Source organism: Ranitomeya imitator, chromosome 1 (assembly GCF_032444005.1).
Source record: "Ranitomeya imitator isolate aRanImi1 chromosome 1, aRanImi1.pri, whole genome shotgun sequence".
NCBI lineage: Eukaryota > Metazoa > Chordata > Amphibia > Anura > Dendrobatidae > Ranitomeya > Ranitomeya imitator.
Window position 1 is genome coordinate 490,819,696 of NC_091282.1, and position 144,179 is coordinate 490,963,874.

Here is a 144,179-nt window from a genome sequence, read left to right on the forward strand (position 1 = left end):
ATGTGGCTGGGCAATATACTACATGACTGGGCAATATACTATGTGACTGGCAATATACTACGTAGCTGGGCAATATACTACGTGACTGGGCAATATACTATGTGGGCTGTGCAATATACTACGTGGCTATGTGCTGTATACTACGTCTCTGGGCAATATACTACGTAACTGGGCAATATACTACGTGGCTGGGCAATAGCTGTATACTACATCGCTGGGCAATATACTACATGACTGGGCAATATACTACGTGACTGGGCAATATACTATGTAGCTGGGCAATATAGTATGTGACTGGGCAAAATACTACGTAGCTGGGCAATATAGTATGTGACTGGGCAATATACTACGTGGCTCTGTGCTGTATACTATGTCGCTGGGCAATATACTACGTGGCTGGGCAATATGCGCTGTGCTGTATACTACGTGGCTGGGCAATATACTACGTTGCTGGGCAATATACTACGTGGCTGGCCAATATACTACGTGACTGTGCAATATACTACATGGCTGGGCAATATACTACGAGGACATGCATATTCTAGAATACCCGATGCGTTAGAATCGGGCCAAGATCTAATATATACATTAATATATAATTTTTGTATAACAGGAAGCTGCAGCATCAGAGGTGCTTCCAGAAGGAGACGGACGGGGTAGAGAAATACCCGGAGCGGGCTCGCAATTGGTAAGTTTCTTACATGCATCGCAGAACCACATCATCACGGACATCACAGTACACACAACACATAAAAACAGATCATTACAGACATCAATGTACACACAACACATAAGCCTACATCCAAGCACATGTTTTTTTCTTTGTCCTCCGATTCTGGGGTTCGATCTAGAGGTCCTTAAAGCGCCTCCCAGGGTAGTCGGCGTGAGTATCAGGGCGGTTGCCATAGAATAAGTACCTTTTTTATTTATTTATTTTTTTCCACTTCATGTTGAGGATTTCAGTGTAATGTTTTTGTTTTTTGTCTTTTTTAACAGGCTTCACTGCGTTCTCCGGACTCGGACAGTGAGGAGGCCGGCCTAGATATCGACCTCCTCATCGATCTAATCCGAGAGCGGGAGTTGTTGTGGAATATGAGTGACCGCCGCCACGCAGATCTTGGTGTGACCTGTTGGCTCTGGGAGGAAGTATGCCACGAAGTTGTGGACCATTGGGAGGACCTTGATGTTCAGGCCCAGAATCAAGCGCGTAAGTATTCACAGTTCAGTAAGTTATGTTGCTGGATGTAATGTGTTGTATATTTACCAATTTCTGCTTTCACTTTACAGGGGAAAGAGTTATCAAGCGGTGGCGGTCACTCAGTGATCGCTTCAAGAAGGAGTTCAACAAGGAGATGCAGGCCCCGAGTGGATCGGGAAGACGCAGGAGCAAATACAAATATGCAAAAGCCCTGTCGTTCCTCCAGTCGACAATGGGAAGCAGAAGGTAAATATTCCCCACCCCATTTACTAAGTAAAAATGTTTACATGTCTGACCTTTTTTTTGGTTTCAGCCAGGGCCAAGCAATAGCAATATATTAATTAAATTTTTTTTCTTCGTTCCACAGCACCATCTGCAGCACTCGGGAGCCTGCAGAGTTGAACCCTTCTGAAGAGATCCCACAGCAGTCTGCCACAGCGGGCCACTTCGACAGACCCGACACATCTGCACCTCCCCAGCCTTCCCTCACATCTGGTCCCTCGGTCCTATCCACCAGTGCTGGAGTATCATTGCAGACTGCGTTACATGAAGCTGCCTCTGACACTGCTACCACCTCCAGAACACCAGTAGGTTCTGGGCAGCAGCGCCAAAGGGGTCAGGAAAAGAGCTATGCGCCCGACTTCTTGCATCTGAATGCATCCTTCCAGAACTGTCTCAAACTGTTGTAGGAGCAAATGACTGCAGGATTTAACCTCCTCAACAATTGTATTCTTGAGTTGCACATGCATCTGGATAGGATGCAATCAAATGCAAGTAAATCGCAAAATCACTCCTTTTTCCAGGCAGTAGTCCAGCACATAGACAAGCTATCTCCTGACCAGCAGATGCATGTAATGCAAGCCTGCCAGTTTTCCCTAGAAACATGTTAGCTCCCAAGCCCCTCCACCCGCCACGGTAGGTCCTCCAGCACCTGCCCCCCTCCAGCCACTGTCCCTCCTCCCCCTCCTATACAATACCAGCTTCCTGTCCCATACCAGCTTCCTGCCCGGTACCAGCATCCTGCCCCATACCAGTTTCCAGCCACATCATCTGTGCCTCCACTCTCTGCCCAACCTCTACTCCCTGCTCACTACCACCAATCTCCTTCCACACCCATCATGCCCCAAACACAACCCTCTTCTCCACCCACCACCTCTTCTGCCTCCCAATCCCTCCACTCCACCCCTCAAACCTTCCAAATTCCCATCCTTACTCCCGGTTTTATGTCCACCTGTTCTCTTTCTTTCTCCACCCCTTCACCTTCTCTTTTACCTTTTGATCCGTCACCACCACAATCCTCTCTCCACACTCCCACTGTTGAAGTGGTCCAATCTGATAGCCCCTCCAGTATGATCTCCACCCCACACTACCTAAATTTATAAATTTTTGTATAAAAGCTGTAAATAAAAAAAAAAAATTTTGGTTTAAAAATTTTGTCTTTCATTTATTTAATTATAAGGTTAAATACTTTGGGTAAAACAGGTACAATAATGTGGGTAAAACCCAACCGGTACAATAATTTGGGTAAAACAGGTACAAAGCTTTGGGTAAAACCCAGCCAGGTACAATACTTTGGGTAAAACAAGGTCTGATACTTTGGGTAACAAGGTCCAAGACAAATTTTTTAAACTCTCTCATTCTGCCAGTGTACTCTTCCTTGAGGTGAAATAAAGTATTCAGCAAATTTGTCCCTCATTCTGGAAACTGACACAGAACTTCTAAAAGTAATGTTATGATAATCATTCAAGGTGGTTTCTTCAAAGTGGCAATCAATGGCAATCTGTTCCTTGCATATTACGAAATTGTGCAGGACCACACAAGCTTTCACTACCTCATCAATATTGTCAGTCTTCAGGTTTATAGCGGTCAACAGAACTCGCCATTTGGATGTTAGAATCCCAAAAGCGCACTCCACCATTCTTCGTGCCCGTGTTAGGCGGTAATTAAAAACTGTTTTAGTTGGCGTCAATCCACTACTTGAGTATGGCTTCAGCAGGTGTTCCGAGAGTTGGAACGCTTCATCTCCAACACATACAAATGGCATCGGTGGCCCAGAAGTTTCAGGCAGTGGTCTTGGGGGTGGAAATTGGAAGGTGTTTCCATAGAGATGACGCCCCATTGCAGACACTTTAAAAACTTGCGAATTGCTTGAGCGGCCATAGGCACCAATATCGACTGCTATAAACTTGAGTTCTGCGTCTGCGATGGCCATGAGCACAATGGAGAACTATTTCTTGTAGCTGAAATATTCTGAGCCAGATGCAGCAGGTTTGACGATGTGGATATGTTTCCTGTCAATTGGGAAACTGACAAATTTCTTGGAATTTTTCTGTAATATCCAGCCAACTCTCCGTTGTGGGATGTGGGATAAATTCTTCATGCAAACAGCCCCACAATGCACAGCATGTGTGCTTAACAATCCCCGATATGATGGAAATCCCGAGTCTAAATTGAAAATGGAGTGAGGAAAGTGATTCTCCAGTTGCAAGGAATCTGTGAAAAATAGCAAGGCAATAATTAGTACAAAATACCAGCAACAACATTAGGCTATGTGCACACGTTCAGGATTTCTCACAGAAAATTCCTGAGAAAAACCTGAAATTCTGCAAGAAATCCGCATGCGTTTTTGCCGCGTTTTTGGTGCGTTTTTCATGCGTTTTTTTCCGGACATTTCCCAATGCATTTTGTAGTGGGAAATCCGCAAAAAATAACCCGCAAAATTAATGAACATGCTGCATTTTTTACCGTGATGCGTTTTTTTCGTGGAAAAAAACGCATCATGTGCACAAAACATGCGGAATTTATTCTAAATGATGGGATGCTTATTGTATGCATTTTTTTGCGGTTTTATAGCATTTTTATCGGGAAAAACCGCAAAAAAACGCGTAAAAACAGCAACGTGTGCACACAGCCTTAGGCCGGAGTCACACTCAGCGTTGAAAAATACGGTCCGTATTTTATGGCCGTAATACGCCTCAAAATTAGAAATACGGTGATCCGTAAGAACTCCGTAGGCAAGGTGTGGTCGCGTATTTTGCGTATGTAATGTTGCGTATGTAATCCGTATGCCCATCGTAATGCGTATTTTTCACGCAACCTGACAAAATGGACTTCATCGGTCACGTTTTTGACCCGGGACTTAAAAAAACAAAACAAAAAAAACCCACCTTGCTCAGGTGCCGCCCCCCGCAATGTCGCCGCCCTAGGCACGTGCCCTCGCATGCCTAGTGGCAAATACAGCCCTGAATCCGCACGTATTAACAAACAAGTGACGTAATTGGAATGCAGCATTTTGGATGCAGTAAAAATATGATGCACCCAAAATGCCAATATTCCTGATCATGGCCATTTCTGTGTATCTCCAGGGTGTTTGGGCACAGTGAGTTCCCCATGGCTTGTTCAATACAAAAATCTGCTTGGACCCCATTTCCATACTACTGTTGGGAAGTTTTCTTATGTCTGAGCCAGACACAAAAGATGCAAAATGATGAACTTTGTGATCAAGCTAGCATCCATAGCTGGACAGGAAAATGCTGTATGCAGTGTTTTATGATTCGGTTCAAGCAGGGGGAATAATCTAATGGGATATACAAGATAAATGGATTTGAGCCCATACTGTATTTCTTGGAACATCCTTTTTTCAGTGGCTTTACTAATGTTGTCCTGTTGCTATCTAGTGGAAGATGCCACCAGAAATATCTCATTTTCAGTATGATTCATTACATTGACAACTGACCTTTCTTTTAAAACTATCAGAAAAATACCATTTTATTGACAAAGTAAAAACCTCTACAAAACGATCTACTGTACAATCATCATAATTATTCACCATTTTCAGATAAAGTTTGGTAGCTTCACACGTCGGAATGTTTTTAAAGCATTTGCATGAATTTCTGCAAGCCATATATGGAGGCGGAGATTTCTGCAACAAAGTTTCCTTCTGTTGTTTGAGAAATTGCAGTAATCTCACTCTCAGCACTTTCAAACCATTGAGGATTCATAGCTATGGGTTGCTTTACCCAGCATGAAGGTTCAGTTATCTACCGTAGGCTTCAGTTTAAATATCCTGCAATGCGGCTTCTTGGAGCCCCCTAACAACCACGGCAAATACATTAGTCCACATCCAGTATTTTAACACCAAGTTTTATTTCTAGTGGGATTTTGGTGTTGTCTGGAGTGTAGGTTTGTACTATTTTTCTTCTGGAAACCTGTATTGGATGACATTCATTATTTTTAGCATTTGTTTTGAACTTCAGACTGGCATCTTGCGGCTCAGTGGTTAGCTCTGTTGCTTTTCAGCGCTGGGGTCCTGGGTTAAAATCCCACCAAGGACAACAGCTGCATGGAGTTTGTATGTTCTTCCCGTGTTTGCGTGGGTTTCCTTCGGGTACTCCGGTTTCCTCCCACATTCCAAAGACATACTGATAGGGAATCTAGATTGTAATGGATGCGATGAGGACAGTGATGATGGAGTGCTGTATAAGGGAGTAAAATAAATAAGCTGGTAAAGCAGCCAAGCAGCAGTTCTCTCACCCTGCCTATGAAACCTCTTACCTCTTTCCCCACAGGTCATTTGGTCGCCTCCCCCCTTAGTTCCCTTATTGTATGGTATTTGGGGGCAGCTTAGGCTGCTTTCACACATTAGTCTTTTGCTGCCAGGCTCAATCCGGCGAATTTTGAAAAAACAGATCCTGCCGCCGGATCCGTTTTTTTCTCATAGACTTGTATTGGCGACGGATGTCCTCACATTTCATCCGTCGTTCGCCGGATCCATCGAAAATTGTTTATCCGACGGCAGGGAAAAACGGACAAAGTAACTTTTTTTGTCTCCAGCGTTTACTAGAATGGAAGCCTATGGGCGCCGGAAGGAGCCGAATCTGTCACATGCCGGAATCCGGCACCGGATTCCGCTTTTTTAACTGCATGCTCAGATACAATTGGCCAGCCCCCAATTAGGACAGTGATATAAAGCCTGCCAGGTAGGGCTTCACTCATCTATTTACCAGCCAACCAGCAAGCAAGACTCAGATCTGCCGCCAGAGCTTAACCCTGTCACCAGAGCTTAAACCTGCCGCCAAAGCTTAAACATGCTGCCAGAGCTTAGACCTGCCCCAGGTCAGCCAGATACAGCCTGCCAGCAGCCAGCCACAGCATGCCAGCAGCCAGCCACAGCCTACCAGGCCAGCAGCCAGCCGCAGCCAGCCACAGCCTACCAGGCCAGCAGCCAGCCGCAGCCAGCCACAGCCTACCATGCCAGCAGACAGCCACAGCCTACCAGACCAGCATCCAGCCACAGCATGTCTTCTTCTGGGAGCCCTCCCCAGTGTCGTCATCGTCAGCGCTGTGATGTAAATAAATCTTTTTTTTTTCTTTTTGATGATGTCCACTTAAAATATATAATCTAATATATAATTGTCTAAGGGTCACTTCCGTCTTTCTGTCTGTCTGTCTTTCTGTCACAGATATTTTTTGGTCGCGGCCTCTGTCTGTCATGGAATCCAAGTCGCTGATTGGTCTCGCCAGCTGCCTGTCATGGCTGCCGCGACCAATCAGCGACGGCCACAGTCTGATTAGTCCCTCCATACTCCCCGCAGTCACCGCTCACATAGGGTTAATGCCAGCGGTACCGGACCGCGTTATGCCGCGGGTAACTCACTCCGCTATTAACCCTGTGTAACCAAGTTTTTACTATTGATGCTGCCTATGCAGCGTCAATGCAATGTTAAAAATAATTTAAAAAAAAATCATCATATACTCACCCTCTGGCGCCTTTCCCGCTCTTCGCGACGTTCCGGTGCTAAGGATGGTATGCGACAAAGCCCTTCCATGACGTGACGGTCATGTGACCGCGATGTCATCACAGGTCCTGCACGCCTACGCGAGAAGGACATGCCATGACATCACGGTCATGTGACCGCGACGTCATCACACCCTGGGACCGGAAGCTGGCAACAGAACTACAAGGGGCCCTCGGATCGGAAGGTGAGTATATGTTTATTTTTTATTTTTTAACCTGTGACAAACGTGGCTGGGCAATATACTACGTAGCTGGACAACATACTACATGGCTCTGTGCTGTAAACTACGTCGCTGTGCAATATACTACGTGGCTCTGTGCTGTATACTACGTCACTGCGCAATATACTACGTAACTGGGCAATATACTATGTAACTAGGCAATATACTACGTGGCTGGGCAATATGCTCTGTGCTGTATACTACGTCGCTGGGCAATATACTATGTGGCTGGGCAATATACTACATGACTGGGCAATATACTATGTGACTGGCAATATACTACGTAGCTGGGCAATATACTACGTGACTGGGCAATATACTATGTGGGCTGTGCAATATACTACGTGGCTCTGTGCTGTATACTACGTCTCTGGGCAATATACTACGTAACTGGGCAATATACTACGTGGCTGGGCAATAGCTGTATACTACATCGCTGGGCAATATACTACATGACTGGGCAATATACTACGTAGCTGGGCAATATAGTATGTGACTGGGCAAAATACTACGTAGCTGGGCAATATAGTATGTGACTGGGCAATATACTACGTGGCTCTGTGCTGTATACTACGTCGCTGGGCAATATACTACGTGGCTGGGCAATATGCGCTGTGCTGTATACTACGTTGCTGGGCAATATACTACGTGGCTGGCCAATATACTACGTGACTGTGCAATATACTACATGGCTGGGCAATATACTACGAGGACATGCATATTCTAGAATACCCGATGCGTTAGAATCGGGCCAAGATCTAATATATACATTAATATATAATTTTTGTATAACAGGAAGCTGCAGCATCAGAGGTGCTTCCAGAAGGAGACGGACGGGGTAGAGAAATACCCGGAGCGGGCTCGCAATTGGTAAGTTTCTTACATGCATCGCAGAACCACATCATCACGGACATCACAGTACACACAACACATAAAAACAGATCATTACAGACATCAATGTACACACAACACATAACAGTAGCCAAATGATAAGGTGTATCCACATGTGGTACCCCTATAAGGTCCTCTGATAGAGAGTATGTATGAAGCAAGGAGAAACCTAATGAATAAATCTAAAACATAACCTTTAATGGTATCCTTTAAAATGATTTTTTATGGACAAAGCAGTGAAGAAGGTGCATATAGTGCTCAAAATAACCAGTGCTCAATAAAAAAATGGTTTTATCTCACCACATTAGTCGTTTCGCGGGAGCATCCTCCGGTATGTTCTAGGGGGAGGGGGAAATAAGCAAGAACTATGCTACCCAGTCGTGCCCCTGTATTGCTCCCGCCCTGACAAGGGCAGTCCCCAAGTCAGGCTAAGTTGTTGTACCCACCACAACCAAGTTAAATTCCCTACGCGTTTCCTCTCCCATAGGGGAGACTCATCAGGGGAACAGAAAAACGGGGGTATAGATATAATTTTGTAAGATCGAGCCCCTGCATTGGCAGGTGGCTCCTATGTGTCCAGTGCACCTGACTTTGGGTGTGGACTATGGTGTGCACCCAAAGTCAGGTGCACTGGACACATAGGAGCCACCTGCCAATGCAGGGGCTCGATCTTACAAAATTATATCTATACCCCCGTTTTTCTGTTCCCCTGATGAGTCTCCCCTATGGGAGAGGAAACGCGTAGGGAATTTAACTTGGTTGTGGTGGGTACAACAACTTAGCCTGACTTGGGGACTGCCCTTGTCAGGGCGGGAGCAATACAGGGGCACGACTGGGTAGCATAGTTCTTGCTTATTTCCCCCTCCCCCTAGAACATACCGGAGGATGCTCCCGCGAAACGACTAATGTGGTGAGATAAAACCATTTTTTTTATTGAGCACTGGTTATTTTGAGCACTATATGCACCTTCTTCACTGCTTTGTCCATAAAAAATCATTTTAAAGGATACCATTAAAGGTTATGTTTTAGATTTATTCATTAGGTTTCTCCTTGCTTCATACACACACAACACATAAGCCTACATCCAAGCACATGTTTTTTTCTTTGTCCTCCGATTCAGGGGTTCGATCTAGAGGTCCTTAAAGCGCCTCCCAGGGTAGTCGGCGTGAGTATCAGGGCGGTTGCCATAGAATAAGTACCTTTTTTATTTATTTATTTTTTTCCACTTCATGTTGAGGATTTCAGTGTAATGTTTTTGTTTTTTGTCTTTTTTAACAGGCTTCACTGCGTTCTCCGGACTCGGACAGTGAGGAGGCCGGCCTAGATATCGACCTCCTCATCGATCTAATCCGAGAGCGGGAGTTGTTGTGGAATATGAGTGACCGCCGCCACGCAGATCTTGGTGTGACCTGTTGGCTCTGGGAGGAAGTATGCCACGAAGTTGTGGACCATTGGGAGGACCTTGATGTTCAGGCCCAGAATCAAGCGCGTAAGTATTCACAGTTCAGTAAGTTATGTTGCTGGATGTAATGTGTTGTATATTTACCAATTTCTGCTTTCACTTTACAGGGGAAAGAGTTATCAAGCGGTGGCGGTCACTCAGTGATCGCTTCAAGAAGGAGTTCAACAAGGAGATGCAGGCCCCGAGTGGATCGGGAAGACGCAGGAGCAAATACAAATATGCAAAAGCCCTGTCTTTCCTCCAGTCGACAATGGGAAGCAGAAGGTAAATATTCCCCACCCCATTTACTAAGTAAAAATGTTTACATGTCTGACCTTTTTTTTGGTTTCAGCCAGGGCCAAGCAATAGCAATATATTAATTAAATTTTTTTTCTTCGTTCCACAGCACCATCTGCAGCACTCGGGAGCCTGCAGAGTTGAACCCTTCTGAAGAGATCCCACAGCAGTCTGCCACAGCGGGCCACTTCGACAGACCCGACACATCTGCACCTCCCCAGCCTTCCCTCACATCTGGTCCCTCGGTCCTATCCACCAGTGCTGGAGTATCATTGCAGACTGCGTTACATGAAGCTGCCTCTGACACTGCTACCACCTCCAGAACACCAGTAGGTTCTGGGCAGCAGCGCCAAAGGGGTCAGGAAAAGAGCTATGCGCCCGACTTCTTGCATCTGAATGCATCCTTCCAGAACTGTCTCAAACTGTTGTAGGAGCAAATGACTGCAGGATTTAACCTCCTCAACAATTGTATTCTTGAGTTGCACATGCATCTGGATAGGATGCAATCAAATGCAAGTAAATCGCAAAATCACTCCTTTTTCCAGGCAGTAGTCCAGCACATAGACAAGCTATCTCCTGACCAGCAGATGCATGTAATGCAAGCCTGCCAGTTTTCCCTAGAAACATGTTAGCTCCCAAGCCCCTCCACCCGCCACGGTAGGTCCTCCAGCACCTGCCCCCCTCCAGCCACTGTCCCTCCTCCCCCTCCTATACAATACCAGCTTCCTGTCCCATACCAGCTTCCTGCCCGGTACCAGCATCCTGCCCCATACCAGTTTCCAGCCACATCATCTGTGCCTCCACTCTCTGCCCAACCTCTACTCCCTGCTCACTACCACCAATCTCCTTCCACACCCATCATGCCCCAAACACAACCCTCTTCTCCACCCACCACCTCTTCTGCCTCCCAATCCCTCCACTCCACCCCTCAAACCTTCCAAATTCCCATCCTTACTCCCGGTTTTATGTCCACCTGTTCTCTTTCTTTCTCCACCCCTTCACCTTCTCTTTTACCTTTTGATCCGTCACCACCACAATCCTCTCTCCACACTCCCACTGTTGAAGTGGTCCAATCTGATAGCCCCTCCAGTATGATCTCCACCCCACACTACCTAAATTTATAAATTTTTGTATAAAAGCTGTAAATAAAAAAAAAAAATTTTGGTTTAAAAATTTTGTCTTTCATTTATTTAATTATAAGGTTAAATACTTTGGGTAAAACAGGTACAATAATGTGGGTAAAACCCAACCGGTACAATAATTTGGGTAAAACAGGTACAAAGCTTTGGGTAAAACCCAGCCAGGTACAATACTTTGGGTAAAACAAGGTCTGATACTTTGGGTAACAAGGTCCAAGACAAATTTTTTAAACTCTCTCATTCTGCCAGTGTACTCTTCCTTGAGGTGAAATAAAGTATTCAGCAAATTTGTCCCTCATTCTGGAAACTGACACAGAACTTCTAAAAGTAACGTTATGATAATCATTCAAGGTGGTTTCTTCAAAGTGGCAATCAATGGCAATCTGTTCCTTGCATATTACGAAATTGTGCAGGACCACACAAGCTTTCACTACCTCATCAATATTGTCAGTCTTCAGGTTTATAGCGGTCAACAGAACTCGCCATTTGGATGTTAGAATCCCAAAAGCGCACTCCACCATTCTTCGTGCCCGTGTTAGGCGGTAATTAAAAACTGTTTTAGTTGGCGTCAATCCACTACTTGAGTATGGCTTCAGCAGGTGTTCCGAGAGTTGGAACGCTTCATCTCCAACACATACAAATGGCATCGGTGGCCCAGAAGTTTCAGGCAGTGGTCTTGGGGGTGGAAATTGGAAGGTGTTTCCATAGAGATGACGCCCCATTGCAGACACTTTAAAAACTTGCGAATTGCTTGAGCGGCCATAGGCACCAATATCGACTGCTATAAACTTGAGTTCTGCGTCTGCGATGGCCATGAGCACAATGGAGAACTATTTCTTGTAGCTGAAATATTCTGAGCCAGATGCAGCAGGTTTGACGATGTGGATATGTTTCCTGTCAATTGGGAAACTGACAAATTTCTTGGAATTTTTCTGTAATATCCAGCCAACTCTCCGTTGTGGGATGTGGGATAAATTCTTCATGCAAACAGCCCCACAATGCACAGCAGGTGTGCTTAACAATCCCCGATATGATGGAAATCCCGAGTCTAAATTGAAAATGGAGTGAGGAAAGTGATTCTCCAGTTGCAAGGAATCTGTGAAAAATAGCAAGGCAATAATTAGTACAAAATACCAGCAACAACATTAGGCTATGTGCACACGTTCAGGATTTCTCGCAGAAAATTCCTGAGAAAAACCTGAAATTCTGCAAGAAATCCGCATGCGTTTTTGCCGCGTTTTTGGTGCGTTTTTCATGCGTTTTTTTCCGGACATTTCCCAATGCATTTTGTAGTGGGAAATCCGCAAAAAATAACCCGCAAAATTAATGAACATGCTGCATTTTTTACCGTGATGCGTTTTTTTCGTGGAAAAAAACGCATCATGTGCACAAAACATGCGGAATTTATTCTAAATGATGGGATGCTTATTGTATGCATTTTTTTGCGGTTTTATAGCATTTTTATCGGGAAAAACCGCGAAAAAAACGCGTAAAAACAGCAACGTGTGCACACAGCCTTAGGCCGGCGTCACACTCAGCGTTGAAAAATACGGTCCGTATTTTATGGCCGTAATACGCCTCAAAATTAGAAATACGGTGATCCGTAAGAACTCCGTAGGCAAGGTGTGGTCGCGTATTTTGCGTATGTAATGTTGCGTATGTAATCCGTATGCCCACCGTAATGCGTATTTTTCACGCAACCTGACAAAATGGACATTTAACGGTTTTGGAGGCTGAAATTGATTTAAATTACCCTCATCAACCCTATTTAAGGCCTCTGCAACAGGTGGCTCACTCCCATATGGTCATTTTGTGGTTTGTCAACTGTTGTAGTGTTGTGGTAACATTTGTACCATGTCTGCAGTTCACCCCAACTCAGCGGGTTTTGTTTAACTGGCTATTGACTCGTCGGTTTGGGCACCCATACCCTGTTATTGTGGATCCGCGAAGGAGGAGCAGAAGAATGTGGGTGCATCCTCTTCTGACTAAACTCCTCACTAAAGGCCATTTTCATCGGCTATATACAGCTCTGCGGGAACATCCTGAAAAGTTTTATCTCTACTGTCGCATGACAATCCAAACATTTGACAGATTGTTGTAGATATTACGCCCAGGAATAACATTTCAGGACACAATGCTGCGCAAAGCCATCTCTGCTGAGGAGCGTCTTCTCCTCACGTTACGGTATGTATTCTACATCCTCACACACTGTGTGTTGATGATCTTTTTTTGTTTTCGTTTTTTTGGTTTTAATCTGTTTTTTGCCGGAATATGTGTACATTATGTCCCAAGCAGATGTGACAAAGTGACGTAACTGTTATAGTTAAGCCCCTTAAGGACATTTTTCCCTTTCCAGCGTTAATCTAGTATCAGACAAATGCAAATATGATTGTGCTTATTCATGTTTTGTGTTCATTCTTGAAACATACCTTTTTTTTTTTTTTTTCACTTACAGATTCCTGTCCACTGGATTGTCCTTTGCGGGTCTCCACCTTGAATTTTTGATTGGCCGCTCCACCATTTCTGGCATTGTGCGGTTAACCTGTCGCCAAATATGGGATAGACTTAAGGACCTTGTGATGCCTGAGCAAAAACAGGCTGATTGGCTCAAAATAGCCCGTGGGTTCCAGGTCAATTGTGACTTCCCAAACTGCATTGGAGCGGTGGATGGGAAACATATTAGGGTACGTAAGCTGCCGAACTCTGGCTCCCAATTCTACAACTATAAGCAGTTTTTCTCTGTAGTTCTGTTAGCTGTAGTTGACAGTAACTACAGGTTTATAATTGTAGACATTGGGGCCGATGGCCGAACTGGAGACTCTAGGGTCTTCAATTCGTCTATAATGGGTCGGCGACTACGTGACAACCAGTTAGACCTCCCACCACCACAACAACTCCCAGGCTCCACTGCAGAAGCAGTGCCTTTTTTTTGGTTGGAGATGAGGCCTTCCAACTCACCAGACATGTCATGAGGCCTTATCCCCGGCGCAACCTGGACCACCGTCGGAGGATATTTAATTTGCGCCTTTCTAGGGCGCGCAGACTGGTGGAGTGCGCCTTTGGTATTCTGGTGGCCAAATGGCGTGTCCTACAGACTGCCATACAGCTCAGTGAGGCTACAGTAAATGAAGTAATCAAAGCATCAGTAATTTTGCACAACTATACCCGCATACATGATTGCTTCTCAGATGGTAATGATGAACACATGTTGCGTAGTGTAATTAGGCCAACACCACATGGCCCTCCTCCGCTGTCCCCTTTCTGGCATAAAAGTTAGGGATGTATTGACCAATTATTTTGTTTCTCCTCAGGGTTCTACTCCCTGGCAAGATTATGCTGTTTCTCAGTTGTGATTTCATTATTTTAAAGATATGTTTGGGAAACATCCACTGAAACAGTACTGTGTGTGTTTTGTTTCCTTACTGACCATATGTTTATGTTTTCTAAATATGTGTGTGATGCAAAAATGATTAATCCACAAACATCAATTGGCTTTGGTGATAACTTTTTACTAACATAGCAACCCTTTTTTTTTATCGTTAAACCGTATTTTAGGCATATGGTTTGTATAACCCTTTTTTATGGGTTGCTTTCTAACAAGGATCCACGACAAAGTGGAAATGGTGGCCAAACACAAAATTAACATGGTAGCCAGCTACCAAAATAAAAACAAAAAAACCCAGCAAAAACACAAAACTATTACAGATCCCTGTAAGTTGGTGAGGGAGATGTTGACAGCTCTGGGTCCTGGTCAGGGGGCCTTTGTTGGGCCGATGGGAGTTCATCCTGTGAGGATGCAGTGCCTTGTGGCCCAGAATACTGGCCTTGTCCATATTGGCCAGATGTGTGGTGACCATAAGCCAATTGTCTCTGTGCATCATGCTGACGTACAAATTGCCTTGCATCATACCCCAACCCAAAATGGCCATGTTGTCCAAACCCAGGTTGGGACCAGCCAACATCACTGGGTCTGGAGAAGTGGCCATATTGGGATTGGGGGTTGTAGCCTGACATTTGGTAGTCTGATGGCCTTTGTAGATTTTGGGGTGGGAGGGGTTGAAGTGGAGGCATACGTGGAGTAGGTGCTGCAAATCCTGATTGATTGTGCTCCTATTGAGGGAATTGAAGGCGCAAGAGGTTGGTTTGGCCAAGCTGCCTTCGCTCCAGATATTTAAAAACCTCATAGGGGTTATTTGGAGGGGTGCTTAAATCAATCAGGATTTGCATACACCCTCTCACACGTAGCCTCACCTCACGGGGAAGGGGTCTAAGGTAACGGGCAAGGCTGCGGGCAAAGGCCTCCTCGCCATCATCCGTGGCTGCCCTGGCCAAATAATTGAGGACCCCAGCATCAACATCACTTCTTCTGGCTTCCAGCTCTCTCCTTCGGCGGGATCTCCGTAAAGGCCCAGCTGCCTGTGGGTATGACACCAGTGGGCCTGTAGGGCTGCTGCTCTGGCCATGTTCCTCAAGCCTTTCCGCATCATGTGCTGCTGAGGGTGGTGGTGCAGCATCTTCCTCACTTGCTGCTGCCTGCAGTGATGATGATGCTGATGGGTCCTCAAGGATGGATGCTGATGAAGCCAAAGATGGTCCTGCAACCTCCACACTTACAGGATCAATGATAGGGTCTGATTCTGATCCGGTTTCCCTCTCTGTGAGGTTAGACTGTGTTCTGTTAATAAAACAATAAAAGGTAATTATTTTGTGGACATTGTTTAATTACACATCTGTGAGCAATATTACCACAAAAAACACAACCTCAGATCAGCACAACATCTCCTTCTCTACTCCCCTCTTATCTCATATTCACACAAGAATATACAAGATTTGTCTTGTGGATCCCCACAAATGTACCAAACACTATCACAACACATCATAATGTGGCATACCATTTCAAGCTAGACCAAAACCATGAAGACACACCTCTTCAAACAATCAGATAACATGCAGTAACAACCCATCCCACAAAACGCTGCCTGAACATCTCTAAACTCGCATACTACATTCTCACCCATCCCTTGTTGAAGCTTGGGATGCTTGGCGGCCAGGGTCCTCTCTCCTCCAGGACCCTTTTGGAATTTATGCTTGTTTACATTATTGTTTGCACTATATTGACACATCCTTACATGTAATTTGCAATGTAATAACCCTAATCCACAAAACAGACTAAGATTTAGTTTCATTACAAATGTGTTGAGTGGTTTTTACTTACTGCCTAAGATCCATACTGACATCCAAAAAGGAAAGGTCATAATATATGTATTTGCGCTTCTTCAGTGGGGCTGCTGACCCACTTCTAGCCCGCTGCTGTCTTTCCCGCCGGTATTGGTCCCGGATGCTGCGCCATCGTGTCATAACATCATCCACTGCAATTACAAGGGCACAAATAATGTTCTATATCATTCTGAACATGGCTTATTCCAGTTGTCAGTCATATTTTGTATTTTTGTGTAAAAATTTGTTATAGCACCATAATTTCCATGGTGATGCAGATGATAAAGGGGTTACATGCAGAGGTCTATATATCGCCCACAGTTAATAACTTGACAGTATCAGACTGGTAGAGAGGGGAGAGAACCCGGTTCTTGCAAACATACATTAGGTAAGATAGGATAGTACAGGAAAATGCCTTGTGCAATAATGAGACTACTGTGCGAAATTATGTAAAAATAAGACAAGGGACAATACCCCTCTGGACGGGGTATGAGGCCAAGAAAATATTTAGCAGGGCAAGATCAAGATGAACTATGTCCAGAAACACTTTGGCATGTTACTCAGCTTTAGAAAATGCCAAAAATGGCCATAAATGACATATAAAGATAAAAATGATTGCTCAAGTAATCATGTAGGGAAAGCATCTTGTAAAGTTCAATCTTGTGAATACATGAGTGTACTTACATAGACTTGTCTGCTCCGCACGTGGCCGTTGGGCATAATTGGGGAATAGGAGCCCACAGATGGCCCTCCAAGCTGCCTCTTTCCTGGCCCGGTTGGAGTAGTTGGGATCCCGCTGGTCCCATATTTCTGGCCTTTCTTGGACCAGGATGAGGAGCATATCCACGTTAATGATGGATGCCATGCTGCTTGGAACTCTGTGGAAGCGAGCACCAGACTTCCGGGATGTCTGTGTGGCTTTTTGAGCTAATTAGCATGTCTGAGATTCACGATTGAGGGCTTGGCTCAATTCCTTGCACCTGGCGATGTCTGGAGATGTCTGGCATATTTCACGCAAGTCACACTGTTGGTTCGTGTGTAATCTGTATATTTCTCGCTCCCATAGACTTTCAGTGGCGATTTTTTTGCGCAATACGGTGATAAACGCAGCATGCTGCGATTTTCTACGGCCGTAGAAGCCCGTATAATACGGATCCGTAAAATACGGCAGGTAGAAGCTTGGCCATAGAGATGCATTGTACCGTGTGCAATCCGTATTTTCTGCACTTCTCTTACGTCCGTAAAACTCGCTAGTGTGAGGCCGGCCTTACAGTTATAAGTGTGCTTTAACAGTAGGCGATACAATAAAAATGGCTTACCGAAGAGTCACCATCAGACGCTCTGCCGGTGAAATGGAGAAGCGGCAATATGTGTCACTTCTTCGGATGAGGTGTTCATCCATCCAGTTCTCTATTTGCATAAGAACGTAGCTGAAAAACTTCTCTGGGTCTCCTCTTAACTCCATGTATAATGTTGAAAACACCCCACGTGTCATTCTCTGTGCTGTGATTGGGTGGATCCAAAAACATCGTGGGCGCAGACGCATGATGCGCTGTCTTTCTCACTCCTTCTCCATGACAATTGCTTTCAAACGATTCGCCTCAAAAGTGAAATCCACAGAAATCTTCAGAATGTTTGCCATCACACCTTCCATCTTCACCACTTGCTCTACAACCTGTCAAAGATGGGTTGTAGGAACACTGTATATATAGGTTTTCAGTATCCAATCACGTTTGGGAGCCTCCCATGGGCGTTTTTAAAAAACGGATCTGTAATCCATCTTAAAACGGATAAATAAATGGAAGAAACGGATGAAAAACTGATGCGATGGATCTGTTTTTTTATGGATCTGCAAATCTGATCCGTCGGAAAAACGGATCTGTCGCATCAGTTTCTCACAATTTACGACAGATCCGTCGATCCGTCGAGCAACTGGATTGAGCCTGACGGCAAAAATCTGATGTGTGAAAGCAGCCTTTCTGTCTGTATCATATTGTGCCATTCTGTTTCCAATTTAAAAATTAAATTAAATGTACTCATGTAACATTCTAGTGTTTTATCCTCAGCTGTGATCCCTGTTTATCCTCAGCTGTGATCCCATGACTGGCGTATGGGGCCCGGTGAGCAGAGGGGGCCCGCATCGGGCCCCGTCTAATCTGCTCACCAGGCCCCCCTGCAGGCGCTGCGGCTCACTATTGACGTGCGGGCCCATGCCCGCACGTCAATAGTTAACAGCCGCCGCCAGCCAGTCGGAGGCTGGCAGCAGACTTGAGCGGCCGCAGAGCGCAGTCGCACTTCGCCAGCGTCTGACGTCATCGTCAGCCGCCGGCGAGTGCGTCCTTCACCAGCATGGAGGAGCTTCGCCCGCCGCAGGAGCACACGGCCAGGTAAGAAGTATTTTTTTTTTTTTTGTAGTGGCGATCCAGAGGAGGGGGCCCGGGGCAGAAAGCTGGACACGCTGGGGCAGAGGAGATGCTGGACACAGGAGCAGAAAGCTGGGCAGAGAAGATGCTGGACACAGGGGCAAAATGCTGGACAAAGGGGCAGAAAGCTGGGCAGTGAAGATGCTGGACACAGGGGCAAAATGCTGGACAAAGGGGCAGAAAGCTGGACACCGGGGCAGAGGAGATGCTGGACACAGGGGCAGAATGCTGGACAAAGGGGCAGAAATCTGGGCAGAGGAGATGCTGGACACGGGCAGAATGCTGGACAAATTGGCAGAAAGCTGGGCAGAGGAGATGCTGGACACAGGGGCAAAATGCTGGACAATGGGGCAAAAAGCTGGGCAGAGGAGATGCTGGACACAGGGGCAAAATGCTGGACAATGGGGCAAAAAGCTGGGCAGAGGAGATGCTGGACACAGGGGCAGAATGCTGGACAAAGGGGCAGAAATCTGGGCAGAGGAGATGCTGGACACGGGCAGAATGCTGGACAAATTGGCAGAAAGCTGGGCAGAGGAGATGCTGGACACGGGCAAAATGCTGGACAAAGGGGCAGAAAGCTGGACACAGGGGCAGAGGAGATGCTGGACACAGGGGCAGAAAGCTGGACACAGGGGCAGAGGAGATGCTGGACACAGGGGCAGAATGCTGGACAACGGGGCAGAAAGCTGGGCAGAGGAGATGCTGGACACAGGGGCAGAATGCTGGACAAAGGGGCAGAAAGCTGGGCAGAGGAGATGCTGGACACAGGGGCAAAATGCTGGACAAAGTTGCAGAAAGCTGGGCAGAGGAGATGTTGGACACAGGGGCAAAATGCTGGACAAAGGGGCAGAAAGCTGGACACAGGGGCAGAGGAGATGCTGGACACAGGGGCAGAATGCTGGACAAAGGGGCAGAAAGCTGGACACAGGGGCATTGGAAATGCTGGACACAGGGGCAGAATGCTGGACAAAGGGGCAGAAAGCTGGACACAGGGGCAGAGGAGATCCTGGACACAGGGGCAGAATGCTGGACAAAGGGGCAGAAAGCTGGACACAGGGGCAGAGGAGATGCTGGACACGGGGGCAGAATGCTGGACAAAGGGGCAGAAAGCTGGGCAGAGGAGATGCTGGACACAGGGGCAAAATGCTGGACAATGGGGCAGAAAGCTGGGCAGAGGAGATGCTGGACACAGGGGCAAAATGCTGGACAATGGGGCGAAAAGCTGGGCAGAGGAGATGCTGGACACAGGGGCAGAATGCTGGACAAAGGGGCAGAAATCTGGGCAGAGGAGATGCTGGACACGGGCAGAATGCTGGACCAATTGGCAGAAAGCTGGGCAGAGGAGATGCTGGACACAGGGGCAAAATGCTGGACAAAGGGGCAGAAAGCTGGACACAGGGGCAGAGGAGATGCTGGACACGGGGGCAGAATGCTGGACAAAGGGGCAGAAAGCTGAGCAGAGGAGATGCTGGACACAGGGGCAGAATGCTGGACAAAGGGGCAGAATGATGGGCAGAGGAGATGCTGGACATGGGCAGAATGCTGGACAAAGGGGCAGAAAGCTGGGCAGAGGAGATGCTGGACACAGGGGCAGAAAGCTGGACAAAGGGGCAGAAAGCTGGACATGGGAAGTATGCTGGACACGGGGGCAGTATGCTGGACACGGGGGCAGTATGCTGGACAAAGGGGCAGAATGCTGGACAAAGGGGCAGAATGCTGGACACGGGGCATGATTGGAGACACAGGGGGCAGGATGAAAAACATGGCGGCATGACTGGAGACAGATGGGGCAGGATTGGAAACAGATGGGGCAGGATTGGAAACAGATGGGGCAGAATGGAGACACAGGGGGCATGATTGCAGACATGGGGGCATGATTGGAGATGGGGCAGAATGGTGATACGGGCATGATTGGAGACACTGGGGGCAGGATTGGAAACAGATGGGGCAGGATCATGGGGCAGGATGGATACGTTGGAGACAGATGGGGCAGGATGGGGAGATCATATGGGGCAGGATGGATACTCATTAGGGCAGGATGGGAGAACATATGGCTGACGCCAGGAATGAGACACACGGGGGCTAGGATGGCGAATATTATTACTATAGGGGCTAATTAAGGGATATTATTACTGCAGTGATGTATTTATTTTATTTTTTGAGTATACTGTTTTAAATGGGGGGCGGTCCTGTTACTGTGTAGAGTGATACTATGTTGCCTCTCTTTCTTCATGTGATGTAATGTAGAAGTTGGGAAAATTAAGTAATGTGTTCTGCAAGCGGAGCTCGAGATAACTGTGTTATTTCCTGCAGAGACAAGTCCTGGCTGGATGAAGTGATGGCGATCTGTTCTGGATGAAAGATGAAGGACTTCACCTAGAGACATCACTGGTGAGTCAGTGTTTCCTATACACTGACACTATACACTGTATACTATATACAGAGGTCCTGTGTACAATGTCACCAGTGATCACTGTATAACCTCTACACAGACACTGCATACTAAGTACAGATCTCCTGTGAATACTGGCACTTATGGTGATAGTATTGTGGGGTGTTTTTTATTACTGATCAGTATTGTAGTATTCAGTCACTATGTGGTGGTAATATGTGGTCTGGTCATGGTGTTGTGGTATTTGTTCCTTGTATTTGATATTATTCGGTCACTGTGGTGGTAATATGGTGTCTGGTCATGGTGCTGTGGTATTTGTTCCTTGCATGTGGTATTATAGGTCATTTTAAAAATTTAAAAATAAATAAAAATAAACCTAAATTGTATTGCATATTTTAACAAATAGTTAAAATTCTAACAGTAGAGTAGGGCCCGGCCAAAAGTGTCTACCTCTTCATTTTGGCGGCTTAAAAAATCTTTTGGCCAAAACAAAAGCTGCCGGCTTTATGTGTGATCTGGTGATGGGAACTGTCAATGTGTGATAGGTGAGAAGTGGAGATTTTCCAAGAGAGAGCGGTGGGACTGTGGCCAGTTCGAGGGGTGGAGTGTGGAGGCGGGGCTGGGGTGGAGCCTGGGCGGAGTCTCAAGGGGGCCCCGAAAAATTTGCCAGTATGGGGCCCCGAAATTTCTAGTGGCAGCCCTGCTTACAGCATCTTGTTTTTCAGGACCATATGGTAGAGGATAGAAAAACAGCCTATTAAAACTTAACCTTTACTAATAATGCAATAAAATTCTAATGAGATAATTAACCACCAACTACATAAGTTAGACAAATATTGTGCATATGTAGTTCAAAGCACTGTATACCATCAAGAAGATATAGAAAAATCACCAAAATAAGAGTGTGCCAATGCATTAAAATTTAAAAAATTTTTTAGATCTCACCCATTTGAGCCAATGGGCCTGCAGTTGTCGTACTCCTGGGAAAGAAATAACCAATCTTCTTTACTATCTGTTGTATATTTTTTTTATTTTTGATTATTTTTTTATAGTCTCTGCTATTTTAAGTCTTTTGCCTAAAAAAAACCCTCCACCTCCTCCTACACTTGGTCCTTTATGGTTCTATATTTTTTGTTTTAATCTCTGCTATTTTAAGTAATTTGCTAAAAAATAAAGGGTTGGCCCTCTCCCCCTCTTACTCCTACACCCCCACACACACCTCCACTTGGACCTTTGCCTCATGGTTCTATTTTTCTTATTTTTTTTTAGTCTCTGCTATTTTAAAAATAACAGTAGTAGTACACTAAAAAAAAAAAAAAAGTATTGGCCCCCTCTTCCTCTTCCACCTACACCCCCACATTCACCTCCTCCTCCACTTGGATCTCTGCCTCATGGTTCTATTTTTTTTTATTAATTAATTTTTTTTAAGTGTCTGTTAATTTAACCCTTTAACGACCGCTGATAAGCATTAAAACGGCTGTTGTTAAGGGCCCTTATTTCCTCATTGCTGTTTCAAAACGACGACCTAGAATAAGGATACAGCGCCGCCCGGTGGCTGCAATTCCCTGAGGAATCGGCCTCAACTGATTTAGAAGCCGATAAACCCCTTAATATCACTGTCAATCGCAACAGTGGTATTTAATTGGTTACAAGGGGGTTCAAACACCCCTCTGTAACCATTGGACTCCAGTAATGAGTACTGCAGTGTATGAGACCACAGATCAAAATTAAAATTATACATGTCCCACAGTAGGACTAAGTAAAAAGTGAAAAATAAGAGTGCACAATCAATAAAAGCTGTATGCAACTCAAAATGCAGCATTTGTAATAAAGGAAAAACATACAAAAAAGGACACATAATTGCTATTGCTGCTCTATGAAACTGGCATGTTATCTGTATGACAAACACCGTAAAAAAAATAATGAAAACATGCCAAAAATGTCACTATTTCATCATACTGGCTCATAAAAAGTGAATAAAAAGCGGTCGAAAAAGTCATATATAAAAAAAATGGCATAAATGAAAACGCCAAACCGTCCCTCAAAAATCAAGCCCTAATATGGCTCATTCAGCAAAAAATTAAAAAGATACAGCTCTCAGAATATGATGATGCAAAAATAAATTCATTTTTGTAAAATATAGTTTTTAGTCTGTATAAATAGCAAAGCTTAAAAACAACTATTTAAATCCGGTATCGTAATCATAAAACCTAACAAACAAATCGGTCTAATCACTTTTACCGCACGATGAATGGCGCAAAAAATAATGGAAACAAAAATTACTCTCTCTGAAAAAACTGAATAAAAAGCGATCAAAAATTATTATGTACCTCAAAATGGTACCAAAAAAATCTGTAACTCATCCCTCAAAAAATAAGCCCTCACACAGCACTGTTTGCCAAAAAAATAAAAAAATTGCAGCTCTCAGAATATGGCGACAAAAAAAAATAATTTTTATAAAAAAGCATTTTTATAAAAACGTAAAAAAAACGTAAAAAAAACTATAAATCTTGTATCGCTGTAATTGCAACAACCTAAAGAATAAATCCACCTTATCACTTACACCACACGATGAACCTTGCAAAAATAAAAATAACTGTTCTTCTACTGCTGTTGTCACGAGGTTGTCACGATAGACCGAAGCTGTGAGATCCTACAGTCTGATTTCTCCTACTCCTGCACTGACTAGGAGGTCTTCACCTTCATATTAGGCTGGTTTCACACATCAGTGGCTCCGGTACGTGTGGTGACAGTTTCCTCACGTACCGGAGACACTGACATGTAATTTGTCTCTGCAGATGTCAGTGTGTTTTCACGGACCGTGTGTCCGTGAGCAAAACACGGAGACATGTCAGTGTTCGTGGGAGCGCATGCATCACATGGACCCATTAAAGTCAATGGGTGCGTGTAAATACGTACCGCACACGGATGCCGTCCATGTGCCATCCGTGTGCTGTCCGTGTGCGTTTTTAAATGTATAGGGTTAACATTCTAAGCAATTGTATCAATACCAGACAGGTGTCTAGATGTTACCATTCAGGCGGATCACCCCCGCCGCGTCACTTCCGGGTCTCGGCGTTCCTCCCTCACCGCGACATCTGCTTCTCCTGTTGCGCTTCCCCGCTGCTCTGCTACCGGCTCCTGGCGCACTCAGTCCTCCTTCCCCCAGCTTCCGGCGCCTCGCTCTTCCAGGAAGTTCCGCTGTCCACGCAGGCGCGCTGGTCTCTTCAGAGGGCGCAGGCGCTCCTTTCCTATTCCTTCTCCCTGCGAATATTCAGAGCCGGTGAATCTCTGTAGCCAATAAGGGTAAGACCCTTGCTATAAGAGGCAGTCCTTCCTTCATAGCGGTGCCTGATTGTCACATAGCTTTGCTTGTGCGTCTGGCCCATACTCCTGTCCTTTGCCCTTTGTCTTGCATTTCGGTATTCAGTCCCTGTTCTTAGTTGCTTCTAGTCAACTTCTGTTCCTAGTAGTCCATTGCGCCTAATACCCGGTTTCTGTGTGTTTACCTTATTTTTTCCCTTTCTTCCCGCAGTTCCTCTGTTCCAGTTCTCCTGCTTCCTGGTCGGACATCCGTCTTCCTGGTTTCCGTTCTGACCCTTCCTCCAGGTTTTTCTGTTCTTTGCTCCCTGTTTTCCCACCACTCCTCCTTCCTGTTCTGAGCCGTCCCTCTTGGTACTTCACTGTGGTATAGAGTCCTCTGGGCTTGCCCCTGACGGTTCCTGTATAGGGGTCGGGTTATCATTAGGTCCGCTCGCCCAGGGGTTTGTCTTTCCACAGTCCAGAGGGTCCACTCTCGTTCCTTTACTCCGAACGCTACAGTACAATCAGGCCATGGACCCCGTTAGTGCCCCATTTTCGACTCAGAAAGAGTTGGCTCACTTGCGTGATAATCAGCAGCGCATTATGTCCTTTATGAAGACAATGGAGTCTTGCTTAACTTCTTTACAAGAAGCCGACCCGGTTAATGCCATCCAACTAGTGAGTCTTCAGCAGGAGCTTTCTCAGCAGCGTGATACTCAGGCTCGCATGCTGAGTTATATGGCTTCAATTGACGACCGCTTGTATAGTTTGCAGTCCGTCCGTGCTGTCTCCTCTCTGGCACCTTCCCAAGATTCCAGTTTGCCTTCCACACCTCATCCTCCTCCTCATCTTGGTAAACCTCCCAGGTTCAGTGGGGATCCCAAACTCTGCAGAGGGTTCCAGAATCAATGTCGTCTCCACTTTGAGCTTCTTCCCCAGCAGTACCCCACGGAACGAGCTAAAGTAGCTTTTGTAGTGTGTCATTTGGAGGGAGAGGCTCTGGCCTGGATTAATCCCTTGTGGGAGCGTGATGACCCCATAGTCTCTCACTTAGAGGATTTTTTCGAGACCTTTAGAAGGGTTTTTGATGAGCCCGGACGTCTAGCCTCTACCACAGAGTCCCTCTTTAACCTACACCAGAGTTCCCTGTCGGTAGGCCAGTATACCATTCGCTTTTGAACCCTGGCCTCTGAACTTGGGTGGAATAATGAGGCTCTTGTAGGCGCTTTCTGGTGAGGCCTGTTGAGCTGGATTAAGGATGAGCTTGCTGGACGAGACACTCCAGCTTCCTTAGAGGATCTTATCTCCCTGGCCACACGCATAGATTTATGCTTTCAAGAGCGATCTCGTGAATCAGCTAGAGAGAGGAGACCTAATTCTTCTATGCCTTCTTTTCGTCAACACAGTAGTCCTCGACTCCCTGCTACCTCTACTTCTTCTACACCTGAACCCATGCAAGTGGACCGAGTAAAGATGGCGGAGCAGCGTCGTAAGGAGAGATGTACCCAGTGTCTCTGTTTTTATTGCGGGAGTGCGGCCCACTTGCTACGTAGCTGCCCAGAAAGGCCGGAAAACTCCTCCGCCTAGGACAGGTAAGAGAGGCCTCCCTAAGTGTTCCTGTTTCCTCTCAACCCTTGATTCTTTCAGTCCTATTGCTTCTCAATCAGAGTTGGTTTTCCGAGGTTGCGTATGTGGATTTGGGCGCGGCAGGCAATTTTGTCAGTCTTGGGGTGGTTCGGAGGCTTTGCATTCCAGTTTTCTCTCTGGACACCCCACGTCTTATTGCTTCGGTGGATGGAAGACCTTTGCAAGAGGCTGTCACTATGGTCAATGAAGAGGATGAACTACAAATTGGGGCCCTTCATCGCGAGAGTATTGCTTTCTATGTACTACCGAACCTCTCATGCCTTGTTTCTCGGTCTACCGTGGCTCCGTGCTCATGAACCTACTCTTAATTGGCGCTCTGGAGATGTGCTTCACTGGGGGGCCTACTTGTCAAGATCGGTGCCTTCAGTCTGTTCATCCAGTCTTTGCTCCTCAGTCTACTTTGGTTCCTGTTGGATTACCTCCTCTGTATTGGTCCTTTGCAGATGTCTTGAACAAGCATGAGGCCGAGAATCTTCCTCCACATCGTCCCTACGATTGCCCAATAGAACTTCTTCCCAGTTGCACACCACCTAGAGGAAGAATTTACCTATTATCTTCTGTGGAGACCCAGGCCATGTCCGAGTATATCCAAGAGAATCTGGCCAGAGGATTCATCCAAAAATCTTCCTCCCCTGCTGGAGCAGGATTCTTATTGTTAAAAAGAAAGATGGTTCCTTACGTCCTTGTATTGACTACCGCGGGTTGAATAATATCACAGTCAAGAACAGGTATCCTCTGCCTCTCATCCCGGAGCTCTTCGACCGTCTACCGGGAGCTCGTATCTTTACTTAGCTTGACTTGCGGGGTGCTTACAACTTAGTCCGTATTCGCTCTGGTGACGAGTGGAAGACCACCTTTAACACCCGGGATGGTTACTATGAATATTTAGTCATGCCTTTCGGTCTCTGTAATGCTCCCGCGGTATTTCAGGAATTTGTCAACGACGTTTTTCGAGACCTTCTCTACTCCTGTGTAGTAGTATATTTGGATGACATCCTTGTCTTCTCTTCTGATATCCCATCACATTGTAAGAGTGTTCGCACGGTTTCTGCAACGTCTAAGAGAAAATCACCTTTATGCTAAATACGAGAAGTGTTTATTCGAACAAACTTCTTTGCCGTTTCTTGGTTACATCATTTCGGATTCTGGTTTGAAAATGGATCCTGAAAAAGTGAATGCCATTGTTAATTGGCCGCGACCCTGCGGGGTAAAAGCTATCCAACGGTTTCTTGGATTCACCAATTATTATAGACAATTCATATCCCATTTCTCTTCTGTGATCCGGCCTCTTTCATCTCTCACCCGTAAAAGTTCCAGCTTGAAAATGTGGACCCCGGAGGCGGAGAGGACATTCGTATTTCTAAAGCATTCTTTTTCCACCGTTCCAGTCTTGCATCATCCAGAGGTTAATAAACCTTTCATTCTGGATGTGGACGCATCTTCCACGGGAGCCGGAGCTGTGCTCTCTCAAAGGACTACCGAAGGTCGATTGGTTCCCTGTGGCTTCTACTCTAAGGCATTTTTGGTATCCGAATGAAATTACACCATTGGAGATCGTGAGTTGCTAGCAATCAAATTGGCTTTGGAAGAGTTGAGGCATTTGCTAGAAAGATCTGTACATCCATTTGTAATTTACTCAGATCATAAGAATCTCACCTATCTTCAAACTGCGCAAAGACTGAATCCTCGGCAGGCCAGATGGTCTTTGTTCTTTGCCCATTTCGAGTTCGAGCTACGCTTCCGGCCGGGCAATAGGAACGTCAAAGCAGATGCATTGTCTAGGTCGTTTCAGCCAGTAGACACTGAGGAAGGACCAGCATTCATTGTAGATCCCTCCAAAATCATTTCGGTGGCACCTTTAAAAATGATTTGTCCACCACCAGGTAAAACCTTTGTTGCGGAGAAGGACAAAGAGAAGGTGTTATGTTGGGGTCACTCATCTAAATTGTCCTTTCACGCAGGATTCAAGAAGACTTTTCTTCTCATTTCTCGCCATTATTGGTGGCCTACGTTACACTCGGACGTCAAAGAATTTGTCGTCTCTTGTGCCAGGAATCAGGTTCCCAGACAGTTATCTTTTGGAACTCTACTACCTCTTCCAGTTCCATCTGCGCCATGGCAGCATATTGCCATGGATTTCATTACCGATTTACCAAGTTCTTTTAGTGGTACAATCGTCCTTGTGGTTGTAGATCGGTTCTCCAAAATGGCTCATTTTGTTTCTCTACCCGGATTACCCTCTGCTCCTGAGTTGGCGAAGGTCTTCATCCAGAACACTTTCAGACTCCATGGCTTCCCTCAGCACATCGTGTCCGACAGAGGAGTTCAATTTATGTCCCGCTTTTGGAGGGCTTTGTGCAAACTCTTGATGGTGTCTCTAGATTTTTCTTCCGCATATCACCCCCAAACGAATGGTCAAGCCGAGCGAACTAACCAGACTTTGGCTGCTTATCTACGACACTTCATTAAAGGGACACTGTCACCTGAATTTGGAGGGAACAATCTTCAGCCATGGAGGCGGGGTTTTGGGGTTTTTGATTCACCCTTTCCTTACCCGCTGGCTGCATGCTGGCTGCAATATTGGATTGAAGTTCATTCTCTGTCCTCCATAGTATACGCCTGCGCAAGGCAAGATTGCCTTGTGCAGGCATGTACTACGGAGGACAGAGAATGAACTTCAATCCAATATTGCAGCCAGCATGCAGCCAGCGGGTAAGGAAAGGGTGAATCAAACACCCAAAAACCCCGCCTCCATGGCTGAAGATTGTTCCCTCCAAATTCAGGTGACAGTGTCCCTTTAATGTTCATCAAGATGACTGGGTCAGTTTGCTCCCTTGGGCTGAGTTTGCTTACAATAATCATTCCAGTGAAGCCTCTGCGAGAACTCCTTTCTTCATTGTATTCGGACAGCATCCTGGTATGCCCCTACCAGTCTCTCCAGAATCCTGCGTCCCAGCAGCTGATTCTCAAGCATTGAACTTTTCCACAATCTGGGGCGAGGTTAAAGTGTCACTCGAGAAGGTGTCTTTAAGGATGAAAAAACATGCTGACAAGAGGCGTTTAGATTCTCCTCCTTTTTTGCCAGGCGACAAGGAGTGGCTTTCTTTTGATTCATCAGACTCAAGATTCTGTCTTACAAACTTGGTCCCCGCTACATAGGTCCTTTTGAGATTCTGAGTCGAGTCAACACTGTCGCCTACAAGCTGAGATTGCCTGCCTCGCTCTGTATTGCCAATACCTTCCATGTATCTCTGCTCAAACCCGCTATCTTCAACTGCTTCCATCCTTCGTCCAGTGTCTCTTCTCAACCCATCAGTGCTGACAACATATTCGAAGTAAGGGATATTATTGCTTTTAAAAAGGTTCGTGGGAAGGATTTTTTCTTACTTGATTGGAAGGGTTTTGGTCCTGAGGAGAGGTCATGGGAACCTTTGGAGAATACTAATGCTCTTCGTATTCTTAACAAATTCCTTTCCTTTCAGACGGATCACCCCCGCCCCGTCACTTCCGGGTCTCGGCCTTCCTCCCTCACCGCGACGTCTGCTTCTCCTGCTACGCTTCCCTGATGCTCTGCCTCCGGCTCCTGGCGCACTCAGTCCTCCTTCCCCCAACTTCCATCGCCTCGCTCTTCCAGGAAGGTCCACTGTCCACACAGGCGCGCTGGTCTCTTCAGAGGGCGCAGGTTGCGAATCATCAGGGCCGGTGAATCTCTGCAGCCAATAAGGGTAAGACCCTTGCTATAAGAGGCAGTCCTTCCTTCATAGCGGTGCCTGATTGTCACATAGCTTTGCTTGTGTGTCTGGCCCATACGCCTGTCCTTTGCCCTGTGTCTTGCATTTCGGTATTCAGTCCCTGTTCTTAGTTGCTTCTAGTCAGCTTCTGGTCAGCTTCTGTTCCTAGTAGTCCATTGCGCCTAATACCCGGTTTCTGTGTGTTTACCTTATTTTTTCCCTTTCTTCCCGCAGTTCCTCTGTTCTGGTTCTCCTGCTTCCTGGTCGGACATCCGTCTTCCTGGTTTCAGTTCTGACCCTTCCTCCAGGTTTTTCTGTTCTTTGCTCCCTTTTTTCCCATTACTCCTCCTTCCTGTTCTGAGCCGTCCCTCTTGGTACTTCACTCACTGTGGTATAGAGTCCTCTGGGCTTGCCCCTGACCGTCCCTGTATAGGGGTCGGGTTATCATTAGGTCCACTCGCCCAGGGGTTTGTCTTTCCACAGTCCAGAGGGTCCACTCTCGTTCCTTTACTCCGAACGCTACACTAGACATTGCTTAGGCCAAAGTTTCCCATAAGTCTAGACAACATTTTATGCTCTGAGGTGAAGTTGGCAAGTTATCAGAGAGCTGGCATCTTTATACTCTGGTGACTTTGGATAATATTATGGCCCCCCGTGTGGACACAGAGCAGCTAATAAGTTTGGTGGAGCAACATCCAGAACTTTGGGACACACGATCCAAAGGATACCTTGACAGGCTGGCGATTGAACGTGGTTGGTTTGCTGTAGCTGAGCAGCTGTACCTCAGACCTGATTTTTCCACATATTCCCCAGCAAAGCAGGCAAAGTTTGGTAAGTTACCCCATAGATGTTCCTTGTTTAATTTTACATGGAAATAATATAAACATATTAAACTATTTCACATTGTGCTTTATATATGTTATGGTACATGTTTTACCATCCTAAGCATTAGGCTTATGTATTATTAAGCTTTGTATTTACATGGACCATATCATATACACTTTACAATATTATTAGTACTTTACAGTATGTTCCCTGTGTTTAATATCATAATTACTCATGGACCATGCTTGTTAGAAATGGCAAAAAATGCAGTGTGTGTCTGTGGCAGCATTTTAGTTCCGGTGTGTATCTTTATTTTTGAAAAATAATTATAATGTTTATCTTTTTGGAACACAAATTAATACCTAGGTAACTCAAGGCCTACTTGTCTGGCATATGCACAAACTGGATTTTTTTGCCCACACTTCCCTGGCGTACCAAATCGTGTTACATCATATTTAACACTGTGAACTGAATTCAAGCATACCTCTACAGATATCTAACATTAGTTGCTCTTAGGCTTAACAATGTTGGTTATCTATATATATAATTGTCTAAGGGTTTTTCCGTCTGTCTGTCTGTCTGTCTGTCCTGGAAATCCTGGCTCTCTGATTGGTCGAGGCCGCCAGGCCTCGACCAATCAGCAACGGGCACAGCGACGATGATGTCATAAAGGACGTAGAAATCCCGCGTCTGATTGGTCGAGGCCGCCAGGCCTCGACCAATCAGCAACGGGCACAACGACAATGATGTCATAAAGGACGTAGACATCTCACGTTTCTGATTCAGCGACGGGCACAGTATCGACGTAGATGTCATAATGGTTGCCATGGCGACGATGATGTCATAAAGGTTGCCTCGACCAATCAGCGACGGGCACAGTCTGCCGCGAATTCTGGAATCATCATTGTCCATATACTACGGGGACATGCATATTCTAGAATACCCGATGCGTTAGAATCGGGCCACAATCTAGTTTTTTATATCTGTTAATTGACTGGTGTAATATATGCAACAGGGTTTGCACTTAAAGTCTCTCATACATTATTCCAAAAAACTTTTGTGAAGATTAAAATTTTAAACAAGTAAGGATCATCATGTGCTGCCTGCTATTTTTAATCCAACATACACAAAAATTCAAACATAGTAGCCCCTTGGAGTGTTTGATTTTAACATTTCTTGCTGCCCACACCACAGCATGTGTGTTACTGAGTTAAAGCCAATGTTTAGACTTAACCCCTTAGCGACCGCCGATACGCCTTTTAACGGCGGCCGCTAAGGGTACTTAAACCACAGCGCCGTTAATTAACGGCGCTGTGGAAAAAGTAAATAGCGCCCCCCAGAGTCAGATTTTCTCCGGGGTCTCGGCTGCCGAGGGTAGCCGAGACCCCAGAGAACATGATTCGGGTTTTTTTTAACCCACCCAGCATTTGCGATCGCCGGTAATTAACCGTTTAACGGCGATCGCAAAAAAAAACAAAAACGCGATCTCTTTTTAATTTCTCTGTCCTCCGATGTGATCGCACATCGGAGGACAGAGAAAAGGGGTCTCAGGTAGCCCCCCAATACTCACCTATCTCTCCCGATGCTCCTCGTGTCTCCCGGTGGGCGCCGCCATCTTCAAAATGGCGGGCGCATGTGCAGTGCGCCCGCCGGCCGGCCCCGCGAGAATCTTTGGGGTCTCGGCTGCCGGGGGTAGCCGAGACCCCAAAGAGCATGATCGGGGTCGGTTTTAGCGACCCCTGTTTTGCGATCGCCGGTAATTAACTGTTTACCGGCGACCGCAAAAAAAAAAAAAAAAAGTCAAAGTGTAATTCTCTGTCCTCTGATGTGATCGCACATCAGAGGCCAGAGAAATAGGGGGATTCGGGGACCCTGCCATACTCACCTGTGTCCCTGGGTCCTCCTGCTGCTCCTCCTGGCCACCGGCAAAAGAAAATGGCGGGCGCATGCGCAGTGCGCCCGCCATCTGTCTCCATCTGCCGGCCGGCAGGAGAAGAGCAGTTGGGGCTAAAATTAGGGTTAGGGTTAGGGGTAGGGTTAGGGGTAGGGTTAGGGTTAGGGTTAGGGCTAGGGTTAGGGGTAGGGTTAGGGCTAGGGTTAGGGCTAGGGTTAGGGGTAGGGCTAGGGTTAGGGTTGGGGGTAGGGGTAGGGTTAGGGGTAGGGTTAGGGCTAGGGTTAGGGTTAGGGCTAGGGGTAGGGTTAGGGCTAGGGGTAGGGTTAGGGCTAGGGTTAGGGCTAGGATTAGGGTTAGGGCTAAATTTAGGGTTAGGGTTGGGGCTAAATTTAGGGTTAGGGTTGGGGCTAAATTTAGAGTTAGGGTTGGCGCTAAATTTAGGGTTAGGCTTCTTTCACACTTACGTCGGTACGGGGCCATCGCAATGCATCGGCCCGACATACTGACGCACGTTGTGAAAATTGTGCACAACGTGGGCAGCGTATGAAGTTTTTCAACGCATCCGCTGCCCAATCTATGTCTTGGGGAGGAGGGGGCGGAGTTACGGCCACGCATGCGCGGTCAGAAATGGCGGATGCGACGTACAAAAAAACGTTACATTGAACGTTTTTTTGTGCTGACGGTCCGCCAAAACACTGATCCAGTGCACGACGGACGCGACTTGTGGCCATCCGTCACGATCCGTCGGCAATACAAGTCTATGGGCAAAAAACGCATCCTGCGGGCACATTTGCAGGATCCGTTTCTTGTCCAAAACGACGGATTGCGACGGATGCCAAACAACGCAAGTGTGAAAGTAGCCTTAGGGCTAGGGTTAGGGTTGGGGTTAAAGTTAGGGCTAGGGTTGGGGCTAAAGTTAGGGTTAGAGTTGGGATTAGGGTTAGGGTTTGGATTAGGGTTGGTATTAGGGTTAGGGTTGGCATTAGGGTTATGCTTGGGATTAGGGTTAGGTTTGGGATTAGGGTTAAGGTTAGGGTTGTGATTAGGGGTGTATTGGGATTAGGGTTAGGTTTGAGGTTAGGGTTGAGATTAGGATTAGGGGTGTGTTGGATTTAGGGTTTTGATTAGGGTTATGGTTAGGGTTGACATTAGGGTTGTTTTGGGGTAAGGGTTGTGATTATCGTTAGGGTTGTGATTAGGATTATGGATCAGGTTGGGATTAGGGTTAGGGGTGTGTTGGGGTTAGGGTTGGAGCTAGAATTGGGGGGTTTCCACTGTTTAGGTACATCAGGGGGTCTCCAAACACGATAGCCAATTTTGCGCTCAAAAAGTCAAATGGTGCTCCCTCCCTTCTGAGCTCTGCCGTGCGCCCAAACAGTGGGTTACCCCCACATATGGGGCATCAGCATACTCGGGACAAATTGGTCAACAACGTTTGGTGTCCGATTTCTCTTGTTACCCTTGTGAAAATAAAAACTTGGGGGCTACAATATCTTTTTTGTGGAAAAAAAAAATATTTTTTATTTTCACGACTCTGCATTCTAAACTTCTGTGAAGCACTTGGGCATTCAAAGTTCTCACCACACATCTAGATAAGTTCCTTGGGGGGTCTAGTTTCCAAAATGGGGTCACTTGTGGGGGGTTACTACAGTTTAGGTACATCAGGGGCTCTGCAATCGCAACATAATGCCCACAGACCATTCTATCAAAGTCTGCATTCCAAAAAGGCGCTCCTTCCCTTCCGAGCTCTGCCGTGTGCCCAAACAGTGGTTTACCCCCACATATGGCGCATCAGCATACTCGGGATAAATTGGACAACAACTATTGCAGTCCAATTTCTCCTGTTACCCTTGTGAAAATAAAAACTTGGGGGCTACAATATCTTTTTTGTGGAAAAAAAATATTTTTTATTTTCATGACTCTGCATTCTAAACTTCTGTGAAGCACTTGGGCATTCAAAGTTCTCACCACACATCTAGATAAGTTCCATGGGGGTCTAGTTTCCAAAATGGGGTCACTTGTGGAGGGTTTCTACTGGTTAGGTACATCAGGGGCTCTGCAAACGCAACATAATGCACGCAGACCATTCTATCAAAGTCTGCATTCCAAAACGGCGCTCCTTCCTTCCGAGCTCTGCCGTGCGCCCAAACAGTGGTTTACCCCCACATATGGGGTACCAGCATACTCAGGACAAATTGGACAACAACTTTTGGGGTCCAATTTCTCTTGTTACCCTTGTGAAAATAAAAACTTGGGGGCTAAAAAATCTTTTTTGTAGAAAAAAAAATTATTTTTTATTTTCACGACTCTGCATTATAAACTTCTGTGAAGCACTTGGGCATTCAAAGTTCTCACCACACATCTAGATAAGTTCCATGGGGGGTCTAGTTTCCAAAATGGGGTCACTTGTGGGGGATTTCTACTGTTTAGGCACATCAGGGGCTCTCCAAACGCGACATGGCGTCCGATCTCAATTCCAGCCAATTCTACATTGAAAAAGTAAAACGGCACTCTTTCTCTTCCAAGCTCTGCGGTGCGCCCAAACAGTGGTTTACCCCCACATATTGGGTATCGACGTACTCAGGAGAAATTGCACAACAACTTTAGTGGTCTAATTTCTCCTGTTACCCTTGTGAAAATAAGAATTTGTGGGTGAAAAATCATTTTTGTGTAAACAAAAGCGATTTTTTTATTTTCACGGCTCTACGTTATAAACTTCTGTGAAGCACTTGGGGGTTCAAAATGCTCACCACACATCTAGATAAGTTCCTTAAGGGGTCTACTTTCCAAAATGGTGTCACTTGTGGGGAGTTTCCACTGTTTAGGCACATCAGGGGCTCTCTAAACGTGACATGGCGTCCGATCTCAATTCCAGCCAATTCTGCATTGAAAAAGTCAAACGGCGCTCCTTCACTTCTAAGTTCTGCGGTGCGCCCAAAAAGTGGTTTACCCCCACATATGGGGTATTGGCGTATTCAGGAGAAATTGCATAACAAAATTTATGGTTACATTTCTGTTTTTACACTTGTGAAAATAAAAAAAAGGTTCTGATTTAAGATGTTTGCAAAAAAAAGTTAAATGTTCATTTTTTCCTTCCACATTGTTTCAGTTCCTGTGAAGCACGTAAAGGGTTAATAAACTTCTTGAATGTGGTTTTGAGAACCTTGAGGGGTGTAGTTTTTAGAATGGTGTCACACTTCATTATTTTCTATCATATAGACCCCTCAAAATGACTTCAAATGTGATGTGGTCCCTAAAAAAAAATGGTGTTGTAAAAATGAGAAATTGCTGGTCAAGTTTTAACCCTTATAACTCCCTAACAAAAAAAAATTTTGTTTCCAAAATTGTGCTGATGTAAAGTAGACTTGTGGTAAATGTTATTTATTAACTATTTTTCATGACATATCTCTCTGATTTAAGGGCATAAAAATACAAAGTTTGAAAATTGCAAAATTGTAAAAATTTTCGCCATATTTCCGTTTTTTTCATAAATAATCGCTAGTAATATCGAAGAAATGTTACCACTAACATGAAGTACAATATGTCACGAAAAAACAATCTCAGAATCAGCGGGATCCGTTGAAGCGTTCCAGAGTTATAACCTCATAAAGTGACAGTGGTCAGAATTGCAAAAATTGGCTCAGTCATTAAGTACCAAATTGGCTCTGTCACTAAGGGGTTAATTCATGCCATCATACACAATTATTCACACAAGGCAAGCCCTTACATATGGCTAATGCTCATTGGTAACTGTGGTAATGTTTGTGTTGGTATACCCAGCCTAAGTCTTGCAGGCTATGCTTGTTCAAACAGTTTAGAACACTGCTCATGGTGGACAATCCTTAATTTGTTAAATTACACCATGGTGCTAAATGGTCACACACTTACTAGTCTCAATGGCAAGAGATAACCATTTTTTTAAATATTTTTTTGGGACCAGGCATGATGATCAAAATCATAACACTTTTTAAATCTGAACACATTGTGTTGTTGTTTAATGAATATTTTGTTATTTGCGGGAATGTGTTTTTTTTTTAACTTTCCCAACAGTTGATTTGGTTAAATGGCGATGCTTCAAAAAAGCGTCAATATGTGTTCTACAGAAACTTAGCCTTTCTTCGCCCAATCCTGGTGCTAAATCCATAAGTGTCACTGTGTATGATTTAACCAACATATTAAACTAACTACGCTGTATTTTAACAGATTTCCTAATATTTAACATTTAAAAACATTAATGCAAATCTGTGATCACTAGTTATCTTTCATAAGTACATTTGTGTTTTAAATAATAATCATGTTTATATTTTCAATTATCAAAAAGCAACATGTTAAAAACCTAACTTAATTTGTTCTAAAAAAAAAAAGGTTTTTTAATGTTATTTTTGATTATTTTAACATTGTGACATAAACTGTTAATGTTATTTTATCCTAGGACTGATGACAACCTTGATGGCTCTGAGGAATCGCCAACAACAGCAAGATCAGTGCCATGTACATCAGCATTGGAGACCGAAGCCCCAGCATACCCCACTCTAGCAACACAGCCTGATGAACAGGTGTCTGATGCTGCTGAAACCTCCACTGATGCTGGTCCTGGAAGCACCCAAACAACAGCCCCAACAACATCACAAACAGCAGCCCCAGCACCACAGGCAGCATCAACATCCAATCTACCTCAGTATCTTTCACACACTCTCCGAGATAGGTGAAGCAGGCAACATGAACAGCAATGTATGCTGCCCAAGCTCATTGATGCTCGAGTATTATCCATACTAAATTCCATGACACCTGAAAATTCGGTAGATCGCTTTTGTCGCTCCGTCTCTCCTTGCCTCGGCAAAGTTCCAGATGACTGGCAGGAACGGGTACGGGCTGCAATCTTGACCCTCATTGCTGCAAGCCAAGGAGAGCAGGACCCAAACCCGGTGCTAGGACCCATTGAACAGTGGCGAGCTGCACAGCATCAAATACAGATGCCATCTGCTACCAACATAAAACATCCACAAATTGTAGGTACACGGGAAAAAGAGGGGAAAAGCCAGCGCTGCCTACGGTCAGAACGCAATACATAAAGTGCAAATGCACATATTGATTTCTAAGTGTATTTCAAAATGAGACATTTAGCAAACAATTGATCAATTCTTTGAGCTACCCCGCCGCGTCACGGCATTCTCATAATGGGGCAGTCCTACTCTACGTTTTTTATATTCACTGTGCCATAAAGGCCTCCTAAAATCAAGACCACATTAAATGCATGCTGTACCTGGAGCATTTCTGAATCACTCCCATGGCGCCAGAGGGGCAAGCGAGGATAAAGGTTGACCAGGTCCAGGCATAGACATTTCAGGTCCAACCTCCACACTGCCCAGTCAGCAACACAGATAAAGGGTGAGACAGGCTGAGACACAGGTGCATAATTAAACAAAGCCTAGGGCAGGGCAGGGCTGCTGTATGTGTGTACAGCAGCCTATCAATCACAGAAACACAGAAAGAATGGCGCACGTGACCCGATGCGCACGGCAACAGTGGTGGTCAGCCACGTACTAATATTAAAGCAAAAGAGGGGAGAAGCCAGCGATGCCTACGGTCAGAACGCAATACATAAAGTGCAAATGCACATATTGATTTCTAACTGTATTTCAAAATGAGACATTTAGCAAACAATTGATCAATTCTTTGAGCTACCCCGCCACGTCACAGCATTTCATAATGGGGCAGTCCTACTCTTCGTTTTTTATATTCGCTGTGCCATAAAGGCCTCCTAAAAGCAAGACCACATTAAATGCAAGCTGTACCTGGAGCATTTCTGAATCACTCCCATGGCGCCAGAGGGGCAAGCGAGGATAAAGGTTGACCAGGTCCAGGCATAGACATTTCAGGTCCAACCTCCACACTGCCCAGCCAGCAACACAGATAAAGGGTGAGACAGGCTGAGACACAAGTGCATAATTAAACAAAGCCTACAGATGCCATCTGCTACCAACATAAAACATCCACAAATTGTAAGTACTCTATCTTCAAGGGCCAACCCTGGGGCAGAAACACAACAATCACAGCAAATGCCTGCACCCTTGTCCATGCTTCCACCTCCTGCATCCAGACATCCTTATCCACAAATGTATGCTCCTGTTTGGTTTCCTCCTGCCCATAGCTACACCCATGATTATGTGGAAATGTCTGATCCAGCCTCAGTGCCTCATGCCCGTGCCACTAGTCAGCAATATGGGAAAATGGAAATTGGAGTCCACATTTTAAATTTTTTCATGACAATAAAGCTATTTTGGATTTTATCAGAGACTATTTCTCTTTCCTGGAGCTGGATCTCCCTAGTTTCTTTTGTATCCATGACGTTGTTGGCTGCACACTTGATCCTTGCTCGGATTTCTTCTTGGAATTTGGACTCCATTTGGGTGAGCTGAAGATTTTTTTCCCTTTTTTACATAATATGGGAAAATGCCCGATCCAGCCTCATTGCCTCATGCCCCTGCCACAAGTCAGCAATATGGGCAAATGTCTGATCCAGCCTCAGTCCCTCATGCCCGTGCCACTAGTCAGCAATATGTGCAAATGCCTGATCCGGCCTCAGTGCCTCATGCCCGTGCCACTAGTCAGCAATATTGGCAAATGTCTGATCCAGGCACCACCTACAGCCAACATTCGGAAACAATGTCCTCCAGCATGTCTGTAGGTGATAGTAGTGGTGCTCATTCTACCTGGCCACAGCCCTACAATCTGCCATCAAGGCACCAGACACCTGTGGTGAGCCAATTTGGTCCGCACAACCGTATGCCAATAGGTGATACCTACAGTATAGTAGTTCACAATCATATCTGAGCCAGATTGTTGACTCACAACCAACTTTACTTCAGCCACAAAGTGTTTCCCAAATATTTTTGGATGAGTCTTAGAAAACACAACCTTATACCCCATCTACAGTACATCTGGAACAGCATCAGTTTTGCAAAATCAACCTCATCAAACAACCAGACGCCAGACCACAATGCCTACAGAACAAATGCCCACACAGTCCTCAAGCCCCGAACGTATAAACACAGAAAATACCACGCATGAATCTTTCTCCAGTCATGGTGACTTTGTAGATTTATGACTAACCTAACTAAGTAGGTTATCTTCATTATGTTATTAAAAATGTTGTTTCTTTTTTGCCAAACACTCGGATGAATACATGTGTTGTTAGAAAAATAAAACACATTAGTAAAGTGTTAATATGTCTTGTTTATTTGTCAAAGTCAATGTAATTTGTACAATAATATTTATATAAAGAAAAAAAAAAAAAAGCAATATACCATACCTGGACATCGTTATTTCCCACGAAGTCATCCATATCTGGCCCATACAGAATTTTCAACCAGAATGATGGTAAGATTAGTCCGGCACCGATCAAAAATAATGGTAAAGGAGGAGATTGTAGTGGTGCAGGCAGCTTCATTGACTAGCTGTGAGGTCACTGAAGCCGCACTCCCTCACAGCCTCAACTGCATTGAAATATTGACCGTGGTCAAAGGACAGTGAAATTGTACACTTCAAGTTCAGTATGTCTGAACAACATGATCGCAAGGTGAACCACTATCCTTCCAGAACACAGCCAATGAGTGAGGGTCTTAGGTATTTGTTGTTAATCAACAAATATCACACCAAATACATACTATAAGACATGGTGTATTTATCACACCCACAGTAAACACATTATAATGAGGTATTAGTTATTTGTTATGGGTAGCAATGAGGCTTTGAGATGGCCAGTATCAGTTACCCACATCAAATGTAAGCTCACAACCCACGTCAAGGGTCCTCATTGCCTTGCGAGTCCCTAACCAATTTGTTAGAAAAGGAAACAAAAAATGTTAAAAATCAAAAATATACTTTTGGACAGAATACATATTTAAGTGTAGCATTAGTTGGGCTCCTCCATTAGCCATGGCACACTACCCTCTGGTGTTATAAAAAAAATCAGCAAAAATATTCCTCACTATAAGATCAGAGTGAGCTACTCGGGGAGCATGGTGTCTTTCCTCTGGTAATGCCACATTAACCACTCTCCCATCATCAATATCATCCAAGGATGGTTCTTGTTGTTGGTAGAAATTATGCAAAATAATGGTAGCCTTTATGACTGCCTGGACATTTTCTGGATGCATTTGGATTTGAGTTTCAAAAATACGCTCTTTAAGTCAAGATTCCAAAAGCACACTCAACCAATCGACGGGCTTTAATCAGTCAAGTGTTAAAAATTCTTCTCCGGTTATCCAATCCTCGACGTGGAAATGGTAGAATAACATGCCTTGAGAGTGCAAAACCCTCATCAGCAACCATGATAAATGGTGCAGGTGGGCCTGATGCACCAGGAAGCACACATGGTTGTGGCAGATTTAAATTAGTGTCAGCAAGACAGTAGCTGCTGTCTGCTACAGCCAGGAGCACAACAGAAAAAAAAATTTTGTAATTAAAATAACGAGAACCAGAGTTTGACGGCTTCTTGACACGAATGTGTTTACCATCCAGGGCACCAATGCAGTTTGGGAACTCAGTGGCTTCCATGAAACCCTGGGCAATCCGCAACCAGTCTTATGCATTTGGCTGAGGCATGAGGCGGCTCTTTAGCTTGTCCCAAATCAGATCACAGGTTTAGCGCACAATCCCAGATATGGTTGAAGGAGGAACTCAAAATAAATTGAAGAATATGAGTGGCCAGTAGCCAGGAATCTGTTAACAAAACCATAGTTTGGATTTCAAACATTCGCCATCTATTGATTATGTTGATAAATAAAAAAAAATTTACACAGTGAAGGTAATACAGCACAGATAAGCATAAAAAATATGTTTGGTCCAATATAACCCACACCCATTAATGCATCACACAGGTGTCACTTAGAATGTACATTTCACAATGTGTCCATGTTAAGAGTTTTGTTGTGGGCCCTACTATCTGATTGTTAGTAAAAAATACATATCCAAACTGTATGTCTGGCTTTATTTCTATGCCAATGGTTAACCAAGACATGTTTGGCATTTACAATTATGGTCATTATCTAACCTAGTGAACTGCAACATTACTCACTATGTTGGTTTGCACAATAGTGGTCACAATATCATGTTTTGCACAAAAATATTATCTCAAGGTGACTAGCAAACGCTCCTCCGGAGAAATGCTGATTCGCATGCAGGTGTCTTGTCTGAGAAGGTAAGGCCGCAAAACATGAAGTAGGTTGTCAAAGCCCGGAATGGAATGACGACAAAAGCAACAAACTTCACCGGGTATCTGCGAAGTTCATTATACAATTTTGTAAAATGACCATATGCCCCACGTAGCAAGGGTAGAGGGTGAACCCATAGTCTCTTTTGCAGCTGTGGTTCCTCATCAAGCATATGGTGGCGCACCCCAAAGCGATGTGCCATGAGCCATGCCACCCACAACAACACCTCATTGTCAGTATACATATTTGTGACACCCAAGGAGTCCTAACACACCCCTAAGAAGATATGTCATTGTGTAAACATTTTTAGGAACTGTTTTAAGACATCAACACTAATGGATCACACCGTTGCAAGTTCCAAGCCTTTAATTAATGCCTTAACCCCTCATATGGACCTCAAAACATTTTTGTGTGATACGTACATATGCATACGGACAGCACATGGACAGCACATGGACAGCACACAGACGATAAACACGGACACACGGATAGCATACGGATGACACACGGATGACCTACATGCACACACGGACACAGATAGCTCCGGGACCGTTTCTTCCGGTACCGGAAAAATCTGGACATGTGAGACTGGCCTTAAACAGTGTAGGTTTCTTCTAGCAGTGCAGAGATTAATATACTCAGTTGAGAACTCCTGGAAGCTTACCTACCTTACTGCTCTCAGCTGTTCACTGTTGGCCACTCCCTTCTTTATAACCTCGTCTCTAGCAAGTAGGCATTCTCAGAGTTAGCTTGATTGCTGCATGGTTGTTGCTACATCGGTTGTGTGCAAATCCTCTCCTTCTCAAACCTTGTTTTTTCCTATCCTTCACTCACCGGTGTCATATTCTGTTGTTTGTGAGTGTATTTTTGTATGATTGGTATTTTTCTTTATCCCTGTTTGTATTACCTTGTTAGTCTGGTTGGAGTATAGCCATATACTACTAATCCCTGTTCCTGGGTGGGGGGAAGGAACAGACTGAGGGTGGATCCAGGAGCTCAGCAAGGTACGTGGCCCCGATGTCTTCACCATTAGAAGTATTCCGGGAAACAGGGATAACTATGGTGCCCCTAGCGTTAGGGTCAGGAAGGAGTTCCAGGCAACGGGAAATCTGACAAGAGTCATTACAGCTATCTATTTGTCCATTCTACCTCCCAAAAATTGTAACAAGGCTCAGCTCACATTTATCCTGTGCTTCCCCGTTGACTGCTTACATTGTGGTATTTGTGTATATTCCCCAAATCCTCCATTCAGATAAAACCCCCAACGAAACCACTCACTTATAAGGCAGATGGAGTCCCTTTGGACTTGGCCGTGTTCCATTATTTTAGGTGTCTTTTTAGAGCACAATTGTGGGTGACCTGAAATTTGTGCACACCTGAAAAGATTGATATCACCGGAGCAGATGCCAAATGGAATCCAAAGTGTCTCCGTCTGTCTCATTCTGGTAAGTGGTTTCACCTGAATAGCATTTTTATGGAATTTACATAGAAGCCCCGACGTAAATGCTCAGCGTAGAACACAAAAATGTGATCCCAGCCTTCTTCTGTAAGTGATCAAAAAATATTATGTATCCCAAAATGTTGCCAATAAAAGCCCCAATTTATCCCTCACCAAACCAGCACCACATAGGTCCGTAATCTGTCACTGGAACTATAGGGGTTCCCATGTTAATAGTAGAACAAAAGACTCTGGAAAAGTGACATGGCTCGCGCCCCCTCAGATAAAATCTAGTGAATTTTCCGTTCCCAAATCCAAACTATTCTAGCAAAAGCTGTGCTCCAAAAACCAAATAGTGCTTCTACCTTCTCAACCCTAATGTGTGGGCACCTCTAGTTGTCATGCCGGTGCATCGCTGACCCCCAATCACATGACGGGGGTCAGCAATGCGAGCATTTCTGGCCCGATGGCCAGAAGCGCTAGTTAAATGCAGCTGTCAGAGTTTGACAGAAAGGGGTTATGGATTATGGAGGCCACTGTGCTCTTAGGAACCTCGAATACTGCAGAAATTCTGTTGTTACCTTGGCTGGATCTGTGCCTTGCCACAATTCTGGCTCTGAGATCTTTGGCCAGTTCCTTTGACCTCATGATTCTCAATTTGTCTGACATGCACTGTGAGCTGTGAGGTCTTATATAGACAGGTGTGTACCTTTACAAATCAAGTCCTATCAGTTTAATGAAACACAGCTGGACTCCAATGAAGGAGTAGAACCATCTCAAGGAGGATCACAAGGAAATTGACAGCATGTGACTTAAATATGAGTGTCTGAGCAAAGGGTCTGAATACTTATGACCATGTGATATTTCACTTTTTCTTTTTTAATAAAATTGCAAAAATTACTACATTTCTGTTTTTTCCAGTCAAGATGGGATGCAGAGTGTACATTAATGTGAAAAAAATGAACTTTTTTGGATTAACCAAATGGCTGCAAAGAAACAAAGAGTGAAAAATTTAAAGGGGTGTGAATACTTTCCGTACCCACTGTATGGGGCATAACCGTGTTTGGGAGAAATTGTGCAATAAATTATAGGGTCCAGATATACAGTGGAGAAAAAAGTATTCAGTCAGCGACCAATTGTGCAAGTTCTCCCACTTAAAAAAATGAGAGAGGCCTGTAATTGACATCATAGATAGACTACAACTAAGAGTCAAAATGAGAAAACAAACCCAGAAAATCACCTTGTCTGATTGGTAAGATTTATTTTGCAAAGTATGGTAGAAAATGAGTATCTGGTCACCTAAAACATGCAAGATTTCTGGCTCTCACAGACCTGTAACTTCTTCTTTAAGAGGCTCCTCTGTCCTCCACTCATTACCTGTAGTAATGGCACCTGTTTGAACTTGCTATCAGTATAAAAGACACCTGTCCACAACCTCAAACAATCACACTCCAAACACCACTATGGTGAAGACCAAAGAGCTAAGGAAGTTGCACAATTAGTCTCTGACTAAATACTGTTTTTCCCCACTGTACCTATTAACCCTTGTGTACCTGATTAATTTACAGCAAATACAAAAATTGCATTTTTACCACTAAAATATCATATTTCCACGTCTCAGTGTTTTAAAATTCTGTGAGGCACCCTGGGATTCAAAATGCTCACTACACCCCTAGATGAATTCCTTAGGCAGTCAAGTTTCCAATATGGAGTCAGCTGGGGGCACCTCAGGGGCTCAGCTAATAGAGTCCACATTCTATTTAAACTAAATGTGTGTTCCAAAAGCCAAGTAGCCCTCCTTCCCATCCGAGCCCTGCCGCAAGATCAAACAGTAGTGTACAACCAAATATGGGGTACAAACACATTTGGGAGAAATGTCATAAATTGTGGGATCCAAATTCTACCATTACTCCCAGTGTAAATTATAAATTTGGCGATAAAACAGAATTTTAGTGGAAAGAATTTTATTCTTTGCCCTCACATCTAAATTTTATAAAGTTTAGTGAATCACCTTTAGATTAAAAATGCTCAATACACCCCTTGCTGAATTCCTTGAGGGGTCTAGTTTCCAAAATGGAGTCACTACAGTTTTTTTTTGCTGTTTTCGCATGTGAGGGGCTCAACAAATGCAACATGGTATTCACAATCTATTTCAGACAAAGAACACTCTTTCCTTTTCTAGCCCTACCCATAACCATCCCATACACTATGATGGTCACCACAGTCCCGAACATAGTATAATGTATCCCATAGACCTCCACAGTGTATAATGTAGACCACAACCACCGCACACAGTATGATATCCACCACAACCACCCTACACAGTAAGATGGTCCCCACAGCCACCCCACACAGTATGATAGATCACCCATACACTATGAAGATCCCCCATAGCCCAATACTGTATACTGTTTGACGACCCCCCACATCTCCCTATATAGCATGATGGTCTACCAAACAGCCCCCCATATAGTATGATGATCCCTCCAACACACCCCTATATAGTATGATGGTCCCCCCAACACCCCATATAGTATGATAGTCCACCCCACAATTCATTATATATTATGATGGTATACCTCACTGTCCCTATATAGTATGATTGTACCCACAACAGCCCCCATATAGTATGATAGTTTACCTCATAGCCCCCATAAACCATGATGCTCTCCCCAACAGCCCCCTATGTAGTATGATGGACCCCCAACAGTACACTATATAGTATGGTAGTTCACCCCACATCCCCTTATATAATATGATGGTCCAACTCACAGCACCCTATATATTGTGATGGTACCCCAGAGCTCCCCAAAATAAAAAAAACTCTATTTTCACCAAATCGAAATTCCTCATCCTCCACAGCATCTGTTTCCTCTTTTATCTATTCTCGCAATGGATTCTGGTGGCACGATGCAGTGATGTCATTGCACTGCCGAAGTCCTTGCTTTGTGCTGGACTCCAGCAAGCTGCAGACAAAAGGGATGCCCACGGCCTGCTGGGGTAAGTGACGGAGTCAGCGACTTTGTGCTCCACCACAACTGTTAACAGCATGGGCATCTTGAGGATGACAATTCTGTTAACAATGTAGCAGACAAGGCAGCCCACAACCAGACAGGCCCTTCTAGCATTTGCCAGAATTGCCAGAAGGCCAGTCTGGCACTGCGCGGGTGGAATCATGATCCACCCGCGGCTATTAGCGAGTTAAATGCCGCTGCCAAATTCTGATAGTGGCATTTAAATTGTGCTTCTGACCGTCGTGCCGGAAATACGCACACCGGTAACCCCCATCACGTGATCGCGGGTCACCGGTGTATTGGCATGACAACCTGAGATATCCTGGAGACCTCAATGGTTGTCAGTGGCAGCTTGCTGTGAGTCAGTAAATCTGCTATATAGAGGCGATTTGAACATCGCCTCTACGTAGCAGAGCCGATCGGGCTAAGGCAGCTTCTAGTCTCCTATAAGACTATTGAAGCATGCCAAAAGTTAAAAAAAATGTTTTTAAAAATATGAAAAAAAAAATTATATAAAAGTTAAAATCACCCCCCTTTTGTCCCATTCAAAATAAAACAATAAAAATAAAATCAAACATACACATATTTGGTATTGCTAAGTTCAGAATCACCCGATCTATAAATAAAAAAGATTAACCTGATCGCTAAACAGCAGCATAGCGAGAAAAAAGTTAAAGCACCAAAATTACATTTTTTTGGTCGTCGTAACATTGCATTAACCCCTATCTGACCTCGGACGGGATAGTACGTCCGAGGTCAGATCCCCTGCTTTGATGCAGGGCTCCGCGGTGAGCCCGCATCAAAGCCGGGACATGTTAGCTGTTTTGAACAGCTAACATGTGCCCGTAATAGGCGCGGGCAGAATCGCGATCTGCCCGCACTTATTAACTAGTTAAATGTCGCTGTCAAACGCAGACAGCGGCATTTAACTACCGCTTCCGGCCGGGCGGCCGGAAATGACGTCATCGCCGACCCCCGTCACTTGATCGGGGGTCGGCGATGCATCTGAATGGTAACCATAGAGGTCCTAGAGACCTCTATGGTTACTGATGATCGGTGGCTGTGAGCGCCACCCTGTGGTCGGCGTTCACAGCACACCTCCATTTCTGCTACATAGCAGCGATCAGCTTTAGCAAAAAAGCCAAACAAGAAACAAGTGTGGGATTGCACTTTTTTTGCAATTTCACCACACTTGGAATTTTTTTCCCATTTTCTAGTACACGACATGCTAAAACCAATGATGTCGTTCAAAAGTACAACTCGTCCCGCAAAAAATAAGCCCTCACATGGCCAAATTGACGGAAAAATAAAAAAGTTATGGCTCTGGGAAGGAGGGGAGTGAAAAACGAACACGGAAAACCGAAAAATCCCAAGGTCATGAAGGGGTTAAAATGCAATAACGGGTGATCAAAAATCGTATCAGCACCAAAATGGTATCATTAAAATCGTCAGCTTGGCACGCAAAAAATAAAAATATACCTAACCCAAGATCACGAAAAATGGAGACGCTACGGCTATCGGAAAATGGTGCAATTTTTTTAACAAAGTTCGGAATTTTTTTTCACCACAAAGGCCTCTTTCACACTTCAGTCTTTTGGCGTCAGTCTGAAACCGCCATTTTCCTCAAATAGCGGATCTGCCATTTTTTTTGGCGGATCAGCTATTTTCCCATAGACATGCATTAGCGACGGATTGTGGCGGATGGTCGTCTGTTCCATCCGCCATGCGAAATTTGGCGGACGTCGTCTAGACATTGACGGACATTGTAACGTTTTTTGTCTGCGCTGAAATGGCGGTTCGTGATGGATCCGTCGCATCCGCCATTCCATAGAATGGCTGCCGTCGCGACCGTCATTTTGGCGGATCCGTCGCCCCGATCAGCTTTTTCAATTGCGCATGCTCCAAAAAGTAGATACTTTTCCCAGACAACCCCCAAGTAACTGATCCATCAAAAAAACGGATCCGTTAGAACCGTTTTCTCAACAATTGTGACGGATCCGTCGATCCGTCACTATGTCGGAGCTGACTGACTCCAAACAACTGAAGTGTGAAAGAAGCCTTAGATAAAAAAGAACCTAGAAATGTTTTGTGTCTATGAACTTGTAATGACCTGGAGAATCATAATGGCAGGTCAGTTTTAGCATTTAGCGAACCTAGCAAAAAAGCCAATCAAAAAACAAGTGTGGGATTGCACTGGCTTACTTACTTGTGTATTTACAACAGTAGTACTCACGAACAAGCTTATTGGAGATGTACAGCACTATCCGACATTTCCATCTAAATAGCATTGTGAGAAGTTTGTAATTTCTGTTGGTGCTTTACTTTCTTATTTTACTTTGCAGCAACAGTGTGTGGGATGGAAAATCTGTTCTTACGGCTATTTTGAGGCCTTCAGCTATAATTCACTGAATGAACATCACATTATGTATCAAATCAAATTCTACCAGCAGCTGGGACTTTCTTGAGCAAGAAGCGAGGAAAACAACTAAATCTAGTTGACAGCATCTTCTAAGGGAGTCGGCTCATTACAGTCTGGTGTCGTGCTGCTACCAGTTTTAATAGAGTGTCACTTTTTTGTTCAAAAAACCACAGGTGCCAAGATGATCTCTCCGTAGTCCAGAGGAATGTCATACTGATCAGTTCTGAGAATCATTTGTCACCGTTAAATCTGAAATCCTCAAACACAACATTGATCAGTTATCTTATACAATGTGCTGTGAATGAAATCTGGGAAATACTGTAGCTTTTTGGTTTTAATGGCATATTTTTTTCTCAACATTTTACATAATCTTGTTGACAATTCAAGTCTGGTTACTTGAAATCAATCAATATCTAACTTCTCTCAAGCACTGTGTAAAATGGCCAGGTCCGGATTAATAATCTGCCCAACCGGGCATTTTTCCGCTGGACCGCGATGTTTCCATTCATAGTGGACCGCGGGTCGGCGGTGCCCGCTGATCCGCCCGCCCGCTGATCCTGCTGCCGGCCCTTTTAAATCTGCGGGCACGGTGGTTGTAGAAGGGTTGCGACTAGAATGGAGTTGATTTTTTGAGGTAAAGATGTCACCGGAAGGCGCGGGGCCTAGAGCCATCTAGATCGGAGCTGATTTTTTGTGATCCTCATTTTAGCCACTCTGATCTAGACGGCTCTAGGCCTTGCTCCTTCTGGTGACATCATTACTTCAAAAAAATCAACTCCATTCTAGTCGCTTCTGCCCTGGAAGAGTAGCTGCTGCTGGAGCGCCCCCAGACACAGGGCCACGAGTTCTCGGTACCGGGCCTCTCTGGTTCGGTTCTGAGGCTGTCATGGTGGCTAGACCCAGTCCGCGACCCTGCTAAGGGGCGTCCAATAAAAGGGGATAGGAGTCTGTCAAGGTTTCGTAACGCCACCTGTGGTGTTCGGTCAGGGTGACCGACGCTGCCGTGGGGTCCGCTGGGGGTGATGGAATGGCAGCTAGATGGTATACCTTCCCACAGGTGAAGTATGTCCCCAGGGATTCCCAGTAAGGTGGATGGTGATGGTGTGAGGTGCAGTCAATAACGAGGACACAAATTTGCAGTCTCTTTACCTCTTTACTGAAGACTTCAGGATCCTCAATCCAGAGCACGCTTAACAGGGCTATCTGAGACCGGCCGGTCCGATGGGCACATCCAGAATTCCCTTTGCAGGGAATCGTTGCCTACCAATAGCGCCTGTGTGTTGTAGTGCTACCCTGCTGAGCATTCGGAATAGTCCTCACAACTTCTGTTCTCATTCGTTCGTTCTTTCTAATTCGTTCCAGATGTTTCTAGTTCAACGTCCCCCAGGTATGTTATGGCTAGGACGCACCCGTATGACGGGAAGGCCTGGAGTTCTTCCAGGACGCCCCTCTCCCACAGTTGCCCCCTATGTCTTCGTAGGTGTTTAGGTGAGACAGCCAACCTATAATTAACTGTCCTGCGGAGTTTGAAGTAAAGCGTAGAGTCAGTTACTCCCTCGGTGTTCCGGCCACTGGCTACGCGCCTCAGTAGGATGTTGCCTCGGTCTCACGGCACGACTCCTACTGGCTCTCCTTTGTGCTTGATCTCGTTTCTCACTGTTCCACAATATCCTTCGCTTCGTGTCTCTTTCTTAGGATACCGCTGCGGGGTGTGCAGGCGCGGTTCTGTAACTTTCTATTCTGGTCGCTAGGTGCCTGCCAGGTTCCCACGCCTGACAGGGACCCCCCTGTGTCTTCTCCCTGCAACACCCCCTGCCACGGGATGTTGCCTAAATCCAACCCAGTCAGCTTCTGACTAACTTCCTATCCAACCCCTAGTTTTACCAGTGTGAGGAGTGGCCCAATAAATAAAGCCCTTTGCTCCCCCTAGTGGCCGGAGTGTGAAGTGTAATGTGTGCTGGTGATACCTGGTCAGTAGAATTCCTTCAGTGCCATCAGACGTACCATCACTCCCCTTAGTGGCAGAGTGTCATACTGCAATGACCAGATCTCTGGGGCGCTGCACTGCTGCTGCCAGAGAAAATCTCTGTGCCGGCAGCTCTGTGCCTGTCTGCTGGTGATCTGTGCCCCTCAGGTATGTGCCCCCGGTGATCTATGTGTTTCCTTGTGATCTCTGTGGTCCCAACTAATTGCCCCCCTGTGATCTCTCTGGCCTCAGCTATGTGCTCCCCCAGCTATGTGCCCCCATTTGATCTCTGTGTCCCCCCCAACTATATGCCCTCTGTGATCTGTACCTCCCAGTTTTGTGCCACCTGTGATCTGTGCACCATAGCTATATGTCCCCCTGTGATCCCTGTGCCCCCAAGCTTGTGCCACCCATGATATCTGTTCCCCCTGTGATTTCTGTGCCCCTCAGGTATATGCCCCCTATGATCTATGTCCCCCCTGTGATCTATGTGGCCCTAGGTATGTGCCCCCTGTGATCTCTGTGGCCCCCTGTGATCTCAGTCCCCCTGTGATCTCTGTAGCCCCAGCTATGTGCCCCCTGTGATCTCTGTGGCCCCAGCTTTGTGCCCCCTATGATCTCTGTGGCTCCAGCTATGTGCCCCCCTGTGATCCCTTTGCCCTCCATCTATATGCCCCCTGTGATCTCTGTACCCCCAGCTATGTGCACCCTCTGATCTCTGTCGCCCTAGCTATGTGCCCCCCTGTGATCTCTGGCCCCAGCTTTGTGCCCCCCAGCTATGTGCCTCAATATGATCTCTGTACCCCCCAACTATATGCCCCTGTGATCTCTGTGCCTCCCAGCTATGAGCCCCCTGTGATCTGTTCCCCTTGTGATCTCTCTGACCCCCAGCTATATGCCCCCTGTGATCTCAATGCCCCCCAGCGATCTTTGTGGCTCCCAGCTTTGTGCCCCTCTGTGATCCTTGTGCCCCTTGCTATGTACTCCCTGTCATATGTGTGCTCCCACATGATCTTTGTGTCCCCTGTGATCTCTGTGTCCCCCCAGCTATGTGCCCCCTTGGATCTCTGTGGCCCCAGCTTTGTGCCCCCTGTGATCTCCGTGCCCCATACCTATATGTCCTCCTGTGATCCCTGTGCCCGATCTATGTGTCCCCTTGTGATCTGTTCCCCATGTGATCTCTCTGCCCCCCAGCTATATGCCCCCTGAGATTTATGTGCATTCCAGCTATACTTTCCCCTGTGATCTCTGTGCCCCCCAGCTATGTGCACACCTGTGATCTTTGTGGCTCCCAGCTTTGTGCCTCCCTGTGATCTATGTGACCCCCTGCTATGTACTCCCTGTGATATTTGTTCTCCCATGTGATTTCTGTTCCCCCTGAGAGCTCTGTGCCCCCCCCCCAGCTATGTGCCCTTCTGTGATCTTTGTGCCCCCTGTGTTATCTGTATCCACCAGCTATATGGCCTCCTGTGATCTGTACCTCCCAGCAATATGCCCCCTTTGATTTCTGTGCTCCCCAACTATATGTCCCGTGATTTCTGTGCCCACCAGGTATATGCACCTCTGCTATGTACCCCTCTGTGATATTTGTGCTCCCTTGTGATCTCTGTGTCCCCCCGTTGATCTATGAGCCTCCCCGGTGATGTCTGTCACTCCCAGTGCTGTATATTCCCCTTTTTTTTATTCCTGCTCTACTCACCGTCCGAGCCAGGGACCCACTCCTGTGCATGCCTGACGGTGGAGCCAGCTCATCTCTTCATCCTCCCCCCATCTCAGGGACCTGAGTGATTTCCAATATGGAAACTTTGTTTTATGTACAGTATATACAGCACTTGCAGTATCACCTGTATACAGTTTATAGACTGCTATATATACATTATGTAGGTGATACCGTGACTGCTGTGTATACAATGTATAGGTGATACTGGCTGCTAAATCTGTGTATAATCACAGTATCACCTACAGTCATGGCCAAAAGTATTGACACCCCTGCAATTCTGTCAGATAATACTGATTTTCATGCTGAAAATGATTGAAAACACAAATTATTTGTCCTAAAGCCAAATTGGATATAAGACTGCAGCACCCAGTGAGTCTCAATTGCATGGGAATTATTGGTGAGGCTGCCAGTGGGGAAAAATAGCATGCCACATTGATTAGCCTAGCGTCATCGCCCTCTCTGTTGTGAATTCTGCTTTTGGGCTCCCTCCGGTGGCTGTAGGTGGTAATGCAGTTGTCCCTGGCCTGCAGTCCTGGACAGGTGTATCTGCTGATTGCAAATCTGACTGGGGTATTTAGGTTTGCAGGACTCATTAGTCCTTGCCAGTTGTCAATGTTTCTTGGGAAGTGTTGGATCTTTGTCTGGCTTCTCCTGCTTAGCTGCCAATTCAGCAAAGATAAGTGTCTGTTTCTTTTTCTATGGTACACAAGCTGTGTGCTTGTTTTTTGATTGTATTCCTGCTCTGAGTGTAGTAGTCTCTGGAGTTGCAGATATACGTTCCACGTCTTTCGTTAGATGGAGGAATTTTTTGTATAATCTGCTGTGGTTATTTTTGGAAGGGTTTTAATACTGACCGCACAGGACTCTGTTCTATCCTTTCCTATTTTAGCTAGAGTGGCCTCTTGTGCTAAATCCTGTTTTCTGCCTGTGTTTGTCTTTCCTCTCCTACTCACAGCCAATATTTGTGGGGGGCTGCCTATCCTTTGGGGTTCTGCTCTGAGGCAAGATAGTATTCCTATTTCCATCTATGGGGGTATCTAGTCCTCCGGCTGTGACGAGGTGTCTAGGGGTTGTTAGGCACACCCCACGGCTACTTCTGGTTGCGGTGTTAAGATCAGGATTTGCGGTCAGTATAGTTACCACCTACTCCAGTGAAAGTTTTCATGCTGCTCCAAGGTCACCAGATCATAACACCTCTCCCAGGGAGCTGCAGCTGCTGCTCCTCCTCCTCCAGCATTCACTGTCTGGACTACTGCACAGACTATTGATACGTCGCCCTGCAATCACAGCAGCCGAGGCCAGTAACAGAGGAGGCTGTGAGTGTCCATCCCACCCACCACCCTGCTCAGCCCCACTCATTCCACGCAGGATTAACCAGGCATTTTAGCTCCCTCCACTGCTGCTTACATTGGCACCCAGGCTGTGTCCGTCAGGTAGACCGTGGTGTTACGTACCTCAAAAAGTCCCCTCTCCATATCTGAGCTGTACCTACTATCGCACACTGGAAGAACGACACGGGGAGGGGGCATCGCCTAAACAAGGGGGCGTGTCGGCTGCTTCTCCTGCTGCGTGCGGGACTGCGGGGCAAAGCCTCCAAATCGGGACAGTCCCGCACAATGAGGGACAGTTGGGAGCTATGAAGTAGGGCCTCCTGGCTGAACACCAATATTAGGCCTTACGATTTTCAAGAGGAAATGTGTTCTCCTGATTCCTCACTGCAGCACAGCTTTATTCCAAATGATTTAGATTAGCAAATACGGCCTCCTCACTGAACCCCTATATTAGGCCTAATGATTTTTAAGAGGAAATGGGGCCTCTTGATTAGTTATGAATGAGCACTAAAATGCTCGGGTGCTCGATGCTCGCGTTGAGCAAATTGGAATGCTCGGTTGCTCGACCCGAGCACAATGTAAGTCTATGGGAAACTTAAGCATTTTTCCAGCTGACACCCCCCCTCCCCGGCGGTCTGCAGAGGGACTAGAAATTGCAGAAATCGATGGGAACAGTGCTCAAATGATATGGGAACAGCATGGGGAAGACCCCTGGAAGCATATCTGACTCCCAGGTCACTGCTGTGAACAATGTTGCCAGAGTCTTACACAACTTTTACAGATTCACAATAAAACATACAAAAATGAAACCAAAATGGATTTTCCTGGGAAATATGTTAAGGAGCATACTTTCCAGGGTAATGACTTGTATATAAGGCAAAATAAATAACAAAATAAAAAGCTCCTCCACACCTTGAGCTATGTTCACACGTAGCGTTTTTGATTCGTTTTTGAACTTTAGCATTGCTTTCAACTAGTGATGAGCGAGTACACTTGTGCTCGGGTGATCTCCGAGTATTTGTTAGTGCTCGTAAATTTAGTTTTCCTCGCCTCTGCTGCATGATTTATGGCTGCTGGACAGCCTGAATACACGTGGGGGTTGCCAGATTGCTAGCCTGTCTAATCATGCAGCTGAGGCGAGAAAACTAAATCTCGGAGCACTAACAAATACTTGGAGACCACCCAAGCATGCTCGGGAAAACCCCAGCAACAAGTATACTCGCTCATCAGTACTTTCAACCAAGACATATACACTCACTGGGAAATGTCATTTTAACATTTTGCCACCTTATCTGGCCATGTTGTGTCTGACACATCATCAGACACATCCTGTTTCATTTATGAAGGAAGGACTCTGAAAGTCACAAAGCCTATTTTTATAGGGTCATCAGGAGGCCTTTACTATTCTTAAAGGGCCAGCAGTCGGCCCTCACTATCCTTAGAGAGCCATCAGCCAACTATGCTTTGTTGTTCCTATTATTAAACAGTTGGTCTCCTATACTGTTATTGCATATATAGTGAGTGACAGGGCTGCCCAAAATTTGGATGCGCCCCAATACCCCTTTGAAGAGACATACAGGAGGGCCTCCTGAAAACAATGTTCCCATTGTTAGGAAGTGGGGCTCCCATACTGTTTGCCTATGCAGTGAATGCAAGGGGTGCCAAAAATTTGGAGGCACTCCAATGCCCCTTTGAAGAGACATAGATGAGGGCCTCATGAAAAAATGTTCCCATTATAAAGGAGCGAGTCTCCTATACTTGTAATGCCCATGCACTAAGTGTATGGGCTGACAAACATTTACCCCGGGGGGTATATATGAACATACTGTATAACCACTTTTTTACGGGCATCATAAACACTTTTAAAAAAAATTATGTGGGTGCTGCATCATGGACCATGGTCACCCTGGTGATATGGTGGTGGAGGATGAGGATGAGGAGAAGGAGGAGGACAGCAGCAAATAGCCAAAATCAGAAAGCGTATACCCATGTGTGGGTGTGAAGAGGTGCAGGGGAATAGACCTCCCAAAACCCCCCACTGGATTTCAATTCATGTTACGCTGCTATCATTCAGTGTTGTTGAGAAGTCTGGCCCAACCCAGCCCTTGTTCATTTTTATAAGAGTCAGCCTGTCAGCATTTTCAATGTAATAATAGAACAACATGGCACTCGTAGTAGTGTATAGAGTAGGTGCTCAAGTAAGGTATCCAGCCCAACAAATCCAAATCCGAAAACACTTGGCACTCTAGATGAATAAGTGGCGCCATTTACCCAGCGACTCCAGTCACATTACACGTGCGCCTACGTGGACAGGACTTCTTGCTGCATCCAGGCTACCCTGCCAATATTGGAATTTATAGAAACAGGATTAACGTTTCTCCCTGCACCATATCTCTTTTATTTGTTTTGATGAAGGTCCGGATGTGAACTGAAAACATTCGACTTGCCTTTATGGATGCACATCAATAAACCTTTTGCATATGATAATTATTCATCTAGAGTGCCAAGTTTTTTCGGATTTGTCAGCATTTTCAGTTATAATTCAACCAGCGGCACTAAAAACACGCTATGACAAAACGCTAGCAGCAGGGCAGGCCAGGACCTCTAAGGCGTAGAGAGCCAGTTCATGTCATGTGTCCAGCTTGGATACCCAATAATTATAAGGCACAGAGGAATCACGGAGGACATACGTACGGTCAGCAAGGTACTCCCTCAGCATCTTCCCAAACTTTGCACTCCTTGTGATAGTAACCCACTCCTCAGGGCCTGTGCGATGGGAGGGACAGAGAAAACTGTCCCAGAACTTTGCCAGTGTTCCCTTGCCTCTGCTGGATTGGCGTTGTGTCTCTCTCACCTGTACTCCTTGGTTGTCCAACGAATTGTGACCTCTGCCGCCAGTGTTTTCAGATGGGAATTTGTTTAACAATTCCGCAACAAGGGCCTTCTGGTAATGTCACATTTTAGTAGACCTGTCCGCCTCGGGAATAAGAGGTAGAAAGTTCTCCTTGTAGCATGAGTCTAGAAGTGTCACTAACCAGTAATGACTGTCACCGAAAAGTTTGAGAACGCGAGGGTCACGGGAAAGGCAGCGTAACAAACTCAGCCATGCGTGCCAGACTGCTAACAGGTAAGACTTCCGTATCCTCACCAAGAGGATGACTGACCATGCTCTCCTCCTCCTCCCTGTCCTCAGGCCATCTACGCTGAACAGATGGGATGACAGCTGTGCAGGTAGTACCGTCTATAGCGCATGAAACTAGCTCCTGTTCTACCTCTTCCTCCTCCTCCTCATTGTCACCCAATCCACGTTGGGATGAGATGAGGCTAGGATGTGTGTAATCACCCTGTACGGTTCCTTGCTCCATCTCATCGTCCTCCGCCTGCAATGCATACTCTTTGATTGTGATCACAGAGTGTTTCAGAACACAGAGAAGCAGGATGGTGATGCTAATTATGGCATCATCGCTGCTCACCATCTTGGTGGAGTCCATGTCCACTCCTGAGGTCTTATGTGTGGAGTCTGAACTGAATACTGAAGGCCTTGTTGATGTTGGTAATCAACAACTGCCCTTTTCTGCTCACATTTCCTTTCCAACATCTGCAGTGTAGAGTTCACACGCGTGGGGATATCACACACCAGTCGTCAGTGAGTCTGAAGCTGAAAACGCTGCTGAAGCACGGCAAGGGTGGCAGAAGCTGTAGCTGACTTTCTAAAATGGGCAGACAGGTGGCGTACTTTGCATTCAGATCTGGCAGCTCTGGGTAGGTTTTGAGAAACCGCTGAGCCATGAGGTTAAGCACATGGGCTAGGCATGGTATGTGTGTGAGCTCGCCTCGCCTCAGAGCAGCCACCAGGTTATGGCCATTGTCACACATGACTATGCCTGGCTGTAGGTTCAGCAGTGTCAGCCACAGATCTGCCTGCTCTTTCAGAGCTGTCCACAACTCTTCAGCATTGATCGGTTTGTCTCCTAAGCATATTAGCTTCAGCACAGGCTGTTGCCACTTAGCTGAGGCAGTGCTGCACAGTGCTTCCACCTTGTGACTGATGTGGTAATTTCAGAGATGGAGGCTGAAGAGGAAGAGGATGAGATGCAGGAGTTGTAGACTGTGGGGGCAACCCTCATTGACCTAGGGCCCGCAATCCTCGGAAGTCGGGAGGACGTGATCCATCCCAAGGTCTGTCTGGGTCCCGCCTTCCACTATGCTAACCCAGTGTGCCGTCAGCGAGATGTACCATCCCTGCTCACAAGCACTTGTCCACGTGTCTGTGGTTAGGTGGACTTTCCCAGTAACTGCATTGTTAAGGACACGGCTAATGTTGTGGGACATGTGCTTGTGTAATGCGGGAACGGCACACTGGGAGAAATAGTGGCAGCTGTGGACCATTGCTGCTGCCATCAGGTTGCGGAAAGCTTATGTCTCCATGAGCCTAAAAGGCAACATTTCGAGCGCAAGCAGTCTTGAAATGTGGGAATTTAGTAGTGTGGCCTGTGGGGCGTTGGCCTGCGTATTTGCTCTTGCGTTCCAAGGCCTGGGATATGGACCAGGGCAAGGACATGGACATGCTTGCTGATGATGCTGGTTGAGTGTGTGCAATGACAGGTGCAGAGCAGGAGGCATCTTTGCATGCACGATGGACAGCGGATTGGCTTGCACGCACAACAGCAGAAGAAGCAGTGGTGTCACACGCAGACACTCTTCCTGGACCCTGGGGTTCGGCCCACAAAGTCGGTTGCTTTGCCGCCATGTGCCTGATCATGCCGGTGGTGGTCAGGCTGGTAGTTTTGCTACCCCTGCTGATGCGGGCCTGGCAGATGGTGCAAATGGCCTTTTTGGGGGTTATCGGCAAACACAATCAAACTCGGGAAGACCTAACAATTGTACTGGCAACTTCCTGGCAACCATCGTCTTCGTGTAACCGTGGCTGCTCAAATATTTGGGCATCGCTACATGCGATCTCCTTTTGCCCCGCTTCAAGTGGACCGGGCGAAAGGCCTGAATCTATAAATGGAAAAGTGAACAGCTCTTTGGAGTGTCCAAGTGTGGGATCAGTAGTCTCCGGGCACACAGCATGATGGGAGAAAGGAGAATCAGGGTGAGGGATATGCGGTCCAGACTCACGGCTACTGAGACTTGACCGTGTGGAAGACAGGATAGTGGTGGTGGTGGTGGCAAAGTGACTTGAAGCATTATCCACTATCTAACCAACAACCTTTTGACACTGTTCTGGGTTCAATATTGGGGTGCTGCTGTCCCCTAGTAATTGGGAAAGGAAGGTCGGGCGAGAAGATGTGGGTGTTTGTTGTAGCACAATTTGAGCTTGCCCACGGCCTCGGCCTCTGCATGCACCATCACCATCACGTCCAGTTCCCGATCCCTTGCCATGCGCCTTGCCCATTTTAACCCCTTTCTGCCATCAGACGTACTATTGCGTCCATGGGGGGTGGGCCCTACTTCCCAAGGACGCAATAGTACGTCATATGCGATCGGCAGCGCTCACGGGGGGAGCGGCGCCGATCGCGGCCGGGTGTCAGCTGCCTATCGCAGCTGACATCCGGCACTATGTGCCAGGAGCGGTCACGGACCGCCCCCGGCACATTAACCCCCGGCACACCGCGATCAAAGATGATCGCGATGTGCCGGCGGTGCAGGGAAGCACCGCGCAGGGAGGGGGGCTCCCTGCGGGCTTCCCTGAGACCCCCGCAGCAACGCGATGTAATCGCGTTGCTGCGAGGGTCTTGCCGCCCTCCCTCCCTGCTCCAGGTCCCGGATCCAAGATGGCCGCGGATCCGGGTCCTGCAGGGAGGGAGGTGGCTTCACAGAGCCTGCTCAGAGCAGGCACTGTGAAGCCTGCACTGCTGCATGTCAGATCAGTGATCTGACAGAGTGCTGTGCAAACTGTCAGATCACTGATCTGTGATGTCCCCCCCTGGGACAAAGTAAAAAAGTAAAAAAAAAATTTTCCAAATGTGTAAAAAAAATTAAAAAAAAATATTCCTAAATAATGAAAAAAAAAAAAATATATTCCCATAAATACATTTCTTCATCTAAATAAAAAAAAAAAAAAACAATAAAAGTACACATATTTAGTATCGCCGCGTCCGTATCGACTCGCCCTATAAAACTGGCACACTAGTTAACCCCTTCAGTAAACACCGTAAGAAAAAAAAAAAAAAAACGAGGCAAAAAACGACGCTTTATTATCATACCGCCGAACAAAAAGTGGAATAACACGTGATCAAAAAGACAGATATAAACAACCATGGTACCGCTGAAAGCGTCATCTTGTCCCGCAAAAAACGAGCCACCATACAGCATCATCAGCAAAAAAATGAAAAAGTTATAGTCCTGAGAATAAAGCGATGCCAAAATAATTATTTTTTCTATAAAATAGTTTTTATCGTATAAAAGCGCCAAAACATAAAAAAATGATATAAATGAGATGTCGCTGTAATCGTACTGACCCGAAGAATAAAACTGCTTTATCAATTTTACCAAACGCGGAACGGTATAAACGCCTCCCCCAAAAGAAATTCATGAATAGCTGGTTTTTGGTCATTCTGTCTCACAAAAATCGGAATAAAAAGCGATCAAAAAATGTCACGTGCCCGAAAATGTTACCAATAAAAACGTCAACTCGTCGCGTAAAAAACAAGACCTCACATGACTGTGTGGACCAAAATATGGAAAAATTATAGCTCTCAAAATGTGGTAACGCAAAAAATATTTTTTGCAATAAAAAGCGTCTTTCAGTGTGTGACGGCTGCCAATCATAAAAATCCGCTAAAAAACCCGCTATAAAAGTAAATCAAACCCCCCTTCATCACCCCCTTAGTTAGGGAAAAATAAAAAAATGTATTTATTTCCATTTTCCCATTAGGGCTAGGGTTAGGGCTAGGGTTAGGGCTAGGGTTAGGGCTAGTGTTAGGGTTAGGGCTAGGGTTAGGGCTAGGGTTAGGGCTAGGGCTAGGGTTAGGGCTAGGGTTAGGGCTAGGGTTAGGGTTAGGGCTAGGGTTAGGGTTAGGGTTAGGGCTAGGGTTAGGGCTAGGGTTAGGGTTAGGGCTAGGGTTAGGGCTAGGGTTAGGGCTAGGGTTAGGGCTAGGGTTAGGGCTAGGGTTAGGGTTGGGGCTAGGGTTAGGGCTAGGGTTAGGGCTAGGGTTAGGGCTACAGTTAGGGTTGGGGCTAAAGTTACAGTTAGGGTTTAGATTACATTTACAGTTGGGAATAGGGTTGGGATTAGGGTTAGGGGTGTGTCAGGGTTAGAGGTGTGGTTAGGGTTACCGTTGGAATTAGGGTTAGGGGAGTGTTTGGATTAGGGTTTCAGTTATAATTGGGGGGTTTCCACTGTTTAGGCACATCAGGGGCTCTCCAAAAGCGACATGGCGTCCGATCTCAATTCCAGCCAATTCTGCGTTGAAAAAGTAAAACAGTGCTTCTTTCCTTCCGAGCTCACCCGTGTGCCCAAACAGGGGTTTACCCCAACATATGGGGTATCAGCGTACTCAGGACAAATAGGACAACAACTGTTGGGGTCCAATTTCTCCTGTTACCCTTGGGAAAATACAAAACTGGGGGCTAAAAAATAATTTTTGTGGGAAAAAAAAGATTTTTTATTTTTACGGCTCTGCGTTATAAACTGTAGTGAAACACTTGGGGTTCAAAGTTCTCACAACACATCTAGATAAGTTCCCGGGGGGGTCTAGTTTCCAATATGGGGTCACTTGTGGGGGGTTTCTACTGTTTAGGTACATTAGGGGCTCTGCAAACGCAATGTGACGCCTGCAGACCATTCCATCTAAGTCTGCATTCAAATGGCACTCCTTCCCTTCCGAGCCCTCCCATGCGCCCAAACAGTGGTTTCCCCCCACATATGGGGTATCAGCGCACTCAGGACAAATTGGACAACACATTTTTGGGTCCAATTTCTCCTGTTACCCTCGGGAAAATACAAAACTGGGGGCTAAAAAATAATTTTTGTGGGAAAAAAATTTTGTTTTATTTTTACGGCTCTCCATTATAAACCTCTGTGAAGCCCTTGGTGGGTCAAAGCGCTCACCACACATCTAGATAAGTTCCTTAGGGGGTCTACTTTCCAAAATGGTGTCACTTGTGGGGGGTTTCTACTGTTTAGGTACATTAGGGGCTCTGCAAACGCAATGTGACGCCTGCAGACCATTCCATCTAAGTCTGCATTCAAATGGCACTCCTTCCCTTCCGAGCCCTCCCATGCGCCCAAACAGTGGTTTCCCCCCACATATGGGGTATCAGCGCACTCAGGACAAATTGGACAACACATTTTTGGGTCCAATTTCTCCTGTTACCCTCGGGAAAATACAAAACTGGGGGCTAAAAAATAATTTTTGTGGGAAAAAATTTTTGTTTTATTTTTACGGCTCTCCATTATAAACCTCTGTGAAGCCCTTGGTGGGTCAAAGCGCTCACCACACATCTAGATAAGTTCCTTAGGGGGTCTACTTTCCAAAATGGTGTCACTTGTGAGTGGTTTCTACTATTTAGGTACATTAGGGGCTCTGCAAACGCAACATGGCGTCTCATCTCAATTCCTGTTAATTTTGCATTGAAAAGTCAAACGGCGCTCCTTCCTTTCCGAGCTCTCCCATCCGCCCAAACAGTGGTTTACCCCCACATATGGGGTATCAGCGCACTCAGGACAAATTGTACAACAACTATTGGGGTCCAATTTCTTCTCTTACCCTTGGAAAAATAAAAAATTGGGGGCGAAAAGATAATTTTTGTGAAAAAATATGATTTTTTTATTTTTACGGTTCTGCATTATAAACTTCTGTGAAGCACTGGGTGGGTCAAAGTGCTCACCACACCTCTAGATAAGTTCCTTAGGGGGTCTACTTTCCAAAATGGTGTCACTTGTGGGGGGTTTCAATGTTTAGGCACATCAGTGGCTTTCCAAACGCAACATGGCATCCCATCTCAATTCCTGTCAATTTTGCATTGAAAAGTCAAACGGCGCTCCTTCCCTTCCGAGCTCTCCCATCCGCCCAAACAGTGGTTTACCCCCACATATGGGATATCAGCTTACTCAGGACAAATTGTACAACAACTATTGGGGTCCAATTTCTTCTCTTACCCTTGGAAAAATAAAAAATTGGGGGCGAAAAGATAATTTGTGTGAAAAAATATGATTTTTTATTTTTACGGTTCTACATTATAAACTTCTGTGAAGCACTTGGTGGGTGAAAGAGCTCACCACACCTCTATATAAGTTCCTTAGGGGGTCTACTTTCCAAAATGGTGTCACTTGTGGGGGGTTTCAATGTTTAGGCACATCAGGGGCTCTCCAAACGAAACATGGTGTCCCATCTCAATTCCTGTCAATTTTGCATTGAAAAGTCAAATGGCGCTCCTTCGCTTCCGAGCTGTGCCATGCGCCCAAACAGTGGTTTACCCCCACATGTGGGGTATTGGCGTACTCAGGACAAATTGTACAACAATGATTGCAGTCCATTTTCTCCTGTTACCCTTGGTAAAATAAAACAAATTGGAGCTGAATTAAATTTTTTGTGAAAAAAAGTTAAATGTTCATTTTTATTTAAACATTCAAAAAATTCCTGTGAAGCACCAGAAGGGTTAATAAACTTCTTGAATGTGGTTTTAAGCACCTTGAGGGGTGTAGTTTTTAGAATGGTGTCACACTTGGGTATTTTCTATCATATAGACCCCTCAAAATGACTTCAAATGAGATGTGGTCCCTAAAAAAAAATGGTGTTGTAGAAATGAGAAATTGCTGGTCAAATTTTCACCCTTATAACTCCCTAACAAAAAAAAATTTTGGTTCCAAAATTGTGCTGATGTAAAGTAGACATGTGGGAAATGTTACTTATTAAGTATTTTGTGTGACATATATCTGTGATTTAATTGCATAAAAATTCAAAGTTGGAAAATTGCGAAATTTTCATAATTTTCGCCAAATTTCCGTTTTTTTCACAAATAAACGCAGGTACTATCAAAGAATTTTTACCATTGTCATGAAGTACAATATGTCACGAGAAAACAATGTCAGATTCACTGGGATCCGTTGAAGCGTTCCAGAGTTATAACCTCATAAAGGGACAGTGGTCAGAATTGTAAAAATTGGCCCGGTCATTAACGTGCAAACCACCCTTGGGGGTAAAGGGGTTAAATGGAGGACAATATTTTCCACGTTCACTACAAATGGCTGAATTTGGAGTGAACTTATATGTGATCCGTGTGATGGAAAACCAGTTTTAAAGAGCTGGCCTGTAGGTAACTATTTTTATCAGCAAACTGGTGTCAATAACTTCGCTTAATACAAAAAGAGAAGAAGACCAGCACATCCAAGCTAGTGTGAACAGGCGCCAACCAAAAAAAAATATATAAGTTGAAAAACTATAAAGGTTACACCACGATTTACCAAGAATGCTTACTCTAGAACATGGAAAATGCATTACTGCCATAGAAAATAGGAAAAAAGCTCTCTATATATGTACACATGAAATATTTATCTGCAAAAAATTGTTATGAAAAAAGGAAGGTACTTTGCACATATATTGGCCAATATAGCGCTTTTTCCTATTTTCTATAGCAGTAATGCGTTTTCTATGTTCTAGAGTAATCATTCCTGGTAAATCATGGTACAACCTTTATCGTTTTTCAAGTCAATAACTTTGCTAACACACTGCAACAACATTTAAATGGAGGCCAGAAATGGCAGAATTTTGAGTGCACTAATATGTGGTCCGTGTGACGGACAAACCACAGTTTTAAATAGATGGATTTTTAGAGTTGTAATATGGAAAGTATCTGATCAGTGCCAACAAGCAAATGGAGCAGAACAATGATGTTCTCTGGATTGCTTTAAAAAAAAACAAAAAACAGGGGGTTAAGATCCCTAAAAATTTATTCCTGCCCCTGATACCTGGGGCTATGTCTACAAATATCTGTAAAAGCAGCAGCATCAGACAGGACCGGAATAAACCCTCTTGCTATATGCACTGCAGTCTGCCACATACACTGGCTGCCTGCCTTGCACTGATATATATGCAGCTGAATTAGTCCTCAGAAGGTCTGTTAGTTGAGATGGGTATGTGTATAATATATTGTGGTATACCTACACTAACTAAGAAACAAGCAAATCTCTCCATAGCTCAGCAACACCCCTCCCTACCCTGCCTGATTCCGGAGTAGACTGTAACGAGCATGGCAGTGCAAGGTCTGATATAGACCTGGTGACGCTGTGCGGGCAGCCAATCACTGTACTGCCACAACCAACATGGCTGCAGCATTACAGTGTGTGGCACACAATCCCTGCGTGTTCATTGGCTCTCTAAAGAGTGCCAAACATGCAGGGAGAGGACCCGAGCAACCCCGGAAATACTCGGCGAGCTCTGAGCATCTCGAGCAGTGAGATGCTCAGGCGAGTACCGAGTAGTGGCAAGCATGCTCGCTCATCACTAACAAAAATAAAATAGAATAGCAAAAAACAAATGCAAAGGCTTCCTAAGTATTTAAAAAGGTCCATTAGTCTGTTTCAGTAGGCTCCACAATCATGGGGAAGACTGCTGACTTGACAGATGTCCAGAAGGCAGTCATTGAAACACTCCACAAGGAGGGTAAGCCACAAAAGGTCAGTGGTGAAGAAGCTGGCTGTTAAGAGTGCTGTATCCAACCATATTAATGGAAGGTTGAGTGGAAGGAAAAAGTGTGGTAGAAAAAGGTGTACAAGCAAGCGGGATAACCGCAGCCTTGAAAGGATTATTAAGAAAAGGCCATTCAAATATTTGGGGGAGATTCACAAGGAGTGGACTGCTGCTGGAGTCATTGCTTCAAGAGTCACCACACACAGACATATCTAGGACATGGACTACAAGTGTTGCATTCCTTGTGTCAAGCCACTTATGACCAATGGACAAGAAGCATCTTACCTGAGCCAAGGAGAAAAATAACTGGACTGTTGCTCAGTGGTCCAAGGTGTTGTTTTCAGATGAAAGTAAATTTTGCGTTTCATTTGGAAATCAAGGACCCAGAGTCTGGAGGAAGAGTGGAGAGACCACAATCCAAGCTGCTTGAGGTCTAGTGTGAAGTTTCCACAATCAGTGATGGTTTGGGGAGCCATGTCATCTGCTGGTGTAGGTCCACTGTGTTTTATCAAAACCAAGGTCAGCGCAGCCGTCTACCAGGAAATTTTAGAGCACTTCATGCTTCCCTCTGCCAAGAAGCTATTTGGAGATGGAAATGTCATTCTCCAGCAGGACTTGCCACCTGTCCACACTGCCAAAATTACCAATACCTGGTTTAAAAACAACAGAATCATTGTGCTTGATTGGCCAGCAAAGTCACCTGACCTTAACCCCATGGCGAATATATGGGGTACTGTCAAGAGGAAGATGAGAGACACCAGACCCAACAATGCAGAAGAGCTGAAGGCTGCTATCAAAGCAACCTGGGCTTCCGTAACACCTCAGCAGTGCCAGTCTCATCGCCTCCATGCAACACTGCATTGATGCAGTAATTGATGAAAAAGGAGCCCCGACCAAGGATTGAGTGCATTTACTGAACATTAGTGTTGAGCATTCCGATACCGCAAGTATCGGGTATCGGCCGATACTTGCGGTATCGGAATTCCGATACCGAGATCCGATACTTTTGTGGTATCGGGTATCGGTATCGGATCAATAGGGATGTGTAAAATAAAGAATTAAAATAAAAAATATTGATATGCTCACCTCTCCGGCGGCCCCTGGACATCACGCTGGTAACCGGCCGGCTTCTTTGTTTAAAATGAGCGCCTTTAGGACCTAAGAATGACGTCGCGGCTTCTGATTGGTCGCGTGCCGCCCATGTGACCGCCACGCGACCAATCAGAAGCCGCGACGTCATTCTCATTCACAAAACTCCTAATTCTAGGAATTAAGGACCTGCGAATGACGTCGCGGCTTCTGATTGGTCGCGTGCCGTCACATGGGCGGCACGCGACCAATCAGAAGCCGCGACGTCATTCTCAGGTCCTAAAGGCGCTCATTTTAAACAAAGAAGCCGGCCGGTTACCAGCGTGATGTCCAGGGGCCGCCGGAGAGGTGAGCATATCAATATTTTTTATTTTAATTCTTTATTTTACACCTCACTATGGATCCCAGGGCCTGAAGGAGAGTTTCCTCTCCTTCAGACCCTGGGAACCATCAGGATACCTTCCGATACTTGATGTCCCATTGACTTGTATTGGTATCGGATATCGGTATCGGCGATATCCGATATTTTTCGGGTATCGGCCGATACTATCCGATACCAATACTTTCAAGAATCGGACGGTATCGTTCAACACTACTGAACATACATTTCAGTAGGCCAACAATTCAGATGTTAAAATAATTTTTCAAGCTGGTGTTATAATGTATTCTAATTTACTGAGATAATGACTTTTGGGTTTTCATTGGCTGTAAGCCATAATCATCAACATTAACAAACACTTCAAATAGATCTCTCTGTTTGTAATGACTCTATATAATATATGAGTTTCACTTTTTGTATTGAAGAACTGAAATAAATTCACTTTTTGATGATATTCTATTTTGTGAGAAGCACCGGTAAAATGATGTTAGTCTCACAATCAAAGCAGTATTGGATTGTGAGATATGGAGCCTGAAAGTCAAAAGTTCAAAACATTGTTACCGTTTTGCTCTTCACTGCACTTTATGAATGTTTAAATATTTTTATATATTTATCTACATAGGGTTAACAACTATTTGAATTACGCTATAGAGTAATTTATATTTTATAATGGTTTTTGTTTCAGTAGCACTTTATAAATGGATGTGTTTCTACCTTTGCTCACTAGATGGTGCTATTCCCTTATATGACCGTACCTGTATATTATACAGTACTATTAATCTCTATCTACATAATGCTTTTTAACCAATTAGTAAGGGAATTTCATACTAATAATCATGTTTGTGTATGATATGAATATTGTCTCTACCCTATAGTGTTGAGTTTCCTCAAGGAACTTAGGAGTTGAATTATTACACAATTACATTTTACGTGTAACCGGGATACCACAATTATTCTCTGTACAAATCATCTATTTTTATCTGTTTTTTTTAAATTATTGTAATAATAAAGATTTACAACTTTTTAAATATATTCTTGGCTGGTTCACTTTTTTTTGTTTTCTTAGAAAGTTCCAAACTGGGGTCACTTGTGGGGGGATTTCCACTGTTTAGGCACATCAGGGGCTCTCCAAACGCGACATGGCATGCGCTCTCGATTCCAGCCAATTTTGCATTAACCCCTTTCTGACATATGACATACTATCCTGTCGAGATGGTATGGGCCCGTATGACCACCGACGGGATAGTACGTCATCACGATAAGCCGCGCTCATGGGGAAAGCGCGGCGGATCGGGGCCGGGTGTCAGCTGACTATCGCAGCTGACATCCGGCACTATGTGCCAGGAGCGGTCATGGACAACTCCTGGCACATTAACCCCCGGAACACTGCGATTAAACATGATCGCAGTGTTCCGGAGGCATAGGGAAGCATCGCGCAGGGAGGGGGCTCCCTGCGTGCTTCCCTGAGACCCTCGGAGCAACACGATGTGATCGCGTTGCTCCGAGGGTCTCCTACCTCCTCTCCCCTGCAGGCCCGGATGCAAAATGGCCACGGGGGGCCTTTCGGGTCCTGCAGGGAGGTGGCTTCCAAGCGCCTGCTCAGAGCAGGCGCCGAGAAGCCTCCCTGCTGTGCCTGTGTGATCGATGATCTGACACAGTGCACAGCAAAGTGTCAGACCCGTGATCTGTCACTTTACTGTGATGTCCCCCCTGGGGCAAAGTAAAAAAGAAAAAAATATATATATTGTTCCAATAAATACATCTCTTTATCTAAATAAAAAAAAACAATAAAAGTACACATATTTAGTATCGCCACGTCCGTATCGACCCGACCTATAAAACTTTCCCACTAGTTAACCCCTTCAGTGAACACCGTAAAAAAAAAACGAGGCAAAAAACAACGCTTTATTATCATACTGCTGAACAAAAAGAGGAATAACACACGATCAAAAAGACAGATATAAATAACCATGGTACCGCTGAAAACATCATCTTGTCCTGCAAAAAACAAGCTGCCATACAGCATCATCAATGAAAAAGTAAAAAAGTTATAGTCCTCAGAATAAAGCGATGCAAAAATAATTATTTTTTTATAAAATAGTTTTTATCGTATAAAAGTGCCAAAACATAACATTTTTTATAAATGAGGTATCGCTGTAATCATACTGATCCGAAGAATAAAGCTGCTTTATCAATTTTACCAAACGTGGAACGGTATAAGTGCCCTCCAAAAGAAATTCATGAATAGCTGGTTTTTGTTCATTCTACCTCACAAAAATCGGAATAAAAAGCGATCAAAAAAAGTCACGTGCCCGAAAATGCTATCAATATAAACGTCAACTCGTCCTTCAAAAAACAAGACCTCACATGACTCTGTGAACCAAAATATGTAAAAATTATAGCTCTCAAAATGTGGAGACGCAAAAACTATTTTTTGCCAAAAAAGCGTCTTTTAGTGTGTGATGACTGCCAATCATAAAAATCCGCCCCCCAAAAAATGCTATAAAAGTAAATCAAACCCCCTTCATCAACCCCTTAGTTAGGGACAAATAATAAAATTTTAAAAAATGTATTTATTTCCATTTTCCCATTATGGTTAGGGTTGGGGCTAAAGTTAGGGTTAGGGTTCGGGCTATAGTTAGGGTTAGGGTTGGGACTAAAGTTAGGGTTGGGGTTAGGGTTAGGGTTGGGGTTAGGGTTAAGGTTAGGGTTGGGGCTAAAGTAAGGATTAGGGTTGGGGCTAAAGTAAGGGTTAGGGTTTGGATTACATTTACGGTTGGGATTAGGGTTAGGGGTGTGGTTAGGGTTATGGTTGGGATTAGGGTTTCAGTTAGAATTGGGGGGTTTCCACTGTTTAGGCAAATGCGACATGGCGTCCGATTGCAATTCCAGCCAATTCTGCGTTGAAAAAGTAAAACAGTGCTCCTTCTCTTCTGAGCTCTGCCATGCACCCAAACAATGGTTTACCCCCACATATGGGGTATCAGCGTACTCAGGACAAATTGGACAACAACTTTTGGGGTCCAATTTCTCCTGTTACCCTTGGGAAAATACAAAACTGGGGGCTAAAAAATATTTTTTGTGGAAAAAAATAGAATTTTTATTTCACGGCTCTGTGTTATAAAGTGTAGTAAAACACTTGGAGGTGCAAAGTTCTCACAACACATCTAGATAAGTTCCTTGGGAGGTCTAGTTTCCAATATGGGGTCACTTGTGGGGTTTTTTTACTGTTTAGGTACATAAGGGGCTCTGCAAATGCAACTTGACGCCTGCAGACCAATCATTCCAAACGTCGCGCCTTCCCTTCCGAGCTCTGCCATGCACCCAAACGGTGGTTCCCCCCATATATGGGGTATCAGCGTACTCAGGACAAATTGGAAAACAACTTTTGGGGTCCAATTTTTCCTGTTACCCTTGGGAAAATACAAAACTGGGGGCTTAAATATAAGTTTTGTGGGAAAAAAAATATTTTTATTTTCACGGCTCTCCGGTATAAACTGTAGTGAAACACTTGGAGGTTCAAAGTTTTCACAACACATCTACATAAGTTCCTTAGGGGGTCTTCTTTTCAAAATGGTGTCACTTGTGGGGGGTTTCAATGTTAGGCACATCAGAGGCTCTCCAAACGCGACATGGTGTCCCATCTCAATTCCAGTCAATTTTGCATTGAAAAGTCAAATGGCACTCCTTCCCTTCTGAGTTTGGCCATGGGCCCAAACAGTGGTTTACCCCCACATATGGTGTATCAGCGTACTCAGGACAAATTGCACAACAACATTTGATGTCCAGTTTTTCCTGTTACCCTTGGGAAAATAAAGAAATGGGGGCAAATATATCATTTTTGTGAAAAAATATGATTTTTTATTTTTATGGCTCTACATTATAAACCTCTGTGAAGCACTTGGTGAGTCAATGTGCTCACCACATATCTAGATAAGTTCCTTAGGGGGTCTAATTTCCAAAATAGTGTCACTTGTGGGGGGTTTCAATGTTTAGGCACATCAGTGGCTCTCCAAATGCGACATGGTGTCCCATCTCAATTCCAGTCAATTTTGCTTTGAAAAGTCAAATGGCGCTCCTTCCCTTCCGAACTCTGCCATGGACCCAAACAGTGGTTTGCCCCACATATGGGGTATCATCGTACTCAGGACAAATTGCACAACAACGTTTGGGGTCCAATTTCTCCTGTTACCCTTAGTAAAATAAAACAAATTGGAGCTGAAATAATTTTTTTGTGACAAAAAGTTAAATGTTCATTTTTTTTTGAACATTCCAAAAATTCCTGTGAATCACCTGAAGGGTTAATAAACTTCTTGAATGTGGTTTTGAGTACCTTGAGATGTGCAGTGTTTAGAATGGTGTCACACTTGGGTATTTTCTATCATCAAAGTGACTTCAAATGTGATGTGGTCCCTAAAAAAAACGGTGTTGTAAAAATGAGAAATTGCTGATCAACTTTTAACCCTTATAACTCCCTAACAAAAAAAAATTTGGTTCCAAGATTGTGCTGATGTACAGTAGACATGCGGGAAATGTTACTTATTAAGTACTTTGTGTGACATATCGCTGTAATTTAAGGGCATAAAAATTCAAAGTTGGAAAATAGCGAAATTTTCAAAATTTTCGCCAAATTTCCATTTTTTTCACAAGTAAACGCAGGTAATATCAAAGAAATTGTTAGGGCTAGCGGAAAGCACAGAGTAAATATAGATGTTTATTATTATTGGTGCGTTCGCAGCCCGGGGTCCACCGTGCAGGAGGAACCTGCTGCTAGTAAATGGTGGCACTATTTGGCGGTATAGGCTAGCTTTGTTACTTCACAGAGTAGCCGTGAAAGGAAAGCACTGCGCCCTGTTAGACTCACAGGAGCACAAGCTAACTGCCGAACTGATAGCAGTCAATGGTAATGCAAACACACAATCTCCTCATCGGAGGTGCTGGTAATCTAGGGGCTTATTTCATCCGGGTCCCTGAATACAATCACACAATCTCCTCACCAGAGGTGTCGGTTTTCTAGGGGCTTATTTCAGCCGGGTCCCTGAATACAATCACACATAACCACACTGGCGAAAAGCACATAACTTGAATTGATACTTGTGCATGGCCGTGCGGTCATGCGAACCTTTTATAGCTGCAGCAAGTACAGGACCTTCCTAGAAGGACCAATAGGAGGCTGCCACAGAAGTTGAGCACCTTCAGGACCTTCCTAGAGAACCAATGGGATTAGCTGCAGTATCTAAGCATGTGACCCTTGATCTCCAACGAGAGATCTTACCCTGGGCATGCTCAGAAGGGGAAAAGCAGGACATAGTCCCAAAAACTTCTGCTCGCCGCTGCCCAGTACTGGCTACAATGGCAGAAGCTGGAAAAGCAGCAGTAACCCTTTGCACAGAGTCAGACTGAGCAAGTCGCTGGGACCGACATCTCTGCTGAGCAGACTCCACTGCAGCAGGAGAAGAATGGGAGACCGCAGCGGAGATGGCCCGAGATTCCCCCTGTGCAGAGGTGGGAACTCGACCCCCAACATTACCCCCCCAAAGGCCCCCCCACCCTGGACCTCGCCACGCTCGAAGGCAGCAATAAGCTGCAGAGCCTGAATGTGTTCAGCAGGCTACCAGGACCTGTACTCAGGACCATAACCCTTCCAGTCCACCAAATAAAATTTTTTGCCACGTACCACCTTGCAACCCAAAATAGCGTTCACCTCGTAATCATCCGTAGATGAACCTGATGTCCCAGCAGATGACTTGGAAAACCGGGACATGTATACGGGCTTCAAGAGGGACACATGAAAGGTGTCGGTGATACCCAGGCATGGCGGTAGACCACAGGGTTAACCTGTTCGAGGACCTTGAAAGGGCCCAAGTAGCAAGGTGCAAACTTAGTGGACTCAACTTGCAGCCTGATGTTACGGGCGGAGAGCCACACTAAGTCGCCAGGAGCAAAGGTCGGAGCGGGGCGCCGATGTGCATCGGTGGAGAACCTCATTCTCTCCTTGGAGGCCTGTTATGATACGGTGGTCTAGGAGCAACATGGAACGAGCTCTGAAGGAAGTGGTAACTGTACTGACCGCAGTCCCTAAGGTCAACACAACACTAGAAGTAGCCGTGGAATGCTCCTAACTCTCCCTAGGCATCTCTTCACAGCCTAAGAGCTAACTACCCCTAAAGAAAGAAGCAGGAAAGCTATCTTGCCTCAGAGAAAATCCCCAAAGGATAGATTAGCCCCCCACAAATAATGACTGTGAGTGGAGAGGGAAAAGACATACACAGAATGAAACCAGGATGAGCACAGGAGGCCAGTCTAGCTAAATAGATAGGACAGGATGGAATACTGTGTGGTCAGTATAAAACACTACAAAAATCCACGCAGAGTTTACAAAAAAATCTCCACACCTGACTAAAGGTGTGGAGGGCAAATCTGCCTCCCAGAGCTTCCAGCAAGACAGAATTAATTCACACTGATAACGCTGGACAAACATAGAAAGCACAGAAAGGATAAGTCCACAATCTATGGACAGAAAAGAGCAAGCAAAAACTTAGCTTTGCTGAACTGGTCAGGATAACAGGGAACTCCAAAGAGATGTGAATCCAACCAGGAACCATTTACAAGTGGCACTGGCTGAAGAAAGAGCCAGGCAGAAGAGCAGAAGAGACGATAAGTGGAGGCAGCTGATGACAGCTAACTCCAAGGAGCAGCCATACCACTAGAAACCACAAGAGGGAGCCCAAGAGCAGAACTCACAAAAGTGCCACTTACAACCACCGGAGGGAGCCCAAGAGTGGAATTCACAACAGTACCCCTCCTTCAGGAGGGGTCACCGAACCCTCACCAGAGCCCCCAGGCCAATCAGGATGAGCCAAGTGAAAAGCATGAACCAAATCGGTGGCATGGACATCGGAGGCAACAACCCAAGAATTATCCTCCTGGCCATAACCCTTCCACTTGACAAGATACTGAAGCCTCCGCCTCGAAAAACGAGAATCCAAAATCTTCTCAACCTCATATTCCAACTCTCCCTCAACCAACACCGGGGCAGGAGGGTCAACCGAGGGAACAACGGGCACCACATATCTCCGCAACAAAGATCTATGGAAAACATTATGAATGGCAAAAGAAGAGCCAAACGAAAAGACACCGGATTAATAATTTTTAGAAATTTTATAAGGACCAATAAACCAAGGCTTAAACTTAGGAGAAGAAACCTTCATAGGAACATGATGAGAAGACAACCAAACCAAATCCCCCACACGAAGCCGGGGACTAACACACCGACGGCGGTTAGCAAAACGTTGAGCCCTTTCCTGAGACAGCGTCAAATTGTCCACCACATGAGTCCAAATCTGCTGCAGCCTGTCCACCACAGAATTAACACCAGGACAATCTGAAGGCTCAACCTGCCCAGAAGAAAAACGAGGATGAAAACCAAAATTACAAAAGAAAGGTGAAACCAAAGTAGCCGAACTAGCCCGATTATTAAGGGCAAACTCGGCCAAGGCAAGAAAGACACCCAATCATCCTGATCAGCAGACACAAAGCATCTCAAATAGGTCTCCAAGGTCTGATTAGTTCGCTCAGTTTGGCCATTAGTCTGAGGATGAAACGCCGAAGAAAATGACAAATCAATGCCCATCCTAGCACAAAAGGCCCGCCAAAATCTAGAGACAAACTGAGAACCTCTGTCAGACAATATTCTCCGGAATGCCATGCAAACGAACCACAAGCTGAAAAAATAATGGAACCAGATCTGAGGAGGAAGGCAACTTAGGCAAAGGTACCAGATGGACCATTTTAGAGAACCGGTCACAAACAACCCAGATAACAGACATCTTCTGGGAAACAGGAAGATCCGAAATAAAATCCATGGAAATATGCGTCCAGGGCCTCTCAGGGAACGGCAAAGGCAAAAGCAACCCACTAGCGCGGGAACAGCAAGGCTTGGCCCGGGCGCAAGTCCCACAGGACTGCACAAAAGCACGCACATCGCGCGACAAGGAAGGCCACCAAAAGGACTGAGCAACCAAATCTCTGGTACCAAAAATCCCAGGATGACCAGCCAACACTGAACAATGAACCTCAGAAATTACCTTACTTGTCCATCTATCAGGAACAAACAGCTTCCCCACTGGACAGCGGTCAGGCCTATTAGCCTGAAATTCCTGAAGCACAAGCCGCAAATCAGGGGAGATAGCAGAAAGAATCACCCCCTCCTTAAGAATGCCAACCGGCTCAAGGACTCCAGGAGAATCAGGCGAAAAACTCCTAGAGAGGGCATCAGCCTTAACATTCTTAGGTCCCGGAAGATACGAGACCACAAAATCAAAACGGGAGAAAAACAGGGACCATCGAGCCTGTCTAGGATTCAGCCGCTTGGCCGACTCGAGGTAAATCAGATTCTTATGATCGGTCAGGACCACAACACGGTGTTTAGCTCCCTCAAGCCAATGTCGCCACTCCTCAAACGCCCACTTCATAGCCAACAACTCCCGATTGCCGACATCATAATTGCGTTCCGCAGGCGAAAACTTTCTGGAAAAAAAGCACACGGTTTCATCAAAGAACCATCAGACTCCCTCTGAGACAAAACGGCCCCTGCCCCAATCTCAGAAGCATCGACCTCAACCTGAAAAGGAAGAGAAACATCCGGCTGACGCAACACAGGGGCAGAAGTAAATCGGCGTTTAAGCTCCTGAAAGGCCTCAACAGCCTCAGAGGACCAATTCGTCACATCAGCGCCTTTCTTCGTCAAATCAGTAAGGGGCTTAACCACACTGCAAAAGTTGGCAATGAAACGGCGATAGAAATTAGCAAAGCCCAAAAATTTTTGAAGACCCTTCACAGATGTGGGTTGGATCCAGTCATGAATAGCTTGGACCTTAACAGGATCCATTTCTATAGACGAGGGAGAAAAAATAAAACCCAAAAAAGAGACCTTCTGAACTCCGAATAGGCACTTAGACCCTTTCACAAATAAAGCATTATCACGAAAGATCTGGAACACCATCCTGACCTGCTTCACATGAGACTCCCAATCATCGGAAAAAATCAAAATATCATCCAAATATACGACCATGAATTTATCAAGATAATTGCGGAAAATATCATGCATGAAAGACTGGAACACAGATGGAGCATTAGAGAGCCCAAATGGCATCACAAGGTATTCAAAATGGCCTTCGGGCGTATTAAATGCAGTTTTCCATTCGTCACCCTGTTTAATACGAACAAGATTATATGCCCCTCGGAGGTCAATCTTAGTAAACCAACTAGCCCCCTTAATCTGAGCAAACAAATCAGTAAGCAAAGGCAAGGGGTATTGGAATTTGACCGTGATCTTATTAAGAAGACGATAATCAATACAGGGTCTCAAGGAGCCATCCTTCTTAGCAACAAAAAAGAAACCTGCTCCCAATGGTGACGAAGAGGGCCGAATATGCCCCTTCTCCAAAGACTCCTTAACATAACTCCGCATGGCGGCATGCTCTGGCACAGACAGATTGAAAAGTTGGCCCTTAGGGAACTTGCAACCAGGAATCAAGTTAATAGCACAATCACAGTCCCTGTGCGGAGGAAGGGAACTGGACTTGGGCTCATCAAATACATCCTGGAAATCCGACAAAAACTCAGGGACCTCAGAAGAGGGGGAAGAGGAAATTGACATAAAAGGAACGTCACTATGTACTCCTCGACAACCCCAACTAGTCACCGACATAGTTTTCCAATCCAGCAGCGGATTATGTCCCTGTAACCATGGAAATCCCAGTACAACAACATCATGCAGGTTATGCAACACCAGAAAACGGCAATCTTCCTGATGTGCAGGAGCCATCTACATAGTCATCTGTGTCCAGTACTGAGGTTTATCCTTGGCCAAGGGTGTAGCATCAATACCCCTCAAAGGAATAGGGCTCTGCAAAGGCTGCAAGGAAAAACCACAGCGCCTGGCGAATTCTAAGTCCATTAAGTTCAGGGCAGCGCCTGAATCCACAAATGTCATGACAGAAAAGGACGACAATGAGCAAATTAGGGTCACAGATAAGAGAAATTTAGGCTGTATAGTACTAATGGTAACAGACCTAGCGACTCTCTTAGTACGCTTAGGGCAATCAGAGATAACATGAGCCGAATCACCACAGTAAAAACACAGCCTATTCTGACGTCTGAATTCCTGCCGTTCTATTCTAGTCAAAATCCTATCACATTGCATAGGTTCCGGACTTTGCTCAGAGGATACTGCCATATGGTGCATAGCTTTGTGCTCGCGCAGACGCCGATCAATCTGAATGGCTAGAGACATAGATTCGCTCAAACCGGCAGGCGTAGGAAAGCCCACCATAACATCTTTAAGGGTTTCAGAAAGACCTTTTCTGAAAATAGCAGCCAGAGCCTCTTCATTCCATTTAGTGAGCACAGACCATTTTCTAAATTTCTGGCAGTACAACTCTGCCGCTTCCTGACCTTGACACAAGGCCAACAGGGTTTTTTCTGCATGATCCACAGAATTAGGTTCGTCATACAATAATCCGAGCGCTTGAAAAAATGCATGTACATTCAATAATGCCAGATCCCCTGTTTCAAGAGAAAAAGCCCAGTCTTGAGGGTCAACACGCAGCAAGGATATGATGAATTTTACTTGCTGAATGGGATCACCAGAAGAACGGGGTTTCAAAGCAAAAAACAATTTTTAAAGTTCAAAAACTTGGATCTGTCCCCAAAAAACAAATCAGGAGTAGGAATTCTAGGCTCTAAAGCCGGAGTCTGGACAACATAGTCCTGGATACTCTGTACTCTTGCAGCAAGTTGATCCACACGAGAAAACAAACCCTGAACATCCATGCCAAAGCATATATCCTGAACCACCCAGATATCAAGAGGAAAAAAAAAGACAAACCAGAGCACAGAAAAAAAAAAGGTTCAGAACTTTCTTTTCCTTCTTTTGAGATGCATCTAATTCATTTTTGGCCACTTGTACTGTTATGATACGGTGGTCTAGGAGCAACATGGAACGAGCTCTGAAGGAAGTGGTAACTGTACTGACCGCAGTCCCTAAGCTCAACACAAAACTAGAAGTAGCCGTGGAATGCTCCTAACTCTCCCTAGGCATCTCGTCACAGCCTAAGAGCTAACTACCCCTAAAGAAAGAAGCAGGAAAGCTATCTTGCCTCAGAGAAAATCCCCAAAGGATAGATTAGCCGCCCACAAATAATGACTGTGAGTGGAGAGGGAAAAGACATACACAGAATGAAACCAGGATGAGCACAGGAGGCCAGTCTAGCTAAATAGATAGGACAGGATGGAATACTGTGCAGTCAGTATAAAACACTACAAAAATCCACGCAGAGTTTACAAAAAAATCTCCACACCTGACTAAAGGTGTGGAGGGCAAATCTGCCTCCCAGAGCTTCCAGCAAGACAGAATTAATTCACACTGATAAGATGGACAAACATAGAAAGCACAGAAAGGATAAGTCCACAATCTATGGACAGAAAAGAGCAAGCAAAAACTTAGCTTTGCTGAACTGGTCAGGATAACAGGGAACTCCAAAGAGATGTGAATCCAACCAGGAACCATTTACAAGTGGCACTGGCTGAAGAAAGAGCCAGGCAGAAGAGCAGAAGAGACGATAAGTGGAGGCAGCTGATGACAGCTAACTCCAAGGAGCAGCCATACCACTAGAAACCACAAGAGGGAGCCCAAGAGCAGAACTCACAAAAGTGCCACTTACAACCACCGGAGGGAGCCCAAGAGCGGAATTCACAACAGAGGCCCAAATGGTTTCCTGAGTGTGGTCCCAAATGTCCCGTGCCTCCACAGCCCAGTCTGCCACCCTGGGGTCGGCGGAAGACACGGGCATAGGCACAGGTACCCGCAAATGCTGACCAAAGTTAAGGAGGAATAGGGTCTGCCCAGTGGAGTCGGCTATGGCGTTGTTCAGCGCAAATTTCGCTCACGATAGCAAGGATGCTCAGTCATCCTGCCTGGCTGAGACAAAATGTTCCAGATATGTGACCAAGGTCTGGTTGGCCCTCCCTACCAACCCTTTCGTCTTGGGATGATATGCAGAAGAAAGATTCAACTTAATGTTGAGAAGACGACAAAGCTCTCTCCAGAACCGAGACGCAAACTGGAGACCCCGGTCACTGACAATTTTGTCCGGCATACCGTGTAGGTGGAAGATGTGTTTTATAAACAACGCTGCCAAGGCCCGTGCAGAAGGTAGCCGTGGAAGCGGCACCAAGTCCACCATATTAGAAAAATGATCGGTGATAACCCAAATGATGGTACAGTCATGAGACTTGGGCTAGCCAACCACAAAGTCCATCTCGACCATCTCCCAGGGCCTGTCTGCCACCGGCAAGGGATAAAGTAACCCAGCTGGCCATTGTCGAGGAGACTTATTTTTGGCGCAGGAGACACACGCCCGAATATTATCTCAGACGTCACGGACCATATGCGGCCACCAGTACATCCTCGCCAGCAGCTCAGATGTCCTCTTTGTCCCAAAATGTCCACCCACCCTGGAAGAATGAGCCCAAGAGAGAACCTCCGGTCGCAAGTTAATAGGTACAAAAGTCTTGCCCGGAGGCACTGACTCTAGCGAAACCAGAGCTACGGTTCTCAGGCTCTCAGAAGGGACAATAAGCCGAGGCTCCCCTTCCTCCTCCTCAGAAGAGGACACAACAGAGCGAGAGAGGGCATCAGCACGAACGTTCTTCTCCCCAGCGAGATGAAGTGGGACCGGTAGAAGAACAAGGACCATCTGGCCTGATGAGAATTTAGCCGCTGGGTTGTTTGTAAATGTACCAAATTTTTGTGGTCCGTGAAGACTTGGAAGGGAAAGCGAGCCCCCTCCAAAAGAGGTCTCCACTCCGAGAAAGCCAACTTCATTGCTAGTAACTCCCTGTCCCCAATGGAATAATTCCTCTTCGCTGGTGTGAAGGTCTTGGAGAAAAAGAAGCAAGGATGCTTCCGACCTTGAGCATCCTTTTGGAAGAGGACTGCTCCAGCACCAACAGAAGAGGCATCCACCTCCATGATAAATGGCTTATCAACATCAGGACGATGCAGGATGGGAGCGCTAGCAAAATGAGACTTAATAGAAGAGAAAGCCTTGGAGACCTCCTTAGACAACAATTTGGGATTTGCTCCCTTCTTGGTGAGGGCTACCAAGGGAGCTACCAAAGTTGAAAAGTGTGGGATGAACTGGCGATAGTAATTAATAAACTCCATAAAGCGCTGCACCGCTTTAAGAGAATGGGGTTCTTGCCAGTCCATCACAGCCTGTAGTTTGGCAGGATCCATAGCCAATCCCTGGGTGGAGATGATATAGCCCAGGAAAGGTAAAGACTCCTGCTCAAACACACACTTCTCCAACTTTGCATAGAGGGAATTTGCCCGTAAGAGGTCGAAGACTCTGCCAACATCTCTCCGGTGGGAGTCAATTTCTGGAGAGAAGATGAGAATATCATCCAGATAGACTACGACCGAGGTGGAGAGCATATCCCAGAAGATATTGTTAACAAAGTCTTGGAAAACAGCTGGGGCATTACAGAGCCCGAAGGGCATCACCAGATACTCATAGTGCCCATCTCTGGTATTAAAAGCCATCTTCCATTCGTCCCCGTCACGGATGCGAATCAGGTTATAAGCACCCCGCAGATCTAATTTGGTAAATACCCTTGCTCACCATAGCCTATCAAAGAGCTCAGAAATCAGGGTCAATGGGTACTTATTCTTAATGGTGATGGCGTTAAGACCCCTGTAATCTATGCATGGACGTAATTCTCCATTCTTCTTCTGCATGAAGAAGACCCCGCCCCTGCAGGTGACACTGACTTCCTAATGAACCCCCTTGCCAAATTCTCTTGGATGTATTGGGACATAGCCTCCATTTCCACGAGAGAGAGGGGATAGACCCGTCCCCAAGGAGGTTCTGCTCCACGCATGAGATCAATAGGACAGTCATAGGGGCGGTGAGGCGGAAGGGTCTCCGCAGCCTTTTTGGAGAACACGTCTGCATAGGACCAATAGCACTTGGGAAGGGAAGAAAGATCTGCGGGTATCTCGGTAGTGGAAACCTGAACGCACTCCCTCACACATCTGCCCTTACATGATTCACTCCAACCCAATATCCTCCCAGAGGTCCACTCAATATGTGGAAAGGGAGCCAGGGTATTCCCAGCAGAATCTTGTCCATTCCCTCGGGAAGGACAAGAAGGGAAATAATCTCCTGGCGGGAAGGGGACATGGCTAACGTGAAAGGGACAGTCTGATGTGTGATTTGTAACGGAAGTGTCGACCCATTCACTACTCTTACAGTCACTGGTTTGGCGAGCATCACCAGAGGTATTGCATGGCGCAGAGCAAAAGCAGAGGACATGAAATTTCCCTCTGCCCCAGAGTCCACACAAAGCTCGACTGTTAGAGTGGATGAGCCTAACGTGATTGTCCCTTTAAAGGACAGATTGGAGGAAAATGCCGCTGTGTCTAGTGAACCTCCTCCAATGGTTACTAGACGCGATCATTTCCCGACCACCGTGGACATTTATTGGCATAATGTCGTAGCTGTTGGCAATTTATACAAACCAGGGGGTACTCGAGTGGTCCGAGACTTTGGTCCCCCTCGAGAAACCTCCATGGCCTCATGGGAATCGGACACCAGAACGGAAGATTCTAGAGGTCTGGCAAAGGTGGGAGCCACCCGAAACCTCTCCCTACACTGGGTCCGCTCTAACCTCCGCTCGTTAAAACAGAGGTCGATGTGGGTAGATATTGAAATGAGCTCCTCAAGTGTGGTGTAAATCTCCCTGGTGGCCAAGGCATCCTTCACATGGTCTGCCAATCCTTTCCAGAACACCGGAATAAGGACTTTATCCGGCCACTGCAGCTCAGAGGCCAGAGTCCGGAACTGGACGGCGAACTGGCTGACCATGGACAAACCCTGTGTAATTGCCAACAATTGGAGCTCGGTATCGTGGGTGATACGAGGTCCTAAAAAGACCTGTTTCAGAGTGTCGAGGAAGAGAGGAGCACTCTGCACTACACGATCATCATGCTCCCACAGCGGCGTTGCCCACTCCAGCGCCCTGCCCGACAAAAGGGATAAAATAAATCCCACTTTCGCCCATTCCATAGGAAAACGTGCAGCCAGGAGCTCTAGATGTATGGAGCACTGACTCCCGAATCCCTGACATAGCTTACTGCAGCGCCCCAGAGATCTGGTCGTTGCAGTATGACACTCTGCCACTAAGGGGAGTGATGGTACGTCTGATGGCACTGAAGGAATTCCACTGACCAGGTATCACCAGCACACATTACACTTCACACTCCGGCCACTAGGGGGATCAAAAGGCTTTATTTATTGGGCCCCTCCTCACACTGGTAAAACTAGGGGTTGGATAGAAAGTTAGTCAGAAGCTGACTGGGTTGGATTCAGGCAACATCCCGTGGCAGGGGGTGTTGCAGGGAGAAGACACAGGGTGGTCCCTGTCAGGCGTGGGAACCTGGCAGGTACCTAACGACCAGAACAGAACGTTACGGAACCGCGCCTGCACACCCCGCAGCGGTATCCTAAGAAAGAGACACGAAGCGAAGGATATTGTGAGACAGTGAGAAACGAGATCAAGCACAAAGGAGAACCAGTAGGAGTCGTGCCGTGAGACCGAGGCAACATCCTACTGAGGAGCGTAGCCGGTGGCCGGAACACCGAGGGAGTAACTGACTCTACGCCTTACTTCAAACTCCGCAGGACAGTTAATTATATGTTGGCTGTCTAACCTAAACACCTATGAAGACATAGGGGGCAACAGTGGGAGAGGGGCGACTCTAGGGTCCCGGAAGACCTCCAGGCCTTCTCGTCATACGGGTGCGTCCTAGCCATAACATACCTGGGGGACGTTGAACTAGAAACATCTGGAACTAAAGAAAGAGAGCTGTAAAGAACGAACAAAAGAGAACAGCAGTTGTGAGGACTATTCCGAATGCTCAGCAGGGTAGCACTACAACACACAGCCGCTATTGGTAGGCAACGATTTCCACCTGCAAAGAAAATTCTGGATGTGCCCATCGGACCGGCCGGTCTCAGATAGCCCTGTTAAGCGTGCTATGGTTTGCGGATCCTGAAGTCTTCAGTAAAGAGGTAAAGAGACTGCAACCCTGTGTCCTCGTTATTACCTGCACCGCACACCATCACCATTCACCTTACTGGGAAGCCCTGGTGACATACTTCACCTGTGGGAAGGTATACCATCCAGCTGCCAGTCCATCACCCCAGCGGACCCCACAGCAGCGTCAGTCGCCCTGACCAAACACCACAGGTGGCGTCACGAACCCCTGACAGACTGTACCACCTTTATTGGACGCTCCTTAGCAGGGTCGCGGACCGGGTCTAGCCACCATGACAGCTTCAGAACCGAACCAGAGAGGCCCGGTACCGAGAACGCGTGGCCCTGTGTCTGGGGGCGCTCCATTACTGTCACCAACAAACTTGTCTGGAAGTGGGAGACGGGATAAAGTCGGAGCAGGGGTGGCAGAGGACCAACTGGCTGCAGCTACACTCGCAGCCTGAACAGCGACTGCGGTAACATCCACAGCTGAGGTTGTGCCTTCTAGAGCCGCCAACCTACCCTCCAGCTGCTGGATGTATCGCTGTAGACGCTGATCGTCTGCCATTTACTAGCCAGACCCTGGTGCTAGAATTCTGTTAGGGCTAGCAGAACGCACCGAGTAAATATAGATGTTTATTATTATTGGTGCGTTCGCAGCCCGGGGTCCATCGTGCAGGAGGAACCTGCTGCTAGTGAATGGTGGCACTATTTGGCGGTATAGGCTAGCTCTGTTACTTCACAGAGTAGCCGTGAAAGAAAGGAAAGCACTGCACCCTGTTAGACTCACAGGAGCACAAGCTAACTGCCGAACTGATAGCAGTCAGTGGTAATGCAAACACACAATCTCCTCACTGGAGGTGCCGGTATTCTAGGGGCTTATTTCAGCCAGGTCCCTGAATACAATCACACAATCTCCTCACCAGAGGTGCCGGTATTCTAGGGGCTTATTTCAGCCGGGTCAATGACAAAAGTCAAATGATGGTCTTTCCCTTCAAAGCTCTGCCATACGCCCAAACAGTGGTTTTCCCCCTACATTTGGGGTATCGGTGTATTCAGGACAAATTTCACAACAATTTCTGGAGTCCATTTTCTCCTGTTAGCCTTGTAAAATTAAAAAAAATCAGGTCTGAAGTAAAACTTTTGTGAAAAAAAGTAAAATGATAATTTTTTCCATCCACATTGCTTCAGTTGCTAAGAAGCACCTGAAGGGATAATAAAATTCTTGAATGTGGTTTTGAGCACCCTGAAGGGTGCAGTTTTCAGAATGTTGTCACTTTTGGGTATTTTGTGTCATACAGACCCCTCAAAGTCATTTCAAATGTAATGTGGTCCCTAAAAAAATGGTTTTGTAAATTTTGTTGGAAAATTGAGAGATCTAACTTGCTATGAAAAAAATATGTTTAAAAAATTGTGCTGATGTAATGTAGACATTTAGAAAATGTTATTTACACTGTGTTCCAAATTATTATGCAAATTGGATATAAGTGTCTTAAAGATTTAATTGTTTGGTTTTTCAAATAAACTTGTGGATGGTATTGAGTCTCAGGGCTCAATGGATCACTGAAATCAATCTTAAACACAAGTGATAATTAGTTTTCCAGGTGATTCTAATTAAAGGAAAACTACTTAAAAAGGATGTTCCACATTATTAAGCAGGCCACAGGTTTCAAGTAATATGGGAAATAAAAAGGATCTCTCTGCTGCAAGGTATTAAAACAGCAGATATTTCAGAAAAACTTAAGAATGATCATCATACTGTAAAGAGATGTGTGACTGAAACAGATAAAGGGATAATGAGGAAGGTTTCTGCCAGACAAATTCATTGGATTACGAGAGCAGCTGCCAAAATACCATTATAAAGCAGCAAATAGTTATTTGAAGCTGCTGGTGTGTCACGGGGCTACCGCGACAGAGAGGTTCCAGAGAACCGCAGCGCTCTGGGCCTCGTTCACACACAGTGAACAGAAGCTCTTCTCCTGTATTCTGACCTGGCTGTTTTGTGCCAGCAGTGCAGGAGTTAATCTTCTTGCTGAGTTGCTGTGAGCTGGGTCTCTCAGCTGAGGTGATTTTGTAATCTCCTCCTCTATATAGACCCAGCCTTGACTTCAGCTATTGTCAGTGATCAATTCAGCTGCCTGGTTTGGAGGTTGTGGGAGCGTGGTGTATTAGGAGCTTGGAGGTTTACTTACAGAGAATGGTGTCTGCTGTTTTGGTTGCATGTTTAACCTGTTTTCCTTCCTAGTTTTTTCCTTCTCTTTCCTTCTATGTGTTACCTCTGTGGTTGTGTGAGCATTTGGTGAGTTTGAGGCTTTTAGTTACCTTGTCTGTATACCCTGTTTATTGTTGTATTTATACACTGGTGCAGTCCACCTCCTTTGGGGGGTGAGGGGGCCATTGATAGGGCCTGCACAGGAGACAGGGATACGCTGGCGGCTCAGGCCTCCTAACCATCATAGGTACCCCTGAGATAAGGGAAAGTCAGGGCCCCATTATAGTGGCAAGGACAGGTGCGGGTCCTAGTACGTTGTCCTGCCCCTTTATTGCCTTTAACGGTGTGACATGGTGCCTCTGGAGTCCCTCGAACCTCAAGGTGTGGATCCTTCAAAGGCTGGCTGTGGTGCATAAACCTACTATTCGGCCTTCCCCTAAACAGTGTTCACAAGCAGAAGTGGTTGCAGTGAGCCCAGACATACATGAAGACTAATTTTCAAGCAGTCTTGTTTACTGATGAGTGTCGAGCAACCCTGGATGGTCCAGATGGATGGAGTAGTGGATAGTTGGTGGATGGCCATTATGTCCCAACAAGGCTGCAACGTCAGCAAGGAGGTGGTGTTTTGGGCTGGAATCATGGGGAAACAGCTGGTAGGGCACTTTAAGCTTCCTGAAGGTGTGAAAATGATCTCTACAAAGTATATAGAGTTTCTGACAACTTTGTTCCATGGTATAAAAAGCAGAAACCTTGCCTTCACAAGCAAAATCATCTTCATGCATGACAATGCACCTTCTCATGCTGCAAAGAATACCTCTAAGTCATTGGCTGCTATTTGCATAAAAGGAGATTAACTCATGGTGTGGCCACCATCTTCCCCTGACCTCAACCCTAAAGAGAACCTTTGTAGTGTCATCAAGAAAAAGATCTATGAGGGTGGGAGGCAGTTCACATCAAAACAGCAGCTCTGGGAGGCTATTCTGACTTCATGCAAAGAAATACAAGCAGAAACTCAGCAAAAACTCACAAGTTCAATGGATACAAGAATTGTGAAGGTGATATCAAAGAAGGGGTCCTATGTTAACATGTAACTTGGCCTGTTAGGATGTTTTGGGAGTTAAATAGCTTTTTTGTTTAGTGAATGTGACCTCCTAATGTTGCAAATTCCACAAATGAGCATTTTCAGTTCTTTTAACCCCTTAGCGACCGCCGATACGTCTTTTAACGGCGGCCGCTAAGGGTACTTAAACCACAGCGCCGTTATTAACGGCGCTGTGGAAAAAGTGAATAGCGCCCCCCAGAGTTGGATTTTCTCCGGGGTCTCGGCTGCCGGGGGTAGCCAAGACCCCAGAGAACATGATTCGGGTTTTTTTTTACCGACCCCGCATTTGCGATCGCCGGTAATTAACCGTTTACCGGCGATCGCAAAAAAAACCAAAACGCAATCTCTTTTTAATTTCTCTGTCCTCCGATGTGATCGCACATCAGAGGACAGAGAAAGGGGGTCCCAGATAGCCCCCTGATACTCACCTATCTCCCCCGGTGCTCCTCGTGGCTCCTGGTGGGCGCCGCCATCTTCAAAATGGCAGGCGCATGCGCAGTGTGCCCGCCGGCCGGCCCCGGGAGAATCTTTGGGTTCTCGGCTGCCGGGGGTAGCCGAGACCCCAAAGAGCATGATCGGGGTCGGTTTTACCGACCCCTGTTTTGCGATCGCCGGTAATTAACTGTTTACCGGCGACCGCAAAAAAAAAAAAAAAGTCAAAGTGTAATTCTCTGTCCTCTGATGTGATCGCACATCAGAGGACAGAGAAATAGGGGGATTCGGGAACCCTGCCATACTCACCTGTGTCCCTGGGTCCTCCTGCTGCTCCTCCTGACCGCCGGCAAAAGAAAATGGCGGGCGCATGCGCAGTGCGCCCGCCATCTGTCTCCATCTGCCGGCCGGCAGGAGAACAGCAGTTGGGGCTAAAATTAGGGTTAGGGTTAGGGCTAGGGTTAGGGTTAGGGTTCGGGTTAGGGTTAGGGCTAGGGTTAGGGCTAGGGCTAGGGCTAGGGTTAGGGTTAGGGCTAGGGCTAGGGTTAGGGTTAGGGCTAGGGCTACGGTTAGGGCTAGGGCTAGGGTTAGGGCTAGGGCTAGGGCTAGGGTTAGGGTTAGGGCTAGGGCTAGGGTTAGAGCTAGGGTTAGGGTTAGGGCTAGGGTTAGGGCTAGGGTTAGGGCTAGGGCTAAATTCAGGGTTAAGGTTCTTTCACACTTACGTCAGTACGGGGTCATCGCAATGCGTCGGCCCGACATACCAACGCACGTTGTGAAAATTGTGCACAACGTGGGCAGCGGATGTAGTTTTTCAACACATCCGCTGCCCAATCTATGTCCTGGGGAGGAGGGGGCGGAGATACGGCCACGCATGTGCGGTCAGAAATGGCGGACGCGACATACAAAAAAAGTTACATTGAACGTTTTTTTGTGCCGACGGTCCGCCAAAACACAACTGATCCAGTGCACGACGGACGCGACGTGTGGCCATCCGTCACGATCCGTCGGCAATACAAGTCTATGGGCAAAAAACGCATCCTGCGGGCACATTTGGAGGATCCGTTTTTTGTCCAAAACGACGGATTGCGACGGATGCCAAACGACGCAAGTGTGAAAGTAGCTTTAGGGTTAGGGTTGGGGCTAAAGTTAGGGCTAGGGTTGGGGCTAAAGTTAGGGTTAGATTTGGGATTAGGGTTAGGGTTTGGATTAGAGTTAGTATTAGGGTTAGGGTTGGCATTAGGGTTACGCTTGGGATTAGGGTTAAGGTTAGGGTTGTGATTAGGGGTGTATTGGGATTAGGGTTAGGTTTGAGGTTAGGGTTGAGATTAGGATTAGGGTTGTGTTGGATTTAGGGTTTTGATTTGGGTTATGGTTAGGGTTGACATTAGGGTTGTTTTGGGGTAAGGGTTATGATTATCGTTAGGGTTAGTGATTAGGATTATGGATTGGGTTGGGATTAGGGTTAGGGGTGTGTTGGGGTTAGGGTTGGAGCTAGAATTAGGGGGTTTCCACTGTTTAGTTACATCAGGGGGTCTCCAAACACGACAGCCATTTTGCGCTCAAAAAGTCAAATGGTGCTCCCTCCCTTCTGAGCTCTGCCGTGCGCCCAAACAGTGGGTTACCCCCACATATGGGGCATCAGCATACTCGGGACAAATTGGTCAACAACGTTTGGTGTCCGATTTCTCTTGTTACCCTTGTGAAAATAAAAACTTGGGGGCTACAATATCTTTTTTGTGGAAAAAAAAAATATTTTTTATTTTCACGACTCTGCATTCTAAACTTCTGTGAAGCACTTGGGCATTCAAAGTTCTCACCACACATCTAGATAAGTTCCATGGGGGGTCTAGTTCCCAAAATGGGGTCACTTGTGGAGGGTTTCTACTGTTTAGGTACATCAGGGGCTCTGCAAACGCAACATAACGCCCGCAGACCATTCTATCAAAGTCTGCATTCCAAAACGGCGCTCCTTCCTTCCGAGCTCTGCCGTGCGCCCAAACAGTGGTTTACCCCCATATATGGGGTACCAGCCTACTCAGGACAAATTGGACAACAACTTTTGGGGTCCGATTTCTCTTGTTACCCTTGCGAAAATAAAAACTTGGGGGCTAAAAAATCTTTTTTGTGGAAAAAAAAATATTTTTTATTTTCACGACTCTGCATTTTAAACTTTTGTGAAGCACTTGGGCATTCAAAGTTCTCACCACACATCTAGATAAGTTCCATGGGGGTCTAGTTTCCAAAATGGTGTCACTTGTGGGGGGTTTCCTCTGTTTAGGCACATCAGGGGCTCTCCAAATGCGACATGGCGTCCAATCTCAATTCCAGACAATTCTACATTGAAAAAGTAAAGCGGCACTCCTTCTCTTCCAAGCTCTACAGTGCGCCCAAACAGTGGTTTACCCCCACATATTGGGTATCGACGTACTCAGGAGAAATTGCACTACAACTATTGTGGTCTAATTTCTCCTGTGACCCTTGTGAAAATAAAAATTTGGGGGCAAAAATATCATTTTTGTGTAAACAAATGCGATTTTTTATTTTCACAGCTCTACGTTATAAACTTCTGTGAAGCTCTTGGGGGTTCAAAGTGCTCACCACACATCTAGATAAGTTCCTTAAGGGGTCTAGTTTACAAAATGTTGTCACTTGTGGGGGGTTTCCACTGTTTAGGCACATCAGGGGCTCTCTAAACGTGACATGGCGTCCGATCTCAATTCCAGCCAATTCTGCATTGAAAAAGTCAAACGGCGCTCCTTCACTTCTAAGTTCTGCGGTGCGCCCAAACAGTGGTTTACCCCCACATATGGGGTATTGGCGTATTCAGGAGAAATTGCATAACAAAATTTATGGTTACATTTCTGTTTTTACACTTGTGAAAATAAAAAAAATGGTTCTGAATTAAAATGTTTGCAAAAAAAAGTTAAATGTTCATTTTTTCCTTCCACATTGTTTCAGTTCCTGTGAAGCACGTAAAGGGTTAATAAACTTCTTGAATGTGGTTTTGAGAACCTTGAGGGGTGTAGTTTTTAGAATGGTGTCACACTTGGTTATCTTCTATCATATAGACCCCTCAAAATGACTTCAAATGTGATGTGGTCCCTAAAAAAAAAAAGGTGTTGTAAAAATGAGAAATTGCTGGTCAACTTTTAACCCTTATAAGTCCCTAACAAAAAAAAAATTTGTTTCCAAAATTGTGCTGATGTAAAGTAGACATGTGGGAAATGTTATTTAGTAACTATTTTTCGTGACATATCTCTCTGATTTAAGGGTATAAAAATACAAAGTTTGAAAATTGCAAAATTTTTAAAATTTTCGCCATATTTCCGTTTTTTTCATAAATAATCGCAAGTAATATCGAAGAAATGTTACCACTATCATGAAGTACAATATGTCACGAAAAAACAATCTCAGAATCAGCGGGATCCGTTGAAGCGTTACAGAGTTATAACCTCATAAAGTGACAGTGGTCAGAATTGCAAAAATTGGCTCGGTCATTAAGTACCAAATTGGCTCTGTCACTAAGGGGTTAAACATATCAAATGTTTAGAAATTCTACGGTGCCTAATAATTTGGAGCAGTGCATTTTGAGTTTTTATTCATTTTGGACATTATACTGTTATCATTGGGAGGTTTCGTCAATAAAATTCAAACTCAAAAATATTTCCCGGATCCGTGTTTTCCTTGACCGCAACACTGCAAAAACGCTAGTGCATGCCCTTATCATCTCCCGCCTCGACTACTGCAACCTCCTACTCTCTGGACTCCCCTCTAGCACTCTGGCACCACTCCAATCCATCCTACACTCTGCTGCCCGACTAATCCACCTGTCCCCCCGCTATTCCCCAGCCTCTCCCCTGTGTCAAGCCCTTCACTGGCTTCCTATCGCCCAGAGACTCCAGTTCAAAACCCTCACACTGACATACAAAGCCATCCACAACCTGTCTCCTCCATACATCTGTGACATGGTCTCCCGGTACCTACCTACACGTGACCTCCGATCCTCCCAAGACCTCCTTCTCTACTCCCCTCTCATCTCTTCTTCCCATAACCGCATCCAAGACTTCTCCCGTGCTTCCCCCATACTCTGGAACTCTCTACCCCAACACATCAGACTTGCGCCTACCATAGAAACCTTCAAAAAGAACCTGAAGACTCATCTCTTCCGACAAGCCTACAGCCTGCAGTGATCCTCAACCTACTGAACAGCCGCACAGCCAGCTCTTCCCTCTCCTAGTGTATCCTCACCCACCCCCTGCAGACTGTGAGCCCTCGCGGGTAGGGTCCTCCCTCCTCATGTACTCGTGTGCCTTGTTATCTGCTCATGTTTAATGTATTTGTCTATATTTGCCCCGTATTCACATGTAAAGCGCCATGGAATAAATGGCGCTATAAAAATGTATAATAATAATAATAATAAAATAAAATTCGATGTATACTCTAACGGGTGATGACTTTTATTAGACTGATTGTCATTTGCACCAACCATTTAGGAAAATCTGAGAAAAATTTAATTTGCATAATACTTTGGAACCTGGTGTATTAACTAGTTTGTGACATATCTTTGATGTATAGTAAAGACATAAAAATTAAAAGTTTTTTCACAAATAAGTGCAAGTTGAATCAAATACATTTTACCACAATCATGAAGTACAATATGTCATTTAAAAAACAATTTCAGAATCACCGGGATCTGATTAAGTGTTCCAGAGTTATTACCTCATAAATTGACAGTGGTCAGAATTATAAAATTTGGCCTGGTCATGAAGGTGAAAACAAGATTGGGGTTAAAGACGGTGTATCATCTTGTTAAATGGATAAAATTACAAAGCACTTGCTAAAACAAGCAACTTTCCAATTTATCTCCTATTAAAAATCCTCAAGAACAGTGGGAGTTTTAATTCTATAATGTAATGCTCAATGCTTTATTTCCAGAGTAAAGCTGTCTCTGCTTGCAGCATGGGAGATCACACAATTTGGACCAGCGATGGGACAATGTCACTGGTTCAAGGCTGGCATCACTACATGGCACACCCGGTCAAGTGTCGGGGCCCTGGACAAATGGGGACCCACTCGTCATCAGGGACACTGTCCTCGCAGCTTGCCGGTCACCGCGTGCCAGCCTCCCCATATTAAAAATATTTATAATGTGTCTGTATGTCTGTGCGCATGTGCAGAACCCCAGAGTCCTGGTCGTTGCAATAATGTTATTCTTCCACCAGGGGGAGTGATGTTACGTCTGGGGGCAATGAAGGAGATCTTCTGTCCAGGTATTACAACCACATACATACATTTCACACTCCAGTCCGCCAGGGGGAGCTCAGCTTCTATCTACTAGGGCACTCCTCACACTTGGTTAAAACTGGTGGGTTGGTTAGGAAGTTAGACAGAAGGTGGCTGGAGGGAGTAGGAGACGGTCAGTGGGTCCCGACCGAGTTTGACAGAGGCTGGTTGGAGTGAGTTCCAGCCAGCTCCAGACTGCGGCCTGTGGAAGGCGAAGGTATACGGAGCTGTGCCTGCATCCCATGCGGCAGCATCCCAAGAAAGAGACAAGGAAAGGAAGTGTGTGCAGTGAGTGAGAAACAAAGTCATAGCAACAGGAGTGGAACATCAGAAGGGAGACCAGCTAGAAGCAGGCTGCCTCCTTCTGAAGCGCAGTACCGGTAGCCAGAATACCGAGGGAGTAAGGAACTCTATGCCGTTACTTCAGAGACTGGCAGGACAGTGAACTCCACGTTGGCTGCCCGACCATCTACCCAGGAGGCAGGGTGGCAAATTGTGGGGGCCGGGGTGTCTCTAGGGTCCCTATAAAAAGCCTCAGGCCACCAGTCATATGGGCTTGTCCTATCCGTAAGGGGGACAGAGGGAAGAGGCTTAACATCAACATTAGTTGTGAGGACCTCACCGAGTTGCTCAGCAGGGAGGAACTACAACACTCAGGCGCTAGAGGAAGGCTATTGATTTCCACCTATATAAGGGGACTCTGCATTTGCCTCCAGACCGGCCGGACTCTGCCTACCCTGTGGTCCCTACCCTGGACTGTGGATGCTAAAGCCTTCAGTAACGGTAAAGAGACTGCAAGCTTGTGTCCTCGTTATTCACTGCGCCTTACATCATCCACCATCTACACTCTGGGAAGCCCTGGGGACATACTTCACCTGTGGGAAGGTATACCATCTAGCTGCCATGCCATCACCCCAGCGGACCCCTAAGCAGCGTCGGTCACCCTGACCGAATACCACAGGTGGCGTCACGAACATTATCCCTTTAAAGACCTTTCCCCATCTTTTCAACGGACGTTCCCCTAGGGCCACGGACCGGGTCAGCCACCGTGACATCCCCACCAAGAACAGAAGTGCCCGGATCCGAGTAACCCCTAGCCCTTGGGGGCGCTCCATTTTTGGCGTCATGAACAGGATCTACTTAAGCCTGAAAAATCGGGTTATGTGCGCCTAAGAACTTTGCCAGAATCATATTTGAACTGTTTCTACTGAAAGACTGTGTATTGCCATTTACCACCAAAATTCCCGCCAAAACCGCCACCATTACAGCACCATGTGGCGTGCTGACGGAGTGGGGCATGTCATCGTGGGTGTAGCCTGGAAGAACGGCGCGAAAGTGGAGCCAGCCCCTCACAGATACTACTACGTCAGAAAAATATGCCCATCGACCAAAGGAATCCACCTCCTAGTCTGGGATGGTGGAGGAAGAAGGAACCGCCCTCCAGAAGAGGAGGAGGGGGAGAATACTCGCAGTGCTGTCCATCAATCAGAAGCCGAAGAGGCCCCGCCGCCTTGTATGAACCCGGAGGTTCTCGGCGCTGAAGTCGAGGAGCTGTGCCACCAGTTCCAGAAATCTTGGTACCGTGCAGTTGCCAGCATCCAGTAGCAGCAGCGCAGCCAGCCGACGGAGCCGCCACCTGCAGTGGAGGAGACCGGCACCGGAGATGCCACGGCGGCAGGTAAGCAATCCGAACCTGCCCCAGCCACCGACGAGACCCTCATAGTGCCCATCGACTCCCTGCCATCGCCATCTAGAGACGTTGTCTCCAGAGGCTCCACATTGCCCGACACCGCCCTCATCTGGCCAGGTGAGGGCAGGGCCGCCATCAGGGCATGACGGCCGTGACTGGCATATGGGGCCCGGTGAGCAGAGGGGGCCCGCATCGGGCCCCGTCTTATCTGCTCACCGGGCCCCTACCGGCAGCCGCAGGCTGAACCGGGCCCTTAGCGCCGCCGCCGAGTCGCCGACGCTGCAGCTGTTTAAAGCTATTGACGTGCGGGCGCGGGCCCGCACGTCAATAGTTAACAGCCGCCAGCCAATCAGAGGCTGGCAGCTGACGTCAGCCGCAGCGTGCGTGCATGTCGCCGGCGTCTGACATCATTGTCAGTCGCCGGCGAGTGCATGCACGCTGCAGCTGCGTGGAGACTTCGCCCGCCGCAGGAGCACGGCCAGGTAAGAAGAACTTCTTTTTTTTTTTTTTCTTGAGAGCGGCGATCCGGGGGCCCAGGGAAGGGAAGAACGCTGGACACGGGCAAAAAGCTGGACAGAGATGGGGCAGAGTGCAGGACAGAGATGGGGCAGAGTGCTGGACAGAGATGGGGCAGAGTGCTGGACAGAGATGGGGCAGAGTGCTGGACAGAGATGGGGCAGAGTGCTGGACACAGATGGGGCAGAGTGCTGGACACAGATGGGGCAGAGTGCTGGACACAGATGGGGCAGAGTGCTGGACACAGATGGGGCAGAGTGCTGGACACAGATGGGGCAGAGTGCTGGACAGAGATGGGGCAGAGTGCTGGACAGAGATGGGGCAGAGTGCTGGACAGAGATGGGGCAGAGTGCTGGACAGAGATGGGGCAGAGTGCAGGACAGAGATGGGGCAGAGTGCTGGACAGAGATGGGGCAGAGTGCTGGACAGAGATGGGGCAGAGTGCTGGACAGAGATGGGGCAGAGTGCAGGACAGAGATGGGGCAGAGTGCTGGGCAGAATTGGAAACAGATGGGACAGAGTGCTGGACAGAGATGGGGCAGAGTGCTGGACAGAGATGGGGCAGAGTGCTGGACACAGATGGGGCAGATGTGCTGGACACAGATGGGGCAGATGTGCTGGACACAGATGGGGCAGATGTGCTGGACACAGATGGGGCAGATGTGCTGGACACAGATGGGGCAGATGTGCTGGACAGAGATGGGGCAGAGTGCTGGACACAGATGGGGCAGAGTGCTGGACACAGATGGGGCAGAGTGCTGGACACAGATGGGGCAGAGTGCTGGACACAGATGGGGCAGAGTGCTGGACACAGATGGGGCAGAGTGCTGGACACAGATGGGGCAGATGTGCTGGACACAGATGGGGCAGATGTGCTGGACACAGATGGGGCAGATGTGCTGGACACAGATGGGGCAGAGTGCAGGACAGAGATGGGGCAGAGTGCTGGACAGAGATGGGGCAGAGTGCTGGACAGAGATGGGGCAGAGTGCTGGACAGAGATGGGGCAGAGTGCTGGGCAGGATTGGAAACAGATGGGACAGAGTGCTGGACAGAGATGGGGCAGAGTGCTGGACAGAGATGGGGCAGAGTGCTGGACAGAGATGGGGCAGAGTGCTGGACAGAGATGGGGCAGAGTGCTGGACAAAGATGGGGCAGAGTGCTGGACAAAGATGGGGCAGAGTGCTGGACAGAGATGGGGCAGGATTGGAAACAGATGGGGCAGAGTGCTGGACACAGATGGGGCAGAGTGCTGGACACAGATGGGGCAGAGTGCTGGACACAGATGGGGCAGATGTGCTGGACACAGATGGGGCAGATGTGCTGGACACAGATGGGGCAGATGTGCTGGACACAGATGGGGCAGATGTGCTGGACACAGATGGGGCAGATGTGCTGGACACAGATGGGGCAGAGTGCTGGACACAGATGGGGCAGAGTGCTGGATACAGATGGGGCAGAGTGCTGGAAACAGATGGGGCAGGATTGGAAACAGATGGGGCAGAATGGAGACAGATGGGGCAGGATGGGGAGATCATATGGGGCAGAATGGATACTCATGAGGGCAGGATGGGAGAACATATGGCTGGAGCCTGCAATGAGACACACGGGGGCTAGGATGGCGAATATTACCATAGGGGCTAATTAAGGGATATTATTATTGCAGTGATGTATTTATTTTATTTTTTGAGTATACTGTTTTAAATGGGGGGAGGTCCTGTTACTGTGTAGAGTGATACTATGTCACCTTCTTTATGTGGTGTAATGTAGAAGTTGGGAAAATTAAGTAATGTGTTCTGCAAGTGGAACTTGAGATAACTGTATTATTTCCTGCAGAGACGAGTCCTGGCTGGATGAAGTGATGGCGGTCTGTGCTGGATGAAAGATGAAGGACTTCACCTAGAGACATCACTGGTGAGTCAGTGTTAACTATACACTGACACTATACACTGTATACTATATACAGAGGTCCTGTGTATAATGTCACCGGTGATCACTGTATTATCTGTACACAGACACTGCTTACTAATTACAGATCTCCTGTGTATAATGGCACTGGTGGTGATAGTATTGTGGGTTTTTTTTTTATTATTGATCAGTATTGTAGTATTCAGTCATTGGTGGTAATATGCGGTCTGGTCATGGTGTTGTGGTATTTGTTCCTTGTATGTGATATTATTCGATCACTGTGGTGGTAATATGTCATCTGGTCATAGTGCTGTGGTATTTGTTCCTTGTATGTGATATTATTGGTCATTTTAAAAATTGAAAAATAAATAAAAATATACCTAAATTGTATTGCATATTTTAACAAATATTTAGTAGGTTACAGCAGTGTAGGGCCCGGCCAAAAGTGTCAACCGTGTTATGGTGGCGGCTTAAAAAAGCTTTTGGCCAAAACAAAAGCTGCCGGCTATATTTGTGATCTGGTGATGGGAACTGTTAATGTGTGATAGGTGCAAAGTGGAGATTTTCCAAGAGAGAGCGGTGGGACTGTGGCCAGTTCGAGGGGTGGAGCCTGGAGGCGGGGCTGGGGTGGAGCCTGGGCGGAGTCTCAAGGGGGCCCCGAAAATTTTGCCAGTATGGGGCCCCGAAATTTCTAGTGGCAGCCCTGGGTGAGGGAAACAATAACCGCCGCCATTCCTGAAAGAGCATCTGTCATTCTGTGCTCCAGATGTGCTGGTGCCCTGGTGGAGCAAAGAACTGTGAGCACACAGACCCCTATCCAGAGTGAGGACGCACTATACGTAGTACCTGGTAGCCGCCGGTATCCAACAGGACTACCTCCTCCGGTGCTACCCCCCAGAGTGACACTAATAAACCTCGAAACCCTGAAAGTTGTACATAGTTCTTAAAAACATTTCCTGTTTTGCTGCTTAAAACCCATCTAGTTTAATTCCTTAAAGGGGTCCCGCGTTAAAGGGATCCTATGTTTCGGTTGCACCTGTTTTGCACGAGTTTTCTACTTTTATATTACAGAACTGAGGAATCATGAACTGTGCATGGTCACAAACTGTCCATTGTATATAGTTTGCACCTTCTTAAGGTGCTCTCTACTGGTTTTACAAGAAGAACTTTGCGAAGAGACTGTTCCTGATGACACCGTGAAAGTTTTTGCTGTTTTAGGCTATGTGCACACGTTCAGGAATTCATGCAGAAAATTCCTGAGAATTCCGGACATTTTCTGCATGAAATCCGCAAGAAAACCGCATGCGTTTTTGCCGCGATTTTGCCGTGGTTTTGCCGCGTTTTTTTTCCGGACACTTCCCAATGCATTTTGGAGTGGGAAATCCGCAAAAAAAACGCAAAAAGATAGAGCATGTCCGGATTTTGTGCGGTATGCGTTTTTTTTGCGGAAAAAAACGCATCATGTGCACAAAACACGCGGAATTCATTCTAAATGATGGGATGCTTATTGTATGCGTTTTTTTTGCGGTTTTATAGCGTTTTTATCGGGAAAAAAACGCAACGTGTGAACACAGCCTTATAGTTAATAAGTGACTTGTTGATACTTTGCACTACCTCAGGAACAAGACTTGAGTTTCCTCTTAAAGGGATTGTTTGCTAGTGTCACTGTGCGAATAAGTTAATATATTATAGGGTAATATAGTGAATAAAGTTAGAAATTTAGGTAAGACAGTAATAATGTTTACATAGACGATTATGTAGCTAGAAAGTTAGATAGTGATAAAATGTTTGATAATGTTGAGAATAGAATGTTAGATGATGTACTTTGAATAAAATTGAAGTTAAATTAAAAATGATAGGTTTTAGGAAAGGAAATGCAGTAGGCTCGTGGGGGTAGACAGATAGTCCTGCATGTGTAGAAGAGAGATAAAGAAAATGTTGATTTGCACTTTAAGGGTTAATGATAGTATACCCTCAGAGGGTACTTGCACTAAGTAGTTAGAATACCTGTACGGGTAATTGTGTTTCATAGTTAGATAGTAATTGGTTTCCCTTTGCCTTTAAAAAGTCGTACGCACAATGTAAATATGTTATTGTTTGCAACGTTCAAGTGTTCCCACCTCCCATAAAGGGAAGCTTAGTATAAATTAACTTGTTTTACAGCATTTCAAAAATTTTGCATGTCTTTTGCTGATGTACTGTTTTCTTTTTCCCAGTCCGGGAGTCCTGGATTTAACGGGGTGGGGGAAGGGGGGGGGGGGGGGCTTGTGCAGCGCCCCAGAGTCCTGGTCGTTGCAGTAATGTTATTCTTCCACCAGGGGGGGTGATGTTACGTCTGGGGGCGATGAAGGAGATCTTCTGTCCAGGTATCACAACCACATACATACAGTTCACACTCCAGTCCACCAGGGGGAGCTAAGCTTCTATCTACTAGGGCACTCCTCACACTTGGTTAAAACTGGTGGGTTGGTTAGGAAGTTAGACAGAAGCTGGCTGGAGGGAGTAGGAGACGGTCAGTGGGTCCCGACCGAGTTTGACAGAGGCTGGTTGGAGTGAGTTCCAGCCAGCTCCAGACTGCGGCCTGTGGAAGGCGAAGGTATACGGAGCTGCACCTGCATCCCATGCAGCAGCATCCCAAGAAAGAGACAAGGAAAGGAAGTGTGTGCAGTGAGTGAGAAACGAAGTCATAGCAACAGGAGTGAAACATCAGAAGGGAGACCAGCTAGAAGCAGGCTGCCTCCTTCTGAAGCGCAGTACCGGTAGCCAGAATACCGAGGGAGTAAGGAACTCTATGCCGTTACTTCAGAGACTGGCAGGACAGTGAACTCCACGTTGGCTGCCCGACAATCTACCCAGGAGGCAGGGTGGCAAATTGTGGGGGCCGGGGCGTCTCTAGGGTCCCTATAAAAAGCCTCAGGCCACCAGTCATACGGGCTTGTCCTATCTGTAAGGGGGACAGAGAGAAGAGACTTAACATCAACATTAGTTGTGAGGACCTCACCGAGTTGCTCAGCAGGCAGGAACTACAACACTCAGGCGCTAGAGGAAGGCTTTTGATTTCCACCTGGATAAGGGGACTCTGGATTTGCCTCCAGACCGGCCGGACTCTGCCTGCCCTGTGGTCCCTACCCTGGACTGTGGATGCTGAAGCCTTCAGTAAAGGTAAAGAGGCTGCAACCTTGTGTCCTCGTTATTCACTGCGCCTTACATCATCCACCATCTACACTCTGGGAAGCCCTGGGGACATACTTCACCTGTGGGAAGGTATACCATCTAGCTGCCATAACATCACCCCAGCGGACCCCTAAGCAGCGTCGGTCACCCTGACCGAATACCACAGGTGGCGTCACGAACATTATCCCTTTAAAGACCTTTCCCCATCTTTTCAACGGACGTTCCCCTAGGGCCAGGGACCAGGTCAGCCACCGTGACATCCCCACCGAGAACAGAAGGGCCCGGATCCGAGTAACTCCTAGCCCTTGGGGGCGCTCCACATGTCTGATATGTACTGTTGAAACCAGAAGTTTACATACACTATATAAATAGACACATGCATGTTTTTCTCAATATCTGACATGAAATCAGAATAAACCTTTCCCTGCTTAGGTCAATTAGGATTAATTAATGTTTGCCAAGTGCCAGAATAATGAGAAAGAGAGAATGTTTTAAGGCATTTTTTATTACTCACTGCAAAGTCAAAAGTTTACATACACTAAGGTTACTATACCTTCAAACAAATCTGGACTGCCCATATGATGAAGTCATGATGTCATGTGTTTTTCCAGCAGGACAATGCGCCATGCCACACAGCTAGGTCAATCAAGATGTGGATGAAGGACTACTACATCAAATCCCTGTTGTGGCCAGCCCAATCTCCAGACCTGAACCCCATCGAAAACCTCTGGAATGTAATCAAGAGGAAGATGGATAATCACAAGCCACCAAACAAAGAACTGCTTACATTTTTGTAATAAGGTGCATAAGGTCACCCAAAAAGCAGTGTGAACGACTGGTGGACAGCATGCAAAGACGCATGAAAGCGGTGATTAAAAATCATGGTTATTCCACAAAATATTGATTTCTGAACTCTTCCTGAGTTAAAATATTAGGATTGTTATTTCTAAATAATTAAGAACTTGTTTTTATTTTTTTTTTCATTATATGAGGTCTGCAAGCAATGCATTTTTTTTGCTATTTTGACAATTTCTCATTTTCAGAAAATAAATAAAAATTTTATTGCTTGGAACTTCGGAGACATGTTGGTAGTCGTTTATAGAATAAAAGAACAATTTACATTTTACTCAAAAATCAGAGGCGTAGCTAAGGGTTCAGCTCGGGGGGGGGGTGGGGGGGGTTGCGAACCATCTGAGTGGGCCCCTAAACCTTGATTACAATTATGGTGGCACACTTCTATCATGAGTATAGGGGGAACCTCAGAAGATGATCCTGCTGTAATTGAAAATGTATAATGGCCCCCGCATTAACCCCCACGTTGTATCTCCCTTTGATTCTGGTCTCTGTCCCTTTCTGTGGGCTGCAAATTGCAGATAACCAGTAAATGCATATAGAGTCCACCATATGGGAATAGGTCCCTGAATGAATCCAGGTAACCCTAAAAAGAATACTCTTGTCTGGACAAGACCCTAAAGAGGTGAATGGAAAGAAAGAGGAAAGCAGAAGAAAGGGGGGAGGTAATATATCACACAATGAAAGAAGAAAGTGCACCCCCCTGTATGTCATCTCTTCTTTTTTTCCCTTCTCCCCATTTGTGGGCCATGTTATTCAGACTGAGTATACATATGCATCTATATGTGATTTTGATTATCTATACTCACCTACTGTCTGTTCCCATTTTTATTCTATTTGGCTCTTCATCATATATTTTTATCCTCAACTTTACGGGGATTTTTATTGTTTATATAAATGGCATTTTCAGGTTTGTTACCTTGTATTTACTGATATGAGATGAGACACACTGGACTGATAGGACCCTGACCGCAGCTACAGGACCACATTACAAGAGATAGAGAGAGAGATGCTGAGAGAGAGACAGAGAGAGACTGAGAGACAGAGAGATAGACTGAGACAGAGAGAGAGACAGAGAGAGTGACTGACAGAGACTGAGAGCGAGACAGAGAGAGCGAGAAAGAGAGACTGACTCAGAAACTGAGATCGAGAGAGAGCAAGACAGAGAGAGCGAGACTGAGACAAACAGAGAGAGTGAGACAGACTGCGAGACCTTGACTGAGAGAGACAGACAGAGACTGAAGAGACAGAGAGACTGACAGAGACTGAGAGTGAGACAGAGAGAGAGCGAGACTGAGAGAGAGAGAGAGACTAAGACAGAGACAAACTGAGAGCGAGACAAAGAATGAGCCAGAGACTGCCAGAGAGACTTACAGAGACAGAGAGACAGAGACTGACAGAGAGACACAGAGAGACTGACCCTGAGAGAGACAGACTCAGAGAGACTGAGCGAGCGAGACAGAGAGCGAGCGAGACAGACAGCGAGACAGAGACAGAGAGAGACTGACCCTGAGAGACAGAGACTCAGAGAGAGACAGAGAGCGAGACAGAGTGAGCGAGACAGAGTGACAGACAGAGTGACCGAGACAGAGAGTGAGCGACAGAGACTGAGAGAGACTGACACTGAGAGACAGAGACTAAGAGAGAGACAGAGAGAGCGAGACAGAGTGAGCGAGACAGAGTGACCGAGACAGAGAGTGAGCGACAGAGACTGAGAGAGACTGACACTGAGAGACAGAGACTCAGAGAGAGACAGAGAGAGCGAGACAGAGTGAGCGAGACAGAGTGAGCGAGACAGAGAGAGAGAGACTGACCCTGAGAGACAGAGACTCAGAGAGAGACAGAGAGAGCGAGACAGTGAGCGAGACAGAGTGGCAGACAGAGAGAGCGAGACAGAGTGACAGACAGAGAGTGACTGAGACAGAGAGTGAGCGACAGAGACAGAGAGAGACTAACACTGAGAGACAGAGACTCAGAGAGAGACAGAGAGAGCGAGACAGTGAGCGAGACAGAGTGACAGACAGAGAGAGTGAGACAGAGTGAGCGAGACAGAGAGTGAGCGAGACAGAGTGAGAGAGAGACTGACCCTGAGAGACAGAGACTCAGAGAGAGACTGAGAGAGAGCGAGACAGTGAGCGAGACAGAGTGACAGACTGAGAGAGAGCGAGAGAGAGCATAGCTCCCAACCATCCCTCATTGTGCGGGATTGTCCCGGTTTTGAGCCTTTGCCCTGCTGTCCGACACGGGAAGCTCTGATCCCGCAGACAGCAGGACCGACACGCCCCCTTGTTAAGCCATGCCCCGGGCCCTTACCCTTCGGTATGGCTGCTGCCTGCTTTCTGTGCACAGGACCTGTGGGCAGGGTCCTCATTCCTCCTGTACCAGTTATGACTTGTATTGTTAAAGATTATTGTACTTGTTTTTATGTATACCCCTCCTCACATGTAAAGCGCCATGGAATAAATGGCGCTATAACTATAAGTGAGCCTTCACGGGCAGGGTCCTCATTCCTCCTGTACCAGTTATGACTTGTATTGTTTAAGATTATTGTACTTGTTTTTATGTATACCCCTCCTCACATGTAAAGCGCCATGGAATAAATGGCGCTATAACAATAAATAATAATAATAATAATAATAATAATAATAATGAGGTCACAGGAGGGGAGGAGTCAGGGGTCACCTGATCGGGACCTCCGTGGATTGCAGGACTCAGCTGCCTGTGCTGGTTTGCCAACTTGCCACGACATGGTGCTGCAGCCGCAGGATGAGGTAAATATGCTGCCTTGTGTGGAGTCAGGAGGTGTACAGTGTGGTTGTAGCAGAGCCGTGTGTACAGAGCAGAGCCATGTGTGCGAGGTGTATGGAGCGGAGCCATGTGTGTGTATGAGGTGTACGGAGCGGAGCCATGTATGCAAGGTGTATGGAGCGGAACCGTGTGTGTGCAAGGTGTACGGAGCGGAGCCGTGTGTGTGCGAGGTGTACGGAGCGGAGCCATGTGTGTGTATGAGGTGTACGGAGCGGAACCGTGTGTGCAAGGTGTACGGAGCGGAGCCGTGTGTGTGCGAGGTGTACGGAGCGGAGCCATGTGTGTGTATGAGGTGTACGGAGCGGAACCGTGTGTGCAAGGTGTACGGAGCGGAGCCGTGTGTGTGCGAGGTGTACGGAGTGGAGCCGTGTGTGTGTGAGGTGTACAGAGCAGAGCCGTGTGTGTGAGAGGTGTACGGAGCGGAGCCATGTGTGTGTATGAGGTGTACGGAGCAGAGCCGTGTGTGCGAGGTGTATGGAGCAGAGCCATGTGTGTGTGTGTATGAGGTGTACGGAGCGGAGCCATGTGTGCAAGGTGTACGGAGTGGAGCCGTGTGTGTACAAGGTGTACGGAGTGGAGCCGTGTGTGTGCGAGATGTACGGAGCGGAGCCGTGTGTGTGCGAGGTGTATGGAGTGGAGCCATGTGCGTGTATGAGGTGTACGGAGCAGAGCCGTGTGTGTGCGAGGTGTACGGAGCGGAGCCATGTGTGTGTATGAGGTGTACGGAGCGGAGCCGTGTGTGCAAGGTGTACGGAGCAGAGCCGCGTGTGTGCGAGGTGTACGGAGCGGAGCCGCGTGTGTACGAGGTGTACGGAGCGGAGCCAAATGTGTACGAGGTGTACGGAGCGGAGCCAAATGTGTATGAGGTGTATGGAGTTGAGCCAAATGTGTATGAGGTGTATGGAGCGGAGCCGTGTGTGTAGGAGTAGCTATGTGTCGCCATTATATGGTACAAAGTATCATGTTGTGGCACCCCTAGGGGTATTTGCTACAAAAATAGTTACTGACAGTAAGTACAAATACTAAAATAGCAAGACTGCACTACCACCTCCGGCCAGAAGGGGGAGCTCCAGAGACTCCCCTTGATCCATTCTGGTCTGAGAGAAGAAATGGCAGTTGGGCTAAGGAGCTGAAAGTGGGAGGTCATACAGTTGAATCTCTAACAGCCCTGTGACTGTTACCAGGCCTAAATCACCGGCCTGAGGAGAAGAGGGATAGAGAAAAAGGACATTGTGAGAACCGGGTAGCATTAATCACTACCCAGAACAGGCGCAAAGACGGATACCGGATCCGTGGCTGTATTCATTATATATAATACAGCAACCGGAAAAACGTGAGGTGATATCAGCTTCACTAGGGCCGGACGCAGCAACAGACACAGAGTTCAGCGGTACTCCCGGAGGGGGTAAGCCGATAAAAGGACTCGGGTTGCCCGTCGAACCAGGACCCGGAGGGGACAGATTGGGCCGGCAGCCAGTTCACATACAGCAGCAGGGCCACACAGAAATTGCGCACAATAAGAGGCGAAGACCCCGGCAGGGTCAAAGTAACTCAGAGTTCCCATACAGACTCCGGTGACAGGACTGGTTGTAAATCCTTTTATGTTAAAGTAAACTGGTTAAACGTTTCAGTGCCTCAGTCTTTCATTTGGACAATAGCCATCTATCCAGGATCGGGATCGTCACCGCTGGGAGAATCTGCTGCTGATCAAGTAAGTGCCTGTCCCCTCATGATACCCCTTACACTGTGCATTGCCTGAGGCCACAGCACCAGGTCAAGCCACCCGTGACATCCCCCTCAAGAGACAGACTCCATTGGTCCGGTGCTGGGTATCCCGGTCTCCTGGGCGTCACAATTGGCGTCACGAACAGGATCTAGCCAGCCCGTATACCGGGTATTGTGTGCCGTGATTGGAGCCCAAAACTGTGAAAACTGGGATGATAAATCTTGAAAATTGACTTTATTAAAGAAAAATCCATTCCCCATTGAAAACTATTGAAAGTGACTTTTCCCCATTGGTTATAATGGAATAAAGATGGCCGCCATCCCCTGAGGTAATCGCTTCATAACCGTTAGGCACGAGACTGTTAATTGAGCTACGCCATCACCTGAGCCCCAGTCTAACTGAAAAACTTCAGAATCCGCCATTACAGAGCGCGGTGGGTGGGAGCAGCAGGGGGCGTGTCATTGTGGGCGGCACCAAGCTGAGCGCTCTGACATCAGAGCAAGGGGAAAATCGATCCTGCTGCACAGCGGAACGAATCTACACTATCCCGACGGAAGCGGAGGACCGGAAGGGTCCGGATTAACTAAGGGGGCACAGTATGTTGCAGCACGGAGACGCCGCAGCACCCGGCGACGCTAATGCAGCTAAAAGACAGAGTGTCAATAAAGAGTCCGGCAGCGCAGCGGTGCAAGGAGTGGCGCCCATCATGCCGGTGCTGATGCCATATACCCCGGGTGGCCCATGGCTTCCAATGTATGAAGGTGAGCCTAATACCCTTGACGATTTCAGAGAAAAGATGCTGGCCCATTTTGACATGTTCCCTGTGGGTGAAGTTCAGCGTGTTAGTCTCCTGATGATGCAGTTAAGTGGCCATGCTAAGCGAGAAGTCACAGCATGGGCAGCTGATCTAAAAGGCACTGTTGAACGCATATTTGCTGGATTAAAAGCTACATTTGAAACCACGGCCAGCAGCAAAGCTAAAATACGATTCTTTAATTGCAAACAAAAAGCTAATGAGGGCGTGAGAGACTTTGCCTTAAACCTGCAGGAAGCCCTTAAATCACTTACACTGGCTGAACCCATTTTTAACACCGGAGCGGATAAACTGCTAAGAGATCAATTTATTGAGGGACTCTACACCCCTTCTCACCGGGGGCATGTGAGCATGCTTGTTTTTAAGAACCCTGAATTGACATTTGCCCAATTAAAGGAGAGCGCTATACGTCTCCAGCTGGCAGAGGCACCTCAACAACAGGGAGTGCCAGTGACATCAGCTATGTCTGGGGCCATTGCTAAGCCCCTGGGGCCCAGTACTAATGAGGCTCTTCAACAAAAGCTTGACTCTTTAGCTGATGTTGTTGCTTCAATGGCTAAAACCATGCAGGAGATGAGAGGACACAAGATGGAGTTGGCAAACTGTAGAGAGGATGTTCCATGGATGAGACCCCGGAGATACCCGACATGGAGAGGACGACCCCGCGACCGCTACCAACCGGATGGACAGCCCATTTGCCGCCGTTGCCAGCAGCCGGGCCACTTTGCACGAGATTGTGATTTAAACGGGAATCCCCTGGGAATGCGGGCCGCTTCGCAGGAATGAACTTTCAAGGCCCAACACCCTGGCACGACAGGTACATCGGAGGACGACCCATTATCCCTATCGTGCTGGACGGAATTCCCCTCAACGCTTTGCTGGACACAGGTTCCCAGATTTCATCTATACCGTATATCCTTTATAAGAGGTACTGGGCTGATGCAGATATTGATAAAGGGCCCTCTGATGTTGAACTAGATATATGGGCCAGTAATGGTAAGTTGGTACCGAAACTAGGATTCAGGGAGATGACCATAAAGATTGGTAAAGTAGAACTGAAGAAACAGGGTATAATTGTTGTTGATGTTGACCGGCGGAACTGTGAACCAACTGATAGGAATGAATGTGTTAGAGAACTGCTTTTCCGAAGTCATTTCTGTCTTACAGCAAATTGCTGAAACTGCCCAATCCTGCCAGCAGAGAGTTCTCCGGAGGGAAATAAAAGTATTGATGTTAAGGCAACAGGTAGAAGTTGCAGGTGGAGAAATCGGCAGTGTGAGGGTAAGTGATCCAACGTCTATTGTAATCCCACCAAAAACAGAAATGCTGGTATGGTGTAGAGCAGCCATTGGTACTAAGGGACGAGATTATCAAGCCTTAATAGAACCAGTGTACACCGACAGCAGGCCCACTATACTCACAGCACGAGGGATAGTCGAGGTACACCGGGGACGAGTGCCGGTACGACTTTTGAACTGTGGAGAGGAAGAGGTCACTTTGCCAAGGTATGCTACAATGGCAAAGCTATATACTGTTGACAACAATGCCATCACAACCATTGAGCCCTTAGAACCAACCTGTCAGGTGGAAGGCAATGGCTCAGATGGAGAAATGGAGGATTGGTGCCAACAGCTACACGTGGGCATAAATTCAACACCTACCCATCAAAAACAAGGGGTGTATAGGCTAGTGAAGGAATATGAACAAGTCTTCAGTAAACACCCATTGGACTTCGGACGGATAGAAGGGGTAGAACACACAATCCCCACAGGTGACCATCCCCCAATAAAAGAAAGATATAGACCCATACCGCCCGCTCACTATCAATGTGCAAAAGATATGCTGAGGGAAATGAAACAGGCCGGGGTAATAAGAGACAGCTGTAGCCCCTGGGCGGCCCCTCTAGTGATTGTCAAAAAAAAGGACGGAACCATGAGAATGTGCGTAGACTACCGGAAGATTAATAACATCACCCATAAAGACGCCTACCCCTTGCCTAGGATAGAAGAGTCCTTAACTGCTTTGAAATCTGCTAATTATTTTTCCACCTTAGACTTAACAAGCGGGTATTGGCAAGTCCCTGTGGCTGAGAGAGATAAGGAAAAGACGGCATTCACCACACCAATGGGTCTATGTGAATTTAATCGCATGCCGTTCGGACTCTGCAACGCATCCGGTACCTTCCAGCGGCTGATGGAATGCTGCCTCGGACACAAGAACTTCGAGACCGTCCTCCTGTACCTAGATGATGTGATCGTCTACTCAAAGACTTACGAACAACACTTAATAGACCTGGCAGAAGTGTTCGAAGCCTTATCCAGGTATGGCATGAAAGTCAAGCCATCCAAATGTCACCTTCTCAAGCCAAAGGTACAGTACCTGGGACACATCGTGAGTTCGGAGGTAGTAGCACCAGATCCCGAGAAAATAAGCGCCATAAGGGATTGGCCAAGGCCTACCAGCGCAAAAGAAGTGAGACAATTCCTGGGATTGGTGGGTTACTATCGCAGATTTATAAAAGGATTTACCAAGTTGGCAGCACCCTTGCAAGACACCTTGGTAGGGCAGACGAAGAAACCTTCAAACCGAAACCCTCCTTTTCAGTGGAACGACGAAAGGGAAGACTCCTTTGAACAACTAAAGAAGGCACTAACTGGAGAAGAGGTTCTGGCATACCCAGATTACCATCAACCTTTCATCCTCTACACCGATGCCAGTAATGTGGGACTAGGAGCGGTGCTGTCACAAAAGCAAGAAGGTCGGGAGAAAGTCATCGCCTTTGCAAGTAGAAAGCTCCGGCCTACTGAAAGAAATTCAGAAAATTACAGCTCCTTCAAATTGGAACTACTGGCAGTAGTTTGGGCTGTGACGGAGCGTTTCAAACACTATCTGGCCGCTGCAGAATTTATTGTCTATACTGACAACAATCCGTTGACCCACCTGGACACAGCCAAATTAGGTGCGTTAGAACAGCGATGGATAGCCCGGTTATCTAATTACAACTTCATAATCAAGTATCGAGCAGGTCGCAAGAATGGAAATGCCGATGCCCTATCCCAGATGCCACACTTGAGAGATGTAGAAGAGGAAACGGGGGAGCTTGAAGAAATTGAACTACCAGCCTTCCATCGTTCCAAGGCAAAACATCATCAGTCAAGTACCTATCAGAAACAACAAGAGGTGAATTTTAATCCGTTAGCACACCATAGATGGGCTGACACCCAAGACAGCAATCCGGCTGTGAAGTTGGTGAAGGAACTGTTGACTGAGCAAAGTGCATATCCCGATGAGGATGCCCCAGAAGAGACGCATCAACTCTGGAAAGAGAGAGGCAAAATGTTCCTGTATCAAGGGAAGCTCTGTAGAAGATACACCAATCCGAAAACACATGAATTGGTTTGGCAGATTATTGTGCCTAAACAAGATGTGAAGATGGTCCTCGAAGCTTACCATAATGGTGCTGGTCACTTCGGTTGGAAAAAGTTAGAAGTACTTCTAAGAGAAAGATTTTATTGGGTCGGGATGAGAAAATCAATCGAACAGTGGTGCAGAAATTGTGGCCCGTGCAACCTCAGAAGAAACGATCAAAAGAACCAAAGAGCACCACTGCAGCCCATAATCACCAAACAACCACTTGAACTTGTAGCCATGGACCACGTGAAGTTGACACCAAGCTGGTCCGGCTATGTCTATGCCTTGACCATCGTGGACCATTATTCACGTTTCTTGGTAGTTGTACCCGTAAAAGATCTGACAGCAAAAACAGCAGCCAAAGCGTTCCAAACGTACTTTTGTAGACCCCATGGATATCCGGAACAGGTTCTCACCGACCAAGGTACAGCCTTTGAATCAGAGATCTTCAGAGAATTCTGTAATATGTATGGTTGCAAAAAGATCCGGACGACGGCCTATCATCCACAAACAAACGGCTTATGCGAGAAGATGAACCATATTGTAATAGACCTACTAAAGACTTTACCTGAGACAGAAAGGAATCAATGGCCAGAGAAATTGCCTGACTTGGTGGATCTGTATAATCATGTCCCGGTGAGCTCCACCAACTGCACCCCAGCTTACCTTATGCGTGCAAGACCCGGCCAATTACCAATCGATCTAGAAATGGGAATTCTGAAACCAGACGCAGAAGTTCAAGACTCCAATTGGGATATCATACGGCAAAAGCAGTATCGCCAAGTGCAAGAGAGTGTGGAAAGAAGCCTTCAGCAAACTAGAGAAAGACAAGAGCGAACTTTCAACCAGAATGCTCTAGCGACCCCATTAAGACCGGGTGACCAAGTGCTCAAGAGAAATCGTCGAACCAATAAACTGGACAATCAGTGGGAAGCCGTACCCTACACAGTTTTACCAACAAGAGTGGATAATCCTAAAATGTGTCTCATTAGCAAAAACGGAGGCTTAACATCTGTACTAGTGTCAAGAGACAATCTTAAATTGTGTCCGGAAGCATTGAAAGAGCCAGACGTTGTCCAGCCAGAACCAGAAGTTATTCAACCCATACAGGTTCAACCAGTAAAGGAAAAAGAAGAGGAAGTGTATCACACCTGTATAGGAGACTTTCCCAAAACCCTACTAACATACCATGGTGCAGTAGTGGTTCCCATGGTGGCCTTTTACCCAACACCGAACCCAATACCAGAAGTCCCAAGACAGGAAGAGGCTGACCCCGTACTACAGGAGGTTCCAGGCCAGGAAGAACAGATTCCTGGTCAGAGTAATCCCATTCACGGTGGACTTGCCAACTCCATAGTCGTGGAATTATCTTTAGCAGAGCGGGCAGATACTACATCCGCAGTAGACCGTAGTACACCACATGAAGAGACACCGCTATTACGTAGATCACAGCGTAGTACCCAGGGTCAATTACCGGCCAGGTATGCAGATTACCAACTATAAAGCTCATAATGTGAATTGTATATATGTTATGCCGTATATAGTTAAACAGAAAATGTAGTATAGTCATTGTTATCAGTCTGCAACGTTTAAGCCCAGTGCCTACAGAGACTTGTCTGTATGAACTTATTGCATATTCTTGAACTTTTTATCAGCCCGGAGGCACTAAATCAAAGCTCCGGAAAGACTGCTTTTTGAACTTTGCTTTTTGCTCTTTTTGAACTTTCTTTAGACTTTATATTGATAACTCCGTTGGAAAAATGGAACTAAATTCCTGGACACTAAGTACAGTGCCTTTCCTAATACCTTCAAGGATAGAACTGTATTAATGGACGCTATTTGAAGTGACTTTTTTTACAGAACTCTATTTTTGTTTCCTTGAGTGGTTTTTGTAACTTTTCATTTTTAAGACTCTGTACATATTAATTGTTATTTCAAAATGTTATTGTCCCACAGTCCCGGAGTACTGTTCTTAACTAAGGGGGAATGTGGCACCCCTAGGGGTATTTGCTACAAAAATAGTTACTGACAGTAAGTACAAATACTAAAATAGCAAGACTGCACTACCACCTCCGGCCAGAAGGGGGAGCTCCAGAGACTCCCCTTGATCCATTCTGGTCTGAGAGAAGAAATGGCAGTTGGGCTAAGGAGCTGAAAGTGGGAGGTCATACAGTTGAATCTCTAACAGCCCTGTGACTGTTACCAGGCCTAAATCACCGGCCTGAGGAGAAGAGGGATAGAGAAAAAGGACATTGTGAGAACCGGGTAGCATTAATCACTACCCAGAACAGGCGCAAAGACGGATACCGGATCCGTGGCTGTATTCATTATATATAATACAGCAACCGGAAAAACGTGAGGTGATATCAGCTTCACTAGGGCCGGACGCAGCAACAGACACAGAGTTCAGCGGTACTCCCGGAGGGGGTAAGCCGATAAAAGGACTCGGGTTGCCCGTCGAACCAGGACCCGGAGGGGACAGATTGGGCCGGCAGCCAGTTCACATACAGCAGCAGGGCCACACAGAAATTGCGCACAATAAGAGGCGAAGACCCCGGCAGGGTCAAAGTAACTCAGAGTTCCCATACAGACTCCGGTGACAGGACTGGTTGTAAATCCTTTTATGTTAAAGTAAACTGGTTAAACGTTTCAGTGCCTCAGTCTTTCATTTGGACAATAGCCATCTATCCAGGATCGGGATCGTCACCGCTGGGAGAATCTGCTGCTGATCAAGTAAGTGCCTGTCCCCTCATGATACCCCTTACACTGTGCATTGCCTGAGGCCACAGCACCGGGTCAAGCCACCCGTGACATCCCCCTCAAGAGACAGACTCCATTGGTCCGGTGCTGGGTATCCCGGTCTCCTGGGCGTCACAATGTGCATCCATTATACAGTATGGAGCATCATGTGCGGTCATTATACAGTATGGAGCATCATGTGCGGTCATTATACAGTATGGAGCATCATGTGGGGTCATTATACAGTATGGAGCATCATGTGGGGTCATTATACAGTATGGAGCATCATGTGGGGTCATTATACAGTATGGAGCATCATGTGCGGCCATTATACAGTATGGAGCATCATGTGTGGCCATTATACAGTATGGAGCATCATGTGTGGCCAATATACAGTATGGAGCATCATGTGCAGTCATTATACGGTATGGAGCATCATGTGGGGTCATTATACAGTATGGAGCATCATGTGGGGTTATTATACAGTATGGAGCATCATGTGTGGCCAATATACAGTATGGAGCATCATGTGCAGTCATTATGCAGTATGGAGCATCATGTGCGGTCATTATACAATACTAGATGGTGGCCCGATTCTAATGCATCGGGTATTCTAGAATATGCATGTCCACGTAGTATATTGCCCAGCCACGTAGTATATTGCCCAACCACGTAGTATATTGCACAGCCACGTAGGCACTGACTGCGGGGAGTAAGGAGCGGCCATTTTCTTCCGGACTGTGCCCATCGCTGATTGGTCGCTCCAGCCATGACAGGCAGCTGGCGAGACCAATCAGCGAATGAATAACCATGACGGACAGAAGGACAGACAGACGGAAGTGACCCTTAGACAATTATATATATATATATAGATGGAGCATCATGTGCGGTCATTATACAGTATGGAGAATCATGTGCGGTCATTATACAGTATGGAGCATCATGTGCAGCCAATATACAGTATGGAGCATCATGTGTGGCCATTATACAGTATGGAGCATTGTGGGACCATTATACAGTATGGAGCATCATGTGTGGCCATTATACAGTACGGTGCATCATGTGGGGCCATTGTACAGTATGGAGCATCATGTGCGGTCATTATACAGTACGGAGCATCATGTGGGGCCAATATACAGTATGGAGCATCATGTGCGGTCATTATACAGTATGGAGCATCATGTGTGGCCAATATACAGTATGGAGCATCATGTGCAGTCATTATGCAGTATGGAGCATCATGTGCGGTCATTATACAATACTAGATGGTGGCCCGATTCTAATGCATCGGGTATTCTAGAATATGCATGTCCACGTAGTATATTGTCCAGCCACGTAGTATATTGCCCAACCACGTAGTATATTGCACAGCCACGTAGTATATTGTCCAGCCACGTAGTATATTGCCCAGTGACGTAGTATATTGCCCAGCCACATAGTATATTGCCCAGTTACGTAGTATATTGCCTTAGTATATTGCCTACTGACGTAGTATATTGCCCAGGCAAGTAGTATATTGCCCAGTGACGTAGTATATTGTCCAGTGGCGTAGTATACAGTACAGAGCCACATAGTATATTGCCCAGTTACGTAGTATACAGCACAGAGCCATGTAGTATATTGCCCAGTTACGTAGAATACAGCACAGAGCCACGTAGTATATTGCCCAGTGACGTAGTATATTGCCCAGTGACGTAGTATCCAGCACAGAGCCACGTAGTATATTGCCCAGTTACGTAGTATACAGCACAGAGCCACGTAGTATATTGCACAGTGACGTAGTATATTGCCCAGTGACGTAGTATCCAGTACAGAGCCACGTAGTATATTGCCCAGTGACGTAGTATATTGCCCAGTGACGTAGTATCCAGCACAGAGCCACGTAGTATATTGCCCAGTTACGTAGTATACAGCACAGAGCCACGTAGTATATTGCACAGTGACGTAGTATATTGCCCAGTGACGTAGTATCCAGTACAGAGCCACGTAGTATATTGGCCACTCACGTAGTATATTGCCCAGCCAGGTTTGACACAGGTTGGAAAAATAACAAATAAACATATACTCACCTTTCCGAAGGCCCCTTGTAGTCCACGGCAGCTTGCGGTCCCAGGGTTGGTATGAGAGAGCAGGACCTGTGATGACGTCGCGGTCAAATGACCGTGATGTCATGTCAGGTCCTTCTGCCATACCATCTTTGCCACCGGAAAGTACGGAAACTGCAGCGGAAGATGGCGGCCGGCGGGAGCTAGTCAGCGGACTACAGAGGGGTGAGTATAGCAGGTTTATTTATTTTTATTATTTTTAACATTACATTTTTTACTATTGATGCCGCATAGGCAGCGTCAATAGTAAAAAGTTGGGGACACACAGGGTTAATAGCGGTGGTAACGGATTGCATTACCCGCGGCATAACGCGGTCCATTACCGCCAGCATTAACCCTGTGTTAGCGGTGACCGGAGGGGAGTATGCGGGCGACAGGCACTGACTGCGGGGAGTAAGGAGCGGCCATTTTCTTCCGGACTGTGCCCATCGCTGATTGGTCGCGCCAGCCATGACAGGCAGCTGGCGAGACCAATCAGCGAATGAATAACCATGACGGACAGAAGGACAGACAGACGGAAGTGACCCTTAGACAATTATATAGATATAGATGGAGCATCATGTGCGGTCATTATACAGTATGGAGAATCATGTGCGGTCATTATACAGTATGGAGCATCATGTGCAGCCAATATACAGTATGGAGCATCATGTGTGGCCATTATACAGTATGGAGCATTGTGGGACCATTATACAGTATGGAGCATCATGTGTGGCCATTATACAGTACGGTGCATCATGTGGGGCCATTGTACAGTATGGAGCATCATGTGCGGTCATTATACAGTACGGAGCATCATGTGGGGCCAATATACAGTATGGAGCATCATGTGCGGTCATTATACAGTATTGAGCATCATGTGGGGTCATTATACAGTATGGAGCATCATGAGGGGGTCATTATACAGTATGGAGCATCATGTGCGGTCATTATACAGTATGGAGCATCATGTGGGGCCATTATACAGTATGAAGCATCATGTGGGGCCATTATACAGTATGGAGCATCATGTGTGGCCATTATACAGTATGGAGCATCATGTGCGGTCATTATACAGTATGGAGCATCATGTGCGGTCATTATACAATATGGAGCATCATGTGGGGTCATTATACAGTATGGAGCATCATGTGGGGTCATTATACAGTATGGAGCATCATGTGGGGTCATTATACAGTATGGAGCATCATGTGCGGCCATTATACAGTATGGAGCATCATGTGTGGCCATTATACAGTATGGAGCATCATGTGTGGCCAATATACAGTATGGAGCATCATGTGCAGTCATTATACGGTATGGAGCATCATGTGGGGTCATTATACAGTATGGAGCATCATGTGGGGTTATTATACAGTATGGAGCATCATGTGTGGTCAATATACAGTATGGAGCATCATGTGCAGTCATTATGCAGTATGGAGCATCATGTGCGGTCATTATACAATACTAGATGGTGGCCCGATTCTAACGCATCGGGTATTCTAGAATATGCATGTCCACGTAGTATATTGCCCAGCCACGTAGTATATTGCCCAACCACGTAGTATATTGCACAGCCACGTAGTATATTGTCCAGTGACGTAGTATATTGCCCAGCCACATAGTATATTGCCCAGTTGCGTAGTATATTGCCTTAGTATATTGCCTAGTGACGTAGTATATTGCCCAGTTACGTAGTATATTGCCCAGGCAAGTAGTATATTGCCCAGTGACGTAGTATATTGTCCAGTGGCGTAGTATACAGCACAGAGCCACGTAGTATATTGCCCAGTTACGTAGTATACAGCACAGAGCCACGTAGTATATTGCCCAGTTACGTAGTATACAGCACAGAGCCACGTAGTATATTGCCCAGTTACGTAGTATACAGCACAGAGCCACGTAGTATATTGCCCAGTGACGTAGTATATTGCCCAGTGACGTAGTATCCAGCACAGAGCCACGTAGTATATTGCCCAGTTACGTAGTATACAGCACAGAGCCACGTAGTATATTGCACAGTGACGTAGTATATTGCCCAGTGACGTAGTATCCAGTACAGAGCCACGTAGTATATTGGCCAGTCACGTAGTATATTGCCCAGCCAGGTTTGACACAGGTTGGAAAAATAACAAATAAACATATACTCACCTTTCCGAAGGCCCCTTGTAGTCCACGGCAGCTTGCGGTCCCAGGGTTGGTATGAGAGAGCAGGACCTGTGATGACGTCGCGGTCAAATGACCGTGATGTCATGTCAGGTCCTTCTGCCATACCATCTTTGCCACCGGAAAGTACGGAAACTGCAGCGGAAGATGGCGGCCGGCGGGAGCTGGTCAGCGGACTACAGAGGGGTGAGTATAGCAGGTTTATTTATTTTTATTATTTTTAACATTACATTTTTTACTATTGATGCCGCATAGGCAGCGTCAATAGTAAAAAGTTGGGGACACACAGGGTTAATAGCGGTGGTAACGGATTGCATTACCCGCGGCATAACGCGGTCCATTACCGCCAGCATTAACCCTGTGTTAGCGGTGACCGGAGGGGAGTATGCGGGCGACAGGCACTGACTGCGGGGAGTAAGGAGCGGCCATTTTCTTCCGGACTGTGCCCATCGCTGATTGGTCGCGCCAGCCATGACAGGCAGCTGGCGAGACCAATCAGCGAATGAATAACCATGACGGACAGAAGGACAGACAGACGGAAGTGACCCTTAGACAATTATATATATATATATAGATGGAGCATCATGTGCGGTCATTATACAGTATGGAGAATCATGTGCGGTCATTATACAGTATGGAGCATCATGTGCAGCCAATATACAGTATGGAGCATCATGTGTGGCCATTATACAGTATGGAGCATTGTGGGACCATTATACAGTATGGAGCATCATGTGTGGCCATTATACAGTACGGTGCATCATGTGGGGCCATTGTACAGTATGGAGCATCATGTGCGGTCATTATACAGTACGGAGCATCATGTGGGGCCAATATACAGTATGGAGCATCATGTGCGGTCATTATACAGTATTGAGCATCATGTGGGGCAATTATACAGTATGGAGCATCATGTGTGGTCATTATACAGTATGGAGCATCATGTGTGGCCATTATACAGTATGGAGCATCATGTGTGGCCATTATACAGTATGGAGCATCATGTGCGGTCATTATACAGTATGGAGCATCATGTGTGGCTATTATACAGTATGGAGCATCGTGTGCGGCTATTATACAGTATGGAGCATCGTGTGCGGCCATTATACAGTATGGAGCATCATGTGTGGTCATTATACAGTATGGAGCATCATGTGTGGCCATTATACAGTATGGAGCACTGTGTGGCCATATTTTTTTTGTTTATAATTATTGTATATGAAACAGTGTGATCAGCAGTGCTAAATGGGTGTGGTTGTGACGTGGATATGGGTGTGACTAATTATGAATAGGTGTGGTCAGGGGCGTGGCCTAAACTTTGTCCCTCTTTCCCATCTTCAAAAGTTGGGAGGTATGACAGAGAGTGAGACTGAGAGAGACTGACAGAGACAGAGCAAAACGGATGCAAGAAACCTCAGGGACTTGTAAGGAGGGGAACAATGTCCTGCCTCCTCCTTACTGCACTGTGCAGTCACCTCCGGCCCCCTGCAGCCTGAGCTCCTACGTCGTCCTATCGCCTATCCTGTTCCTGTCTGCAGGGCTCAGGGAGGGAAGAAGCGGCGTCCTGAAGGCTCTTCACCAGACACCACACAGCCAGCAATGTGTATGTGTGTCTGCAATATGCTCTGCTGGAGGCAGCAGGTACAGTGCCGGCGTCCCCGGACACATGCTCCTCTACAGAACAGACCGCAGCAGTGCAGGGAGATTCTGTCCTTGCTCTACCGCAGAGCTCAACTATATTGGCGTGCACAGCAGGCTAATATAGTTAAGGGTAGCGTAGTTCCAGGTGGGCCCCCTCTGAGCTCCGGGCCAGGGGCAACTGCACCCTCTGCCCCCCTGGTAGCTACGCTACTGTCAAAAATATACCTATAAAGAGAAAGGGATGAGGGGACGCTGTATAGGACACTGCATGTGGACACCAATTTAAGGTAATAGGACATTGCATTGAGGCTGTCTGATCAGTGGGATTTGGTCCCTTTATGTTTTGGATAGCTTGGCACTAGAGCACTTTACGTATTGATATATAGGATCCTTTTCTCCAACTGACAGTGCTATTATGCATTTTTCATATACCGTTATATTTGGAGAATTCCATTAGATGAATGACAATAATGTCTAAAAAAAATCTTTAAGTTCGGAATCATGATCCTTTTTCCTTCCCTATGGGTAATTATACAGCAGTGCATTGTGCACTATAGCACTGTACTTTCTAATAAAGATCTGGTCCTCCTCAAGGTAAGGTCATTCTGTGGACTATTATTTTTGGATATGCTAATGGTTATTTGACTATACTTTACTATTTACATAGGGAGGAAGCACATTCTGGATGAGAAGTTCATTTAGGTATATGATTTATTGTTCAGGTACTATATGAAGGATGTATAAGTGTCAATTTTAACAGCGTCCCCTATATGACATTTTGTTAGTATACTTGTTTTAAATTGTTTTGAATTAATAAAAATAAATTTTATCATGGAACTCTTCTTGGAACTGGATTTATAATTTCTTATTGAGAATTACAGTTCATTTGTGTGTACTATAAAGAGAAAAATCAGACAAACTGACAATTTTGCAGCCATCTCTTCATTTTTGCCAGAGCTGTAAATACAAGTTACTGAAACATAAAAAGCATTAAAAATAAAAGACATCTTCCATTTTCTAGAGAAGGAAGCTCATAACTTCAGTATCACAGGCAGCCTGGCTGAAGAATGTAGTCATGTCTGGACATGCTGGCGAGGTTAGAGAAGATCTAACGTTTCTCGTATGTCCCTAATGTGCAATTTGTAAAAGGACTGCAATTGTTAGTGACATTTAAACAATAAGGCCACTGGAAAAAGGAAATATATACGTACCTAAGCCTTTGTACAAATCAAAATATAGCAATAAACTGAACCTAGTAAATGGGTTTATTAATATGTGAAGTCACTATCGTTATAGATCCCTCACAGAATGAGTTTACAAGCTGAGCCCTTGAGAGGCGTCTGACCGGAATCCAAGAAGTATCGTTTCTCCTTGCGGAGAGTGACATGATAAGCATGTCGAGGTGAGGAGACTTAAAGCCGCAGACACCTCTCAATCAGCCAAACCAGATCTCCACTTTGCACTGACGAGGGGCAGTACCCCGAAACACAGTGTCTGCAAATTGAGATTCTGGTTTGGCTATTATCCTAAGTCATGTGACAAGGCTCGGTAAAGGGTCGACATTGACTGTTAGGATTGCTACTTCCAATAGGTGGCACTAGAGTTCTAGTTCTCTTCCTCTCTGAAGAGACAATTTGCATGTTATCAGCTTGTAATTTATCATTGTTATTAATTATGCTGACATATAGTGCCATCATATTCTGCAACGCTTTACAGACATCATCTTAGAGTTGAGTGAATTTGTTCGAGATCCCTGCTTATTTGGCAAGCTATAGCCGGAGCGATCTAGGAAGCCGAGTTCCCTCTGCAGCTTATTCGGTAAGTGCTATAGCTTCCCAAATAAGAGAGAACCCAAACAAATTTGCTCAACTCTAATCAAGCCCAATCCCCAATTGGGCTCACAGTCTAAACTCCCTATCAGTATGTCCTTGGAGTGTGGGAGGAAACCAGGGAACATGGAGGAGACCTGAGCAAAGACGGGGAGAACATACAAACTCCTTTGCAGGATTTGAACCCAGGACCCCAGCACTGCAAAGCAACAGTGCTAACCACCAAGCCACCCATTGCTGACAATAATGAAGATTTTTATGGCAGCATAAAAATCAATTTACCAGATGAATGAGCATTATCCTTGTGTGAATGATTCCCGGCATGGTTACAGGAGCCAATAATCAGGAGAAAGCATTTCTACAAACGCTTGTTTGCCGATTTTCAGCTTGTCTTAAAGGGCCATTGTTCTGACATCCCTGAAAATGTTTAGTCATTGAGTGTTTTGCAGAAAAACTTGCATTGGTATCATTCATGCTCTATACCAAATAAACAGGAATTTTAGTCCGCAGAATTGGAACAGGGATTATTTATTGCCAAATTTTCAGGAAGTTTATGATAGCACTTTAAAGGAGCATAATAATAATCTTTATTTTTGATAAGCTATCCAACAATGAACTGCACAGTGAGGTATGAAACGAGATTTAAAGGATCACTAAGTACAGTATATAGTCAGCAGCTTATAGAAAGACTGTCCTTTATACACACATATATTAACACCATAATAATCAGGTCTATCTTGGCCTCAATGACCAGCTCCCACACAAAAGGCTGTTTTCCATGCAACAGAAACTGTATTAACTTCATCATTAGTTTATGCAAATTATGCCATTTTATGCACTGTTTGCACAGGTAAATAATAATTGCTACGCAAGTTACATGAGGTAAAGGTGGAAAAAAGTAATTTATTTTTCATTTTTTGTGTTTGTATAAAATTTGTTATACTGCTCAAACTTTTGATAAAACTAAGACCAAACTATCACTTGGCTATAAAATTTCATGTAATTTATTAACCCCTTTAACCCCAAAGGTGTTTTGCTCGTTAATGACCGGGCCAATTTTTACAATTCTGACAAGTGTCATTTTATGAGGTTATAGCTCTGGAACTGTGATTGTTTTTTCCTGACATATTGCACTTCATGGTAGTAGTAAAATTTATTCGGTATGACTTGCGTTTAACAGAAATTTTGATGAAAATTTCGCAATTTTCAAACTTCTAATTTTAATGCCCTTAACCCCTCTCTGACATCCGACGTACTATCCCGTCCATGTGCCCTGGGCCCATATGACCATGGACGGGATAATACATCTCAGCGATTGGCCGCGCATAAAGGGGGTGTGCGGCTGATTGCAGCCAGGTGTCATCTGATTCTCACAGCTGAAACCCGGCACTAAATGCCAGGAGCAGTCAAAGACTGTTGCCGGCACTTTAACCCCGGAATACTGCGATCGAACATGATCACAGCATTCCGGGAGCAGGCAGAAAATGGCACCAATAAAAACGTCAACTTGTCCCGCAAAAACAAGATCTCACATAACACTGGGGGCCAAAATACGGAAAAATTATAGATCTCAAAATATGTTGATGCAAAAACTATTTTTTGCAATAAAAAAACGTCTTTTAGCGTGTGACAGCAGCCAAACATAAAAATCAGCTATAACGACTCTTTCACACGTTCTGATATTTCCGGTACCGGAAATGTCAGTGTCCGTGTGTGAAATGCTTGCGGCACACATGTGGCGTGCATGTGCTGCATCAGTACTACAAAGACTGGCGCCAGGGAAGTAGCATTACAGTGAGCGCTGTTCCCCGGCGCTGGGTGCAGAACACGGCTCTCATCATTCTCCCCTGCTCTGCTGGTAATTGGCACAAGCAGGGGAGCTGAAAATGGCTCTCATCCTTCTCCCCTGCTCTGCTGGCAGAGCAGGGGAGAATGATGAGAGCCGTGTTCAGCACACGGCGCCGGGGAACAACGCTTACTGAAATGCTTCTTCCCCAGAGCCGATGCGTTTCACATGGATGACATCCATGTGTGTTATGCATATGCACGTGTGCTGGATGTTTTGCTGACATAAAAAAACGGACATGTCAGAGTGTTTTGCCCACGGACACATGGTCCGTGGAAACACAGTGACATGTACACAGACCCATTCACTTGAATAGGCAAATAGCGCTCCAATCCTCCTGAGTCTCTCCGCATGGCTGCCCAAATGGTATAAATTTCTGTAACACACCCATGGTGTCAATATGATCACTGCACCCCTAGATGAATTAATTGAGAGGTGTAATTTGTAAAATGGGGTCACTTATGGGGGGGGGTTCTGCTGTTCTGGCACCTCATGAGCTCTCCCAGTGGGTCATGGCACCTACAAACCATAACAGTAAAATCTGGCACTCCTTGCCTTCTGAGCTTTGCACTGTGCCTGAAAAATATTTCCCAATTACATGTAGGGTATTGGCGCACTCAGGAAAAATTGACCTCAGTTTGCTGTAAAAAAAATTAGCCCTTAGAAAAATTAAAAACTTGGGGTTAAAACAACATTTTAGTGGTAAAAATGTAATTTCTTCTTTCGTCACCGCTCAGTGGTATAAAACTCTATGAGGCACATGTGGTGTCAACATGATCACTGCACTCCTACATGAATTCATTGGGGAGTGTAGTTTGTAAAATGGGTTCCCATAGGCTACGTTCACATTAGCGTCGCGTCGCTGTTGCGTCGGCGACGCAGCGGCGACGCAGCGGCGACGCAGCGGCGACGCGCCCCTATGTTTAACATAGGGGACGCGTGCGTCTTTTTGCACGCGTTTTCCGACACGTGCGTCGTTTTAGACGCTAGCGTCGGACGCAAGAAAACGCTACAAGTTGCATTTTTCTTGCGTCCGATTTCGTCGTTTTTGCGCGCGTTTGCGCGCGTTTTTCCTTGCGTATGGGGTATCGGCGTACTCAAGAGAAACTGAACAAATTGTATGGTGCAATTTCTCCTATTACCCTTATGAAAATGCAATATTTTGTGCTAAAAACATATTTGTGGGGAAAATTAGATTTTTTTTAATTTTTACTGCTCAACGTTATAAACTTTAGTGAAGCATCTGAGGATTCAATGTGCTCAACACAACTAAATCAGTTCCCTGAGGGGTCTAGTTTCCAAAATGGTGTCATTTGTGGGGGATTTTCACTTTTTAGGCATATCAGAGGCTCTCCAAACGCGACGTGGCACCCACCGATTGTTCCAGCAACTTTTGCATTCAAAAAGTCAAATGTCTCTCCTTCCCTTCCGAGTTCTGCCATACGCCCAAACCGTAGCTTTCTCCCTCACATGGGGTATCGGCTAATTCAGGAGAAATTGCACAACAAATTTTGGGGTCCATTTTCTCCTGTTACCCTTGCTAAAATAAAAAAAAAAAGTTAAATGTTCATTTTGTTTTCCACATTTCAAAAATTCTTGTAAAGCATCTGAGAGTTAATAAACTTCTTGAATGTGGTTTTGAGCAACTTGAGAGATGCAGTATTTAGAATAGTGTCACTTTTAGGTATCTTCTATCATATAGATCCGTCAAAGTGACTTCAAATGTGATGTGGTATGCAAAAAAAAATGATGTTGTAAAAATGAGAAATCACTGGTCAAATTTTAACTGTAATAACTTCCTAACAAAAATAAATGTTGGTTCCAAAATTGTGCTGACGTAAAGAAGACATGTGGTAAATGTTGCTTATTAAGTATTTTGTTTGACATATCTCTGTGATTTAAAGGCATGAAAATTCAAAGTTGGAAAATTGCTAAATTTTTAAAATTTTTGCCAAATTTCCGTTTTTTTTCACAAATAAATGCAAGTCATATCAAAGAAATTTTTACCACTATCCTGAAGTACAATATGTCACGAAAAAACCTTCTCAAAATCTCCAGGATCCATTGAAAAGTTCCAGAATTATTACCTCATAAAAAGACATTTGTCAGAATTGTAAAAACTGGCCTGTTTGTTAAAGTGCAAACCACCCTCGGGGGTAAAGGGGCTAATATATCAGCCTTTTATTTGTCCTCTATAATTATCTTATTATTATCATCTTTTAAGATGCGGATATCATCTGTTTTTTCATTTTGGCATTGATGTATTTCTAAAAAATAATTCTCATTTTTATTTTAATGTTGCTGGCTATTGGTTTCTCTGTAGATAACTTTGCTAGCTTGATTTTTTTATAATTCTTATTTAGATCTTTATAGTCTTGAAATGCTATTTCTGTATTCTCTGCCTGTAAGATTCTGAATGACCTTTGTTTTTGTTTTATTAAACATTGTACTATCTTATTTATCCATAATGGTTTCTTTTTACTCCTTGACATTTTATTACCAGAAGGTATAGGTTTTCTACAGGATTTTAGTAGTACCGTATATACTCGAGTATAAGCCGACCCAAATATAAGCCAAGGCACCTAATTTTGCCACGGAAAACTGGGTAAGCTTACTGACTCGAGTATAAGCCGGGTATATATTGTCCCCTCATCACTATCCCGGTATGCGTGGTTCCCCCATCCTGTCCTGCTCTGTGTGGCTCCCCCTGTTGTATGCATGGCTCCCTTGTCCCATCCTTGTATACATGGTCCGCTCCCCTGGTCCCATCCTTGTAGGCTCGGCTCCCCTGGTCCCATCCTTGTAGGCTCGACTCCCTCTGTCCCATCCTTGTATGCATGGCTCAGCTCCCCCAGTCCCATCCTTGTATGCGTGTGTAGAAGAAGAGAAATGCCCCAAAATGTATATCTCTATATAGAGATGTGTTTAGTGCATGTTTTATGTATATACACATAAAACACACGGGGGGGTGGGACGTCTTGGTGGGCTCATATGCCGTGGCGTGGTGGTGGGTGCCCTGTCGGGTCCGGCTGCACTGTCTCACAGACCATAGCGCTTGTCGAGCGAACGGCCATGCCAGAGTCCTGCTGCATCATGGTGGGGGCGGACCTGAAAGCCATGCCAGGGTCCTGCTGCATTGTGGTGGGGGCAGTCCTGAAAGCCATGCCAGGGTCCTGCTGCATCGTGGTGGGGCCGGTCCATAAAGGCATGCCAGGGTCCTGCTGCATCGTGGTGGGGGCGGACCTGAAAGCCATGCCAGGGTCCTGCTGCATCGTGGTGGGGCCGGTCCGAAAAGCCACGCCAGGGTCCTGCTGCATCGTGGTGTCAGTGGAGGAGGTCCAAGCAGGAGCAGCGGTTGTCACGGTGGTGGCGGTGGGATGTCCAACTGCACTCGTCATGGTGTTGGCGCTGTAGTGGAGTCCGCCTGTGCAAGGAATTGAGGTGGCCGTGCAGTGGTATGTAGCAGAGGTCGGCATTGAGATTAATCGTGTCAGTGATGGCACAGTTGGATATGTCGCCACTGTCTGCTGGAAATACCGACTCTGCTGCATTGCCTGCATGTAAGCAGCATTGCAGGCCTGCATCACACTGAGCTGGAGATCAGGGGTAAGGTGTTCCGACATGCCCTGCTCAATTTGGTTAAAAAAAAAATGATGAGCTGGCCTCTGGAGGTCGGCTTTCACTTGATCAAGGCTTTTGGTGACCTCCTGGATATGGGCATTCAAGAAGTTATGAGAAACATCCATTCGGTCACCTAAAGCCTTGATTGCTTCGTGTAAAACCGAGCTCAAGTGCAAAAACTCGGGCATGAGTGACCTGTCCGAAGCCCTCTGCCGCTGCCGGGATGAGCCCCAAAAAAATAGGGCAGTGGAAGAGGACTGCGAAAGGGGAAGACCTGATGGACCAGCTCCCTGGTCTCCAGTTAGTGTGGAAGGCCCACCTGCTGCTGCGCTGCTGGATGGCTGGGATGGGTCCGTGGCTGTCGGATGAACGACCACTCCAGAACCTGGGCCGACAGTCGTGCTGTATGTGCTGTGAAAAAAAGGAAACAGAAAATTAATACCAAAAATTAACCAGACGCTAAATCCTGTGGAATTTAAAAATACAGATTATGTTATACTAGAAGAAGAGGGGACGGGAAGAAAAACATTAGACTTGAACAAAGAAGATCCAGGAAAACATACTCAGAAGGGCGGTAAGAACATTTCTAAAACAATCCACAGCGAGGAGATTGGAACAAAACAAAATCCTCTAAACTGCATGCTTGCAAACGCCAGAAGCCTGACAAACAAGATGGAAGAACTAGAAGCAGAAATATCTACAGGTAACTTTGACATAGTGGGAATAACCGAGACATGGTTAGATGAAAGCTATGACTGGGCAGTTAACTTACAGGGTTACAGTCTGTTTAGAAAGGATCGTAAAAATCGGAGAGGAGGAGGGGTTTGTCTCTATGTAAAGTCTTGTCTAAAGTCCACTTTAAGGGAGGATATTAGCGAAGGAAATGAGGATGTCGAGTCCATATGGGTCGAAATTCATGGAGGGAAAAATGGTAACAAAATTCTCATTGGGGTCTGTTACAAACCCCCAAATATAACAGAAACCATGGAAAGTCTACTTCTAAAGCAGATAGATGAAGCTGCAACCCATAATGAGGTCCTGGTTATGGGGGACTTTAACTACCCGGATATTAACTGGGAAACAGAAAACTGTGAAACCCATAAAGGCAACAGGTTTCTGCTAATAACCAAGAAAAATTATCTTTCACAATTGGTGCAGAATCCAACCAGAGGAGCAGCACTTTTAGACCTAATACTATCTAATAGACCTGACAGAATAACAAATCTGCAGGTGGTCGGGCATCTAGGAAATAGCGACCACAATATTGTACAGTTTCACCTGTCTTTCACTAGGGGGACTTGTCAGGGAGTCACAAAAACACTGAACTTTAGGAAGGCAAAGTTTGACCAGCTTAGAGATGCCCTTAATCTGGTAGACTGGGACAATATCCTCAGAAATAAGAATACAGATAATAAATGGGAAATGTTTAAGAACATCCTAAATAGGCAGTGTAAGCGGTTTATACCTTGTGGGAATAAAAGGACTAGAAATAGGAAAAACCCAATGTGGCTAAACAAAGAAGTAAGACAGGCAATTAACAGTAAAAAGAAAGCATTTGCACTACTAAAGCAGGATGGCACCATTGAAGCTCTAAAAAACTATAGGGAGAAAAATACTTTATCTAAAAAACTAATTAAAGCTGCCAAAAAGGAAACAGAGAAGCACATTGCTAAGGAGAGTAAAACTAATCCCAAACTGTTCTTCAACTATATCAATAGTAAAAGAATAAAAACTGAAAATGTAGGCCCCTTAAAAAATAGTGAGGAAAGAATGGTTGTAGATGACGAGGAAAAAGCTAACATATTAAACACCTTCTTCTCCACGGTATTCACGGTGGAAAATGAAATGCTAGGTGAAATCCCAAGAAACAATGAAAACCCTATATTAAGGGTCACCAATCTAACCCAAGAAGAGGTGCGAAACCGGCTAAATAAGATTAAAATAGATAAATCTCCGGGTCCGGATGGCATACACCCACGAGTACTAAGAGAACTAAGTAATGTAATAGATAAACCATTATTTCTTATTTTTAGGGACTCTATAGCGACAGGGTCTGTTCCGCAGGATTGGCGCATAGCAAATGTGGTGCCAATATTCAAAAAGGGCTCTAAAAGTGAACCTGGAAATTATAGGCCAGTAAGTCTAACCTCTATTGTTGGTAAAATATTTGAAGGGTTTCTGAGGGATGTTATTCTGGATTATCTCAATGAGAATAACTGTTTAACTCCATATCAGCATGGGTTTATGAGAAATCGCTCCTGTCAAACCAATCTAATCAGTTTTTATGAAGAGGTAAGCTATAGGCTGGACCACGGTGAGTCATTGGACGTGGTATATCTCGATTTTTCCAAAGCGTTTGATACCGTGCCGCACAAGAGGTTGGTACACAAAATGAGAATGCTTGGTCTGGGGGAAAATGTGTGTAAATGGGTTAGTAACTGGCTTAGTGATAGAAAGCAGAGGGTGGTTATAAATGGTATAGTCTCTAACTGGGTCGCTGTGACCAGTGGGGTACCGCAGGGGTCAGTATTGGGACCTGTTCTCTTCAACATATTCATTAATGATCTGGTAGAAGGTTTACACAGTAAAATATCGATATTTGCAGATGATACAAAACTATGTAAAGCAGTTAATACAAGAGAAGATAGTATTCTGCTACAGATGGATCTGGATAAGTTGGAAACTTGGGCTGAAAGGTGGCAGATGAGGTTTAACAATGATAAATGTAAGGTTATACACATGGGAAGAAGGAATCAATGTCACCATTACACACTGAATGGGAAACCACTGGGTAAATCTGACAGGGAGAAGGACTTGGGGATCCTAGTTAATGATAAACTTACCTGGAGCAGCCAGTGCCAGGCAGCAGCTGCCAAGGCAAACAGGATCATGGGGTGCATTAAAAGAGGTCTGGATACACATGATGAGAGCATTATACTGCCTCTGTACAAATCCCTAGTTAGACCGCACATGGAGTACTGTGTCCAGTTTTGGGCACCGGTGCTCAGGAAGGATATAATGGAACTAGAGAGAGTACAAAGGAGGGCAACAAAATTAATAAAGGGGATGGGAGAACTACAATACCCAGATAGATTAGCGAAATTAGGATTATTTAGTCTAGAAAAAAGACGACTGAGGGGCGATCTAATAACCATGTATAAGTATATAAGGGGACAATACAAATATCTCGCTGAGGATCTGTTTATACCAAGGAAGGTGACGGGCACAAGGGGGCATTCTTTGCGTCTGGAGGAGAGAAGGTTTTTCCACCAACATAGAAGAGGATTCTTTACTGTTAGGGCAGTGAGAATCTGGAATTGCTTGCCTGAGGAGGTGGTGATGGCGAACTCAGTCGAGGGGTTCAAGAGAGGCCTGGATGTCTTCATGGAGCAGAACAATATTGTATCATACAATTAGGTTCTGTAGAAGGACGTAGATCTGGGAATTTATTATGATGGAATATAGGCTGAACTGGATGGACAAATGTCTTTTTTCGGCCTTACTAACTATGTTACTATGTTACTATGTTACTAATACAATACAACCGAAAGCATGTGAGAAATACTTACGTTCTCTGGTCAAGGACCGGTCTTAAAAATGACAGAACGCGATGATACTTGTAAGTTCGGATCCTTGCTCCTGAACCACTGGCAACACGACTCTCTTGGCGCAGGTCCTTGTTGAAGCGGTCCTTCATCGAACGCCAACGTGTTTTTACTTTGTCCACTGTTAAAAAAAAAAAAACACATTATGGTCAGGAAATGGACTTTTTGCCGTGCACAGACAACTGTGTGTGATGAGAGACACTCCGGAGAGTTTCTTTCATCACACACAGTCAAGTGAGCACGGCCAAGGTCTCTGCTGCTTCACACTGCAGTGCAATACTTACCAAATGCACTACGGACCCGTGGCGGGGCGTTGTCTCAGCCATCCCACATCGCTTGGGCCACCTCATTCCATAAGCGCCGGAGCGTGGTGTTGATCGAATGCAGTGGATCCCGGCTGTCCCACAACGGGACTCGCTCCTGGACCAGGGTTATTAGGAGGTCATTGTCGATCAGGTCATCGTCCCGTTGTGAAACCTAAAAATTAAAGAAAGTCATTAAAGTTTGGTCAATTACATAAGGAAAAAAAGGACAACAGATGCTTAGAAATGGCATGAATAGGAAAGTCAACAATACAAAAGGATTCCAGAAGAAAAAATTAAAGAACTACAAGTGTAAAGAAAGGAAGATTCAAGAATATTACAATGAGGACAGTCAGCCTTGTATACATACCCGCTGCCGTCTTCCCACCGGAGCTTGACTCCGCTGCTCCTGCCCGGTCTGTGCCTCAGTAGAAGTGCTCTAAAAAAACGGGAAAATCAAATTGTCACATGTGTCGATGTGACAGTGAATACTTACCAAGCTGAAGAGGCAAATACCTCACTGACATGCTCCACTTCCGCCTGACGTGGCTCAAACTCCTCACCAGATGAAGACTCCGAAGAAGACATTCTGATGCATGTAGAAAGAAAGAAATGGAAGAAATTAGGACATGTAGAGCCAAAAAATAGAAAATAAAGGCATTGGCTAGGATATACTCACATTGATCAGGGTCTTGTCCTCCAAAATGCGGCCTGCCAGTGTCTTGTCTTCTTGAGAGTCTGGTGAGAAGTGTCCTGAAACTATCCCCAACCTCCCTTTTATCACCTTGATGGTAGAGGGTGGCTTATCAGTGTCTAGACATGGTTATCTCAATTGAAAAGCATGCGTTCAAAAACACAACCAAACGCATGTGCGTAAAAACGCATGCATGTACATAGACAGCAATGTATTTTTTGGACGCAAATCAAACGCAAATGAACGCATGCGTTTCCATGCGCCAAATAGATGCCTCTGAAAATTACTACATGTTGCATTTCCGTGGCAGGACGCATGCATCGTAAAAACGCATATGTCGTCAAACGCGGCCAAACGCGTACAAAAAAACAACGCATGCGTTTTTAGTGTTAAACATAGGAAAACATGACGCATGCGTTTATATGCGGTACAAACGCAGCGTTACTAAACGCAAGTGTGAAATCAGCCTTAGAGTTGTACAACCGTATATTGTGTATATGTATATATATTTATAGTAGCCAGCTTGGGTATAAATATATATGTATGTTATAGACTGCAGTCTTGTGTGTGTAATAAATACCCTTTATTGATACATGGTTTTATCTCAGTTAGTGTATAGTATAAGGTAAAGATAATGTTGTGGTATTAAGTGAATATTAATTATTAGTAGTCAATTGTGGCATTAATAGTTGATATCGGACCTCGAGAGGTGTAGGGAGAGTTCCCCTTTTGATAACCATAAGGCTTAATATTTTGGGGAGGATTTTGATCCTTTTACAGCGTGGCTCCCCCGGTCCATCCTTGTATGCTCAGCTCCCCTGTCCCATCCTTGTATGCATGGCTCCCCTGTCCTCCCTGTCATACTCACCCTCCTCGCTCTATCGCTGGATGTCCCTGCATCTCCATTGTCCTGGCGCGGCAGCTTCTTCCTGTGCTGAGTGGTCACCTGGTACCGCTCATTAAGGTCAGGAAAATGCGCTCTACGCCTATAAGAGTGGAGTCGAATCCATATTGATGACCTTAATACTTCCCCCACCGGTTTTTTGAACCATGACTCGTGTATAAGTCGAGGGGGGCATTTTCAGCACGAAAAAATGTGCTGAAAATCTCAGCTTATATATACGTATAGAGTATATATGGTATTTTGTTAAACAAGCCCTGTTTTTCTTCATTATCCTCAGTTACCATGACATGGTCCCAGTCTACTCGATTAAGCTCTTCCCTTAATTTGTTGAAATCAGCTTTCCCAAAGTTCCAGGTTTTTGCATTTCCCCTTGTTAACGTTTGATTGAAAATTACATCGAAACTTGCCATAATTTCACAGTTCCACCCCTCTGGATGTCTGGGATGCAGTTGCTGACTGCTCGGCCGTGCAATCTGGTGTAGGGGTGTGATGAAGCTGTCCGTACTGTGATTGGAGGAGTTGGTTTTCTCCTGTCAGATAACTGCTCCTTCACCCCAATCCAATTACCACTCTGTTACCCTCCCTTCCTTTGAGGTGCACTCTGTGCGAATCTACTCCCCCTCCAACTGGCTGTCATTTACTGCCCCCAGGGCCAGCCACCACTTTCTTTGACCACTTCACCACCTGGCTACTTCACTTCCTCCATCTGCCTCACTCAATGGTCTTCTGCAGCCACCCACAAAGATGGCCACACACTGGACCTCATGTTCACCCGCCTCTGCTTCCTATCTGACCTCTCTAACTCACCTCTTCCTCTTTCTGACCACAACCAACTCACATTCTCTTTCCTCTCCACTCCTTGTCTACAATCCCCAGCCCGCAATCTTTCACACCCTCGCAGAAATCTTAAACACCTTGATCTACACTCACTCTCTGAATCCCTCCTCCCTCTCACAGACATAAGTTCCCTACACAATGCGAATGCCGCTCTATATAACACCACAATATCTGTAGCTTTGGAATCTGTTGCCCCTTTCACACATACCAAAGCTTGCAAAATCAACAGACAGCCCTGGCACACCAGCCTGACCAAAGAACTGAGGCGAGCTTCCAGGGCTGCTGAGCGGAGATGGAAAAGATCCCACTCCAACGAGCACTTCATCGCATTCAAACAGTCCCTCACTACTTTCAAGGCCACACTCACCACAGCTAAGTAAACCTACTTCTCATCTCTCATATCCTCCCTTTCTCACAACCCTAAACAGTTATTCAACACCTTCAATTCTCTCCTCCGTCCCCCAGCACCTCCTCCCTCCTTACTCAAGCACAAGATTGATAACATCAGAGACAGTTTTGGTTGACAACCCCCAGAAACCTTCCTCCCAACTGCCCAGCCCTCCACCTCCAAAACCAACTTATACACCATTACAGAAGATTGACTCTCCACTCTACTCTCAAAATTGCATCTCACCACCTGTGCACTTGACCCGATCCCATCCCACTTCATCCTAAACCTCGCCATAGCCTTCATCCCAACCCTAACCCATCTCTTCAACTTATCACTAACAACTGGTGTTTTCCCCTCAACTTTAAACATGCCTCAATCACACCTATCCTCAAAAAGAAAACCAAAAGATAGTCAGCTCACCTGAATATCGGCTATTCCACACCTGTTCCTGCACGGAAAAATTGAGCACTCAGTCCACAGAAAAAAAATAAATAAATAAACAAAATCGATGAATCCAGCAGGAATATAGTAGAATCAGTAAATTTATTTCTTCATTTTTAAAAAAGGAAAGAGTTGTATCCTATGGTACACCACTTGTAAATAAGTTATAATTTCTTACAGCATTATGCACACATGGCAGCATCCTTCCGACATGTTTCGACTAACGTCTTAATCATGGTGAGTCCATAGTGAGACTAAACCGGTTTAGTCTCACTATGGACTCACCATGATTAAGACGTTAGTTGAAACGCATCGGAAGAACGCTGCCATGTGTGCATAATGTTGTAAGAAATTATAACTTATTTACAAGTGGTGTACCATAGGATACAACCCTTTCCTTTTTTAAAAATGAAAAAATTTTTTTTACTGATTTTACTACATTCCTGCTGGATTCATCGATTATCCTCAAAAAGCCCTCTCTTGACCCATCCTCTGTATCTAACTATCGCCCTATATCACTTCTCCCCTATGCCCTATTAACCACCAAGAGCAAGCGACACTACCCTGTCCTCTTCCTCCAGGACCTGCCCTCTGCCTTTGACACAGTGGACCATTCCCTAAGATTACAGACCCTCTCATCCCTTGGCATCACAGACTTGACCCTATGCTGGATCTCATCATATCTAACAGACCGGACATTCAGCATCTCCCACTCACACACGACCTCCTCACCTCACCCCCTATCTGTTGGAGTCCCGCAAGGTTCAGTCCTAGGGCCCCTGCACTTCTCCATTTACACCTTTGGCCTGGGACAGCTCATAGAATCTCACGGCTTTCAGTATCACATCTATGCTGATGACACACAGATCTACATCTCTGGACCAGATATCACCTCCCTACTAACCAGAATCCCCCAATGTCTGTCCTATATTTCATTCTTCTTCTCCGCTAGATTTCTAAAACTTAACATGGACAAAACAGAATTCAACATCTTTCCCCCCATCTCACGTGACTCCCCCAATGGACAGAACCATTACAGTAAACGGCTGCCCACTCTCCCCAGTCCCACAAGCTCGCTGCCTTGGGGTAATCCTTGACACTAATCTCTCCTTCAAACCACATATCCAAGCCCTTTCACTTCCTGCTGACTTCAACTCAAAAATATTTCATGGATCCATACATTCCTAAAACCAGAATCTGCAAAAACCCCAGTCCATGCAATCATCATCTCCTGCTTTGACTTAAACTCTGCTGCCCAACTAATCCACCTGTCCCCTCCTCCCCCGCTATTCCCTGGCCTCACCCCTCTGTCAATCCCTTCACTGGCTCCCCATTGCCCAGAGACTCCAGTACAAAACCCTAACCATGACATACAAAGCCATCCACAACCTGTCTCCTCCATACATCTGTGACCTCGTATGCAACGTCCGATCCTCACAAGATCTCCTTCTTTACTCCCCTCTTATCTCCTCTTCCCACAATCGCATACAAAATTTCTCACGCACATCACCCCTACTCTGGAACTCTCTACTACAACATATCAGACTCTCGCCTACCATCGAAACCTTCAAAAAGAACCTGAAGATCTACCTCTTCCGACAAGCCTACAACCTGCAGTAATCACCAATCAACCAAACCGCTGCATGACCAGCTCTACCCTCACCTACTGAATCCTCACTCATCCCTTGTAGATTGTGAGCCGTCGCGGGCAGGGTCCTCTGTCCTACTGTACCAGTCGTGACTTGTATTGTTTAAGATTACTGTACTTGTTTTTACTATGTATACCCCTCCTCACATGTAAAGCACCATGGAATAAATGGTGCTATAATAAATAATAATAATAATAATAATAATAATAATAGACCCGTGGAAGCGCCGCTGAGCGTGAAACGGCCATCGTCAGCACTGGCTCGCACATCCTTTAACCCTTTCTCCTGGCCATGATGTTTTAATCGTCTGAATAAAGTTTGGAATATTAAAAGGATCGGTGAGTGCAATTCGTTTTCTTAGCTCTCAATAATAATTGACATGTTGGCCATCCAATCTGGTACAGGAGCGTGCTGAGCTGTCAGTGTGTTGATTGACAGCTTGACTATCCAATCTGAGACTGTGAGGCATCTGCTGTCTCATGTGTTCATAATTAAACTTAATGGCCATGCTTCTTAACTGAGCTGAGTTTCCCAGAACACTGCCAGACATACATTCATCTTGTGAGGTTTGTGCTGTGCTCTCTGAGCGTTGAGTTCTATATGTTTGATCTGTTGCCTGACCTTGAACTTTGTTCTGACTACCCGCCTGTTTAACCCCTTCAGCTCTGATCGGTTATCTTCCCGGTACTCTGACCTCGGAATGTTACCTGACTATGCTTTTGTCTCTTCCTTCTGTTTATGAAGTACCCTCCTGGCTTTTGACCTTGGATTCCTTGACCATTCTGACTCACGGCTTGGCCGTGAGAAGTGACTAGCGTCACACATAGCTTACCATAGTCAGTGCTTTCCAAATGCTCCCTGACTTGTAGATCAGAAATTTTATGTTTGACAGGATCACATCCAGCAGATTACCTCCCCTGGTTGGTACATCTACCAGCTGAGAAAGGTAATTGTACTGATCTGTGTATAAGAATTTGCAGCTTTTAGCACAACCAGAATATTCTATGTCCCTTTGTGTGTTTTGAATAGTTTAAATCCCCCCATAATAAGGACCCTATTGTTATTTTCTGCCTTTTTAATTTGTTGCAGCATTTCATCCTCAACTTGTTTAGCTATATGAGGAGGCTTGTAGCAAACTTCAATTAGCAGCTTTCTGTTATTGCTATCCCCATGTACATTTATCCATACTGACTCTACAATGTCACAGCTTGCCCTAAGTCGTCATTGAGCATAGGTTTTAAGTTAGATTTGAGAAAAATACACGCTCCTCCACCCTTTTTTGGTTTCCTGTCCTTTCTAAATGTAAACTTTTACGTTTGTTACCCAGACATGGCTCTCATCCAGCCAGGTTTTCATAAGAAAAACACTGAACAATGCTCTTGTGTTAAAGTTTCATATTGCTGTCAGGCATCATAGGGGGGTTATTTTTGATTATCTCACCGCTGCCACCAATATGTCATGAACCGGGGGGTGTTTGGTTGCCCCAGTTCTTTCTTCAGGGATTTATTTATTTCCCACTTCTGGTTTGGAACTTGCAGCTCTCTGGCACCCCCTTTAACCTCAGGTCAGTCAGGGAACTGCATCTAGGATAATTAGTCACCAGAAAGGCTGTTTGCTATGTACTGGTTTTGAGCACACACTGCAGTGAGGGCGATATGACTATTCCCAGCCACAGCCAGGCAATACACTTATAAACCCCTTTCCATTACTGTCAGATTCCCCAAAAGCGCAGGACACTTTGCTGCCACCAGCTCCTATTGCTATAACTAATAGCGGGTCAGGAGCCAACCCAATCAGTAGAATAATTTACTTCAGAGGATGTTAGAGGTACGTTTAGAGCAAGGAAAACGAAGCTAGTAGGTATTATAACTTTTACTCCAAATAGATTAGGCAGTGTTTACAAAAAGTATAAAAAGATATTATCAAAATGATACAATTACACTATGTACAGATCAATTACAAAGAAAAAAGGGATTAAAGTTGAAAAAACACTTACAGTTCTCTCATATCATGGCTGACCATGCAGCGTGGCGGAGGGGTGACATTAAAATGCATCACAGAGCATATTGAAGCTGGCTCCCCGGGCAAACATCCTTGCAAAATGAGGTCCCACTATCTTATACCCCTTTGGTCGTGACTAGGGTTGAGCGAAACGGATCGGTCATTTTCATAAGTCGCCGACTTTTGGCAAAGTCGGGTTTCATGAAACCCGACCCGATCCCTGTGTGGGGTCGGCCATGCGGTACGTGACTTTTGCGCCAAAGTCGCATTTTGATGACGTGTTCAGCGCCATTTCTAAGCCAATGAAGGTGGACGCAGAGTGTGGGCAGCGTGATGACATAGGTCTCAGTCCCCACCATCTTAGAGAAGGGCATGGCAGTGATTGGCTTGATTTCTGCGGCGTCACAGGGGCTATAAAAGGGCGTTCCCGCCGACCCCCATCTTACTGCTGCTGATCTGAGCATAGGGAGAGGTTGCTGCCGCTTCGTCAGAAGCAGGGATAGCATTAGGCAGGGTACATTAACCCCCAAACAGCTTGTGCTGTAGCGATTTCCACTGTCCAACACCACCTTTTGTTTGCAGGGACAGTGGAGGGTACATGTTTTTTTCCTCAGCACTGTAGCTCATTGGTCTGCTCTAGAAGGCTCCCTGATAGCTGCATTGCTGTTTGTACGCCGCTGTGCAAACCAACTGCTTTTTTCAAAGCACAAATCCTGTTGCTCCTCCCTTTCTGCACAGCTATCTTGTTTGTTTGTCCACACTTTTGATTTAATTTGTGCAGCAGTCCACTCCTTGTTATTGCTGCCTGCCATACTTTGCTGAGATTACTGCAGGGAGATAGTATTTGTAGTACAGTCCCTTTTTTTTTTTTTCGTTATATCTCTTCAAGCCACTTTCTGCCACCGAAAATATACTCTAATACAGTGGCCCAGATTTATTCAGCAGTAGCGAGAGCTCGTCCACAGACCGCAGTCGCACAACCACTCCATCCGCAGCTGCCACTGTTGCACACCAGGTGTCCCATTATGGGACAGCTAGTGGCAAGTGTCAGCAGGCTGTATTGGCAATGAAGTGTTTGGGCGATAACACACACACACACCGCGGAAGTTCTGTCCGAGTTCTTGCAGCAAGAAACTCAGTCATGGCTGGGCACTGTACATCTTGAGGCAGGCAAGGTAGTGAGTGATAACGGAAGGAATTTCATGGCTGCCATCGCCCTTTCCCAACTGAAACACATTCCTTGCCTGGCTCACACCTTAAACCTGGTGGTGCAGTGCTTCCTGAAAAGTTATCAGGGGTTATCCGACCTGCTCCTCAAAGTGCGCAGACTTTGCTTGCATATCCGCCGTTCGCCCGTGCACTCCAGCCGTATGCAGAACTATCAGCGGTCTTTGAACCTTCCACAGCATCGCCTAATCATCGACGTTGCAACAAGGTGGAACTCCACACTGCACATGCTTCAGAGACTGTGCGAACAGAGGCGTGCTGTTATGTATTTGTGGGAGTTGTTAGGTGTGCAGTGGTTGAAGGTACAAGACCTGTGTCAAGTCCTTCAGTGTTTTGAGGAATGCACACGGCTGGTTAGTGCAGACAATGCCATAATAAGCATGGGCATCCCCCTAATGCGTCTGCTGATGCAAAGTTTGACGCACATAAAGGAGCAGGCGTCTGCAGCCGAGGAAGAGGGAAGCCTTGATGACAGTCAGCCATTGTCTGGTCAGGGCAGTCTACAGGACGAGGTAGCGGGCGAAGAGGAGGAGGAGGACGAGGAGGATCATGGGGATGAGTATTTTTTGAATGAGGAAGCTTCTCTGGGGCCAATAGAAACTGGTGGCATTGCAAGGCCGGGTTCAGGCTTTTTGAGGGAGACAAGTGACGAAGATTTGCCAGAAACTGCCCCTCAACCCAGCACAAGCGCAGATTTGACAACTGGAACTTTGGCCCACATGGCGGATTATGCCTTACGTATCCTCAAAAGGGACCAACGCATTATTAAAATGATGACCGATGACGATTACTGGTTGGCCTGCCTCCTTGAACCTCGCCATAAAGGCAAATTGCAAGATATCATGCCACATAAGAACCTCGAACAAATATTAGCAACCAAACAAGCAACTCTTGTAGACCGTTTGATTCAGGCATTCCCAGCACACAGCGCCGGTGATGGTTCTCACACGAGGTGCAGGGGGCAACAGGGCAGAGGTGTTAGAGGTGCACAAATCAGAAGTGGCATTGGACAGAGGGGTTTTCTGACCAGGTTGTGGAGTGATTTTGCAATGACCGCAGACAGGACAGATACTGCAGCATCAATTCAAAGTGACAGGAGACAACATTTGTCCAGTATGGTTACTAACTATTTTTCATCCCTTATCGATGTTCTCCCTCAACCGTCATTCCCATTTGATTACTGGGCATCCAAATTAGACACCTGGCCTGAATTGGCAGAATATGCATTGCAGGAGCTTGCTTGCCCAGCAGCTAGTGTGCTATCAGAAAGAGTATTCAGTGCTGCTGGTTCAATACTGACCGAAAAAAGGAGTCGTCTGGCTACCCAAAATGTTGATGATCTAACCTTCATTAAAATGAACCACTCATGGATTTCGAATTATTTTGCCCCACCTTTCCTGGCTGACACCTAGCTTTCCTATAAAAAGGTCTTGCTTGTGGACTGGTCTTACTGACTGTTCCAATCTCTTAAATTTGCAGCAGCTGTTTGTCCAGCATACGACATGTTTACACCTCCCTAAATGGGCTAACTCCCCCCATGGGGCCGTGGTCTCGCCACTTGGCGCAAGCACCCGTGAGAGTGCCGTTTGTCTGAAGAGGTGGGTGTGCCCGCTTTTGGTCAACGGCACTGCCACTGGGTGCCTCATAGTACAATAAAGTGTCTCTGGCGGTGGTGGCGTGCACCCAGCGTCAGACACATTGTTTTAACATGAGGGGCCCTGGGCCTGTACCGCCGGCCACAAGAAAGTTTCCCCCCCTGCCCCCCCAGCTCAAACAGTGGTCTACCACTTGCAAAATTATCTCTCACAGCTCCACCAATGTTTAGTCTATGCGCTGACATCCTTCAATGCCTGTCACTAACAATACCAATGTGTTGACATGTATGATGCTAGTTAAAATAGTCAGGGTCAGTGTCCTATATTGACACCAGTAAATACTTAGCACCAAATTACTATGGCTGAAACTCAGCAGAGGAGCCCACCCCTGTACCTAAGTATGCCACCATTTATTTTTTTTTGGTTTTGTTGTTTTGCGAGATCTATTTCTTTTTTGGGAGTACTAACTGTGTCAGACACTCCTTCCAATCGTCCTCCGCTGACCACACCAATGCTGCCTGTGTACCCCTGCAAGATAATTCAAACTGCATTGAGCCTATTTTTTTAAATTTTAGGCCTACTAAGTCTGTCTGCGGGCCCTCCTTCCAATTGTCCTCCACTGAGCACACCAATGCCGACCGTGTACCCATGTAACCTTTTTTCAACCTGCAGTGAGCCAACTTTGTGGTGTAAGGCCTACTAGCAGTGTCTGTCTGCGCCAATTAATACAGCTGTCCTCTAAAAAAAAAAAAAGCAAAAAAAAAAAAACACAATTGTCTGGTTTTCAGCCTATCGGAATTATAAAACTGCATTGGGGCCACAAGTTTCGTTGTGGTCTACAAACTGAGTCTTCCGCTCCAAGGTGTTCTCTATGTTGCCTCTCCTTCACTTCTATCTTAAAGCTCTTGTTAAGTAGGTGTTGAAACAACACTGCATTTGGCCCACAAGTTGGATCTGGGTTCTAGATACGGTGTCTCCCGCTCCAAGGTGTTCTCCTGCTTGCCACATAATCGAAGCTGCATAGAGCCTACTTTTTTTATTTTAGGCCTACTAAGTCTTTCTGCGGTCCCTCCTTCCAATTGTCCTCCACTGAGCACACCAATGCAGACCGTGTACCCATGTAACCTTTTTTAAACCTGCGTCGAGCCAACTTTGTGGTGTAAGGCCTACTAGCAGTGTCTGGCTGTCCTCTTTAAAAAAAAAATGACCTGCAATTATCAGGTTTTCAGCCTATCGGAATTTTAAAACTGCAGTGGGGCTACTAGTTTGGTTGGGGCCTACTAACAGTGTCTGCCGCTCCAAGGTGTTCTCCTGGTTGCCTTTTCTGAGCTTCTATCTTCAGGCTCTTGTTAAATAGTTGTTAAATGGAACAACTGCATTTAGCCTAATAGTTGGGTTGGGGCCTACTAACAGTGTCTGCCGCTCCTTGCTGTTCTTCTTGCTTGCGTCCTGTCCTGAACTTCCATTTTCAGGCTCTCGTTAAGTAGTTGTTAATATTACACTGCATTTGGCCTACTAGTTGGGTTGGGGCCTACTAACGGTGTCTGCCGCTCCTTACTGTTCTCCTTGCTTGCGTCCTGTCCTGAACTTCCATTTTCAGGCTCTCGTTAAGTAGTTGTTAATATTACACTGCATTTGGCTTACTAGTTGGGTTGGGGCCTACTAACGGTGTCTGCCGCTCCTTGCTGTTCTCCTTGCTTGCGTCCTGTCCTGAACTTCCATTTTCAGGCTCTCGTTAAGTAGTTGTAAGCCAAATGCAGTGTAATATTAACAACTACTTAACGAGAGCCAGAAAATGGAAGTTCAGGACAGGAAACCAGGAGAACAGCAAGGAGCGGCAGACACCGTTAGCAGGCCCCAACCCAACTAGTAAGCCAAATGCAGTGTAATATTAACTAGTTGGGTTGGGGCCTGCTAACGGTGTCTGGCGCTCCTTGCTGTTCTCCTGGTTTCCTGTCCTGAACTTCCATTTTCAGGCTCTCGTTAAGTAGTTGTTAATATTACACTGCATTTGGCCTACAAGTTGGGTCTGGTTTCTAGAGACGGTGTCAGCCGCTCCAAGGTGTTCTCCAGGGTGCCTCTCCCTAGCTTCTATCTTCAAGCTCTTGTTAAGTAGTTGTTGAAACAACACTGCATTAGGCCTACAAGTTGGGTCTGGGTTGTAGAGACGGTGTCTGCCGCTCCAAGGTGTTCTCTAGATTGCCTTTCCCTAGCTTCTATCTTCAGGCTCTCGTTAAATTGTTTTTAATATAACACTGCATTTGGCCTACTTGTTTTGTTGGCCCTACTAATGGCGTCTGCCGCTCCTTGATGTTCTCCTACACTGAACAAACCAGTGCCGCCTGTTTACTTCTGTTACTAATTTTGAACTGCATTTAGCCTACTTACTGATTTGGGCCTACTCACTGTGTCAGCCTCTCATTACAGTTGTACTCCACTGAACAAAGCAATGCCCCCTGGTTAGTCCTGTTACCAATTTTGAACTGCAGTTAGCCCACTTTATTATTTGGGCCTATATCTGTGTTTCCTCCTCATCCTGCCCATTGTCCAGCCAGTGATAGATGAGTCTGCTGGTACATTGACCCAGAACGCTACATTCCCCGTGCACGCTACACAGCCAGAATGTGACCCTGCTGAAAGTCAGGTTCCCTTTCCCGCATACCATACCACCTTACACGGGGACAAAGAGGAAGGTGCAGATGAAAGTGCAGGTTCCTTCATCAGGTGGGGGGGAAAATACTCATTGGCGACGTCACTGGCACAGGGCCCCTCATAGTACGCAAAAGTGTCGCTGCCGGTGGGAGGCGCCCCCACCATGCAAACACACCGCTGTACTTTAGGGGCCCTGTGCCAGTGCCAATGCCAACCAGTGCCCCCCCCTGCTTGCTCAGGATCACAGCACTTGCAAAGTTGAAATACTTACCTCTCCCTGCTCCACTGCCGTGACGTGGTCCACATTTCCTGGGCCCACTAAATACTTGAACCAGCCCTACCCCCCACAACTTTAGCCAAATGACCCCCAATTTCCAATGCCTTACTATTATTATAAGGTAAATTAAGATTGACAAGCTTCAGTAACAAGAATGGATGTTTTTGCCATTAAAATGGGCACTGTAGGGGTTTTCCTGGCCTCCACTCACTGCCGACTAGGCTTCCCCATTGACTTGCATTGGGTTTCGTGTTTCGGTCGATACCCGACTTTTTGCGATAATCGGCCGATTTCACTCGACTCGACTTTTGAGATAGTCGGGTTTCGCGAAACCCGACTCGACCCTAAAAAACTAAAAGTCGCTCAACCCTAGTCGAGACATCACTGAGTGGGCTGCCCCATGGACTCCACTCCCCTTTCCAAATAGACTCAGAACTTTATTAAACTCATAACTGTCATTGCGTACACTGGAAACCTTGTAGAGTGATGACAACAGTATTACATGTCTTCTCACAAGGTTGGCATCCATTTAAGTCTACACATGGGGTAGCTGTGTGACCTCGTTAAAGGGACTCTGTCACCTGAATTTGGTGGGACTGGTTTTGGGTCATATGGGTTTTCGGGTGTTTGATTCACCCTTTCCTTACCCGCTGGCTGCATGCTGGCTGCAATATTGGATTGAAGTTCATTCTCTGTCCTCCATAGTACACGCCTGTGCAAAGCAATCTTGCCTTGTGCAGGCGTGTACTATGGAGGACAGAGAATGAACTTCAATCCAAACTCCGCCCATATGACCCAAAACCAGTCCCGCCAAATTCAGGTGACAGGTTCCCTTTAAGTAGTAATCCGTTTCTGTTTCGGCTAGGCGCTGAGCTTAGAAAAACACTGTGCATGTTGCTCTACCCTGGCACATCCCAAATATGTAATTTTCAAATCTATACCACTACTTGGGGTTGAGTTATGTCATCTTGAATATCTCTAGGATAGAACAAAGAGTACGCATGGCTAGTAGAACTGCTTTCAGCCAGTTTCACAGCTGCTCAGAGGGAGGGGGGAAGAGTGGTTTAGAATTACACAATGTGTAGTGTGGAGCTGGGAGGGGGGTCAAAAAGCCCACAGCATGTGTCTTACACAGACCAAATGGATGTAGCAGAGCTCAGTGTGCGTGATAATATAGAATCAAATACATCATATTCCTGACATTGCGTTTAACTATGCACTTATCTGCCTCTTCTGCACTTTAATGCCGCCTCTACTCCACTCAACGAATTACTCATCCATACAGTTTAACATGGTTATTCTAATACGGTGGTACGTAAAATGTACAAAAAGTGTAGTTCAAGAATAGATTGGTAAAAGACTGGCAAAAATTAGATGTTTTGATGGTATCTAACCCAAAGGTATTACAGATTCTTGGGTACATATCGTTGCTATATAATCCTCAAAAAAACTTGTTTAAAAAAATGTATCGGTATTATATTGCTTATCCATGGACTACTCCATGGTCTGGTAGACTACTCCATGGTCTGGAGTATATTTCGTTATTATTAAAACCTCATAAAACTTGTTCAAAATTTTATCTGTTTAAGAGTGCTCATCCATAGACTGTTCTATGGTCTGGAGTACATTTCGTTGATATATAACCCTCAATAGTCTTTAAAGGGACACTGTCACCTGAATTTGGAGGGAACAATCTTCAGCCATGGATGCGGGGTTTTGGGGTTTTTGATTCACCCTTTCCTTACCCGCTGGCTGCATGCTGGCTGCAATATTGGATTGAAGTTCATTCTCTGTCCTCCGTAGTACATGCCTGCACAAGGTGCAATCTTGCCTTGCACAGGCGTGTACTATGGAGGACAGAGAATGAACTTCAATCCAATATTGCAGCCAGCATGCAGCCAGCGGGTAAGGAAAGGGTGAATCAAAAACCCCAAAACCCCGCCTCCATGGCTGAAGATTGTTCCCTCCAAATTCAGGTGACAGTGTCCCTTTAAAAACTTAGGCTGTGTGAGCATGTTGCAGATTTGGTGCGTTTTTTGCTCTTTTTTTCTGTGCTGATTTGTGACAAAACATGAAGCAAAACCTGATGCCAGCAAAGTGAATGACTTGCAGATTTGGTGCAGACAATGATCTGCAGCATGTCAATTCTCTGTGCGTTTTTGCTCTGCTTTTTCACCATTAACTTCACTCCAACCAATCAATAATGCAGGCAAAATCTCAACAAAAACATGGCAAAAATGAGTATTTTGCAGCTGCTTTTTTCCTGCCAAGAGATGCAGAAAAATTGTAATCAACATGTGCCTCTACCCTTAACAGTGTAGGAGGGTGATGCTGTTATGGACAGTAAGGAACATGCTGTTACTTTAAGAGACTGCACCCCCTTTTCTAGCAGGATGGAATGTTCTGCTTCTCCCCTGCAATAGACTGTGAATGAACTAGACTGTGCAGATGGCAGGGGTGGAGCCTGAAGAGCGTGTGTGAGCTGAGGCTCTGCAGAGAGAACTTTGTGCTGATAGCTGCAAGAGAGGAGAACTGTGTCCTGATATAGCTGCAAGAGAGGACCCCCAGATTGTTACGGAGTGGACTTGTGAGATTTGACAGACTTTTCCGGGTGCAGCAAGGGTGTCTGTCCTGTGTTAGTTCGAGGAGCCACGAAGATACTGAGAAAGGGATTTACAGTTTCTAGGAGCACTTCCAGGACCCAGAAGCAAGGAGAAGACAACGTTTCACGGAGCTGACAGAAAGCTGTGCGTACCACCGTACTAGACTGTTGCAGGCCCCCCCGACTGGATCTGAGTCCCCAACATCTCCGTGAGTTTGTTCCTGTTTTGTGCACATGTCAGGGCCTAGTGTAGGCTTCAATAGCCAGAACACGGCAGCCGTGAGGCCTGCTTAGTAAAGGCCAGGGCGGTTATACGTAGAGTAGCATCATTTTTTGCTTATTGTTTGCATTTACTTGTGACATATTGAGTCTGTAACAGTTCGAGCACTGTGCTATTTTACAGACAAGCTAAAGA